The sequence below is a fragment of the Macaca mulatta genome, chromosome 6 (assembly GCF_049350105.2).
Source record: "Macaca mulatta isolate MMU2019108-1 chromosome 6, T2T-MMU8v2.0, whole genome shotgun sequence".
Taxonomy (NCBI): Eukaryota; Metazoa; Chordata; class Mammalia; order Primates; family Cercopithecidae; genus Macaca; species Macaca mulatta.
In genome coordinates, this window is record NC_133411.1 from 184,974,439 (window position 1) to 185,111,054 (window position 136,616).

General features: G+C 45.5%; 3 protein-coding genes and 1 pseudogene across 3 annotated transcripts; 3 read left to right on the forward strand and 1 right to left on the reverse strand.

The window, feature by feature from the left end:
* Window positions 1-30,596: 30,596 nt before the first annotated feature.
* On the reverse strand, window positions 30,597-40,871 carry LOC114679048 (uncharacterized). The gene is made up of 3 exons (XM_078004376.1): window positions 40,787-40,871; window positions 32,207-32,531; window positions 30,597-32,068 (listed from the first exon to the last, which is right to left on the reverse strand). The coding sequence occupies exons 1-3, from the start codon at window positions 40,869-40,871 to the stop codon at window positions 31,714-31,716; spliced, it is 765 nt and encodes a 254-aa protein (XP_077860502.1). The 3' UTR covers window positions 30,597-31,713.
* An 8,279-nt stretch (window positions 40,872-49,150) lies between these two features.
* Window positions 49,151-65,459, forward strand: LOC144341296 (protein FAM153B-like). Its single transcript, XM_078004377.1, has 14 exons — window positions 49,151-49,164; window positions 49,210-49,388; window positions 53,314-53,372; window positions 54,620-54,698; window positions 56,650-56,720; window positions 57,159-57,189; window positions 58,816-58,874; window positions 59,329-59,353; window positions 62,398-62,468; window positions 62,932-62,956; window positions 63,604-63,674; window positions 64,142-64,166; window positions 64,810-64,880; window positions 65,346-65,459. Exons 1-14 carry the CDS (start codon window positions 49,151-49,153, stop codon window positions 65,457-65,459), a joined length of 894 nt encoding a protein of 297 aa, XP_077860503.1.
* A 1,703-nt stretch (window positions 65,460-67,162) lies between these two features.
* On the forward strand, window positions 67,163-115,722 carry LOC707623 (uncharacterized). Its single transcript, XM_078004378.1, has 32 exons — window positions 67,163-67,244; window positions 67,556-67,626; window positions 68,384-68,414; window positions 70,050-70,117; window positions 70,583-70,607; window positions 73,651-73,721; window positions 74,184-74,208; window positions 74,855-74,925; window positions 75,393-75,417; window positions 76,061-76,131; window positions 76,597-76,621; window positions 78,803-78,873; window positions 79,327-79,351; window positions 81,357-81,427; window positions 81,866-81,896; window positions 83,529-83,596; window positions 84,059-84,083; window positions 87,126-87,196; window positions 87,661-87,685; window positions 88,633-88,703; window positions 89,140-89,170; window positions 90,799-90,860; window positions 91,322-91,346; window positions 96,315-96,352; window positions 96,911-96,978; window positions 97,067-97,184; window positions 98,607-99,264; window positions 102,575-102,728; window positions 103,894-104,027; window positions 112,231-112,355; window positions 112,497-112,666; window positions 114,840-115,722. Exons 1-26 carry the CDS (start codon window positions 67,163-67,165, stop codon window positions 97,170-97,172), a joined length of 1,353 nt encoding a protein of 450 aa, XP_077860504.1. The 3' UTR covers window positions 97,173-97,184; window positions 98,607-99,264; window positions 102,575-102,728; window positions 103,894-104,027; window positions 112,231-112,355; window positions 112,497-112,666; window positions 114,840-115,722.
* Window positions 114,849-115,701, forward strand: LOC696024 (FUN14 domain containing 1 pseudogene; annotated as a pseudogene).

Genomic DNA, 136,616 nt, shown 5'->3' on the forward strand with positions numbered 1-136,616 from the left:
TCCGCCTACTAGGTTCAAGCGATTCTCCTGCCTCAGCCTCCCGAGTAGCTGACATTACAGGTGTGCACCACCACAACTGGCTAATTTTTGTATTTTTAGTGTAGGCAGGGTTTCACCATGTTGATCAGACTGGTTTGAAACTTCTGACCTAAGTGATCCACCCGCCTTGGCCTCCCAAAGTGCTGGGATTACCTGCTTAAGACACTGCGCTTAGCTGCTTTTTCTTTTTTAACTTAGATTTTCTTTTTTTGGAATCAGGGTCTGTCTCCATCTCCCAGGCTGGAGTACAGTGGCACAATCATGGCTCACTGCAGGCTCCAACTCTTGGGCTCAAGCAATCCTTCCACTCAGCCTCCTGCATAGCTGGGACTACAGACACACGCCAACCCCACATCCAGCTAATTTTTAGGGGTGTGTGTGTGTGTGTGTGTGTGTGTGTGTGTGTTTTAAAGACAGGTTCTCATTATGTTGCCCAGGCTGGTCCCGAGCTCCTAGGCCCAAGTGACCCTCCCTCCTCAGCCTCCCAAAGTGCTGGGATTACAGGTGGGATCCACAAGCCCAGTCTGTGTGTGCTTCTTAAAAGACTACTCTCACTGATGGACAATGCCTGACACAGACAGTCTCACATGCTGTGCTCCCTGCATTTAATCCAAACATCATTGAAGCAATGTAATAGTGTGAGGCAAAGTAATAGGTGAAATTGTGGCTGCTGAGCCAGAAGATATTTCTGAACAGTCGGTCAGGAGGATGATCACCCAAAAGTTATACCTATCTAATCTTAGAAGGTCTAATCCATCATCTAAGCTCTTCATGTTAAGAGGCATGGGTATATTTATTAACCATAGTTATTAACCTCTCCCTCTTGGGACAGAAAACACTTGCCTCAACTTAAAGACTGCTGTTCAGATTTGTCCTTATTTGGGGGTCATAGCTGCCTGGTGTCTGGAAGCCTTGGGAACATCCTGGCTCTGTTCCTTTAACACAGAATCCAGCGCTTTGTGAATGTGCTGCTTTAGGCATTCAGCTGCAGGGGAAAACCTTTAAAGGTTATCTTGAAATCTTTGCAGAGGATATTCTGTGGTTGCAAGACATTAACATAACACAATTTGCTGCTACTTGGTCTTTGCTAAACAAGCTATTGCTATTTGGTCTTTGTTAATGAAGGGAGCTCTTAAGACTCTTGTGAATTTGTCCTGCTTTAAATATAATTATGTTGGGCCGGGCATGGTGGCTCATGCCTGTAATCCCAGCACTTTGGGAGGCTGAGGTGGGCAGATCACAGGCTCAGGAGACCGTCCTGGCTAAAACAGTGAAACCCTATCTCTACTAAAAATACAAAAAATTAACTGGGCGTGGTGGCACGCACCTGTAGTCCTAGCTACTCGGGAGGCAGAGGCAGGAGAATTGCTTGAACCCAGAAGGGGGAGGTTGCAGTGAGCCGAGATCGTGCCACTGCACTCCAGCCTGGGTGACAGACCGAGACTCCATCTCAAAAGAAAAAAAGTCATATTGTATCAAACTGGCAGCTAAGATTGAAATGTTGCCACCCATCGGAATCTTCACTGGAGGTGACTAAGACCAGCATGAGTCCGGGTTATTTGTACCACTAAGTCATATTTCTCAGACTGATGTATTGCCGAACCAAGAAATGGAAACTATTAAGATAACGTCAATGATAATGTGAACGACAGTAGAATAAGTGTGGACCACTCGTTAGAATTGGCTCGATTATAAATGTGTTGCTCAAACCTAACAGCTTTAGTCTTCCTGAACAAGATTAGATTTGGATTTCAATTAGTTAATAACTGGCATAGGTATAATGATGTGCTGTACTGATTACAGGTTCAGGTTGTTTTTTGTTATATTATTAGACAATTCCTGCTAAATGTCATATAAGAAAAATGTAAAGGATAATTTCAGAATCGGGACCGTGGGATGATATGGAACGTGACACACTGAGGTCTTAACTAGGACCATCTGAAGGCACAAGGCTGTGCCCGAGCTCAGGTTCACAGCTAAACAACGACAAACATATCAGAAGAATGCAGAGCCTCTCCTCTCATAAATTACTTGAGATGAAAGTTCTTAACCAACATGAAATTACTGAATTGAGTTTGATAAAATTCAGCTGGGCCTTTCAGGGGCATTTCCCACCAGTAGAACCCTCATTTGGGAAAAGTTATTTTGCCAGCAGAAAGCTAAGAGAGGCTAAGTTGAGTTAACTTGAACAAGGGGCTAAGGGACAGTTTAAGTTTACATGGCATCTAGAGGTTTGAGGAAATTTAATTATAGCTGGGAGAATAAGAAATTGCTCTGTCTACTTGGGACATCCAGCATCACTGCAGTTCTCGACTGTCTTCAGACCTGCTTGTATCCTTTGCTACCAGATAACCATGTTTCACAGAGACTTCTAAGACTGAGTTGCTAATTTGCAAGAGATGAGCAGACACTTTGCAAAGGAATGTATACAAACGGTCCGTAAGCACAGGAAAAGGTGCTCAACATCATCTGTCTTCCGGGAAATGCAAATTAAAACTACAGAGAGATACCACTATATAGTCAGGCTAAAATGAAAACGATGACACTAGGACGTGCTGGTGAGTGTACGAGCAGTCGGAACTCTCATACGCTGCTCTTGGGTCTGTACAGACCCTTGGAAAACTATAGCAGTCTGGAATACAGTTAAACATCACCTAATGCTACGGACAGAATGTTTGTGTCCCCTCCTAAATTCTTACCTTGAAGCCCCAACTTCCACTGTGATGGTTTTGGAGACAGGGCTTTTGGGAGATAATTAGGGTTAAAGGAGGTCATGAAGATGGGGCCCTTGCAATGGGATTAGCCTCCTTATAAAAAGGAGACTCCAGAGAACTTGCCCTGTCTCTTCCTGTGTTGTAATTTCTTTCTAATGTGGTCTTGAGGCGTCTCTCTTTGGAGAGTGGCTATAAACGATAACGCTGCCCTCACAGGGCACCAAGGGTGTTGCTCATAAATGTTTACAGTTTGCCCTTCGTAGGATCCTTCTTGATCCTGGCAGATGGCCTCATGCCCAAGTGCCCAACCTGTGACAGATGCCCCCCTTTCACAGGAAGCTTGTATAAAGGGGAAGATGCCCTTGTAGCTGGTGTCTGACCTGTGTTCAATTTATTCCTAATGAGACAGCCACTGTCTAGGGGAGCCCCGATGAGGGGGGTTGGGTTTGGGTGTGTCAGTCAGGTGAGACACAGAGTGTGTGCAATAAAACACATGAAATAGCAGGAGTCGTTGATTCCTCACAGATCCCAGAGACAGGAGGATACCGTGCCTTGCAGCGCCAGCAGGAACTGGGGAGTCATTCAGGATACCCATGTTTAGCCAGCAGGTGGGGACTGAGAGAGGACCTCTGGGACTAAAGCCTTTATTGGGGTCCAGGGTGTGACCCCAGCAAGTTTCCCATAGGAAGCTCTAACTGATGTGTTTAGAGCAAGCAGGCACGAGCTCCATGTGGTCATGCTGTGCCTGGAAAGCGGGCACTGTGGCATATCTGGGCAGACCACGCAGGGTGAGGGGTCAGAGGGTGAGTCAAGTGCGTTGTATCCAGCTGCCCTCCAGGGAGGCGGTCCCCGGGAGGCGGCTGTACATGGCAGATACCTGAGGAGACCACTTTGAGGAACTGGAAGGAGTTAAAGAACTGGAAACTGTGTTAAGGGTAATTATGCCATGCTTCTGGCATGAGGAAGCCCAACTTAAATTCAAAATGGGGGCTGGGCGTGGTGGCTCATGAATGTAATTCCAGCACTTTGGGAGGCTGAGGTGGATAGATCACTTGAGGTCAGGAGTTCAACACCAGCCTGGCCAACATGGTGAAATGCTGTCTCCTAAAAATGTAAAACTTAGCCAGGCATGGTGGTGCACGTTTGTAATCCCAGCTACTCGGGACGCTGAGGCAGGAGAATCGCTTGAACTCAGGAGGCAGAGGTTGTAGTGTGCCGAGATCGCACCACTGACTTCCAGGGTAGGTGACAGAATGAGACTCTGTCTCAAACAACAACAACAAAATGGATTCCATGGCAACATAAAATTGTAGGAATTCACTACACCATGCCCCTACACAAAGAACTCATGTGTACACACACAGGGAGACAACTTGTAGGCACAAAGCAAGAGAAGAGGCCTCAGAATGAAATCCACCTTGCCAGCACCTTGACCTTGGAGTGCCCAGACCAGAACCGTGAGAAATTTCTGTTGTTTAAGTTACCCAGTCTATGGCATTCTGTTATGGCCATGCAAGCAGACCAATATACCTAACCAACAACTAGCAATTCTGTCTTCGGTATTTGTCCGAAACAGATGAAATCCATGTCCACTACAAAACTTGTACACTAGTGTTCACAGCAGCCTTACTCACAGCAACTTCAAAACAATGCAAATATCTATCAGCAAGTAACTGGAGAAACAAATTGTCTGTGTGTGCAGTGCAATCCTCCACAGCAACGAGAATGAAACTACCGCTACTCAGGGCAGCACGCATGAATCTCATGAGTGATATAATTTCATGAAAGACGCCAGACACAAATAAAGCACAGACTCTATGATTCCATTCATAGGAAGTTTTAGAACTAGCGACATTAACCTATGGGGGAAGAAATCAGTCACTGATTCAAGAAGTACCTTCTTGGAGAGCACCAATGTCCCCACGGAGAGCCGCCAAGAGTCACCAAGCAAAAAAGAGAGAGAGATGGATGGAAAGCTCCCAAACTGCAGGGCTCTTCCCACGCAGAACCAGAATGCAAAGGAAATGTGTGGACACCATAGAAAAGGAACCAACACAGCAGATGTGGACAGGGGCCAGGAAGAGGAGGAACAGGGGTCCCGAGTGGGAATCGCTCCACCAGGGATGCACGCAGTGACCGTGCCGTGAGCACTCTCCCCAGGCCCCGCCACTGGACACATTGTTTTCAAGATGTTGAAAGAACTTTTCTTAAGACAGAATGATCTATGGGTTTCAAAGTCAATGGTATCACATATTTCAACATTCTCCAGAAAACTGCCTCTCCTGGTAAATCCTGTCTCTGGTTATACCTCACAGACTCAGCCAGCTCCCAGGCAATGTCAAAGTCAGCTTCCCCCGGGAACTCAGTGAGTGTCTGCTCCCATCTTCTCCTTAATGGATAGCCAGTCTGTAGGCTTTAAATACAGCCTGCCACTGTCTGTTTAAATTGTTGTGTGTGTGCGCATTCACACACACACGTGCACACATACACACAACAGCTTCTGTCAGTTTGCGGGGACACCCATTTTGTAAGCAATGCAAATTAACGCTGTGATCCAATCTAGGTGAACCTCCTCCTTCCTGACTTAAAATCGAAGCAGAGTGTACTGGAGCCAGGAGCTGGGGGGCGACAACACAACCTTTGAAGACCTGCCTGTAAAAAGAGTCAAGTCTTGTCTGTATCGGCAGAACTTAAAATTAAAAGGCAAGAGCCACAGCTCCCAGCAGCTCTTTAAAAGGTTAAAATTGGCTGGGTGCAGGCTGGATGTGGTGGCTCACGCCTGTAATCTCAGCACTTTGGGAGGCCGAGGTGGGCATATCACGAGGTCAGGAGTTCGAGACCAGCCTGGCCAAGATGGTGAAACCCTGTCTCTACTAAAAATATAAAAATTAGCTGGGCATGATGGCAGATACCTAAGTTTTAAAAATTAGCCAGGCATAGTGGCATGCACCTGTAGTCCTAGCTACCCAGGTGGCTGAGGTGGGAGGATTCCTTGAGCCCAGAAGTTCGAGGCTGCAGTGAACCGAGACTATGCCAGTGCACTCCAGCCCGGGTAACAGAGTGAGACTTTGTCTCTAAATAAATAAATAAAGTGTCTGGAAATTGTCCTAAGGGCATACAGCAAATGAAGAAACATTTATTCAAGAAAATCTACAAAAATTCAGACAGAACCATGAGTATCTGTGATATTGAGCTACAACCCACTCCCTTCTCCTCTCTCCCCCAGCTCAGAGTGATGGAGGCTCCGCTCCAGGTAGGTAGGGTTAAGAGTATGTGGTTCCCTCCTTGCTCAGCTGCCACTCAAGGATAACCATGTCACACTGGGAGGCATGGACTGCCAGCATTTCTCATCCCCTCCCCTCAGGAGCCACAAAGAAAAGAACTGAAAAATATAGTTAAAGAATCATTAACGTAACTAAAATGTTACACTGGAAAATATTTACTAAATGCAAAAGAAAGTAGTAAATAAGGGAGGAGAGAACAAAGAAAGACATGAGACATAGAAAACAAAAATGACAGACACAGATCCGACCATATAATAAAATCCTTGAATGAGAACAGATTGAACAATCCAATTAGAAGGCAGAGATGTCAGGCTTGGTTAAAAAACAAACTATATGCTGTCTACAGGAAACACACTTTAGATTCAAAGATACAAACAGGCTGAAAGTAAAAAGATGGGAAAAAGACATACCATGTAAACAGCAACCATAGCAAGCTGGAATGGCTATATCGATATGAGACAAAATAGACTTTTAAAATGTTACAAGAGGCCAGACTAGGGCCTGTAATCCCAGCACTTTGGGAGGCGGAGGTGGGTGGATCACTTAAGGTCAGGAGTTCCAGACCAGCCTGGCCAACATGGTGAAACCCCATCTCTACCAAAAATACAAAAATTAGCTGGGTGTGGTGGTGGGTGCCTCTAATCCCAGCTACTTGGGAGACTGAGGCAGGAGAATCACTTGAGCCTGGGAGGCAGAGCTTGCAGTGAGCAGAGATAGCACCACTGCACTCCAGCCTGGGTGACAGAGTGAGACCCCATCTCAAAAAAGAAAAAAAAAAAAAGAAACAAAATAGAAAATAAATTAAAATATTACAAGTGATAAAGACAGACATTTTATAATGAATAAAGTGTCAATTCATCAGGAAGACATAACGGTTATAAACATATGCAACTAACAAAAGAGACCCAAAATATGATACAAAAATGAACCACAGAATTGAAAGGAGAAATGGACAATTGAACAGAATTGAACAGTAATAGTTGGAGACTTCCATATCCAACTTTCTTTTTTTTCTCGAGATGGAGTCTCGCTCTGTCGCCCAGGCTGGAGTGCAGTGGTGCGCTATCTTGGCTCACTGCAAGCTCCACCTCTGGGGTTCATGCCATTCTCCTGCCTCAGCCTCCCAAGTACCTGGGACTACAGGTGCCTGCCACCACGCTCGGCTAATTTTTTTTTTTTTTTTTTTTTTTTTTTTTTTTTTAGTAGAGACGGGGTTTCACAGTGTTAACCTGGATGATCTCGATCTGCTGACCTCATGATCCGCCCGCCTCGGCCTCCCAAAGTGCTGGGATTACAGGCATAAGCCACCATGCACGGCCTTTCATACCCAACTTTCAAGAACAGATACAACAGCTAGATGAAAGATCAACAGGGATATAGAAGATGTGAACACTGTTAATGCAACCAGACTAATAGATATCTACAGAACACTCCAACCAACAGTAGCAGAACACATGTTCTTCTCAAGCATGCCTAGTACATTCTCCAAAATATACCAGGTGCTAGGCCGTAAAACAAACCTCAATAAATTTAGAAAGACTGAAATCATATAAAGTACATTCTGTGGCCACAGTAGAAATTAGAATTCAATAACAGAAGACCATTTGGGAAATTCACAAACATAGAACAACTAAATGTCAAACTCCTAAATAACAAATGGATGCTATGGTTTGAATGTATCTCCCAAAACTCATGTTGAAAACTTAATGCCCAATGGAACAGTATGGGGAGGTGGGGACCAATGGGAGGTGTTTAGGTCAGAGGGCCTTGCCCTCATGAATGGAAATGCCACTATAAAAAGGGCCCATGGAAGTGGTTTCTCTCTCTCTCTCTCCACCCCCACCTCCTGCCATGTGAGAACATGGTGTTTCTCCTCTCTGGAAGACACAGGGATCAAGGTACCACCTTGGAAGCAGAGAAACCAGGCCCTAACCTGCCAGCACCTTGATCTTGGACTTTCCAGCCTCTAGAACTATGAGAGAATAAATTTCCATTCTTTATAAATTAACCAGTCTCAGGTATTTGGGGTTTCACCATGTTGGCCAGGCTGGCCTCGAACTCCTGACCTCATGATCCTCCCACTTCGGCCTCCCAAAGTGTCGGGATTACAGGTGTGAGCCACTGGGCCCATCCAGTTTTTTTTAATTTATTAAGACTTGCTTCATGACTGAGCATGTGATTGATCTTAGCGAGTCTTACCTGTGCAGATGAGAAAAATGTATATTCTGTGGTTGTTGAGTGGAGTGCTCTGTAGAAAACTATTAGGTTTAACTGGTCAAGTGTTGAGTTTAAGTCCAGTTTCCTTGTTCATTTTCTGTGTTAATGATCTGTCTACTGCTGTCAGTGGGGAGTTGAGGTCTCCTACTATCACTGTGTGGTTGTCTAAGACATGTTGTAGGCCAAGAAGAACTTGTGTTATGAATCAGTTGTTCCAACATTGGGTGAATATATATTTAAGATAGTTAGGTCTTGTCGGATTGTACCCTTTATCATTATGTAATGGCCTTTATTGTCCTACTTAATTTCTATTGCTTTAAAGTTTTTTAATCTAAGAATAGCAATACCTGGGCTGGACGTGGTGGCTCAGGCTTGTAATCCCAGCACTTTGGAAGGCTGAAGCAAGTGGATTGTTTGAGCACAGGAGTTGGAGATCAGCCTGGGCAACATGGCAAAACCCCATCTCTACCACAAAATACAGAAATTAGCCAGGTGTGGTGGTGCATGCCTGCACCACCCCAGCTACTCAGGAGGCTGAGGTGGGAGGATCACTTGGGAGGGTGAGTGCAGCGAGCCATAATCACAGCACTGCACTCCAGCCTCAGTGACAGAGCCCATCTCCCTCCCGCCCCCTGCCCCCCAAAAAAGAACAGTGACTCTTTCACGGTAGATGTTCCTCCATCCCTTTCCTTTGACCCATGGATGTTGCTGCTGTGAGATGAATCTCCCTTTCTTTTGAGCCCATGGATGTTGTTGCTGTGAGATGAGTCTCTTGCACGGTAGGTATTCCTCCATCCCTTTCCTTTGACCCCGTGGACGCTGCTACTGTAAGATGTGTCTCTTGAAGATCATGGGTCTCGCCACTGGATCAGAGATTTCAGTGTCAGGCCTCACACCGTAAGAACTCTAGAAGAAAACCTAGGAAATACCATTCGGGACATCAGCCTCAGGAAAGAATCTATGACTAGGTTCTCAAAAGCAACTGTAACACCAACAAAAGTTGGCAAGTGGGACTTAATTAAACAAAAGAGCTTCTCCATAGCAAAAGACACTATTAACAGAATAAACATACAACCTATGAAATGAGAGAAAATATTATCAAACTATGCATCTGACAAAGGTCTAATATCTGGCATCTACAAGGAACTTAAATCAATATGCAAAATATAAATAACCCTATTAAAAAGTGGGCAAAAGATACAAATGGACACTTCTCAAAAGAAGATATACAAGCAGACACACATGAAAAAATGCTCAGCATCACTAATCATCAGACAAATACAAATCAGAACCACAGTGAGGTACCACCTTATTCTTGCAAAAATGGCCACAATTAAAAAGTCAAAACACAGTAGATGTTAGCAAGAATGTGGTGAAAAGGGAACACTTTTACTCTTCTAGTGGGGAATGTAAATGAGTATAACCACTATGGAAAACAGCGTGGAGATTCCTTAAAGAAATAAAAGTAGAACTACCATTCAATCCAGCAACCCCATTACTGGGTATCTACACAAAGGAACAGAAGTATCATGTGAACAAGGCCCATGCACATGCATGTTTGCACAATCCGCAATTGCAAAGATGTGAAACCAACTTAAGTGCCCATTACCAACGACTAGACAAAGAAAATGTGGTACATATACACCATGGAATACCACTCAGCCATAAAAAGCAACAAAATAATGCCTTTTGCAGCAACTTGGAGGGAGCTGGAGGCCATTATTCTAAGTGAAGTAATTCGGGAATGAAAAACCAAAAATCATATGTTCTCACTTAAAAGTGAGAGCTAAGCTACATGGATAAAAAGGCCTAAGAATGATATAACTGACGTTGGGGACTTGGAGAGGAAAGGATGGGAGGGGGATAAGGGATAAAAGACTGCATATTAGGTACAGTATACACTGCTCAGGTGATGGACCCACTAGAATCTCAGAACACATCCGTGAAACTGAAAACCACCTGTACCCAAAAACTATGGAAATAAAAATAAAAATTTAAAAGTAATTATTCCTGGGGATCTGTTTAAAATGCACTCTGCTAATATTCCATGACCCAACTCTTTCACATTCCCATTCAAAACCCTGCGAATACTCAGAAACAGATTTAAAATCTCAAACCATTGCAAAAAAAAATCGCTGGGCATGGTGGCAGGCACCTGTAATCCCAACTATTCAGGAGGCTAAGGTAGGAGAACTGCTTGAACCTGGGAGGTGGAGGCCGCAAAAAGCCAAGATCACCGCACTGCACTTCAGCCTGAGTGACAGAGTGAGACTCTGTCTCAAAAAAAACAAAAACAAAAACTTAAAACAAAAAAATCCCCCAGATACAATGACTGTTAACATTCCTGGCTGCCATATTTTCTTCCTGTTTCTGTTCCTTTTCTTATTTTATTTTTTAGTTCAGGTTTTTTGTTTTTTTTTTTGAGATGGAGTTTCAATCTTATTGTACAGGCTGGAGTGCAATGGTGTGGTCTCACTGCAACCTCTGCCTCCCAGGTACAAGCAATTCTCCTGCCTTAGCCTGCTCAGTAGCTGGGATTACAGGCATGTGCCACCACACCCGGCTAATTTTTTGTATTTTTAGTAGAGACGGGGTTTCTCCATGTTGGTCAGGTTGGTCTCGAATTCCCGACCTCAGGAGATCCACCCTCCTTGGCTTCCCAAAGTGCTGGGATTACAGGCATGAGCCACCGCATCTGGCCCCCTGTTCCTTTTTTTACATGGAGGTAACATTTTCTGCTCCACCTAAGGAAGGTCATGGCCTACACATGATTCTACATTACTATACTGAAATATCGTGACAGCCTGGCGCAGTGGCTGATGCCTGTAATCCCAGCACTTTGGGAGGCCAACGTGGTAGATCTCTTCATATGGGGGTTCGAGACCAGCCTGGCCATCATGGTGAAACCCTATCTCTACTAGATATACAAAAAAATTAGCCGGGTGTGGTGGCACATGCCTGTAGTCTCAACTACTTGGGAGGCTGAGGCACAAGAATTGCTTCAACCTGGGAGGCAGAGGTTGCAGTGAGCCGAGATTGTGCCACAACACTCCGGCCTGGGTGACACAGTGAGACAAGAAAGAAGAAACAGAGAAAGAGAAAATGCACTATCATGACAGGCATCATCACTCTCATTTCACCAACAGGGAAATTAAGGCCTAGGGCAGGTCAAAGGTCACAGAGCTAAGAAGGGCCAGGACTGAATGTGAATGCAGGTCGCTGAGTCCAAGTTCCAGAATCTCACCACGCAGGAACTTCTTTCGAAGAAGTTCATTCCCTCATTCCTGTACACATTCACTGAAGCATGCCATGGGCCTTGTGGGTCCTGGCCTGTGACAGACCGGGGAGGCAAGAGTAGAGACGTAGTCCTGGAATACCAGAGTATTCCACGGCCAGAGTAGCTGGCTGCAGTCCTGCCATCATCCAGCTTCCATTCTAAAGGCTTAATGTCTGCAGCCCAGAGCACCCGCTACCCAGCCTGGTCCAGCATGACCGAGTGGGGAAGGCGCGACGCCCCTTCAGAAGGACTCATCACTGCCCAGCTGTCAGCACCTTCAGGGTCCTCTCAGCTCTCAAATCGAGGTCACCCTCTTCCCTGCTGGCCAGTGACTGAGCAAGTGGTATCAGGGCCTTTTCTATCTAACGGGGGACTCATCTGTCAGGCACTTAGATCCAGAGCTCCTCTGCTGGTGCCCTCTGCCCAATCCCCTTCCTCCCCAACTTTTTTTCTTCTTGAGACAGGGTCTTGCTCTGTTGCCCAGGCTGGAGTGCAGTGGCATGATCATACCTCACTGCAGCCTCCAACTCCTGGGCTCAACTGATCCTCATACCTTAGTCTCCCGAGTAGCAGGGAATACAGCCACCACGCCTGGCTATTTTTTTTTTTTCTCGTAGAGACAGAGTTTCACTATTTTGCCCAGGCTGGTCTCAAACTCCTGGCCTCAAGAAATGCTCCCACCTTGGCCTCCGCAAGTGCTCGGATTTACAGGCATGAGCCACTATGCGCAGCTCCCTTCCTCCCCTTTGCTCTCCTAACTCCATCTCAGCACCTGCCCCTGAGGACCAATGCAACAGGGCACTCAGTACATCTGTGAACCTCCCATCAGTTCTGTGGTGGACTAACCCGGGGACAATGGTCACTGTCCCCTCTGGTGCATTCTTTGTCCCCATCAGCCTAGTAAGCTCCAGGGCCTGGCAGCTGGCACAGAGTAGGAGGCTGCACTCCCTGACCTTTCTATGCTGCACCCAGTCCTGTGCCCATCCTGTCCTCAGACCTGCCAGGGCCATGACCAACCTGCCAAAGGTGAGGGAAACTGTGTGACCCAGCTCTAGGAGGAGGTGGAGCAAGCGGAAGGTAGGGGAAGCTGCTGCCCCAGTAGGTTTAGAGGGAGGGTGGGGTGGGGGCGCGGCAAGGCCAGGCAGGTGAGGGTGTGTGGGTGAGATTGTGTGAGTGTCTGGCTCTCCTGGGTGGGGCTGGATGAATGTTTGGGCACAGGCAGCGGCTGTCACATGGCCTGGCTGCGGGTTTGGGACAGAAGCCAGGTAGGTGGGCTGTGTCAGGCACAGCTACAAACTGTGCCAAGGAAGTGGACCAGTCAGGGTCCCAGGGAAACTCCTGCCTTGGCAGAAGATACTGGGGACATGGGATGATTTGGGGCGGTCTTCCAAGGCCCATGGTGCTTCATGGAGCCAGGGCCCAGGGCAGGGAGGGCTGTAACCCTGGCTTGCCTGATTGGCTGAGCACAGACAGATGGAAGGGGGTGTGAGCAGCCTGCTAGGTGGATGCCTAAGTGAGGGGGGAATGGGTGGGGAGGTGACTGAGACCCCCAAGACCAGGACCCACTGTCAGGCCTGTGGCTTCCATAGGCCAATGGGAAGCGTTCCCCTTTGGGCACTGAGGCCATTAGCTTCAGCTTCACACCCTTTTCCAGACAAAGTCCCTCAGGTAACCTCAAAAGTCATTTGTCCTGGCCTTTCCCGGAGGGGAAAGGAGAGGGGTGCCTGTGGGCACTGGGCCCTCAGCGCTGGTGGAGGGCACAGCACAGAGACTGCCTGCATGTGGGAGGCCCCCGGCAGACCTTGCCCAGATGCCAGCCCTTGTTTGAGGCAAACTGCAAAAGTATTACAATTTAGGCCAGGCGCAGGGCCCATGTCTGTAATCCCAGCACTTCGGGAGGCCATGGCAGGAGGATCTCTTGAGCCCCAGAGTTTGAACCTGCTGTGAGCTATGACTACACCACAGTCATAGCTCAACCTGGGCAACAGAGGAAGACCCTGTCTCTAAAATAAATAAATAGGCTGGGTGTGGTGGCTCACACCTGTAATCCCAACACTTTGGGAGGCCAAGCCAGGTGGATCACCTGAGTTCAGGAGTTTGAGATCAGCATGACCAATATGGTGAAACTTCGTCTCTACTAAAAACACAAAAAGTAGCCAGGCATGGTGGTGCGTGCCTGTAATCCCAGCTACTCAGGAGACTGAGGCAGGAGAATCACTTGAACCCAGGAGGGAGAGGTTGCAGTGAGCAGAGATCGTGCCACTGCACTCCAGCCTGGCCGACAGAGCAAGACTCCACCTCAAAAAAAAAAAAAAAAAAAAAAAAAAGATGGGAAAGCTATGTTCTTAACATTTTTGAAATGATAATTCATACTAAAAAATGTTACCAATACTAATGCACAAAGCATTTTATAAGTTTTAGACTATTAATAAAAAATAAGACACTAAAACTGAATTTAAGTATTTGTAACCATGCTTAACATTGCTAACTTTGTATACCTGTGATGTAGCAACTAATTATACAAAAATTTAATAAATGACAAAATAAAATTTTGCAAACAGATTTGTAATAACCAGAAAGAAATCTGTATTGGCAATTAATGTAACATCATAAAAGTAATTTGTTATGGTCATCTGCTAAATGCTAATTAATGTAAAATCTTAAAAGATTATCTTAATTATGATATCTTAATTTTACTAGTTTCAAATATTATAAATATAATAAGGGGTTTCTAAATTTAAAAGAACAACTAAATTTTTCAGCATTAGTTCATGTTTCTTGTTGTACAATATAAGAACACCTTTCCTGTTAGATTAGGAACCCTCCCTTATTATCCCACTGAAAGGAGAATGCTGGATGTTGCTAGAAAGAAGACAGTCTAACAACTCCAGAACTGAAGGAATTGTTTTGTGGCTATGCATGGCTCTTCCATAACTCAACTGAAAAAGGAGACAAAAACCTAGCGTTTTCTATCCTCAAGCTAGCAAGAAAGCACAGCCCAGTTAAGCTGTTTCTTCCACAATGGAGCGGGAGTCTATCCAACAAGAGGCGACCATTCCGCCATGACCTTAGGGTGGAACTGTTCGGAAGTCTGCTAACAATAAGCAGCCAACATAGACACATTTTTTTCTCTAGTAAATCTAAAATTCCCTTTTCCCCCAGAGGTACTAGGGTGCCTGAGGGACATGTAGCAAAAGTGACCCCAACCACACCATGCAAACTAGCCAGGAAACCTTTTTGTCTTCACAGATCTGAGAGTCCCTGAGAACCCGGAGACAACTCAGAGGCACCCAGCATCAGTTCCTGGCCATAGAAGCCCTCCCCAGCAGCAGGCAGGACAGAACCCCCTTCAGCAATCAGCCTGCCAGAGAAGCCTCTGCCCCTGTGGCATGAGGATCCGCTTCCCCCAGGTGACACCATGGGCAGGTGGGCTGAAGAAGTGGGAACGTCAAATCAACTGGCCCAGCCAGGATACCTCTTTGATGACACAGGTGATACAGGTCTAAGCCTCCTCTCTTCCACAGGAGAAACTAGGTGGCCCAGAGGCTGTCCAGAGGTGGGGATCTGCCACAGCAGCCATCTTCCTGGGAGGTTCCCTTTATTCCCCTTGGTGAACTCCCTCCAACACACACCTTACCAGGAAAGCACCCTTTGCCTTGCATGGGAAGGGGATCCCCCCACACCAAAACCCAGCCAAAGAAGCCTTTTGTTCTTTAAGGAGTAAGTTATCAAAACGAAAAACAAGCAAAAAGATACACAAATAGTCACCCCCTAAATTCTGTTAAGAATGAGACAGTGCTGCCACTCACTCCTGGCTCAGGCACCAGCAAGAGCAGGACACCCTCCGGAGACTGCAGAAGAATGGAGAGGACTCCTCCTTGCCCTGGCTGCACCTCCACCATTGTCACTGAGGCCTGCGGTACCGAACAGAACCAGCAGCTTCCTATCTACCCTAGGAAGGGCCAGGCCCCAAAGCGCTCCTACTCCCCATTTCTGGCCACCAGACTTGCTGCTGCTACCACCATTAGTGCCGACGCCAATACAAGCAGCGCTGCTGTCACCTTCCATGCACCTGCCCACCCTCCAGAGCTCCTACCACCTGGCCTCCATGGATGCCCTCCTACTGCTCCTGTCGAGCTGTAGTCTCCATCGCTGCGGTCTTCATCACTGTCACTGCCACAACCACAGGAGATGAGCCACAGAGCCATGCCATCTGCAGGCTCCAACCTCCAGCTCACCACAGATGACTCCTACTTCACCAGCCTGGCTTGGAGCAGCTGGACAAGCAAAGCCAGAAAAACCTACATCAGGATGCAGACAGTGGTAGTGTTAGAGCCTTACCTTGCCATGCTGGCCACCGGGTGGCAGACGCCAGTTTCACTGAAGGCACTCACACCCACCCGCCAAAGTCAAGCCTCTCCTCCTGGCCCAAGCTGGCTTCCTGACCTGGGGTGAGGACTGGAGACACCACAGTGCCTGGTGCTCCCTGGGGAGCAGGAAGAGCAGAAACTCACACTCAGCCAGTCCTCCTCACCCAAGTACTGGTTCCCATTCCTGACTCCTCCACCCACAGGGCCCTGAGTCCTGTGGTGCCTACTACTCCATGCCCAGGAGTCCCAGATGGTCTCCACAACACACAGCGAGAGGGCGAGGGCTGGGGAACCATGGTGGGTGTGGGAGCCCTACCATGCTCAGAGGAGTGGTTCGAAAACTCTGTGCGCTGGCCCCACTCCAACAGGAGCAGGAGGAGTTCACCCTCTAGAGCTCTGAGTCTGGGAAGAGGAGAAAGGCCCCTTCCTCGGAGGCCACTGCTGTCCCAGGCACTTCTGCAACTGCCACTGGCAGCAGCAGTGCAGACCCTGATAGCGACCCTAACCTGGCCCCCACAGCCAGCAATGTAGCCCCCAGATTGCACCCACAACACACCCAGAGACTACCGCAGGCAGTGTAACCCCCAATAGCGCCCCCAAACCACCACTCAGCCTGGGGCAGCGTAGCACTCAATGGTGTCCACAGCTCGTCCCTGTTACGGGTGTTGCAGCACTTGATAGCGCCCCAAACTGGCCCCCCACCAGGGCCGCAGGCAGCAGCACAGCCTGGGATAGCGCCCCCAATCTGCTCCCGTCACAGGCAGTGAATGCTGGGGATAGTGCACCAACCAATCCCCCCACCCCAATTTCCCCCTTCCCCCACGAGCAGTGCAGCATTTGACAGCTCCCCTAAGCTGCTCTTGACTGCTGCCTGGCATTGTAGCCCAGGATAGCTCACCCACCCCGCCCCCTGCCTTGGGCAGTGCAGCAAATAACATCCCTAACCCGCTCCCCCGAGCGGCTGGCAGTGCACGATAACGCACACAACCTGCCTCCAACTCCTCAACCTTGGGCAGTGTAGGCCCTGATAGAGCAGCCAACCTGCCCCCCCATCCCACAGCAATGCAGTGTCCGATAGCGTCCCCCATCAGCCCTCTGCGGCAGGCAGTGCAGCCTAAAGAGCACATCAAATATACCCCCCAATCCCTCGCAGTAGGGCAGTGCAGCCACAGTGAGTGCACCTACCCTGCAACCCTTCTACCACTGTAACAGCTGCAGTCTTGGTCGACACCACTGACCACAGCCAGGGGAGCCTCGGTGGCCGAGTCTCCAGCCTCCAGCATGGGGCAGGGAGCCCCCACTTCCTCTAGACCTCTAGCAGGTCAAGAGCAGCTCCCGCTGCCATCCGCCCTCCTACTGCTCTGGCCGTGCTGCCGTCTCTGTCACCACTGCCAGCCAGAGCGAGGCCAGCCGCAGTGTTGCAGGGTCCAGCCTCCAGCTCCCCCTTCTCCTGGTCTGCTAAGCTGGAAACACAGCAGCTTGGCAGGCCGTTATAGGAAAGCCTAGGCTGCCTCCTCAGCATGCACGTGGGGGTATGCATAAGCTTTCTGGACTACCTGTTCTGAATGGATGAGAGAAAGCCTCTAGGCCTTCTCTGATTGGATTTTATTTTCATACTCTGATTGATTGTCCTAAGACTTGCTCTCATCCAATCAGAACATGATAATAAAGTCCAATCACAGTAGGCCTCTGAGTTTTCTCTTATCCAATCCTGGAACATGTAGTCCAGGAACCGTATATGCATAACCTCGGTATATAAAAGGTGCCGAAGGGAAGTCAGGCCATTCTGGGCTCTTCTGTGTCTGTGTGCTGAGCTGCTCCATGCCCGGCTTAGAGGACCAGGACAAGGGTTAGCCACCGCCGCATGCTGGAGGCTATGGCTGTGGCACCACTGCTCGCCTCGCTGTGGTTGGTGGCGGTGACGGAGTCTGCAGTCTTGGTCGCCACCACCAACCACAGCCAGGGGAGCACCCCCAACCTGGGATGTAGTGTAGCTGGAGCGGTAGGAAGGGGAAAATAGTTTTGGGGTAGATGGACGGGTAAAGAGGGTGGTTAGCGCCACAGGGAAAAGAGGATGGCAAGCAGAGGTGTTGCAAAAAGACGGTGAGGAAAAGATGGTGGGAAAAAAATGTTGGGGGTAGGTGAAGAGGAAAAACTGTGGTGAACAACAGGGTGAGAAGGTTTTGCGGAAAGATGGTGGGGAAAAAGTTTTTGGGCAGATGGAAGGGGGAAAGAGAGGGTGGTGAGGGGGGAATGGGGGTGAGCAGGAGGGAGAGAAGGTTTGCAAAAATACGGTTGGGAAAAAAAGAAAGGGAAAGAAGACGGCAGGTAAAAAGATTTTGAGTAGATGGAGCGGGGGTAAAGGGTAGCAAGTGGAAGGAGAAAAGAGGGTGCAGAGAGGGAGTGGGAAGAGAGAGTGGCAAGCAGGAGGGAGAGAAGGTTTTGCGAAAAGGCAGTGAGGAGAGAAACTTTTAGGTAGATGGACAGGGAAAAGAGGGTGGCAAGCGGGAGAAGGATAAAGAGGGTGGCGAGCAGGAAGGAGGAAAGGTTTTGCGAAAAAGCGGTGGGCAGAAAAGAAAGTGAAGAAGGAAAAGACGGTGGGTAAAACGTGGGTAGACGGAGTGGGGAAAGAAGGTGGCAAGTGGGAGAATAGGGTGGCCAGGGGGAGTGGGGAAAGAGGGTTGGGAAAAAGACCATGGGGAAAACAGTTTAGGGTAGATGGAGGGCAAAACGAGGGTGGCAAGCAGGATAGAGGAAAGAAGAGGGCGAGCGGGAAGCGGGGAAGGCTTTGTGAAAAGATGGTGGGGAAAAATTGGGGAGGTAGATGGTAAAAGAGGGTAATGAGGAGGAGTAGGGAGGAGGCTTTGCGAAAAGACGGCAGGGAAATGTTTTTGGGTAGGTGGAGAAGGGAAAAGAGGGTGGCAAGGAGGAAGGGAGAAAAAGACGATGGGGAAACAGCTTTTGGGTAGATGGAGGGGGAAAGAGGGTGGCGAGCAGCAGGAGTGGGGAGAAGGCTTTGGGAAGAGATGGGGGGAAATGTATTTGGGGAGATGGAGGAACAAAAGAGGGTGATGGGAGCGGGAGGGGTGAAAAAGGGTGGCCAGGGAGAGGGAGAAAAGATGAGGGGAAAAGTTTTTGGGTAGATGGGTGGGGAAAACTGTAGTGAGCGGGTGAGTAGAGAAGGCTTTGCGAAAAGACAGTGGGGAAAAACCGGTGGGGAAAAATGTTTTGGGGTAGATGGAGGAAGAAAAAGGGTGGCAAAAGAGAGGGGGCCAAAGGCGATCGGGAAAAAAAGATGGGGGAAATAATGGTGGGGGACAAAGGTGTTGGGTAGATCTTTTTCTGATTTTTAAATCAGATTATTTCTATTTTTGCTTTTGAGTACTTTGAGTTCTTTATACGTTTTGTGTATTAACCCCTTGACTGATGCATAGTTTGCAAATACTTCCATTGTCTGGTTTGTTTCTTCATTCTGTTGATTGCTTCCTCTGCTTTGCAGAAGCTTTTAAGTTTAATGTAATTGGATTTGTCTATTTTTGCTTTGGTTGCTTGTGCTTTTGATGGCTGTTTCAAAATCTCTTGTCCTAACCAATTTCATGAAGCATTTATCCTATGTTTTCTTCTCTAGTGGTTTCATAGTTTCAGGTTCTACATGTCAGTCTTTGAGTAGATTTTTGTATATGGTAAGATAAAGTTCTAAATTTGTTCTCGTCCATGTGGGTGTTGTGTTTCCCTAGCAGTTTACTGAAGAGATTGTCCTTCCCAAAGGTGCGTTCTTGGTGCCTTTGTTAAAAATGAGTTGACTGTAAACGTGTGAATTTATTTCTGAGTTCTCTACACTGTTTCATTTGTCTATGACTCTTTCATTCATCTATGTCTGTCTGTCTCTCTCTCTCCTTGCCCCCTTTCTTTGCCAGTACCATGCTGTTTGGGTAGTATATTTTGAAACCAGGTATTGTAATGCTTCCAGCTTTTTTCTTTTTATTCAAGATTATTTTATCTGAGGTATTTTGCATTTCCATGTGAATTTTAGAATTTTTTTTCCATTTCTATGAAGAATGTGTTTTGTAATTTAACATGGATTGCATTGATTCTGTAGATCACATTGGGTGATACAGATATTTTACCAATATTCTTCTAGTGCTTGGACATGGACTATCTGTCCATTTACATGTGTCTGCTTTAATATTTTTCATCTATGTTTTATAATTTTGTTGTGGGATCTTTAACCATTTCGGTTATCTCTAGGTATTTTTTTGGTCATAGAGGTAATGAAATAGCTTTCTTGGTTTCTTTGTTGGGTGTTTCACTATTGGCCCATGCGTGTGCTACTCATTTTAGTATGTTGACATTGTGTCTTGTAACTTTACTAAATTTATTTATTGTTTCTAGTAGGGTTTTTTTTTTTTGTATAATCTCTAGGGTTCTCTATATATATGATCATGTCACCTGCAAACATAGACAATTTGAATTCCTTTTTTCCCATTTGGATGTCTTTTATAGCATTCTCCCATCTAATTGCTCTAGCTCAGACTTCCAGTACTATGATGAATAAAAGTAGTAAAAGTAGCTACACTTGTTCCAAATCTTAGAGGAAGAGCTTTTAACTTTTCCCCATTGTTTATGATGTTGGCTGTGTTTTTGTCATATATGGCCTTTATTGTGCTGAGATATGTTTTTTTCTGTACTCATTTTTTGAATTCTTATTATGAAGGAGTGTTGAATTTTTTTCAGCATCCACGGAAATGATTTTATGGTTTTTTTTCTTGATTCACTGAATGTGATGTAGCACATTTATTTATTTGTATTTATTGAATCATCCTCATATTCCTCGGATGAATCCCACCTGATCATGGCAGATGATCTTTTTATTGTCTTGTCAAATGCACTTTTCAAGTATTTTGCTGAGGATTTTTTGCATCTATGTTCATCAGGAATATTTCCCTGTGGTTTTCTTTCTGTGTTGTGTTTTGGTCTGCTTTTTGTACCAAGGTAATGCTGGCCTCATAGAACAAGTTTGGAAGTATTCCTTCCTCTTCATTTTTTGGGGAAATATTTTGAGTAAAATTGGTATTAGCTGTTTTAAAAACATTTGGTTGAATTCAGCAGTAAAACCATGATTCTTGTGTGTTTCTTTGACTGGAGACTTTTTTACTGCTTTAATTGCATTACTCATTATTGGTCTGTTCAGGTTTTTTGTTTTTCTGTCATTCTGTCCACTCCAGTCCAGGGATGCAGGAGAGGCCCCAGCAAGTGACCACACTAGCTGCTGCCCTTCTCCCTGGCCATTGACACATCTCGTTCATCTCAGCATCCCCAGGTGTTACGAGGGGGACAGCGTGTAGCCAGCCCTGGCCTGGGAATGCACCAACACAGGGCCCCTGGTGAGTCCAGAGCTGGGGCTGCAGCTAGAACTTCAGGGCAAGAGAGACCCCATGTCCCTCACTTCCTGGTCCCAGTCCTGAGCTTCCAGGAGTGGGGCCAGAGTGGGCACCTGTGAGAGGCTGGTGGCATGGGAGGGCTGTGCATTCTGCTGAAGCACCCTGTCCCCACTGCTGTGCTGTCTGACAGGCCCCTGTCTCTCTTCTTGCTCCCAGGTGATAGCTGTGGTCATGGACATGTTCACCAATGTGGACATCTTCAAGGACCTGCTGGACGCCGGCTTCAAGAGGAAAGCGGTTGTGTACATCATCGCAGACAAGAGTAAAGTCAAGTACTTTCTGCACATGTTTGAGCGGACTCACATGCACCTGGGGCACCTCAAGGTGAGCAGGCTCCTCACTTGCCTACGTGACCGGATGGCGGGGGTCATTCAGTCTATCAAACACTGCGAGTACCCACCTGCTCTGGACGGACTCCTGTGCCAGGCACTCAAAGAGTCCAGTAATCCTGGAGCCTCTGCTTGATTTCCCTGAGGGACGGGATATTCATCATCTCTGATGGGACAAAGATAAGATAAACATTGATGAGGTGCTTGCTGACCAGGTGCTGGAGCTCATGCCAAGTGCTGCATCATATGTTATTTCAGAGCAGCCCATGCCACATTGGTTCCCCGTCTGCTTGCATACCTCTAGTCATAGTGCGCTCACTACATCCTCGGGTAGTTCATGGCCTATCTGGAGAGCTTCAGTTCCCAGGAAGTCCTTTCTTGGGTTAAGCCAAAACCTGTCTCCTTAGAATGTCCATTTACTGGTTTTAGGATCTGGCTCAGACAGAGGAAGCTCTCCCTCAAGCTGAGGCCAGGGAAGGCTTCCTTGATGTCTGCACAGTTGAAGTAGGTTTGAGGCACAAGAGCAGAGTAGAACCTTTAGGGTGGGGAGAAACCACGGAACAGAGGTGGATCAGAGACGGCTGCCAGTGGGGTCAAAGTGGGCTGCAGGTCCCCAGCACTGCTTTACTGTGTGTCCCTGGGCATTTCACCTCCTCTTTCTGGGCTATACAAGATCTCATTGGTCCAACTGTCTTCTGCCCAGACACCCTGGCATTTGGTGTCTGGCTAATTTTTTTTTTTTATACGGAGTCTTGCTCTGTCGCCCAGGCTGGAGTGCAGTGGTGCGATCTTGGCTCACTGCAACCTCTGCCTCCTGGGTTCAAGCAGTTCTCCTGCCTCAGCCTCCTGAGCAGCTGGGACTACAGGCGCACACCACTACGCCCAGCTAATTTTTGTATTTTCAGTAGAGACGGGGGTTCACCATATTGGCCAGGCTGGTCTCGAACTCCTGACCTCGTGATCCACCCGCCTCAGCCTCCCAAAGTACTGGGATTACAGGCATGAGCCACCATGCCTGGCTAGTGTCTGGCTAATTTTTTTGTATTTTTAGTAGAGACAGAGTTTCACCATGTTGGGCAGGCTGGTTTTGAACTCCTGACGTCGTGATCCATCCGCCTTGGTCTCCCAAAGTGCTGGGATTATAGGTGTGAGCCACCATGTCCAGCCAATAAAAGCCAGTTTTAAAACTGAAAAAACAGCTTGGAAATTGAGGGCTGCATTTTAACAGAGAACATTTTCCAACATACGTGCAATCTAACATAGTAGCACTGTACTCCTCACTTTAACAGACTATCTTTTATAATGGATGATTTTGTTTTAAAATGTGAGTAACAGCACACCAGGGGCTGTGACAGCATGATCGTTTTGTTAACATCTCTTTCTAACACTGTAGTACCATGTAAGCTGCATTTGGCTTTTGTGGTTTCACTTACCTACAGGTAATTCTGGTCTGAAAATATTAAATGAAAAATCCACAGATAAACAATTGACAAGTTTTAACTTGCATGCTGTTCCGAGTAGTGTAATGGGAGCTCCTGTCATCCCTCTCTACTCAGGCCCACCCAGGACGTGAATCATCTCTTTGCCCACAACATCTACCTGCCTACCTTACCCACTGGTTAGTCACTTAGCAACCCTCTGGGTCATCAGATCCACAATTGAGATATTGCAGTGTTTGTGTTCAAAGAACTCTTGTTTTACTGAAGAATGGCCCCAAAGTGCAAAAGTACAGATGCTGCAATTCAAAAATGCCAAAGAGAAGCTGTGAAGTGTTCCTTTTAAGTAAAAAGGTAAAAGTTAATTATAGGGCATGTGTGTATAGAAAAAAAGATAATCTATATTGGATTTAGTACTGTCTGTGGTTTGAGGCATCCACTGAAGATGCTGAAATGTATCCCCGACGGATAAGGAGGACTACTATATTCTGAATTGATTTTACAAGAAGAAAATTAATCATTCACAAAATATTTTAACCTTAGAATTTAAATAAACGTGTAAATTCTCTACAAGTTAAACACAAATATTGTCATAACCTATGGCCACTCTTTCTTATTTTTATGCTATCTAAGTAATGACTGGTATTGATTTGCTGAGGTTCAAATTTTGAATCTAGTTTTTCTTAAACATGACTCTCATTAAGAAGAATATGTTCAACTCTGGTGTGCTTTATCAGTCAAAAATACAAATTAATTATGCAGAGAATATTATTTTCTTTTTTGAGATGGATTCTCCCTCTGTCGCCCAGGCTGAAGTGCAGTGGCACAATCTCGACTCACTGCAACCTCCCCCTCCTGGGTTCAAGCGATTCTACTGCTTCAGCCTCCTGAGTAGCTAGGATTCAGGCATGCCTCACAAGGCCCGGCTAACTTTTCTATTTTTATAAAATGTAAAACCTGGGACCTGGTATAAGGCCTGGGCGTCCACCCTGGGCTTGATTGTAGCAGGGGCCTGAAGTTCTCCTAGCACCTGGTGTCCACCTGAGGCCTGGGTGTCAACCTGGGACCAGATGTCCAGCTGGGGCCTGAGTGTTTCTTGGTGCCTGAGGACTTCCTGGGCCCGGATGTCCACATGGGACCTAGATGTGCACCTGGGGTCGAATGTTCACCAGGAGCCAAGGTATCCACCTGGGGCCTGTGTCCACCCAGGACCTGATGTCCACTTAGAGTCAAGTGTCCACCTGAGACTCTATGTCCACCTGGGGCCTGGGTGTCCTTCAGGGGCCTGGTTTTGGTCTGGGACCCGGGCATTTACCTGGGGCCTCAGTGAACACTTGGGGCCTAATGTCCACTTGGATCTTGGTGTCCAGCTAGGGCCTGATGTCCACCAGGTTCCGAGGTATCCTCCTGAGGCCTGGTGTGTTACTGGGGCCTGATTTCTGCCTGGTTTCTACCTGGGGTGGAAACAACAGTATCCACCTGGTTACTGTTGTTAACCTGGGACCTGGTGTCCCCCTGGGGCCTATGTACACCTTGGACTTGTTGATCCTCTGGGGCCTTGTGTCCACCTGTGCCCTGGGTGTCAGCTTGGTACCTGATGTCCACCTGGGGCCTCCACAGCCACCTGGGGCCTGGTGGCCCCTTGAAGCCTGGAGTCCTGGGTCTTCATGTCAACCTGGGGTATAGGTATCCACCTGGGTCCTGGGTGTCCACTTAGGGCCACATGTCCAGCTCTGGTCTGAGTGTCCCCATGGGGCCTGATACACATCAGGGGCCTAGGCATTTACTTGACGCCTGGTGTCCATGTGGAGCGTGCCATCCTATGAGGATTGATACTCACATGGGGCCTGGTATCCACTTCGGGCCTATTGTACTCCTGGAGCCTGAGTGTTTACCTGGAGTCTGATACCCACCCTGTTCCTGCTGCCTACATAGGGCCTCCTGTTCCCCTCGAGCCTGGATGTCCACCTGAGTCCTTGGTATCCTCTGTGGGATGGCTGTCCACCTGTGACTTTGTGTCCAGCTGTGGCCTGGGTGTGAGCCTGGTGCTTGATGGACACCTTGAGTCCATGTGCAACTGGGACCTTGTGTCTATCTGGGGACTAGTATCTACTTGGAGCTGATGTCTACATAGGGACTGTGTATTTATCTGGGGTCCGATATCCATCTGGGGCCTAATTTTCACCAGGGGCCTGGTATTCACCAGGGGCCTAGGTATCCACCTGGGGCCTGCTGTCCACCTGGGGCCTCCTATTCACCTTGGCCCTGATACTTACCTGAGGCCTGGACATCCACTTGGAGCCTGGAGTTCAAGTGGCGCCTGGTGTTCCACCAACATGCCTGATGTCCGTCTGGGGCCAGGTTTCCACCTGGGCCCTGGTATGTACCTGGGGCCTTGTGTCCACGTGGGGCCTGATGTATTTACCTGAGGCATGGGCGTTCACCTGGGGCCTGATGTTTAGCTGGGGCCTGGTGTCCACCTGGGGCCTCCCAGCCAAACTGCAGCCTGATGTCCTCCTGGAGCCTGATGTCCGTGCAGGAACTGGAGTCCCTCTGGGACCTGGTGTCCACCTGGGGCCTGGTGTTAACCTGGTGCCTTACGTCCAATGTCCACCATGAGTCCAGTGTCCACTTGGGGCCTGATGTTTTCCTGGGGCCTTTGTGTCCGCTCGGGCCTTATGTCCACCTGGAGGGGATATGTCCCCATGCACCTGCCCTCGTCCTGGGGAGAGTGGGTAGGGAGTTGCTCTATCCCTGCCCCTTGTCATCCGGGAACTGCCCCTCTTGCCCACATGGTGGGAAGGCGTCATCTTGGCTCAGGCGGGTGCTGGGTTTCAAACTGGGGCCTTATATTTACCTGTGGACTGCTGTCCACATGGGGCCTGATGTCCACGGTAGGTGCTGGGTATTCACCTGGAGCTTCATGTCCACTCGGGGTCAAAGTGTTCAGCTGGGGCCTGATGTTACCTACCATAGGCATTGCACAGAAGACACACAGGCTGGAAAGGAAGAAAGAACGGAAACGTGGGACCTACGTATGCAGTATAAGAAAAGTGAAAATAGCAACCAGGAAAGAACACAAAGAAAGTATGAGAAGGATGGTATGAAGAAGAAACAAACAAACCTAGGCCCAGTTTCCTAAGAAACATTGGAAACCACAGTGAAATGAAATGTCAGACGGAATCAAGCCATCTCTGGATTTTCACCTGTGGGCCGCTGAGTGTCAGCGGGGATAGGAGTGACTGGGATCCTCCTAGATTGCTATTAGGCCTAGAAATTGCTAACGCTGCCCTGAAAATGTCCTACTCACTTTTCAGAAAATCACAACTTGGAAAGTACAGCAAAACCAAAGAAGGCTGAGAGCTTACCTTGGAGAAAGTTCTTGCAGTTCTAGGTGCCACTGGCTGGCTGGCTCTGTGGTTGCTTTGCCAGCAGGCAGCCTTCTTTCAGCCCCCTTTCTTATATCAGGTGGCAGTGGCTGATGACCCACGTGGCCTTTGCCCTTGAGGAGTAGCCCAGCAGGCTGACCTAGGCCTGGGGCAGTGGTGAGGGCAACATTCTCTGGCACTGCCCTTTTTCCGCTGGCAGCAGGATGGGGCGAGGCTCCAGGGCCCCAATTCCAGCACCTGATTTGGAAGCCCCCAGCGGCCTGCGGCACAACTTGGTGGAGGGGAGCCTGGGCAATTGCAGCTGCATCTGTTCCCAGTGCTGCCTCCAGAGCTTCATGCCTTGAGCAGTGACCTGGGCCAAGAAGTCAGTTTCCTGGATCGTGTCTTCAGGAGGGCATGTTCCTGAACTGTGAGGGTTGGGTGTACAGCAACTCTCCACAGACTTTCCCCAGGAATAGGGAGGGGTGCATGGTGCCACAGCCCTTTTTGGGTAGACATAAGGCCCCAAGTGGACATCCAGGCCTCAGTCAATATCCGGGACGGAAGTGGAGACCTAGGTTCCAGGCAGACATCAGGCCTCAAGTGGACACCCAGGCCTCAGTCAATATTCGGGACCGAAGTAGAGACCTAGGTTCCAGGCAGACATCAAGCCTCAAGTGGACAGTCCCAGGTGAACATTGGACATCAAACACCAGATTGACGCTGTCTTAGGGGTTTGGTAGTTCCCAGTTGGACTCCAGTTTCCAAATGGACATCAGGCACCAGGCGGACATCAGGTTCCCAGTTGACAAATAGGTTCCAGGTGGACACCAGGCTCCAGTTGAACATCAGGCCCCAAGTGATGCCCAGGCCACACATTGACACCTGAGCCCCAGGCAGACATGAGGCCCCAGGTGGATAGTTAGGTTCCTGGTGAACATTAGGCCCCAAGTGGACACTCTGGCCCCAGGTAGATATATGGCCTCAGGTGGCCATCGGGTTCCAGGTGCACACTGGACTTGAGGTATACATCAGGCACTAGGTTTACACCCAGGCCCCAGTTGGAGAGAATGTCACAGATGGACTTCAGGCCCACGGAGGATACCAAAGCTTCAGGGGGACACCCAGGCCTCTTGTAGATATTAAGTCTCAGGTGAAAATCAGGCCCTAGTTGGATACCGAGTCTTCAAGGGGACATAATAATGCCCCAAGCAGAACCCAGGCTTTAGATGGATACCAGGCTCCAGGTGGCCATTAGGCCCCAGGATGACATCAAGGCTCCAGGTGGACACCAAGCCCCAGGTGTACCCCAGACCTCAGGTGGACATCAGGCCCCTGGTGGATGCCTACACTGCAGGTTGACATCAGGCCCCAGGTGGCTGTGTAGGTCCTAGGTGGATATCAGGCATCAGGTTGACTCTCAGGGCCCAGGTGAACGCCAAGCCACAAACGAACAGCAGGTCCAAGGGGTGGACATAGGCCCCCGGTGAACACAAGGTCCAAGATGGATGCCCAGCATGATGTGCACCTGCAGACCAGAGTTCACCTAGGATCTGATTTCTCCCCGGGGCTTCGGTGTTTTCCTGGGACCAATAACCTGCCTGGGGTCTGGTGTCTACCTAGGGATGGGTATTTACCTTGGGTCTGATGTCCACTTGGGGCCTGGTATCATCTGGGGCCTGATGCCCACCTGGGGACTGATGTTCATCTCGGGCCTTCTGTTTGCCTAGGGCCTGATTTCCATCCTGAGACTGGGTGTCCACCTGGAGTGTGTGTCCCGGTGTGACTTGGTGTCCAACTGGGACGCTGGACACCAGTAAACACCAGGCCCCATGTGGATTACTATGGTACACCTGATGTACACCTTGAGTTCAGCGTCCACTTGGGTCCTGGTAGCTACCTTAGGCCTGTTGTTCACCTGGGGCCAGGCGTTGTGCTGGGCCTTAATGTCTACTAGGAGCCTGGTGTTTACCGGGAGGTCTTGATTCCCACCTGGGGCCTGGGTGTTTACATGGGGTCTGATACCCTTCTGTGGCTTTGGTTTCAATCTGACCTAATGTTCACCAAGCATCTAGGTACCTGCGTGAGGCCTAATGTCACCCAACCTGATGTTCACCTGGGGCCTGGAGTCAACCTGGGGCGTGGGTGTTCACCTGAGGCCTAGTAATTTACATGTGCCCTCGTGTTTACCGAGTTCCTAGGTGTCAACTTGTATCTTAATTTCTTCCATGAGCCTGGTGTCCACCTGGAGCCTGGGTGTCACCCTAGGGCCTGAAATCCTGGGGACTAGCTGTCCTAGATATCCACCTAGGTCTGAATTTTGCCTGGGGTCTGATGTCCATTTGGAGTGAAGTTTTCACTTGAGTCCTCATATAAACCTGCTGCCTGGCTGTCAGCCTTGAGCCTGATGTTCACCTGGGATCCTGTGTCCACATTGGGACTGATTATTCACCCGGTGCCACGTGTGCACGTGGGGCCTGAGGGTTTACCTGGGCCTGATGCCCACCTGGGACCTTGTCTACCTGGGGCCTAGGAGTACTCCCTAGGCCGGGTGCCTACCTGGGTTCTGATATCCACATCGGGCTTGGTGTTCACTTGGGGCCTGGTGTTCTTCTGGGGATGGGTGTTCACCTGCAGTCTGATATCTACTTGGGGATTGGGTATCCTCTTGGGACCTGATATTCCCCTGTGACCTGGTGTACAACTGGGCCTGGGTGTCAGCCTGGCACCTGAGTTCAGTGTCCACTTGGGGCCTGGTGTTTAGCTGGGGCCTGATACCCACCTGAGGCCTGGGTGTTTAGGTGTGGCCTGTTATCTTTCTGTGGCCTGGGTGTTTATCAGGAGGCTGAGGTTCACCAGGCCACCTAGGTATCCACCTGGACCAAATGTCTCTCTGGGGCCTGATGTTCATTTGTTGTCTGGTGTTTACCAAGGGCTTGGGCATCCACCTGTTGACTGATGTTCAGCTGAGGCATAGATACTCACCTGGGGCCCGAGGGTACACCTGGGGCCTGACGTCTGCCTGAGGCCTAGTAATCCACATGGGCCTGGTGTTTACCGGAAGCCTAATACTCACCTTGGGCCTGGTGTTTGCCTGGAGCCTTGGTGTCAACCTGGGGCTGGACATCCACCAGGGGCCTATTATCCACCTGGAGACAGGATGTCCAGTTGGGTTCTCATGCCCACCTAGGATCATCCTCATGTATGGTGGATGAAATTTAGGGCCTGGTGGTAAAATTTAAAAGAGAACCTTAAAAGCTATCGAGCCAAGTGAAGCAAGCAGAGAAAGGTCATTCCATTCCAGCAATGAGAAGAATGTGAGCCCAGCGATGGAGCCATGAGCAGCTCAGTATGTGTTGGGACCTGCAAGAGGGAGGGAAGTTGTGGGTGCACTGGAATACCAGACCCGGGATGGGAGGATGCTTTTCAAGCTGCCTTTCCCTTTCTCCTGGAACGTCATAGGAAGCCAGACTTATTCTTTGTAGGTCAGAGTTGAGTGTTATGTAAATCAACGTTTGCAGGAAATGAAGTGGAAACACTTTTCGTAGATAGAAGAGACAGCACTTGCAAAAATTTAGAAATGTAAGGGGACATAAATTGGAAATGATTTTGTTTTTAAAACAAGTAGTTCGTAAACTTCACTTTCTTTTTATTTATTTATTTGAGACAGTCTTGCTCGGTCGCCCAGGCTAGAATGCAATGGCATGATCTCGGCTCACTGCAACCTCCACCTCCCAGGTTCAAGCAATTCTCCTGCCTCAGCCTCCTGGGTAGCTGGGATTACAGGCACACACCACCATGCTGGCTAATTTTTAATAGAGACATGGGGTCTTGCCATGTTGCCCCAGCTGGTCTCAAATTCCAGAGCTCAATGTGTTCCTCCCACCTTGGCCTCCCAAAGTGCTGGGATTACAACCAGGAGCCACTGCACCGGGCCAAGATGTTTCTTTTTAAACCTTATATTTGTCTGACGTCTGGGCTCTATGGGGTGTGGAAAGGGAAAGTGGTAGACATGTAATGACACAGAGGAGACTTGGACCTAAATGGTGAGACCCTGAAGTGTGGATGCTTTGGAGGAGAATATAGATCAAAGGTTGATGATCAAAGTATTTACAAATAACTATTTTCCATTCATTTATTTTTAATTTACAGTTCTGTATAAAATTGGAAGTAATATTCTTTATGTACAACTACAATAGATTTTATCCTTTTTCTAATATTTCTGCTCTAGTTACAGAACCATGAGCGATCTCTTTGATCAACTGGAATGAAAATGTTCCAGCTGCTTATAAGATTTTTTAAAGATAATTCTTTACAACAGCCTTGGGGGGTGCAGGTTGGTGTGAGAGAAGAGTAAGTTAAGGGGATGATATGAATATCAAAGAGAAACTAATGAATAAAGAAGTCCAACATCAAGATTAGTTTCAGAAGAAGTAATTTTCCACTAAAATTTGCAGATTTCCTTTTTACTTACATAGGAGTGTGGTTAATTAGGGAAGATATTTCTAACACCTGCACTTTTAGAACCATATTTATTATGCAGCATCGCAAAGCAGTCTTTCCTTCCACAACCCCCAGTCCCAGGACAAAAAATGTATGAGGGGAAGTACCTCAGCAAACCCAGTCAGAATGTGCAGCCGCTCAGTCTCGAATCTGTGTGGATTGCCCAGCGCCAGGGTCCAGGATCCGGAGAGGTGTCCGGGAGGAGAGGACCTTCAGACCGGGTAGGCTGTGCGCTCGGCGACCCCGACGTCATTCAAGGGAAGCTCCGCCATCCCGCGCCAGTGCCAGAGGTGCAGCTGCAAACTGCCCGTCCTGGCACGGGAAGCGGTGGGACGGGTGGGGGAAGGGGCAACCCCAGACTGTCCATGCCTCTCCCGCTGCCTGACACCAGCCAGGCAGCCCCCAGGGCCAGAGCCTCAGCGCTGAAGCCAGGCCATCCGTGAAGCCAGCCCGGTGGCCGCGGAGTGCCCGTGCCAGCCCCAGATCTCCCTGCGGACGATGAGCAGGGTAGGTGCGTGGCCAGACTGGCCCCCCTCCTCAGGCAGGGCGGGCTGCGCGCCTGCGATTTTCCGCCTGTGGTCCCGGGGCTGCCCGGGCCCGCCAGGAGAATCGGCGAGCCCAGCGGTGCCTGCCCCGGGCTGCAGCCCCACCTGTCTGCGGGCGCCGCCTGGGAGCGGCTTCCGGGAGTCGGGAGGCCCCCGCGGTGCAGGCGCGCGCCTAACGGCTTTGCGAGGCTCACTGGGTCTGAGAGGTCAGTAGGTCTGAGAGGTCGGAGGCTGCGAGTGTACTGGCCCCTCTCCTCGGGCAGGGCGGGCTGCGCGCCTGCGATTTTCCAACTGTGGTCCTGGGGCAGCCCGGGCCAGCCGGGAGAACCCGCGAGCCCAGCGGCGCCTGCCCCGGGCTGCAGCCCCACCTGTCGGCGGGCGCCGCCTGGGAGCGGCTTCCGGGAGCCGCGTGGCCCCCGCGGTGCAGGCGCGCGCCTAACGGCTTTGCGGGGCTCACTGGGTCTGAGAGGTCAGTAGGTCTGAGAGGTCGGAGGCTGCGAGTGTCGCTGCTGAAGGGTGGACCGGGCTGGATCGCGGATTCTGGGCTAGATCGCAGAGGTTGGGTCGGGGATTGGGAGTTGATTGGGGGTTTGGGGCTGGGTGTGGGGCGGGGGGTGATGAAAAGGGGACAGGGAGCTGCCGCGGCTCAGGAGCCGGTGGTTGGGGGTCTGAGAAGAACTCACCTCCTTGAAGAAGTTCTTCGGCTTCGGGAGCCGCAGGGGCCAGCGGGCCTGGGCCCCACAGACCACGTCTGCACGGGTTCGGGGCACCGAATCTGGGACGCGGAACTGCGGAGGATCCACAGGGCGCCGTCACGGGCGATGCCGCGGAGGTGGAGCGCCGCCTGGCGCGCGGGAGCAGAGACCTGGAAGCCTGGGACAGGCCGCACAGGGAGCGGGGGCTCGGCCCAGGGTGGGAGGGGGTCCCCGGGCCCGGCTTCCCCGCAGCCCCTGGGACCGGGCCTTGGAGGGCGCAGGACGCCCTCGGAGCGGCGGTGCCAAACGGAGCCTCAGCTGCTCTGCATCCCTCATAATTCCCCGGCCGGAGCACTTGGTGGAGAATGTGAGTGATGTAACTCACAAAGCGAAGCACATACAGTGTTTTTATTTTTAACCTACACGTTTAAATCATGATGTTATATACATTATAGGAGGTGCCTAAGGAGAGAACTCATTCCCCTGTCAAAAAGTACCGTGAGTCATTTTCAGTAGCGAAAAGTTCTCAGGTAGAACTATTCGTTTTACATCCGTATCCACCTGTGTAGATCGGTTCCTTACTGAAGGTTCTTAGAGGGAAACTTAGAAGTGGGAGGTGGGTTCTGTGTTGTTGAATGGGAAGACACATTTTTTAAAAAAAATGTGAACTCTTTCTCTGTTTATCAGTTTTACATAAGACAAATGAAAATATCAAGGTTTTAACATTTTTGCATGACACCTGCTGTCTTTTACTATTGTGACAACATTTAAAACAAGTTTATAATGGAGTGAAAAATACACTTCCTCCTCTAGATAACAAAATTTGCTATTAATTTCTACAATTAATGGTTTACTAACAGCTGAAAAGACAGATAAATGCATGGAACAGAATAGGAAATGCAGAAACAATGAAATTCTGTAAGACATACATAAGGATTGATAATGTTAACAGTCATGAATAGGAAAGAATGAATTGTTAATGGAAAAAATGCCTGCTGTTTGAAGAAAACTAGTGAAAGTTTATGTCACAAACATGAGTTCCTGATGGAGTACAGATTGAAATTTTTACATATGCAAATGAGAAAAGTACCAGAAGAGAACACACATGCTTATTTTACAGGTAAATTTTATGTTGACAAAGGCCTTCCTAAGAATGACCTCGCAAGCGGGCATTCTGAAGGTTGATTTAGCAAAGTAAAAATTAAAACTGCCTGTGTATCCGAAAAAAAATTAACAAAAGAGAACATACTTGAAAAATATTTACTGTATTATATATATTCAGATGAAAAGTATGTTTTCATTTTACAGAAATTACATTCGTATGTATCATATACATAGTACTGGTATGTATAACATATATTACAGATATGTAAATTACATATACACAGATAAAAAGTTATATATATACACATACGTATATACTCATTAGATGAAAAGTGCATCTTCATTTTTTTTTTTTTTTTTTGAGATGGAGTCTTGCTCTGGCACCAGGCTGGAGTCAGTGGCAACATCTCATCTCACTGCAATCTCCATCTCCTGGGTCCAAGTGATTCTCCTGCCTCAGCCTCCCCAATAGCTGGGATTATAGGTGTGCCGCCACCACACCCGGCTAATTTTTGTATTTTTAGTAGCGATGGGGTTTCACCATGTTGGCCAGGATGGTCTCGAACTCCTGACCTCGTGATCTGCCTGCCTTGGCCTCCCAAAGTGCTGGGATTACAGGTGTGAGCCACCACACTGGGCCTGAAAAGTGCATCTTCATTTTACAGGGAATTCTCACAAATCAAATAATCAAAAACTCTAAAAGTGGGCAAAGTACTTCTTTGCAGACCTATAAGTTACTTATGTACATAGGAAGAAAATCCTTTGCATTTCTGGTGTAAGAATTTAAAAGAGGAATGAAACTGTTCTCTATCCACAATATGTGTGAGGATGTTTTATACGCTGCCTAAAGTTTAAGTTGCTGATTGCTCTTTAAATACATAACATGGTGGTGAGTACTATATTTAAAAAATGTGTATGCCCGTTACCCTTCAATTCCATTTTACTGAATACCCTTGGGAAATAGAGATACATGCTCTTTGTTTTTCACAGCACTTATTTTAAAAAGAACCCCTAGAATGGATCCTATAAAGAAATTTCAGTTGCATCCATAGGATGCAATAATATGTGACCACTGAAGGTGACAATAGATACAGAAGTATGTTGATGTATGAAGATGTATTTTGTTATAGCCAGCGAGGAAAAAAGAATCCGTTTGATTATACATATACAGAAACAGACTATGGTCTTGTGTTAGCAGAAAATATGTACAAAGTATGATAAAATGTGTAATTTCTGGGCATTTGTGTTTTAAGTAAAGATTTTGTTCCTTTTTCTTAACTCTGATTGCTGCAGTGAACATATACAAAGCTTCTAGTAAAAGTTGATTATTAATGGAATAATCCTTGGGAAGAGAGGAATATGAATTTTGCACAGATAAAAATATCACTTTCTATTTTTTATCATTATTATTATTTATGTGTGTTGTTGTCATCTTTGAACTTGTAGCCTCTTCAGAAGTAAAAGGGAATTTTTTATCTGTGTTTCCAGATTTTATTATGTATGTATTTTATTATGTACATATGTTTTTCTTATATATACATTCATTTCATATATACAAACAATGATAGATGAATCATTTCATTTTACTTGTATTCTTTAAAAATAAACATAACAAAATATAAATAGTTACTGTTGTGAAAATATTGCTTTATTCGAGTTTATTTAAAAATATTGAACCCCCCAACTGTATTTATCCATTCTTTCATTCCATTTATTCATCGAACATAACCTGAGTGCCTGTTACGTGGCAGACATATTCTGCTATCTCTCAGGAAATAGATGTATATATAATATATATATATATTATATATATGACATATTCCGCTATCTCTCATCCTTAAAAACTTCATATTTACCTGTCCTGCCTGCACAAGCTGAGAAATTTCAAATGGGAATATTAGGACTTCATCTCACTGGCACTTTATCTCCTGCCTTTCAAACAAAAGCATTTGTGAAGTTAGAAAATAGTAGAAGAAGTTTATCAGTCTTAAATACTAATATTAATCATTGGAAAGTCTGATTTGTGTATATTTTGTAAATATAAGTAGTGAATAAAATGAGCCGTACCTATTCATTTGAATCTTGAGTTTCCTTTGGCTTCAGGTTGTTTGAAAATCAAAGAATTAAAAAATGCATGATTGTTATTTCAGTGCTCTTTCCCCATAGTCCCTTTAAGAACTAAAATGTATTTAAGGGCCAGTTACATGCCTAGAACTGCCCTAGACCTGCTGAGTGTACCGTATTCTACTTAACGTAAGGTCTCATGGATTGTGAGATGCCCGATTATTTTATATATCAGTAAGATCATTTTTAAAATGCTACCAATTATAGTTGTAACAAATCGTGAATGATAAGTGGCATTGCAATATCATAAGTGTTAGAATATGACCTACTCTTTAAGTAATCCTACAAAATAGGTATAATTGTATCATTTTACTTAATTAAATTGCTTTTGTTAAGTAGTAGTAATCATAATAATTATAATATCTGGCTGGGTGCAGTGGCTCACACCTGTAATCCCAGAACTTTGGGAGGCTGAGGTGGGAGGATCGCTTGATGCTAGGAGTTTGAGACCAGCCCAGGCAACAAAGTGAGAGTCTTACTCTACAAAACATTTTAAATTAGAAGCTGGGCATGCTGGTGTACATCTGTAGTCCCAGCTACTCAAGAGGCTAGGGATGGAGGATCACTTGAGCCCAGGAGTTTCAGGCTACAGTGAGGTGTGATTACATCATTGCACTCCAGCCGGGGCAGAAGAGTGAGACCTAGTCTCAAAAAACCAAAAATCTAACAATTATTGAGTTGTTGCTGTAGGGACTTTTCTAAATACTTTACACAGTTTCTCATTTAAGCATCATGATGGCGTCCTATGAGATGGCTACTGTTGTCATCTTTGTTAATGAGGAAGTTGAGGCACAGAAAGGCTAAGCAATACCTGGTAAATGACAGTTTAACGTAGGACTCAAGCCCTAGTTGAACTGAATCCAAAGACTGAGCTCTTTCTATTCAAATAGGCTGCTGTTTTCATTAAGGCAGTGAACAATAAGAGCTAATACGTATTGTACTTTACTCAAGAAAAATTAAGTATTTGTTTTCAAGGCAGAGGAAAAACATGCTCTTCAGTGTTTACAATTATGTGAATTATTGTGTGTTTTGAGATATTGCACTCCAATTTCCTAAAAAGTCCTCTTACTCTCATAGAACTGCTCTACATTTGGCCTGTGCTAATGCCTGTGGGGAAGTGGTCACTCTCCTGCTGAGCAGAAAATGCCAGACTGACATTTGTGACAATCAAAACAGTACGCCTTTGATACAGGTATATAGTAGCCAACTCTTTAGCATGACATGGGTTTGATTTACACATATAGAATTAAAACAAATACATCTCATTTACATGTAACCAGTTGGTATAACCTGTGGAATCTGTATTTTGAATTCTTAGAATTTGCAATCTATTTCTTGATCTAATATGGGCAGGCTGTACATTGCCAGGAAGAGACTTGTGCCAACACTCTGCTGGAACATGGCGCCAATCCAAATCTTAAGGATATCTACGGCAACACTGCTCTCCATTATGCTGAGTGTAATGAGAGTACGTCACTGGCAGAAAAACTGCTTCCCCATGATGCAAATATTGAAGCACTGGACAAGGTATAGATTAACAACTTTCTTTTCAAAATATGTGTTTTAACCTTGACGTAGGTAAGGGTCCATTTTTTGTATTTGGAAGCTCAAGCATTCCCTGAATGCAAATGCAAATTAAGTTATTTTGAAATAACTTAATTGTCTTAAGATTTTATTTTAAATATTGATACTTTTAAAGGAGCATTAAAGGGCACGGCTTTTTAAAATGCACTTTGGAAAATATTTGTGAATTTGTTAAAGATAAAATCTTTTCAATTTTTTTTTATGCAGGGTTTTTAATTTCCTAATTAATGTAAAACAACACAGGGAAGAAAATATGCCCTGGAAATAGGCTTTATCTTAAAAAACAAAACTAAAGCAACTTACAGTAAATGGACATCTTGGCCAGGTATGGTGACTCACGCCTGTAATCCCAGCACTTTGGGAGGCCAAGGCAGGTGGATCACAAGGTCAGGAGATCAAGACCATCTTGGCTAACAGAGTAACACCTTTTTCTTCCCACCATTAATCATTCACTGCCATTCAGAGAGTCTTCAGAAATTTACTTACAGGTAATCTTTCAATAAGTAGAAGCTAACCCTTTCATGATTTCATGTCCCTTTGTCACCATATAGGTGATTATATGTCAACAAATGTTCATTACAAGTTGGGTTTTCTCAATTAGAATAGAAGCAAATCCTAAACTTCTTTTTTAGTTGAAGCTGTGTATTATGAACTATCTCAGTATGTCTGTTAAGTTTATAGAGCTTTAGCATAACCAGGATGTCAGTTTTAAACAATGAAATCCACGAAGTTAATAAGAAAACAGATAGGAATTATTTAATAATTTAGTTTTGGCGGTCCTGTGTACAAACTATGTATTTGGTTAACAATCTGGGAAAATTGTGTATAAATAGATTGTAAGTGCATAAATGTTGGAAAAATTCTTGAAGTGGGTATTATGAGTCTTTTTAGCAATTTCTATTATATATGAGGGCCTGATTTTTGGAAAACATATGATACTGGAGAAGGAAAATATTTTACATGCAAATAATTGGATTATACACAACCATTTAGTAACACATTCGTAGCGAATATAAAAACATAAGGACTGTATTCTAAATGTGGTGCACAGATTTGTTTGTTTTCCTCTATAAATTGAGTCAACATGTAAAATTTAGAAGACGTGTGCAGAAATCGGGACTTCAGGCTCGTCTTAAAAAATCAAATCTGGCGTCCCCTGGGTTTCTATCACTGTTTGGCCTGCTGTGCAGAGGCTGCCCCTTTACAGAAGGCATATATTCTCCAACTTGCTACTGTGCCCACATCAATGCTTCCCTTTCTCAGGGAACCTTCCTTTGCCCTTGTAAGTATTTGGGTTTACAATTCCTAGGCTGTAGTATATTTTGATAAAGACTTCAAGGTTTTTAAGTCAGCGTGTATTTGTTTATAATACATGGTCTATAGATTATACAAATTCCTCAGTTATGGGGTTGAATTTTAGAATTTAGAAGTTTTTAAAACTTCTTCTTTATCTATACCACAAATAATCATCTACCGATAAGAATGTCTAGAAGCCTTTTTAGGTTGTTCCTGGTTATTGGTGGACAGTTTATGAATGTTGCAGACATCACATCTTTCTCCTCAGCAATCTTCCCTAAAAACGCAAGTGACTTATTGGCTTTTGTTATGCTAGAGATAATCCATACGGATCCGTATGAGAGCTTTTATTGACAGGCCATTGTGTTTTTATTTCTGATTTATATTTTGCCTAAAATAAAAACTAATTTTAAATACGATTTAAATAGAAACCAATAAAAATGGGTTTAAAAAGTAGAGTTGCATTAGGGCCCCAAGATTACCATTAGAATTGACAATAGAATTTCTTACTGAGCTTTGGGTTTTTTTTAAGATTTATTCTTAAGTTTTTTAAACCTCTCTTACGCAGAGCATACTAAGCTTTCTAACAGTTAAGATAAAAATCTATTCTCTTGTATTAGGAAAAAAAAACCAATGGACTATTTAATAATAAAGAGAATAAGTGCGTTTGAAGCCAATCTCTCCTAATTCAGAGCTTATTTCCTTAGTGACCCATTTGGAACAGCAGTGCCTGACATTAGCACCTGGGATCCCGACACCATTGACAGAAGTGAATCAAGCAAGTTTGTACCACACAGAGGAAACCTTCACCTCTGTTGGGAAGCTCTGGCAACAGTATCTCTGAAACTCTTAATTCCTCAATTGTTAATGTTTGCCACAAAACTATTGTCAAATGGGGATTAGGTAAAGTTCAAGACATTTCTTGATTATTAGACATGAAATAGTTTTGTAACTTCTCAAATGCAGACGGTCATGTAGTCTTTGTCTTGGGGTACTTCTGGTAAAGCAAATATTCTTTAAAATACAGTTTAAGAAACACTGCTCTAGATATAATAATTTAGATGATTAATTTATGTAAAAAAGCTTAAAGTATTTGCTACCGTGTCTTAGGTCTTTGGGGCTATAGAGACAAAAGATACAGCCCTTGCCCTCAAGAAGCTCTTGGTTTCAGAGGGAAGCAATAAAATGATTACAATATACTATGCTAAGTGCTGTGTGAAAAGCAAGGATTCTTGGGACTGGTAAGTGTTTGAAGTGAGTTTTGGCGATGACCACAGTTAATGTGGGGAGGCAGAGGAGGGCTGTTTGCAAGGCAAAGAGTAGCGTGTGAGGAAGCACAGAGGAGTGAGAAGGACGGAACTGCTTTTCATTTACTTCCTGTCTATATTGTATGTTGAAGTTCAAAGCATCTTAGAGCAGATTTTCAGTACAGTTGAGAAATATGTAATTTTGGCTTAGCCCAGGTGTTCTCAGCCTGTTCTTTTGGGACCCAGGCCAGGTGTTCACAGCTGTCCTCACTGGCCCAGCCCAGGGTTTCATTGCCACCCTCACTGGGCCCAGCTCAGGGGTTCACAGCTGTTGACTTTGGGCCGAGCCCAAACACTCCAAGCTGTCCTTAGAGGGCCCAGCCAAGGTGTTCACAGCTGTCCTCATTGGTAGCTAGCCCAGGTGTTAGTCCTGGTCGCCAGTGGGCCCAGACCAGTGTTCACAGACACCCTCATTGGGCCAGCCCAGGAGCTCCATGCTGACCTCACTGGGCCCTGCCTAGCTCTTCACAGCTGTCCTCACTGGGCCCAGGCCAGGTGTTCACAGCCATCCCCGTCAAGGTCAGCCCAGGGGTTCACAGCCTTCCTCGTTTGTATGAGCTCAGTTTTTTTTGTACCAACAGTTATTCATAGCCATCAATATCAAGGCAAGCCCAGGAGTTCACAGTTCCCTTCAGTGACATCAAGCCCAGGGTTAAGAGCCATTTTCATTGGCCCCAGGCCACCTGTTCATAGCTCTCTTCATTGTGTCCAGCCCAGGGCTTCCCAGCTGTCTTCATCCAGGCCTCACCAGTGTTCACAGTGGTCCCCATGTAACCCTGCCAAGGAGTTCTCTGTCATCCACATGACAGCCAGCCCAGATGTCCATAGCTGTCCTCATTGAGGGCAGGCAGTTTGTTCACACATGTGCTTATTGGTGCCAACCACCCTCTTAGAGGCCATCTCAGGTATTGGCAGCCATCCACACTGGGCCCAGCCCAGGTGTCCACGCCTGTCCCCATTGTGCCTAGCCCTGTTGTTCATAGATTTCCTCACAAGACTTCTTTGAGTTGTTTCCAGCAGTTTCCATGGTCCCAGGCCAGGGCTTCACAGATGTCCTCAGTGGGGACAGCCCATCTGTTCACTGTTGTCTTCATTAGGCCCGGTGCAGATGTTCACAGCCGTCCTCATTTGACTCAGCCAAAATGAACAGAACCGTCCTCCTGAGCGCACACCAGGTGTTTGTAGCTGTCCACATTGGGGTCAGCCCAGGTGTTCACAGCCATGCATTCTGGGCCCATCCCGGTTATTCCAGGCTGTCCTCTTGGGCCCAGCCCACATGTCCACAGCCATCCTCCTTGGTCCCAGCACAGGTGTTCACAGCTATCTTCGTTGGCCCTAGGCCAGATGTTCACATTCGATCTCACTGGGCCCAGACCAGCTATGCAAAGTTTTTGCCTTGAAGTTGAGGTGTGTTGAAGTTGGGGCTCTGAGGTTGGATAGCAGTGTGCAGATGCAGGTGACTTGTGCCCTAGCACTGGGCTGCCTGGCTGTGCCCTGAGCTTGTCTGACCTTCAGTCTGTGCTGAGTTGGAACCTACTCTAGAGGTTTCCAGATCTCTTCTTTTCACCCTCCACCCCACCAGACCCTCAGGCCTTTTCTGTGCTCACTTCCCAAGCTCCCCTTGGACTCTGCTCCAGAGTACAAGTCAGCCCCACCTGGGACCTTGACTGCCACTTCACCCCCATTGATCTTCTGAGCCTGTGGTGAAGATATGTCCAGACCCCTTTCTGCCCCAGAGCTGCAATGGGTCTCAGAGGAGCCCAGCTGTACCCCATAGTCTACCCTGGGGAGCTGGAGACACATCTGATACTGTCACTGCAGGGGGTGCCCCATGTGGCAGCTGCTCTGCCGGGGCTGCCTGACCCATCCCCAGCTGTAACTCCCATGTCACTGGTATGCACAGGCACTCAGCTCTTTGACTTTGTCACATCCACGTTCTTGTTTGGTGGCACCAGGTCCTGGCAGGTCTGAGGGAAGAACCCTTTGAAACTCAGTTATCTGTGTCCAGCAAGGATAGGTGTGAGGCCTCGTGCATCCAGCATCAGGGAAACCTCGTCAGGTGTTCCTCCCAAGTAGGTGCCCATTGCAGTGCCTGCCCCTGCTGGTGGGCACTGCCTGAGCTAAATCCCTGTCTCACCTTCCCGGACCTTCACCTGGTTTCAGGGCTCCTCAGCCACCCGCATGCCACTGAAACGTCAAAGAGCTTGTGAGGAAGCTTCTGGAGCACCTGCCTTCTAGAGGAGGCTGAGGACAGCTGTGGACGGTTATTTATGGGGATGTTTTTGACCTGGGCCGCAAGCAGGTGGGTAAGTGGCACAGGGATGGCAGCTCAAGGTGCCCTGGCTTCTCTGCATGCCTGTCAGTGAGTGGAGGAGCCCAGGCCTGCCACCAGGTTCCGTCCTAGCTTATTCTCTATCCTCAGGGAATAATTCTCTGTGTCGTCAGGTGGGGTACCTACCCTGTCTCTGCCTCAGTTTCTTCCTCTGTGAGACAGGGATCCTAACAGGCCCTACCTCTGACAGTGGTTTTGATGAAGTACGCGATGTGGGTGAAGCACCTGGAGCAGCCCACTCTCGAAGAACGCACCACAGACTCTCAAGGTTCATGTTGAAAGGGGGCTGGGGCAGGGCAAAAGTGGGCAGGCCATTTCAGCTCCAGGCACCTGGGCTGACAGATTGGGTTAAATTAGCATGTGCCTTGCTGAGTGCACAGGGGACAGTTGTCCAGGCAAGAGGCACCAGGGTCAAAGCTGTGATGCCTTGGCCTCGTCACCCTAGGTTAGGGCCAGTGCATGATGTAGTCAGCCAGGGGAGGGCTCTGGAGCCCTGCAGCCGAGGGGGCCTGGTGACCCTCTCAAGGTTATTCACCAGCCACTAGGGTGGCCTGCGCTTTTCTAGCCAGGCCTCACTCTAGGGAAAAAAAAAATTGATTGTAACCTTGTTGGCAGTTTCCTTTGCATAGAAGTGGGAAGTCACTGCTAGCGAGGCTGGTGATGAACTCTGCAAAAGCTGGGAAATCTGGTTTGAGCAGGAGCGCCCATTATCTTGGCCAAGCTGCTACAGCTGGGCTGGCGGGTGTGGAAGTGTGGGTGGTGGTCGTGGTGCTGTTTGGGGCCCAGGCCCCTCAGAGCAGAAGACTGGGCCTGTGTGCAGAAGGCAGCCTTGGGGTGCTGGCTCCCCTAGTGCCCAGTTGCTGATGAAACCTCAGCCATGCCCTGACCCCTTCCCACCCGTGGCAGAGGGCTGTGTGTCTTCTAAGGGTATCAGGAGGCTCAGGTCCTGGTCATGGTTTCACCATGAGTGTGAGAGGCAAATTCGGGGCCTCCATGTCTTGGCACGGAATGAGGAGAGGGATGTCTGTGTTGTGCAGTGGGTGGCTAAGGCAGAGTCTTGAAGGAAGAAGCCTCCAGAAGAAAGGACGATGCAGAGATGGTGGCATCTTCAGGGCTAGGGCCAGCTCCCATCTCTGCTCCTCCTCCCGCTGCTCCTCCAGGTCACCCCTCTCCCAGCTGGGGGCCCAGGAGGAGAGGAGTCTGCAGGGGCCCTGCACCCCACCCTGGGTCCCCTGCTCTACATTTCGGGAAGAAGGAATTGAAGTCTGGGACTCAGGCTGCACTGCCATGATAGTGACAGTTGTCCTTATTGGACACCAGGGAGGTAGCCCTTGGCATTTATTGAGTGCCCAGTGTATGCACTAGGCTGTCCATGCATCTCCAGAGACCAGTGTTTTCTTGATGGTCTGACAGAGGTTTAAACTAAGGGCACTAGGAATGGGACAGGCTGTCGGATTTTCCAGATGGAGGGACTGACTTGTAAGTGAGTGCAGCTGGGCTGTGGGGCCATGAACTGAGGCAGTTGGCTCCCAAAATGAGGCTCCTGTGGACCACTCAGTCCAGCCTGCTCCAGGCCTTTCCTCCTCACCCTCTCAGTGCCGGGCATTGGGCCATGACGGGCTGGGCGATCTGATGCCTTGTTATACGCCTTCCTTTTATGTTTAGATGCAGCTGCCCAGCATGCCTGCTGCAGTAGAGATCGTACGACTGACAGAATGGAAGCTTTGTGACACCGAGGTACCAAATTACAAACAGCACCTAAGGCCATGCCAGGCAAGGGTTGAGTCACACACGCCTCGACTTAAAGAATAAACTGTTCTGATTGCCACAGGGCTTTCTTTTTCTCTAGCAGCTAAATAAGCACTATTAAAACCATGGTAACTCAGCACCAGACACTGACTGACTGGCCCCCAAACCCTGTTCTAGCAGCCGTAACTACAGCTCTGATGGGACAAGAGACTGTTTTTAGTAACTTTCTTGTATTAAGAGCCCACCCACCATGGACTGATTCTGGCCGGTTTACAGAGGCTGTGCACTTGCGTGCCTTTGTGTCCTGAAAAGACCTTTTGAGGTAAAGAGCCTAATTGTAACACATTTTGTAATTACATTTTGTAATACATATTGTCTTCACCCCAAAGTGAACATGGGTCGTGTGTTACACGCATGTTTGGTCGGTACACATGCATCAGGACCACTGTCATGAATATTCCTGGCTCCTCCTGTAACCTGTTGAAAGTTTCTATTTAGCCAGCTTGTCCAGAGTAAAGCTCCTGCCCCAACTCTTCCTCCTTCCACGTGCCAGGCTCTTACCTCGGTGGGAGGCACACTTCCCAGCCTGCGGGATGGCCACTTTGTGGGCTGTGTGCAACCTTTTATAAGAAATAAAGTCTCTTTGCTGAGCAGACGCTCTTTAGTTTAATTAGGTCCAATACCAAGCCTCAGCAATACGCAGTTTCCCCATGTAACAAGCCTGCACACGTACCCCTGAATCTAAAGTGGAGAAAAAAAGTCTCTCCATTTCCAAATGCATAAATCTTGTGAACAGAGTGAATGAAATGGTTTCTTCGTAGAGCAGCATATCAGGTCTACATTACCTTTTGTTACCTGTTACCCTGTAACGCGCTTTGGTTAGTTTCCCTGAGTGTTTGTATTTACTTGTCAATCAACTCACAGTGGCTGATGCATAAGTGAAACCCACACTTAACTTACTCTTGGCTGATGCCATAGAGTGACAGGCCCTTTCTCACATATCTGAGAGGTATCTCTGTACTGGAGATTTTTAAGCTGGAATATGCACGTGGCTTTTAAAACATGTTTGCAGTTTCTTTGCTATTCTCCTTTTGAGAGGTGGCGTCTCTGCCCACCCTCACTGGTTAATCAGACTTGACACTAGTGCTTGCTTTTCACTGGCAGATGACGTGGAAGTGATGTTGTGTAACTTCCACAATTATGTTAGAAACGCCATGAGTGTCTGCCTGCTTCACTCAGGACACTCACCAGTGAAGCCCGTGGCCACCAATTCAAAGCTCTGAGTGTCCTGAGACTGCCTGCTGCTTGGAAGCCCAGGGAAGTCCTGTGTGTTCTCCAGCCAAGCCCAAGTTCCTCTGCAGACCTGTGCATGACGGCACATCCAGATGATTCCAGCCCCCTGCTGTGAATTTAATCCCACTCCATAAGACTTCTCTGCAGTCCCCAGACATCAACAAGCACCAGTAAGCTCTCTGTTCTGTGTCCTGCCTGAATTCTTGTCCCTGTGAAACATTAGCAGATTGAAATGTTTGCTTTCTACCAGCATTAGGAGGAATTAGTTCTTTTTATTAAAAAGAAATCACAGTAGAGACATCAGGAATAGCACACTTGCAGGACGTTCACAAGGCACAGAAGACTGCACACTGACATCTGGACTTGTCTTTTCCTCTTCTGCGGCCTGCCAGCTTCTGCCTCTGGAAGTAACAACTGTTAAATTTCTGCACATCTTTCCAGATTTATTAATTGAACAATCATATAGCACTGACACCATGACAAAGCTTTGTAAAAGGGCTTTGGCTGCCAGCGTAAAAGACTCATTTATTTTCATTTACTGTGAACACTTAGGTGGCACCAGGAAGGAAAGCCTTATGCTCATTCCTTTTTATTCTTCGTAACATATTATGTTTTTTAAAATGTCTTTTCCGGAGGCTGGGCGCAGTGGCTCACACCTGTAATTCCAACACTTTGGGAGGCCTAGGTGGGTGGATCATGAGGTCGGGAGATCGAGACCATCCTGGCTAACACGGTGAAACCCCGTCTCTACTAAAAATACAAAAAATTAGCCGGCATGGTGGCGGGCGCCTGTAGTCCCAGCTACTCAGGAGGCTGAGGCAGGAGAATGGCGTGAACCCGAGAGGCAGAGCTTGCAGTGAGCCAAGATCGTGCCAATGCACTCTAGCCTGGGCAGAGATATAAATCTGTGGTCTAGTATTTTTAAATTACGTTTTCTCTCTCTCTCTCTCTCATATGTGTGTATATTTATATGTACACACCTGCACAATTTTCTATTCAGTTGTTGAGAATTAAAATTCTCCATTTACACAGGTAATATGTATTCCTTTCCGAATACCTTCAATTCCTTCCCAAACACCCCTTCAATTAGATAATCCCTGAAAAAAAATTGCAACATCTATATTAATGCAGTTTTTATACCTCATCAATGACCCATTTGATGTAATAGTTCTTAAAACGTGTGATGAATCAACAGTGATGGAAATTTGTACTGAATCATTTCATATCTTTTTTATTACTATGAATTATATTCTTAGAGATTGGCTTTAAAATTGAACTTACACTAATGCATTTTAAATTTAATTTGGAACTAGTTTAGAATTGTTGAAGCTAGGACTCTCTGGTGACTTGGGAATAGTAGAATTGGGTGGGGATGGCATTTTACATCCAGCCTGGAATCTCCCTTTATTCTCAATGTATTAGCTTTTCTTATCTTTACTCTGAAATTTTCACTATCAAATATAGTGGAGAGGCAGATCTTTTTCCTCCTTTAATGTTTGTTTCATAAATACAGAATAATACTGTGTGTCTGGGATTCAGTTTTTGAAATGAAACATGGAGTCTAAGTGACCCCTTGTCAATGTGACCATGGACTGGTCTAGATCACAGCTATTGTGACACGTGCGCTTGCGAAAATTCTACTGTGACCTGTCGCTGAGGTGACCTGATGATATAGGTCTTGCCTTTCATTTTAGCTGCCATTCTGGCAACTAAGCGTTGGCAGGAAACGCAGCTTAGTTGTGTCCGAGGACTCACGATGGGAAACGTTTGTAGTTGCTGCCTCAATGGTATGTATGTTCATTTCTATCTTCTGACTGCAGTTTCTTCAGGTGGGCCAGTTTTCCTGTATGTTAAATGTCATTCTGATTTTTTTTTATTTCCCCAACTCCCATTTGTCTACAGATTTATAAATATGTTTTAGAGTTTTATTACTCAATTTGTATTTTTTATTCTTCTATCAAGATTTTTGCCTCAAATATTTTCCTCTAGAAAAATACACTGTTTCCAATGCCATCTTTTTTTTTTTTTTTTTTTGACAGAGTCTTGCTCTGTTGCCTAGGCTGGAGTGCAGTGGCATGATCTCAGCTCACAGCAACCTCCACCTCCCGGGTTTAAGCAATTCTCCTGCTTCAGTCTCCAGAGTAGCTGGGATTACAGGCATCCGCCACCACGCCTGGCTAATTTTTGTATTTTTAGTACAGACAGAGTTTCACCATGTTGGCAAGTTAGGTCTCGAACTTCTGACCTCCTGATCCACCTGCCTTGGCCTTCCAAAGTGATGAGATTACAGGCATGAGCCACAGCACCTGCCCCCCCCCTTTTTCCCCCCCGGCAGAGTCTTGTTCTGTCACCCAGGCTGGAGTGCAGTAGCATGATCTCAGCTCTCTGCAACCTCTGCATCCCAGGTTCAAGCGATTCTCCTGCCTCAGCCTCCCAAGTAGGTGGGACTACGGGCGCCTGCCACCATGCCTGGCTAATTTTTGTATTTTTAGTAGAGACGGGGTTTCGCCATGTTGACCAGGCTGGTCTTGAACTCCTGACCTTGTGATCTGCCCACCTTGGCTTCCCAAAGTGCTGGGATTACAGGTGTGAGCCACTGCGCCTGGCCTTTTTTTTTTTTTTTTTTTAAACACTATTTCATAGACTAGATACAGAAGAAACCACTGAAAACCCAACTGGAGTGCCACATTTTCAGTTCATTCCCATTAATTGCTTGTTCAGGACGGTTCAGTTGAAGGGAATTTTATTCTTGGCACAGCCATCGAGTGGTAGTTAGTCTGGAATGTCCTAAGTTCCGAACTACCCTGGGGGCCAAGCAGAACGTGGTCCTTTGGTGTGGTCAGTTGGTCATGGAGGGCTGCTCACTGCCAGAGAGCTGACAGTAGGGGCGCTGGGTAGGATGACCAGACATTTGCATTTGTTCCTCAGAGAGGCTTCGTTTGCAGGAAAGTGCCATATTTTAGCCCAGGAGTTAAAACCTAGAGACAGGAGTTATGTTTTGTTTAATGATTTGAGCTTTTTTCTGGACTCAGCACCTCTTCCAATACCTCGACCTTCCTGAAGAGCCCTTGGTACAGGAGGATTGAGAAAGGGAGTGGTGGCCGGGCGCGGTGGCTCAAGCCTGTAATCCCAGCACTTTGGGAGGCCGAGGTGGGCGGATCACAAGGTCAGGAGATCGAGACCACAGTGAAACCCCGTCTCTACTAAAAATACAAAAAATTAGCCGGGCGCGGTGGCGGGCGCCTGTAGTCCCAGCTACTCAGGAGGCTGAGGCAGGAGAATGGCGGGAACCCGGGAGGCGGAGCTTGCAGTGAGCCGAGATCGCGCCACTGCACTCCAGCCTGGGCGACAGCGTGAGACTCCGTCTCAAAAAAAAAAAAAAAAAAAAAAAAGAGAGAAAGGGAGTGGAATGAGCTCCAGGTTCAGGGTCCAGGCCATGATTTAGAGGCCTCAGGTGTTCAGGGATCTCTGTCCCCGGAAAATCAACCAAATTCTTGTCCCAGATCTATCATTGGTCAGTGCTGTGAATCTGGGCAGGCCGCTCAAATCTCTTCATTTCACTTCCCTGAACCGTCAACTCTGAGTGGCAGCCCCTGCTCTGCTCATCTCTCTGGACTGATGTGGGCACCATGGGAAATTCGGACAGAAATTTTCATGAGTTCTAAAGCATGGGACCCATGTCAAGAATGAAGAGAATTTTACCCTCCACTGCCCTGGAGTCCCCAATTCCTTCTCTATTAACCACTACCAAGGGCCTGGGTTCTTCTTCCAGACACGAAACAATTGAACACTTTATGGCACTTAGGAAGCACCCGTCTTAAGGCTTTAAGTGGTCTGTTTAACTATTTTTACTCTTTTAACATAACGTAGGCCATTATCAACATTTCCACATTCAGACTAGGGATCGGAGGCCCAGAGGGGTCTATAGAACTTCCTCAGGTTCTAGCAGCTTTTCAAAAGTCCTTGAGCTCAGATCCTATGCACCAGACCCTACGCTCTTGGTCACTCCAATCTACTACCTTTCTGTAATGTCTCATCTCAATACAGGCATTTGCCTGCACAGTTGTAAGTGCAACCCACAGTGTAAGTCCTTTCTGAAGCCAAACTCAGATTCAGGGGGCTTTGCTCTGCGGATGACGAACAATGGGATCAAACATGTAAGCTATGAATAAATAATGACTCATTTCTCTGATCTTCTGCAGCAAGATATCAACAGCTGTCTTTATTTTAATTCATTTTCCAGTGTGTTCCAGCCAGGATGAAGTAGTGGATCCTGAGGTGCCCAGGAAATCCCCCGTCAGACACCACCACAGGCATAAGAAGCGAATTCTCCATCACTGGCATCACGACCGTGTACACCCTAGAGTTGCATCAATGGAAGGTATCGTGGAAATTCAGTTGTTCAGTTCATTCATGATATGATTTCTAGATTCTTCAGTGTCTCATATTTCAGACAATTGTAAAATTGTGATACTATATTCTTTATTCCACATGTGCATATTTAAATGTGTTAAGTCAATCATTAGTGCTACAACTACAGGAGTAAAGGTGTATTTCCATTCCAGGTTTGGGTTTATTTTTAATAGTAAATAACATCTCAGTGCAAATTGTAGACATTTTGCTGATTGTTAAAATATTAACTAAAAAGGATCTTTTTCTGAGACAGTATTGCCAGGTTTGTAAAGTGATGGACATCACTTCAAACTGTTTGGAAGTAACCTAAAAATGGAGGAAGTGGTATCAAAAATTTCTATATACCCACCTTCCTCAGTTTTGTTTTTGTGATCCCATCTTACATGAGTGTGATAACGCTTGTAACAATGACTGAGCCAATAGTGACACATTCTTATGAACAGAAGTCCAGGGTGAGCATCAATGGCTAAGCCAATAGTGATAGATTCTTATGAACAGAAGTCCAGGGTTAGCATCAGTGACTGAGCCAATAGTGATACATTCTTGTTAAGAGAAGTCCAGGGTTAGCATCAATGACTGAGCCAATAGTGACAGATTCTTATGGACAGAAGTCCAGGGTTAGCATCAGTGACTGATACAATAGTGACACATTCTTGTTAACAGAAGTCCAGGGTTAGCATCAATGACTGAGCCAATAGTGATAGATTCTTATGAACAGAAGTCTAGGGTCAGCATCAATGACTGAGCCAATAGTAACACATTCTATGAGCAGAAGTCTAGGGTTAGCATCAATGACTGAGCCAATAGTGATAGATTCTTATGAACAGAAGTCCAGGGTTAGCATCAATGGCTGAGCCAATAGTGATAGATTCTTATGAACAGAAGTCCAGGGTTAGCATCAATGACTGAGCCAATAGTGATAGATTCTTATGAACAGAAGTCCAGGGTTAGCATCAATGGCTGAGCCAATAGTGATAGATTCTTATGAACAGAAGTCCAGGGTTAGCATCAATGGCTGAGCCAATAGTGATAGATTCTTATGAACAGAAGTCTAGGGTTAGCATCAAAGGCTGAGCCAATAGTGATAGATTCTTATCAACAGAAGCCCAGGGTTAGCATCAGTGACTGAGCCAATAGTGATAGATTCTTATGAACAGAAGTCAAGGGTTAGCATCAGTGATTGAGCCAATAGTGACACATTCTTGTTAACAGAAGTCTAGGGTTAGCATCAATGACTGATTCAATAGTGATAAATTCTTATGAACAGAAGTCTAGGGTTAGCATCAATGGCTGAGCCAATAGTAACACAATCTTATGAACAGAAGTCCAGGGTTAGCATCAATGACTGAGCCAATAGTGATAGATTCTTATGAACAGACGTCTAGGGTTAGCATCAATGGCTGAGCCAATAGTGACACATTCTTATGAACAGAAGTCCAAGGTTAGCATCAATGACTGAGCCAATAGTGATATGTTCTTATGATCAGAAGTCCGGGGTTAGCATCAATGACTGAGCCAATAGTGATAGATTCTTATGAACAGAAGTCTAGGGTTAGCATCAATGGCTGAGCCAATAGTGATAGATTCTTATGAACAGAAGTCCAGGGTTAGCATCAGTGACTGAGCCAATAGTGATACATTCTTGTTAAGAGAAGTCCAGGGTTAGCATCAATGACTGAGCCAATAGTGACAGATTCTTATGGACAGAAGTCCAGGGTTAGCATCAGTGACTGATACAATAGTGATAATGTTCTTATGATCAGAAGTCTGGGGTTGGCATCAATGACTGAGCCAATAGTGATATGTTCTTATGAACAGATGTCCGGGGTTAGCATCAATAACTGAGCCAATACTGACACACATTCTTATGAACAGAAGTCCAGGGTTAGCATAAGGTTCACTCTGTGTTGTCCAGTCTATGGATTTTGACAAACTCACATTGTCGTTTGTCACCCTGATGGAATAATTTCACACCCTAAACATGACCTGAGCTGCACATACTACTTCCTTTCTTCTTTTCTGAGGATTCCTGACAACCATAGATGATTTTACTGCCTCTATAGGTTTCCTTTTCCAGAATTTTATAGAGTTGGAATCATAGGCTATGTAGCTACTTATGACTAACTTATTTTACTTAGCAATATACATGTAAGATCTTTTGTATCATTTTGAAATTTAACAGCTTAGTAATTCTTAGCAGTGAACAATAGCCCATTGGTGTCATCAAACAGTGTTAGCTGGTTCTGTCACCTCCTGAAGACCATCTCAGCTGCTTCCAGTGTGGGCAATTATGAATAAAGCTGCCTACATTCTTGTGCAGATTTTAAGACGAACATAATTTTTAAATTTAGCTGGGTAAATATGTAGAATTTTGATCACTTGCTGGTAAGACTATGTTTTCCATTGTAATTGTTAGGTAGAATTCACCAGTATAATTATATGGGCATTTTTTTTTTTTTTTTGTACGTTATTACTTACTGATCAAATTCTATAATGGATAGAAGCCTACTCAGATTGTCTATCTCTTCTTTGGGTGGTTATGGTAGTTTCTCTTTTTGAAGGCATTTGTCCATTTCATTTGAGCTAGGAAATTTGTGGGCATAGACACTTGAATCTCACCAGTTGCCTACTTGGTTCTCTTCCAAGGGTACTGTGCTTCCTGTCATTCCTACTCTAAAACTTTTTAATACACTTTCACTGCTGCACTTAAAAATTGCAGGCATAGATTGGTTGAAAGTATTCTGTTATTGGCCAGGCTCAGTCGCTCACGCCTGTAATCCCAGCACTTTGGGAGACTGAGGCAGGTGGATCATGAGGTCAGGAGATCAAGACCATCCTGGCTAACACGGTGAAACCCCATCTCTACTAAAAATACAAAAAAATTAGCCAGGCGTGGTGGCAGGCACCTGTAGTCCCAGCTACTTGGGAGGCTGAGGCAGGAGAATGGTGTGAACCCAGGAGGCGGAGCTCACAGTGAGCCAAGATCACACCACTGCACTCCAGCCTAGGCGACAGAGTGAGACTCTGTCTCAAAAAAAAAAAAAAAAAAAAAAAAGGAAAGTATTCTGTTATTATTTTCTTAATGTTCATGGGATAAGCAGGGATAATTCCTCTTCTATTCATGTTATTTGTACATCACGTCTTCTATCTTTTCTTTGTGATTAGCCTGGCTGGAGGTTTACCAATTCTATTGATCTTTTCTAAGAAGCAGCTTTTGGTATTGTTGAGTTTCTTTGTTTATTATTTCTATTACATTGATTTCTGCAAATATTGCTATGTTTTTGGGGATGGGGGTTGCCTTGTTTACATTACACTACACTTTTTTCTCTCGTTTCCTAAGGTGGAAAGTAAGACATCTGGATTTGGATTATGTTTAGTTTATTTCACAGAACTGTGAATGTCTCTAATGCCTCTGAAGTGCGCACTTGATCATTCAAATAATAAATATGATGTATTTTGGCCACAATCTTGATTTTAAAGCCAATAAAATGGATAAGTGCAGAAGGAGCATATGTAGATCCAGGAAAGATAAATGACATTATAACATTTCAACAACAAAAAAAGAAAATTTACCAGGCCTCAAAATGCACAAGGTGGTGATAGGACACTGTCATGGAATCAGCAGTGCATCTGTGTGCTGCCCTGTGTGAACACTGCCTGTTTCACAGTGGTGAGGTGGCTTAGCCAGAGAACCAGGCCCTGACTTCTGTGGCTTTCCTGATGGTCTCATTTGCCTTCCCTCATCACCAAGGAGGGTGTCCCAGTGGCAGCCAAGTTTCTGCCCTTAACCCACCTCCTTTACACACGCCATCCCCCTGTCCCCAGCACCCAAGGCTGCTTAAGGGATTCCTTCTGTGGAACCAACATGCTGACAGTTACTCTGTGTTTCCTAGATCACAGTGAGAACCTGGCGCGGAAGCGTTCATCTAAGGATGTCCCAGGTGTTCACGTGGTAAGTTCTTCTTTATGTTTCTGAGATGGAAATGCTGTTGCTCTTGGTTCTTTTTTATTTTATTTGAATTGAGATATGAAAATCTTACCATGTGTATTATAGATGATTCAAAGAATTTTTTGGTGGGAAAATGTGAGGGTTCATTACCGGTAAGAAATGATCTCAAATGGCATTCTTAGATGACACCTTCAGTTATGAACTATATGGCAGAAAGAATTTTTTTAGGGGAAAAGCTTTCTTCTTACAACATTGTGACTATACAACCAAAACAATGTTGAAAGTCTTGCATAAAAATCTTGTGCCTGGGCCTGGCGCAGTGGCTCAAGCCTGTAATCCCAGCACTTTGGGAGGCCGAGACGAGCGGATCACGAGGTCAGGAGATCGAGACCATCCTGGCTAACATAGTGAAAGCCCATCTCTACTAAAAAATACAAAAAACTAGCCGGGTGAGGTGATGGGCGCCTGTAGTCTCAGCTATTCGGGAGGCTGAGGCAGGAGAATGGCATAAACCCGGGAGGCAGAGCTTGCAGTGAGCTGAGATCCGGTCACTGCACTCCAGCCTGGGTGACAGAGAGCGAGACTCCGTCTCAAAAAAAAAAAAAAAAAAAAAAAAATTCTTGTGCCTTTCCAGAAGTGTCTTCTAGGCTTTATTTTGGGACCATTGCCTCAACCAGTGTCTCCCATCTGCTTTTCTAATGTCATCAAGTAAAGACTTGTATGGTGAAACCCCATCTCTACTAAAAGTACAAAAATTAGCCAGGCGTGCTGACCAGCTACTGTGATCTCAGCTACTGGGGAGGCTGAGGGAGCAGGATCGCTTGAGCCCAGGAGATGGATGATTGCAGTGAGCCGAGATCATGACACTGTACTCCCACCCGGGTGACAGAGCAAGATTCCAGCAGAGAGAGAGAGAGAGAAAGAGAGAGAGAGAGAGAGAGAGAGAGAGAGAGAGAGAGAAGAAGGAAGGGAGAGAGAGAGAGAAAGAGAGAGAGAGAAAGAAAGAAGAGAAAGAAGGAAGGAAGGAAGGAAGGAAGGGGGAAGAGAAGGAAGGAAGGAAAGAGAGAGAAAAAAGAGAGAGAAAGAAAAGAAAGAAAGAGAAAGAAAGAAAGAAAGAAAGAAAGAAAGAAAGAAAGAAAGAAAAAGAAAGAAAGAAAAGAAAGAAGAAAAGAAAAGAAAAAGAAAAACCTGTGCACACAGGACACAGCATGGTCTGACCCTTACAGTGTTTTGTTTTTCTCTAAATGCAGGTGGACAAAGACACAGAGAAAAACAGTATGCATTCTGGGATCACTGCTATGCTGAGGAAAAATTCTGGTGTTGACAAAGGTAACACTTTCTTGCCTCATTTCTTCTGGAGAGCCACTCTGGTTTGAACTTCCTGCCAGAAATGAGGTTCAAGCACTTTTGTCTTAAAAAGTGAATAACCCAGTCAAGAAATGTGACCATTGACTCTAGTGCCTGGAAGGCACAGTGTCATTTGGATAGAAGAGGTTGTTGGGCATCAGGGTCGGGAGGTATGGAGGAATGAGTCAATGTGGAGTGATTGTGAATGTCTTTGCAAGTTTCTGTGCTTTTCCCCAGAAAATGTGTTCCCATATGCAAAGCACAACACAAAGATTAATATCCTGCAAACGAAATTTCATCACCACTGCATTTTCCAAAAATCAACCCATTCATTCCTCACCACAGCTGTAGCCGAAGGTGAAGTTTGATATCCCCAGTCCTCACATGGAGATGATGTAGAGATGAATTTTCCAGGCTTTTGGTCTCCTAAATGGAAATGGCATAGATGAACTCGGGAATGGGTGGAAGGTTGATGCTGTGGGCTACTAGTCTGAAGTTATCACATGGCCCTGGTGTAACTTGTCACCATATCAGAGAGTCCTTAGCATCTATGTGTGTATGTGGAAGCATATTGGCCTATAAAGATCTCTAGCACTGTATACCACAATAGAATGGTCTCAATGGTCAGCTGGTCCAGAGTTTGAGTAGGTTCATTGTATAGTGGACTTTGGTGCAGTCATTAATATGAAACATACAGAGGGAGCTGCCAGGCCTTTGGTCTTAAGTGATGGGGTATTCTTCAGCTCCTGGTCAAGTTCAGAGAACATTCAGGAACATATTCTATTGTATTTAATGAGATTGTCACCACAAACGTTAGAAATGCTCCATTTCAGTAGCAAATATACCCAAGACACAGCACCCAACAAGATCTCAAGGAGCCAATTGTCTGTTAGCCTGGAGCCCATCTCCTCTGCTGGAATCTTCTGCACAACTGGGTAAGAGAGGGTCAGCGTCCCCACCTGCTGCCACCCATGAAGGGCTGTCACAGTCCTGGAGCCAGTATGAGTATGACCAACAGCGGGCCCCATGACACACACACACAGTGTTAAAAGGAAGAGCAGAAGGACAAATATCACATGCCAAGTAGGGATCATCTTTAAATGGTAGGATAATTGAGTAGTTTCAATTCTTGGTTTAGTCTTCTTTGAAACAAAAGGTTAGTGAATACATAGAATATTTTGGCTAGAATTAAATCTCCTCTTTGAAGAAAGTACAAAATGTTCCAGCTGGAGACGGTGGCTCATGCCTGTAATCCCAGTGCTTTGGGAGACCAAGGAGGGCGGATCACCAGAGGTCAGGAGTTCAAGACCAGCGTGACCAACATGGAGAAACCCCATCTCTACTAAAAAATACAAAATTAGCTGGGCATGGGAGCACATGCCTGTAATACCAGCTACTCAGGAGGCTGAGACAGGAGAATTGCTTGAACCTGGGAAGTGGAGGTTGCAGTGAGTGGAGATCACACAATTACACTGCAGCCTGAGCAAAAAGAGCAAAACTCCATCTCAAAAAAGAAAAAAAAAAAAAGATCTAGAAGAATTGAAAAACACAGCAGCAGGACATGTTGGTCCTGGGGAGGAAATGACCTCAAGGGGATCAAGAAGGGAGGGCAAGTTAGCTCAGGTCAGGTTAGGAAGGAGGAGCCCTGGATGCTGCAGGGAAACACTGTGTGGTGGGCCCTGTTTCAGATGGGTTATTTATGTCGAAGAGGTTGCCATAGCTGCAGGACCAAGGCTCTGTCTTCCGTGGCCTTCTTGATGCCTTCCTTCACCATTTGCCTTCACTCTCCATCATGGAGGATGGACCGGCAACAGCTGAGTCTGTGCTGTGAACACACCTTTCCACACACGCCAGCCCCGTGTCCACAGCTCCAAGACCACCTGAGGAATTCACTCAGTGGATCTCATGTGTTTATAGTGACTCTGTTTCCTAGGTGACCTGAAACACCTACAGCAGCATATGCCAGGGCAGACATCCTCTGAGGAAGCCACAGGAGTTCACATGGTAAAGTCTTTTTTCCCTCTGAAATGGAAATTTTATTTCTCTTGGTTTCTCTCCGTTTCAACTGAATTAACATGTCTAAATCTTAACCGTGTACATTATAGGTGACTGACAGAATTTCTTGGTGGGCAAATGTCAGAGTTCATTATCTACTAAAAAATGGTTTCAGATGGCATCCACATTTACACACTGTGTGTCAGCAGGCATTTTCCTCTAGAGAAATGCCTTCTTCTTGAGAAGTATTTGGAATTGTCAAATAAAAACAATGGAAAACCTTGCCCAAAAATTTTGTGCCTTTCCACGAATGTCTTCTAGATATCAGGGCCATTGTCTCAACCACTATTTGCCATCTGTTTTTTTTAACATCAACAAGTGAAAAAAAGACCTGTGCACACAGGACACAGCCTGGTCTGACCCTCATAGTGTTTTGTTTTTCTCTAGATGCGGGGGGACCCAGCCACACTGGCAAACGGTACGTATTCTGGGATCATCTCTTTGTTTACGTTCAAAATCTTAGTGTTGCAAAGATGACACTGTTTCACCTGCTTTTGCTCAAGAGCCAGTCTGGTTTGAGCTTTCTGCCAGAAATTAGATTTGGAAAGTTTGGTTTAAAAAACTACTAAGAGTCCAGTAAACAACTGTAACCATGGTACTGTCATCCCTGGAAGCAGCAGTGTCATGTAAGGTGGGGTGGTTCATCAGGGTTGGGAGGGACAGGGAGAGAGTGTGTATGGAATGATTGTGGATGTCTTTGGGAGTGTGTGTGCATTTCCCCAGAAAACATACTCCCATGTTCAAAGCACAACACAAGGATCAATGTTCAAGAAAATTTCCATCACCACTGCACAGTTTACATAAATCAACCCATTCATCCTCCAGCACAGCTGTACCTGAACATAAGTTCACTATCCCCAGTCCTCAGATGGACATGGTGCAGAGACGAATTTCCCAAGCTCTTGGTCTTTTAAATGGAAGAGGCACATGTGCAGTCGGGAATGAGTAGAAGGTTAATGCCATGAGCCACTACACTGAATTTATCACAAAGCCCTAGTATAATTTCTTGCTAGGCCAAGTTATTCCAGCACTTGTGTGTGCATATGGGAGAATGAAAACCTATTCAGATCCCAAACACTATCAAGACTGGATGGTGTCAGTGCTCAGCTCACCCAGGGTTGGTTTGAGCAGGTACATTGTACAGTGGGCTTCAGTGTGATCATTAATGTAAAACACAGAGTCCACAGGCTTTTGATCTACAGCGGTGAGATCATCCCTCAGCTCCTGTTCAAATGCAGACAATAATCAGTGGGATATTCTATTGTATTTAATGAGATAATCACCGCAAGTCTTAGAAATTCAGTGGAACCCAATCCCAAGACATAGCATCCAATAAAATCTCAAGGATCAACCTGGGTTGATCTCCTGCAGAGCTGGGCTGGAGAGAGTCACTGCCCGCTCCCCGCTCCCCTCGCTGCTCCCCATGACAGGCTGTCCCCGTGCTGGAGTCAGTGTGAGCATGAGGAGCAGTGCACTCCATGGTGCACACACATCGTGTTGAAAAGGAAGAGTGGAAGGACAACTATCACATGCTAAGTAGGGGTCATCGTTAAATGGTAGGATGATTGAGTATTTTCAAATCTTGGTTTGTTTCCTAGTAACAGAAAGTTGGTAATAAAATCTTTTGGCTAGAAATAAATCTCCGCTTTTAAGAAAGGTTGCTTCTTGTTCAGTACAAAATCTTCTAGGAAGGATGATATACAGAGCAGCAGCACATGTGGATTTCAAGAGGAAATGACTTTGGCAGGGATCAATAAGAAGACAAGTTAGCTCAGGTCCAATTAGGAAGGAGGAGCCCTAAGAGGCTCCCAGGGAAACACAGCCTGCACTGCATGGTGTGTCCTGTTTGAGACTGGCTATTTCATGTTTACGAGGTGGCCTGTAGGTAGAAACCCAAAGGCCCTGATTCCCTTTCTTCCCTGCATCTCTCCTGTGCCTGCTACCCTCCCCCAACACCCACCTTAAGCAATGTTACTGAATTGTTCATGAGCAACACCACCACGGTGCTGACGGTCACTCTGTATCCTCCTTGTTCTGACGACAGATGTACATCAGGAGCCGTCCAGTGACAACCGAGACGGGGAGGACCCAGAGGATGTGAAGGTCAGGCCACCTGGATTTCTCTGAGAAAAACTGTTGCTTATCTTATTTGGATTAAATTAAGATATGAGAATCTGACCATGTATATCTTAGATTAGTGACAGAATGCCCTTGGGGAGAATTATGAGAGTCTGTCCCCACTGAGGCTTGATTTAAGACTGGGAGAAAATGACAGCATCAGTCACACATTGTGGGGCAGTGAGCTTTTACCTTACCAATTTTGTTCTCTCTTTGGAGCAAAATCACTTACTTGCCAACCAACACAGGCTTGAGAGGAAACACGCTCTGAGAAAAATTTGTGTCTTTAGTATGATTCAATTTGCTTTGTTCTTCTTTGGGTTCCTTTGAACACTGTTTTCCATCTTGTTTTCTAATGTCACTAAGCAAAGAAAAGTCCTGTGCTCACAGGACACAGCATAGTCTGATACTCATAGCAATTTACTTTCTGTCATTACAGAAATCGTCGGGAGTTCCACCGGAGGGTATGTATTGCGGAGCCGCTCTCATGCTGATGAGTCACCCAGATGATGAGGAATGTGCCACTGCCTCGCTGGCTTTCCCGTAGACAGGCAGCCGGAGCTGAGCGTCCTCTCATGAATGAGGACCTAGGCTGTGATGGGAGAAATGATTTTTCTAGATAAGAAACAGTGGCCACATTCTGCAGCCCCTGGGAGCAACTGTGATCCCTGAAGGTGGGGTGTGATCCTGTGCACGGGGCCGGCTCATGTCATTTGTGAATTCATGCGGTGCTACGGTCAGTGTGTCTGGGTGTGTGTGTTTGGGTTTCCATACCACATATCCCCAGATTTACTAGTGTCCACATTCTCAACAGAGATTTCCGTCACCGTTGTGGTCCTATTACAGGCACATGAAAAAATCAGCTTGTAAGCTTCCAGTGTGTGCAGTTTATTTCATGCACAGGATACTTTAATTAACCTAAAGGAAATCCTGTCCACACCCAGGAAATTTTCACTCGGCACCAATAGAACAGAACTGTGTCAGGATCTCTGCTCATTTTATTTTTTTCCTTCAGAATTCCCTGCTATACTTTATTTTCTAATAAACCTCACCTCTTCACAGGCCTTTCTATTCCTCATGCCTTTGGAGAGGTCATGACACCTCACTCTAGCCCCTTCCCTGCTTTACAAGCCTCTTCTACCAAAGCCCTCAGAAGTGACCCTCCACGACCCATCTTGAGCAGGGAGAGTCGGGGGCTCCTTCCTGTGCATTTACAGCCTGGTGCAGCCTTGTGCTACAGCCAGTTCTGCTGGAAAACTGAGAAGAGAGGAGGCTGCATGTGGGGTTGGGGTGAAATCACCCCAATTTTCTCCATTGAGGCCTCATATTGACCATCAGATAACGTGGTTCAGAATAGATAATGCCAGGGTCATGTAGAGTTTCCGCCTTGTATCCCTCAGCCTAGTCATGGTTTCTGTGTCCTCGGCTCAGAAACAGCAACAAGAAAAGAGAACCAAGGGGTTTGCCCTAGGGTCTGAGAGGCAGGATGAGCACTTGCCTTCCTAGCAGGATGGAGGGTGGCTCATGCATTACAGATGGGGAAAAACAAACTCGGCTGTGGTACCGCAGAGGCTCCATGATGTCCCCATTGAACCGACTGTTGACAAAGGTTGGTTGTTTGCACCTGAAGGCTTTTGAAAAAAAACAAGTGGATGCAGCTGGTTTTGGTGAATCGGAATATAAATGGTACCAAATTATAGCTTGAGTTTTTTCTTGGAGTATGCATTTGGTGGAAACTTACTGTGTATAAATCAAATTTGATTGCTCTGTAGGTATCAATACTTATCCCACATTTTAAAACAATCAGACTGTTGTGATTTTAAAACGTCCCTCACTAACCTCAGAAACTATGTCCTCATAATCCAATTCCCCTAGTCATCTTTATTGTCTAGAATATAGTTTTTTGTGGCTACTCAAGGGGCCTTCTGCTGACTGATTAAAGGTACAAATCAGTGTTACCCATGTTGAGGTTCTAAGAATTCACAGATAGCTGCCCAGTGGGCTCTATGAGAGAGAGAGCAGGTACAGCCTTGGCCTGGGCCTGCAGAGGAACATGATTTGGAGGAGCAGAAGGAAGGCATGAGGGCAGCAGAGCCATGGGGAAACCGAGGTGCAGCATCAGCAGAGTCAGTTCCACATCATCACCTGGGCGCGGCCGGAACGTTCACGCCACATCTGAAGGAGGAGTTGAGCTCTGACTTCGTGGCTGGCCTGAACATTGCCCATCTTCCTAAAACCCTGGACAGAGGTGCTACTTTCTTGTTTCTTGTCTTCTCCATCTCCCTGTGTATTGATGGCAAAGGCACCATCAGAAATTAGTGAGAGACAGAGAACAGGAGTGAGTGCCTGAAATGTTCAACTTAGCCCAGAGAGAACATGATCAGCAGGGACGGACTGGAGGGTCAGGTCAGACACGGAGTAGTTGCCACGCTCGATCTCCCTGTGGCTGGAACAATCAGCTCCTGGGAGTCGCCGGACAGCTGGTCTTTGTGTAGCTGCTATTGGCCCAGAGTGGCCTGGCCCAGAGTTCCGTTTTACTGGAGGGAGCCTCAGCTCCCAGAGAGGGCAGCTGCCCAATGCTAGTGTCACAGGAGGTGAGGAGGGGACCCTGCTCTAAGGCAGCTGAGCTCAGCAAAGGGAGAGGGGCTGCTCTGGAGTTTAGGTGGTCCTTGCAGCTTTCCCGTGTGACCCATAGGAGATCAGTTTCTCTGTTTCTCTGAGACAGACTTGCAATCATCAGTCCCAAAGTCTGTAGTCTCCTACTCATAGGTGGAGGAATCCTGGCCATGGCTGGTCACTGGGAGGGCAGGGACTGTGTCCTCCTCATTCTTTCTACTCCCAGAGCTCAGCCCTGGGCAGCCCATGTTGGGCCCCGTGATGTTCTGATGCCTGCATTCCTATTCTGAGATCTAGCACAAGTGTGCAAAGGCTTTCTGCTCATTTTCTATAGTCTGTGGGTTCCCACACTTACCCAGGTGCCTGGGTGGGTTGTAATCCAGGGTCAGGGGAGAAGAGCGTGGGCTCCTCAAACAGTGAGGTTTTCTCTTCTCTGCTCCTGCGGTTCTGCTCGTGTCTTCTCCTGAACTGTGCACTGAATGATTACAATAATACATTTTGTATGTTTTACGAAAACTATGTCGGAAGTTCAATAAAATGGATGGAAAGTGCAGGAGAAGCATATGTAGACCCAGGAAAGACAAATGACATTGTCACATTTCACCAGAAAAGTGGAAATTTCCCAGGCCTCAAAATGCATGGGAGAAGGAAGAGACACTGTCACAGCATCGGCAGTGCCTGTGTGTGCTGCCAAGGCTCTGTCTTCCATGGCTTTCATGATGGTCTCACTGACCTTTCTTCATCACCAAGGAGGATGCTCTGGCAGGAGGTCCGTTTTTGCAGTTAACCCCCCTTGTCTACATGTGCCAGCCCCATGTTTTTAGCGCCCGAGTCTGCCTGACTGATTCCTTCAGCACATCCAATGTGCTGACAACGGCTCTGTGTTTCCTAGAGAGCGACGAAGGCTTGTTGTTCGAGCGTCTGCTCAAGGTACCATCTGAGAGCTTCCCTTACTCATTGAAGGTAAAGTGTTTTTGGTTTGTCTGAGGTGGGAATTTTATTTCTCTTCGTTTCTATATAAATTGAGATAAGAGATGGTGATCTTACCATGTACATTATAGATGACTTACAGAATGTCTTGGTGGGCAGCTGTAAAGTGAGTTTATTACCAGCAAGAATGAATTCAAGATGACATTTATAGATGACAGGTTCACTTAAAAACTCTATGGCGGTAAGCATTTTCCATAGTAGAAGTGCTTTCTTCTTGAAAATAATGGTGAACATGCAGTGAAAATAAACTTGAAAATCATGTACAAAAAAACTTGTGCCTTTCCACATGTCCTCTAGGTTTAATTTGGGACCCTTCTGTTGACTATTTTCACTATTTCCATTGGGTTTTCTCATGTCAGCAATGCAGAAAAGACCTGTGCACACAGGACACAGTGTGGTCTGACTCTCATCATGTTTTTCTTTTCCCTGATTGCAGAAAAGAGTACACTTTGAGGAAGAAGGTATGTGTTGTAGATTTACTTTTTTTTAATTTTTATTTTGCTTGAAATTCTGGGATGCATATGTAGAATGTGCAGGTTTCTTACACAGGGGTAAATGTGTCATGGTGGTTTGCTGCACCTATCAACCCCTCATCTAGGTTTTTAGCCCTGCATGCATTAGGTATTTATTCTACTGATCTCCCTCGTCTCACCCCTCATACCCCAGTGGTTAGTTTTTTGCTAAGGAAATATCTTAGTTTTTCAGAAAGGTGGCACTTTTTAACCTGTGTTTGGTGGAGAATTTCTCTGGGGCTTCCTAAGAGAAATGAGATTTTAGGCAGTTTGGTATAAAAAACAGTAAGACGTTGGTACAGATTTGTGACCATCTGCCTGTAGTCTCTGCAGGAAGTGGTGTCCCTTACATGAAAGGGTGGTGTGCATCAGGTTTGGGAGGTATGGAGGAGAGAGTGTACGGGCAGTGATTGTGAGTGTCTTTCGGAGTTTTTGTGCATGTTCAAAGCACCACACAAGGATTAATGGTTTAAAAAAAAAATGTAGTGCATCACCCCCCTTGTCTACATGTGCCAGCCCCGTGTTTTTAGCACCCTAGTCTGCGTGACGGATTCCTTCAGTGCACCCAACGTGCTGATGATTACTCTGTTTCCTAGAGCGTGACAAAGGCTTGTTGTGTGAACGTCCGCCCGAGATACCATCTGAGAGGTTGTTAGACTCTGTTGAGGTAAACTCTTTGTTGTTTGTCTGAGGTGGGAATTTTATTTCTCTTGGTTTCTATATAAATTGAGGTAAGAGATGGTGATCTTACCATGTACATTATAGATGACTTACAGAGTGTCTTGGTGGACATTTGTAAAGTGAGAGTTTATTACCAGCAAGAATGAATTCAAGATGATATTTATAGATGACAGGTTCACTTAAAAACTCTTCGGCAGTAAGCATTTTCCACAGGGGAAGTGCTTTCTTCTTGAAAATAGTGGTGAACATGCAATGAGAATAAACTTGAAAATCATTCACAAAAAAAACTTGTGCCTTTCCACGTGTCCTCTAGGCTTTATTTTGGGGCCCTCGTGTTGACTATTTTCACTATTTCCATTGGGTTTTCTAATGTCAACAATGCAGAAAAGACCTGTGCACACAGGACACAGTGTGGTCTGACTCTCATCATGTTTTTCTTTTCCCTGATTGCAGAAAAGAGTACACTTTGAGGAAGAAGGTATGTGTTGTAGGTTTACTTTTTTTTATTTTTATTTTGCTTGAAATTCTGGGATGCATATGTAGAATGTGCAGGTTTCTTACATAGGGGTAAATGTGTCATGGTGGTTTGCTGCACCTATCAACCCCTCATCTAGGTTTTTAGCCCTGCATGCATTAGGTATTTATTCTACTGATCTCCCTCGTCTCACCCCTCATACCCCAGGGATTAGTTTTTTGCTAAGGAAATATCTTAGTTTTTCAGAAAGATGGCACTTTTTAACCTGTGTTTGGTGGAGAATTTCTCTGGGGCTTCCTAAGAGAAATGAGATTTTAGGCAGTTTGGTATAAAAAGCAGTAAGGCTTTGGTACAGATTTGTGACCATCTGCCTGTAGTCTCTGCAGGAAGTGGTGTCCTTACATGAAAGGGTGGTGTGCATCAGGTTTGGGAGGTATGGAGGAGAGAGTCTACGGGCAGTGATTGTGAGTGTCTTTGAGAGATTTTGTGCATGTCCAAAGCACCATACAAAGATGAATGGTTTAAAAAAAATGTAGTGCATCACCCCCCTTGTCTACATGTGCGAGCCCCGTGATTTTAGCACCCTAGTCTGCCTGACAGTTTCCTTCAGTGCACCCAATGTGCTGACGATTACTCTGTTTCCTAGAGCGCGACAAAGGCTTGTTGTTTGAGCGTCTGCTCAAGATACCACCTGAGAGGTTCTTAAACTCTGTTGAGGTAAACTCTTTGTTGTTTGTCTGAGGTGGGAATTTTATTTGTCTTCGTTTCTATATAAATTGAGATAAGAGACGGTAATCTTACCATGTACATTATAGATGACTTACAGAGTGTCTTGGTGGGCATCTGTAAAGTGAGAGTTTATTACCAGCAAGAATGAATTCAAGATAACATTTATAGATGACAGGTTCACTTAAAAACTCTTTGACAGTAAGCATTTTCCATAGAGAAATGCTTTCTTCTTGAAAATAATGGTGAACATGCAATGAAGATAAACTTGAAAATCATTCACAAAAAAAACTTGTGCCTTTCCACATGTCCTCTAGGCTTATTTTGAGACCCTCGTGTTGACTATTTTCACTATTTCCATTGGGTTTTCTAATGTCAACAATGCAGAAAAGACCGGTGCGCACAGGACAAAGTGTGGTCTGACTCTCATCATGTTTTTCTTTTCCCTGATTGCAGAAAAGAGTACACTTTGAGGATGAAGGTATGTGTTATGGTTTTACTTTATTAATTGTTTTTATTTTGCTTGAAATTCTGGGATGCATGTGTAGAACGTGTAGGTTTGTTACATAGGTATAAATATGTCACAGTGGTTTGCTGCACCTATCAAGCCCTCATCTAGGTTTTTAGCCCCGCAGGCATTAGGTATTTATTCTAATGCTCTCCCTCGTCTTTCCCCTCATGCCCCAGGGATTAGTTTTTTGCTAAGGAAATATCTTAGTTTTTCAGAAAGGTGGCACTTTTTACCCTGCGTTTGGTGGAGAATTTCTCTGGAGCTTCCTAAGAGAAATGAGGTTTTAGGCAATTTGGTATAAAAAACAGTAAGACGTTGTGACAGAATTGTGACCATCTTCCTGTAGTCTCTGCAGGAAGTGGTGTCCCTTACATGAAAGGGTGGTGTGCATCAGGTTTGGGAGGTATGGAGGAGAGAGTCGACGGGCAGTGATTGTGTCTTTCGGAGTTTTTGTGCATGTTCAAAGCACCACACAAGGATTATATGTTTTAAAAAAAAAAAAAAAAAAAAAAAAAAAAGAGTAGTCCATCACCCTGAACACTTTACATAAATCAACCCATTGATTCTCCACCACAGCTGTCTGAAGTTTAATATCCTCAGTCCTAAGTTACTGGTTATGCAGAGATGAATTTCTCAAAGTCTTGGCTTTCTCAGTAGAGGAGGGAAATGTGAAATCAGGAGTGGTTGGCAGGTTGATTCTATGGACTTCTGTCCTGCATCGATCTCACAGCCATTGTATAACTCATCAGCCTGGCAGTGACTTTGGGCACCTAGGTATGCATGTGGAAGTACAATACATACAGAAATTCTATGCACTGTCTATGATCGTAGAATGGTCTTAATGGTCGCATAACCCAGGATTAGAATGGGTATGTTTTACAGTGGATTTGGGTGTGGTCAGAAATGTGAAACATACATGGAGAGGTCACAGGCTTTTGCTTCAGTGGTCGGTTTATTCCTCAGCTCCTGTTTAAAAGCAGAGAATAGGCAGGGTGTGGTGTCTCATGCCTGTAATCCCAATACATTGGGAGGCCGAGGCAGGTGAATCACTTGAGGTCAGGAGTTTGAGACCAGCCTGGCTAACACTGTCTCTACTAAAAACACAAAAATTAACTGGGTGTGGTAGCAGGTGCCAGTAATCCCAGCTACCCAGGAGGCTGAGGCAGGAGAATCACTTGAACCTGGGAGAGGGAGGTTGCAGTGAGCCTAGATCCTGCCACTGCACTCTAGCCTGGGCAACAGAGTGAGATTTCATCTAAAAAAAAAAAAAAAAAAAGCAGACAACAATCAGGGACATATTCTCCTATGTTTAATAACATGATTGCCACAAGTGTACATGTGCCCTAATTCAGCCCACACATCCAATACACAGTGCAGAATAAGAACTCAAGGAAGAACTGGGGTGTTCTTCTGGTGTCCATCCCCTCGGTGGGATTTCCTGCACAGCTAGTTTGGAGAGTGTTAGCGTTAGCCCCCCCACCTACTGTCCCCCGTGATGGGCTGTCCTAGTGCTGGAGTCAGTGTGAGCATGAGCAGCAGCTGACTCCGGGGACACATACATTGTGTTGAAAAGAAAGAGTAGAAGGACGAATAAGCTAAGTGCAGGTCCTCTTTAAATGGTAGGATAATTGAATATTTTCAAATCTTGGTTTAATTCTCTTTGAATCAAAGGTTCAGTGAAGTCATAGTATTTTTTGGCTAGAGTTAAGTTTTTTTGAAGAAAGGTTGCTTTTATGCAGTACGAAATATTTTAGGAGGGATGATGGACAGCAGCAGCAGCACATGTGGGTCCTTTGGGGGAAATGACCTCAAGGGGATCGAGAAGGGAGGGCAAGTTAGCTCAGGTCAGATTAGGAAGGAGGAGCCCTGAGATGCTACAGGGAAACACTGTGTGGTGGGCCCTGTTTGAGATGGGTTATTTCATGTTGAAGATGTCGCCTTAGCTACAGGACCAAGGCTCTGTCTTCTGTGGCCTTCCTGATGCCTTTCTTCACCATTTGCCTTCCCTCTCCACCATGGAGGATGGACCGGCAGCAGCTGAGTCTGTGCTGTGAACACACCTTTCACACATGCCAGCCCCAGGTCCACAGCTCCGAGACCACCTGAGGGATTCAGTCAGTGGAGCTCATGTGCTTATAGTGACTCTGTTTCCTAGGTGACCTGGAAGACCTGGAGGAGGATGTGCCAGGGCAGACATCCTCGGAGGAAGCCACAAGGGTTCACATGGTAAAGCCGTCTTAGTTCCTCTAAAATGGAAAATGTATTTCTCTCGGTTTCTCTGTGTTTCAACTGAATTAAGATGTCTAAGTCTTACCGGCCGGTCGCGGTGGCTCACACCTATAATCCCAACACTTTGGGAAGCCGAGGCGGGCATCACGAAGGCAGGAGATTGAGACCATCCAGGATAACACAGTGAAACCCTGTCTCTACTAAAAATACAAAAAAAAATTACCTGGGCGTGGTGGAGGGCGCCTGTAGTCCCAGCTACTCTGGAGGCTGAGGCAGGAGAATGGAGTGAACCCAGGAGGCGGAGCTTGTAGTGACCGAGATCTCACCACGGCACTCCAGCCTGGGTGACAGAGAGAGACTGCCTCTCAGAAAAAAAAAAAAAAAAAGATGTATACATCTTACCACGTACACTATAAGTGACTGACAGAATTTCTTGGTGGGCAAATGTCACAGTTCATTATCCACTAAAAAATGGTTTCACATGGTATCCACATTTACAACTGTGTGTCGGCAGGCATTTTCCTCAAGAGAAATGCCTTCTTCTTGAGAAGTATTTGGAATTGTCAAACAAAAACAATTGAAAATCCTGCACAAAAATCTTGTGCTTTTCCACAGATTTCTTCTAGATATCGGGGCCATTGTCTCAACCACTATTTACCATCTGTTTTTTCTTTAACATCAACAAGTGAAGAAAAGACCTGTGCACACAGGACACAGCCTGGTCTGAACCTCATAGTGTTTTGTTTTTCTCTAGATGCAGGTGGACCCAGCCACACTGGCGAAAGGTACGTAGCTGGGATCATCTCTTTGTTTACGTTCAAAATGTTAGTGTTGCAAAGATGGCACCGTTTTGCCTGATTTTGCTCAAGAGCCACTCTGGTTTGAGCTTTCTGCCAGAAATTAGATTTGGGAAGGTTGATTTCAAAAAATACTAAGAGTCCAGTAAACAACTGTAACCATGGTACTGTCATCCCTGGAAGCAGCAATGTCATGTAAGGGGGGGTGGTTCATCAGGGTTGGGAGGGACAGGGAGAGAGTGTGTATGGAATGATTGTGGATGTCTTTGGGAGTGTATGTGCATTTCCCCAGAAAACATACTCCCATGTTCAAAGCACAACACAAGGATCAATGTTCAAGAAAAATTCAATCACCACTGCACAGTTTACATACATCAACCCATTCATCCTCCAGCACAGCTGTACCTGAACATAAGTTCACTATCCCCAGTCCTCAGATGGACATGGTGCAGAGACGAATTTCCCAAGCTCTTGGTCTTTTAAATGGAAGAGGCACATGTGCAGTCGGGAATGAGTGGAAGGTTAATGCCATGAGCCACTACACTGAATTTGTCACAAAGCCCTAGTATAATTTCTTGCTAGGCCAAGTTATTCCAGCACTTGTGTGTGCATGTGGGAGAATGAAAACCTATTCAGATCCCAAACACTATCATGACTGGATGGTGTCAGTGCTCAGCTCACCCAGGGTTGGTTTGAGCAGGTACATTGTACAGTGGGCTTCAGTGTGATCATTAATGTAAAACACACAGAGTCCACAGGCTTTTGATCTACAGCAGTGAGGTCATTCCTCAGCTCCTGTTCAAATGCAGACAATAATCAGTGGGATATTCTATTGTATTTAATGAGATAATCACCGCAAGTCTTAGAAATTCAGTGGAACCCAATCCCAAGACATAGCATCCAATAAAATCTCAAGGATCAAATTGGGTGTTAGCCTTTCACCCACTTTCCCTGCTGGAATCTCCTGCAGAGCTGGGCTGGAGAGGGTCAGTGCCCGCCCCCACCCCCTTGCTTTTCCCCATGACAGACTGTCCCAATGCTACAGTCAGTGTGAGCATGAGGAGCAGTGCACTCCGTGGTGCACACACATCGTGTTGAAAAGGAAGAGTGGAAGGACAAATATCACATGCTAAGTAGGGGTCATCGTGAAATGGCAGGATAATTGAGTATTTTCAAATCTTGGTTTATTTGCCTTGTAACAGAAAGTAATGCAAACTTTGACTAGAATTATATCTCCGTTTACAAGAAAGATTGCTTCTTATACACTTCAATATTCTAGAAGGGATGATATACAGAGCAGCAGCACATGTGGATTTCAGGAGGAAATGACTTTGGCAGGGATCCATAAGAGGGCAAGTTAGCTCAGGTGTGATTAGGAAGGAGGAGCCCTAAGAGGCTGCCAGGGAAACACAGCCTGCACTGCATGGTGTGTCCTGTTTGAGACTGGCTATTTCATGTTGACGAGGTGGCCTGTAGGTAGAAACCCAAAGGCCCTGATTCCCTTTCTTCCCTGCATCTCTCCTGTGCCTGCTACCCTCCCCCAACACCCACCTTAAGCAATGTTGCTGAATTGTTCATGAGCAACACCACCACGGTGCTGACGGTCATTCTGTATCCTCGTAGCTCTGACTGATACACTACGGGAGCTGTCCAGTGACGAGGGAGAGGAGGAGGACCCAGAGGATGTGAAGGTCAGGCCACCTGGATTTCTCTGAGAAAAACTGTTGCTTTCTTAGTTTTACCTTATTTGGATTAAATTAAGATACCAGAATTTCACAACATATATCTTAGATTAGTTATACAATGTCCTTGGGGAGAATTTTGAGAGTCTCTTCCCCACTGAGTCTTGAATTAAGACAGTGGGAGAAAATGACAGCACCAGCTACACATTGTGGGGCAGTGAGCTTTTGCCTTACCAATTTTGTTCTCTCCTTGGAGCAAAATTACTTACTTGCCAACCAACATAGACTTGACAGGAAACACCCTCTGAGAAAAATTTGTGTCTTTAGTATGAGTCGATTTGCTCTGTTCTTTGGGGTTCCTTTGAACTCTGGTTTTCATCTTGATTTCTAATGTCACTAAGCAAAGAAAAGTCCTGTGCTCACAGGACACAGCATGGTCTGATGCTCATAGCAATTTATTTGCTGTCATTACAGAAATCGTCGGGAGTTCCACCGGAGGGTATGTATTGCGGAGCCCCTCTCATGCTGGTGAGTCACCCAGATGATGAGGAATGTGCCACTGCCTCGCTGGCTTTCCCGTAGACAGGCAGCTGGAGCTGAGCGTCCTCTCATGAATGAGGACCTAGGCTGTGATGGGAGAAATGATTTTTCTAGATAAGAAACAGTGGCCACATTCTGCAGCCCCTGGAAGCAACTGCGATCCCTGAAGGTGGGGTGGGATCCTGTGCACAGGGCCAGCTCATGTCTTTTGTGAATTCATGCGGTGCCACGGTCAGTGTGTCTGGGTGTGTGTGTTTGGGTTTCCGTACCACATATCCGCAGATTTACTAGTGTCCACATTCTCAACAGAGATTTCCGTCACCGTTGTGGTCCTATTACAGGCACATGAAAAAATCAGCTTGTAAGCTTCCAGTGTGTGCAGTTTATTTCATGCACAGGACACTTTAATTAACCTAAAAGAAATCCTGTCCACACCCAGGAACTTCTCACTGGGCACCAATAGAACAGAACTGTGTCAGGATCTCTGCTCATTTTATTTTTCCTTCAGAATTCCCTGCTATACTTTATTTTCTAATAAACCTCACCTCTTCACAGGCCTTTCTGTTTCCTCCTGCCATTGGAGAGGTCATGACACCTCACTCTAGCCCCTTCCCTCCTTTATAAGCCTCTTTTACCAAAGCCCTCAGAAGTGACCCTCCACGACCCATCTTGAGCAGGGAGAGTGGGGGGCTCCTTCCTGTGCATTTACAGCCTGGTGCAGCCTCGTGCTACAGCCAGTTCTGCTGGGAAACTGAGAAGAGAGGAGGCTGCAGGTGGGGTTGGGGTGAAATCACCCCAATTTTCTCCATTGAGGCCTCATATTGACCATCAGATAACGTGGTTCAGAATAGATAATGCCAGGGTCATGTAGAGTTTCCGCCTTGTATCCCTCAGCCTAGTCATGGTTTCTGTGTCCTCGGCTCAGAAACAGCAACATGTAAAGAGAACCAAGGGGTTTGCCCTAGGGTCTGAGAGGCAGGATGAGCACTTGCCTTCCTAGCAGGATGGAGGGTGGCTCATGCATTACAGATGGGGAAAAACAAACTCGGCTGTGGTACCGCAGAGGCTCCATGATGTCCCCATTGAACCGACAGTTGACAAAGGTTGGTTGTGTGCTCCTGAAGGCTTTTGAAAAAAAACAAGTGGATGCAGCTGGTTTTGGTGAATCGGAATATAAATGGTACCAAATTATAGCTTGAGTTTTTTCTTGGAGTATGCATTTGGTGGAAACTTACTGTGTATAAATCAAATTTGATTGCTCTGTAGGTATCAATACTTATCCCACATTTTAAAACAATCAGACTGTTGTGATTTTAAAACGTCCCTCACTAACCTCAGAAACTATGTCCTCATAATCCAATTCCCCTAGTCATCTTTATTGTCTAGAATATAGTTTTTTGTGGCTACTCAGGGGGCCTTCTGCTGACTGATTAAAGGTACAAATCAGTGTTACCCATGTTGAGGTTCTAAGAATTCACAGATAGCTGCCCAGTGGGCTCTATGAGAGAGAGAGCAGGTACAGCCTTGGCCTGGGCCTGCAGAGGAACATGATTTGGAGGAGCAGAAGGAAGGCATGAGGGCAGCAGAGCCATGGGGAAGCCGAGGTGCAGCATCAGCAGAGTCAGTTCCACATCATCACCTGGGCGCGGCCGGAACGTTCACGCCACATCTGAAGGAGGAGTTGAGCTCTGACTTCGTGGCTGGCCTGAACATTGCCCATCTTCCTAAAACCCTGGACAGAGGTGCTGCTTTCTTGTTTCTTGTCTTCTCTATCTCCCTGTGTATTGATGGCAAAGGCACCATCAGAAATTAGTGAGAGACAGAGAACAGGAGTGAGTACCTGAAATGTTCAACTTAGCCCAGAGAGAACATGATCAGCAGGGACGGACTGGAGGGTCAGGTCAGACACGGAGTAGTTGCCACGCTCGATCTCCCTGTGGCTGGAACAATCAGCTCCTGGGAGTCGCCGGACAGCTGGTCTTTGTGTAGCTGCTATTGGCCCAGAGTGGCCTGGCCCAGAGTTCCGTTTTACTGGAGGGAGCCTCAGCTCCCAGAGAGGGCAGCTGCCCAATGCTAGTGTCACAGGAGGTGAGGAGGGGACCCTGCTCTAAGGCAGCTGAGCTCAGCAAAGGGAGAGGGGCTGCTCTGGAGTTTAGGTGGTCCTCGCAGCTTTCCCGTGTGACCCATAGGAGATCAGTTTCTCTGTTTCTCTGAGACAGACTTGCAATCATCAGTCCCAAAGTCTATAGTCTCCTACTCATAGGTGGAGGAATCCTGGCCATGGCTGGTCACCGGGAGGGCAGGGACTGTGTCCTCCTCATTCTTTCTCAGCCCAGAGCTCAGCCCTGGGCAGTCCATGTTGGGCCCCGTGATGTTCTGATGCCTGCATTCCTATTCTGAGATCTAGCACAAGTGTGCAAAGGCTTTCTGCTCATTTTCTATAGTCTGTGGGATCCCACACTTACCCAGGTGCCTGGGTGGGTTGTAATCCAGGGTCAGGGGAGAAGAGCGTGGGCTCCTCAAACAGTGAGGTTTTCTCTTCTCTGCTCCTGCGGTTCTGCTCGTGTCTTCTCCTGAAGTGTGCACTGAATGATTACAATAATACATTTTGTATGTTTTACCACAACAATGTCTGAAGTGCAATAAAATGGATGGAAAGTGCAGGAGAAGCATATGTAGACCCAGGAAAGACAAATGACATTGTCACATTTCACCAGAAAAGTGGAAATTTCCCAGGCCTCAAAATGCATGGGAGAAGGAAGAGACACTGTCACAGCATCGGCAGTGCCTGTGTGTGCTGCCAAGGCTCTGTCTTCCATGGCTTTCATGATGGTCTCACTGACCTTTCTTCATCACCAAGGAGGATGCTCTGGCAGGAGGTCCGTTTTTGTAGTTAACCCCCCTTGTCTACATGGGCCAGCTCCGTGTTTTTAGCGTCCGAATCTGCCTGACGGATTCCTTCAGCGCATCCAGTGTGCTGACAACGGCTCTGTGTTTCCTAGAGAGCGACGAAGGCTTGTTGTGCGATCGTCTGCTCAAGGTACCATCTGAGAGGTCCCCTTACTCATTGAAGGTAAAGTGTTTTTGGTTTGTCTGAGGTGGGAATTTTATTTCTCTTCGTTTCTATATAAATTGAGATAAGAGATGGTGATCTTACCATGTACATTATAGATGACTTACAGAATGTCTTGGTGGGCAGCTGTAAAGTGAGTTTATTACCAGGAAGAATGAATTCAAGATGACATTTATAGATGACAGGTTCACTTAAAAACTCTATGGCGGTAAGCATTTTCCATAGTAGAAGTGCTTTCTTCTTGAAAATAATGGTGAACATGCAGTGAAAATAAACTTGAAAATCATGTACAAAAAACTTGTGCCTTTCCACATGTCCTCTAGGTTTAATTTGGGACCCTTCTGTTGACTATTTTCACTATTTCCATTGGGTTTTCTCATGTCAACAATGCAGAAAAGACCTGTGCACACAGGACACAGTGTGGTCTGACTCTCATCATGTTTTTCTTTTCTCTAATTGCAGAAAAGAGTACACTTTGAGGAAGAAGGTATGTGTTGTAGGTTTACTTTTTTTTATTTTTATTTTGCTTGAAATTCTGGGATGCATATGTAGAATGTGCAGGTTTCTTACATAGGGGTAAATATGTCATGGTGGTTTGCTGCACCTATCAACCCCTCATCTAGGTTTTTAGCCCTGCATGCATTACGTATTTATTCTACTGATCTCCCTCGTCTCACCCCTCATTCCCCAGTGGTTAGTTTTTTGCTAAGGAAATATCTTAGTTTTTCAGAAAGGTGGCACTTTTTAACCTGTGTTTGGTGGAGAATTTCTCTGGAGCTTCCTAAGAGAAATGAGATTTTAGGCAGTTTGGTATAAAAAACAGTAAGACGTTGGTACAGATTTGTGACCATCTTCCGGTAGTCTCTGCAGGAAGTGGTGTCCCTTACATGAAAGGGTGGTGTGCATCAGGTTTGGGAGGTATGGAGGAGAGAGTCTACGGGCAGTGATTGTGAGTGTCTTTGAGAGTTTTTGTGGATGTCCAAAGCACCACACAAGGATTCATGGTTTAAAAAAAAAATGTAGTGCATCACCCCCCTTGTCTACATGTGCCAGCCCCGTGTTTTTAGCACCCTAGTCTGCATGACGGATTCCTTCAGTGCACCCAACGTGCTGACGATTACTCTGTTTCCTAGAGCGTGACAAAGGCTTGTTGTGTGAACGTCCGCCCGAGATACCATCTGAGAGGTTATTAGACTCTGTTGAGGTAAACTCTTTGTTGTTTGTCTGAGGTGGGAATTTTATTTCTCTTGGTTTCTATATAAATTGAGGTAAGAGATGGTGATCTTACCATGTACATTATAGATGACTTACAGAATGTCTTGGTGGACATTTGTAAAGTGAGAGTTTATTACCAGCAAGAATGAATTCAAGATGATATTTATAGATGACAGGTTCACTTAAAAACTCTTCGGCAGTAAGCATTTTCCACAGGGGAAGTGCTTTCTTCTTGAAAATAGTGGTGAACATGCAATAAGAATAAACTTGAAAATCATTCACAAAAAAAACTTGTGCCTTTCCACATGTCCTCTAGGCTTTATTTTGGGGGCCTCGTGTTGACTATTTTCACTATTTCCATTGGGTTTTCTAATGTCAACAATGCAGAAAAGACCTGTGCACACAGGACAAAGTGTGGTCTGACTCTCATCATGTTTTTCTTTTCCCTGATTGCAGAAAAGAGTACACTTTGAGGAAGAAGGTATGTGTTGTAGGTTTACTTTTTTTTATTTTTATTTTGCTTGAAATTCTGGGATGCATATGTAGAATGTGCAGGTTTCTTACATAGGGGTAAATGTGTCATGGTGGTTTGCTGCACCTATCAACCCCTCATCTAGGTTTTTAGCCCTGCATGCATTAGGTATTTATTCTACTGATCTCCCTCGTCTCACCCCTCATACCCCAGTGGTTAGTTTTTTGCTAAGGAAATATCTTAGTTTTTCAGAAAGGTGGCACTTTTTAACCTGTGTTTGGTGGAGAATTTCTCTGGGGCTTCCTAAGAGAAATGAGGTTTTAGGCAGTTTGGTATAAAAAGCAGAAAGGCTTTGGTACAGATTTGTGACCATCTGCCTGTAGTCTCTGCAGGAAGTGGTGTCCTTACATGAAAGGGTGGTGTGCATCAGGTTTGGGAGGTATGGAGGAGAGAGTCTACGGGCAGTGATTGTGAGTGTCTTTGAGAGTTTTTGTGCATGTCCAAAGCACCACACAAAGATGAATGGTTTAAAAAAAATGTAGTGCATCACCCCCCTTGTCTACATGTGCCAGCCCCGTGTTTTTAGCACCCTAGTCTGCCTGACAGTTTCCTTCAGTGCACCCAACGTGCTGACGATTACTCTGTTTCCTAGAGCGCGACAAAGGCTTGTTGTTTGAGCGTCTGCTCAAGATACCACCTGAGAGGTTCTTAGACTCTGTTGAGGTAAACTCTTTGTTGTTTGTCCGAGGTGGGAATTTTATTTGTCTTCGTTTCTATATAAATTGAGATAAGAGACGGTAATCTTACCATGTACATTATAGATGACTTACAGAGTGTCTTGGTGGGCATCTGTAAAGTGAGAGTTTATTACCAGCAAGAATGAATTCAAGATAACATTTATAGATGACAGGTTCACTTAAAAACTCTTTGACAGTAAGCATTTTCCATAGAGAAATGCTTTCTTCTTGAAAATAATGGTGAACATGCAATGAAGATAAACTTGAAAATCATTCACAAAAAAAACTTGTGCCTTTCCACATGTCCTCTAGGCTTATTTTGAGACCCTCGTGTTGACTATTTTCACTATTTCCATTGGGTTTTCTAATGTCAACAATGCAGAAAAGACCTTTGCACACAGGACAAAGTGTGGTCTGACTCTCATCATGTTTTTCTTTTCCCTGATTGCAGAAAAGAGTACACTTTGAGGATGAAGGTATGTGTTATGGGTTTACTTTATTAATTGTTTTTATTTTGCTTGAAATTCTGGGATGCATGTGTAGAACGTGTAGGTTTGTTACATAGGTATAAATATGTCACAGTGGTTTGCTGCACCTATCAAGCCCTCATCTAGGTTTTTAGCCCCGCAGGCATTAGGTATTTATTCTAATGCTCTCCCTCGTCTTTCCCCTCATGCCCCAGGGATTAGTTTTTTGCTAAGGAAATATCTTAGTTTTTCAGAAAGGTGGCACTTTTTACCCTGCGTTTGGTGGAGAATTTCTCTGGAGCTTCCTAAGAGAAATGAGGTTTTAGGCAATTTGGTATAAAAAACAGTAAGACGTTGTGACAGAATTGTGACCATCTTCCTGTAGTCTCTGCAGGAAGTGGTGTCCCTTACATGAAAGGGTGGTGTGCATCAGGTTTGGGAGGTATGGAGGAGAGAGTCGACGGGCAGTGATTGTGTCTTTCGGAGTTTTTGTGCATGTTCAAAGCACCACACAAGGATTATATGTTTTTTTTTTTTTAAAAAAAAAAAAAAAAAAAAAGAGTAGTCCATCACCCTGAACACTTTACATAAATCAACCCATTGATTCTCCACCACAGCTGTCTGAAGTTTAATATCCTCAGTCCTAAGTTACTGGTTATGCAGAGATGAATTTCTCAAAGTCTTGGCTTTCTCAGTAGAGGAGGGAAATGTGAAATCAGGAGTGGTTGGCAGGTTGATTCTATGGACTTCTGTCCTGCATCGATCTCACAGCCATTGTATAACTCATCAGCCTGGCAGTGACTTTGGGCACCTAGGTATGCATGTGGAAGTACAATACATACGGAAATTCTATGCACTGTCTATGATCGTAGAATGGTCTTAATGGTCGCATAACCCAGGATTAGAATGGGTATGTTTTACAGTGGATTTGGGTGTGGTCAGAAATGTGAAACATACATGGAGAGGTCACAGGCTTTTGCTTCAGTGGTCGGTTTATTCCTCAGCTCCTGTTTAAAAGCAGAGAATAGGCAGGGTGTGGTGTCTCATGCCTGTAATCCCAATACATTGGGAGGCCGAGGCAGGTGAATCACTTGAGGTCAGGAGTTTGAGACCAGCCTGGCTAACACTGTCTCTACTAAAAACACAAAAATTAACTGGGTGTGGTAGCAGGTGCCAGTAATCCCAGCTACCCAGGAGGCTGAGGCAGGAGAATCACTTGAACATGGGAGAGGGAGGTTGCAGTGAGCCTAGATCCTGCCACTGCACCCTAGCCTGGGCAACAGAGTGAGATTTCATCTAAAAAAAAAAAAAAAAAGGCAGACAACAATCAGGGACATATTCTCCTATGTTTAATAACATGATTGCCACAAGTGTACATGTGCCCTAATTCAGCCCACACATCCAATACACAGTGCAGAATAAGAACTCAAGGAAGAACTGGGGTGTTCTTCTGGTGTCCATCCCCTCGGTGGGACTTCCTGCACAGCTAGTTTGGAGAGTGTTAGCGTTAGCCCCCCACCTACTGCCCCCCGTGATGGGCTGTCCTAGTGCTGGAGTCAGTGTGAGCATGAGCAGCAGCTGACTCCAGGGACACCTACGTTGTGTTGAAAAGAAAGAGTGGAAGGATGAATAAGCTAAGTGCAGGTCCTCTTCAAATGGTAGGATAATTGAATATTTTCAAATCTTGGTTTAATTCTCTTTGAATCAAAGGTTCAGTGAAGTCATAGTATTTTTTGGCTAGAGTTAAGTTTTTTTGAAGAAAGGTTGCTTTTATGCAGTACGAAATATTTTAGGAGGGATGATGGACAGCAGCAGCACATGTGGATCCTGAGCAGGAAATGACCTCAGAAGGGATCACAAAGGGAGGGCAAGTACGCTCAGGTCAGATTAGGAAGGAGGAACCTGAGACGCTGTAGGGAAGCACAGCCTGCCCCGTATGGTGTGCCGTCTTTGAGACCAGCTGTGTGTCATTGATGAGCTTGCCTTAGCTAGAGGCCCAAGGCTCTGTTTCCCTTGCTTTCCTCATGGTCTCATTTGCCTGCCTTCACCATCAAGGAGGTTGGGCCTGCAACTCCATCTGGGGTAACCCACCTTCTTCACACATGCCAGCCTCACGTGCACACCACCCAATAAACCCGAGGGATTCCCTCAGTGGAATCCATATGGTGACACTTACCCTATGTCTCCTAGATCATCAAGAGAAGCTTGGAGCTGTATATCCACATAAGGCATCCACTGAGAGGGTCCTCACTGTTGTCAGTGTAAGTTGTCCTTTCTTTCCCTGAAAGGGGAATTTCATTTTCCTAGGTTTCTTTCAATTTCACTTGAATAAAGATAGGAAAATCTCACTACCATGTACATTATAGATGACTTAGATATTTTCTTGGTGGGCAAATGTAAAATGAGAATTCATTACCAGCTAAGAACTGATTCCAGATGGCATTCATAGATGACAGCTTCAGTTACAAACTATGTCAGCAGCATTTTCTTCAGGAGAAAACCCTTTTTGAAAATTATGAATTTAAAACTAAACTTTGAAATCTTGCGCAAAAAGGTGGTGCCTTTCTACAGGTGTTTCCTAGGCTTTATTTTTGTGGCTGTTGCCTCCACCTGAATTTCCCATTGGGTTTTCTAGTAGCACCAAGTTTAGAAAAGACTTGTGTACACAGGCAGCATGATCTTACCCTCATGGTGTTTTCTTTCTCTAAATGCAGGCAGAGCCATTCACAGAAACAAATGGTACGTATTCTTGGATCACCTTTTTGCTAAGGAAAAATCTTAGTGTTGAGAAAGGTGACACTTTCTTAGCTGCTTTTTCTGGAGAACCGCTCTCATTGGAGCTTCCTATTGGAAATGAAGTTTGGGAAGAAATTACTAACAGTGTACTGAAGAGGGGTGACCATCCTACATAGTCCCTGTTAGCTGCAGTGTCGTTTTTATGAAATCGAATGAGGTTCATCAAGGTGGGGGGCAGGTGTAAGGAGAGAGAGTCTGTGTATAGTGATTTTGAATGTCTTTGGGAGGATTTGTACATTTCTTCAGAAAGCATGCTTCCATGTGCACAGCCCACCACAAAGATGAGTGTTGTAAATAAAAATTCCATCACCATTGCACACCTTATGTCAGTCAGCCCATTTATCCTCCACCACAGCTGTAGCTGAAGGTCAGTTTAATATCCCCAGTACGCAGATGGAGATAGTGCAGAGATGAATTTGCCAAGCTCTTTATCTCTTCAGTGGAAAAGGTAGAGGTGAACTCAGGAGTGACTGGAAGGTTGATGCCATGGGCTACTACTCGGAAGTAATCACATGGTTCTGGTATAATTTGTCATTATGCCAGAGAGTTTTAACACCTAGGTGTACATATGGAAGTTGGATGGCTTTCAGAAATCCCAAACACTGTCTCTCATATAGGATTCTCGCAATGCTCACATAACTCAGCATAGGAATAAGTACATTTTATAGTGGACTTTGGTGTGGTCACAAATGGGAAATAGACATTGAGAGGTCAGGCTTTTGGCTGCAGTGCTGTGTTATTTTCTCATCTCCTGATCAAAAGCAGAAAATTGTCAGACATGTTATATTGTATTTAATGAGATCATCTTCATAAGCCTTACATACGCTGCAGTTCAGCACTCATACCCAAGACACAGCACCAAATAAGAACTGAAGGAAAAACTTGGGTGCTATCCTGGTACTCATCTTCTCTGCTGGAATCTTCTACAGAGCTGGGTTAGAGAGGGTCAGCGCCCCCACCTGCTGCCCCCCATGATGGGCTGTCCTAGTGCTAGAGCCAGTGTGAGCATGACCAGCAGTAGGCCCCATATCACACACACATTGTGTTCAAAGGAAGAGCAGAAGGACAAATATCACAGACCACGTACGAGTCATCTTTAAATGGTAGGATAATTGAGTATTTTCAAATCTTGGTTTAGTCTTCTTTAAAAGAAAAGGTTACTGAATACATAAAATATTTTGGATAGAATTAAGTCTCCTCTTTGAAGAAAGGTTGCTTTTTTTTTTCTAGTACAAAATGTTCTGATCGGTCATGGTAGCTCATGCCTGTAATCCCAGCACTTTGGGAGGCCGAGGAGGGCGGATCACCGGAGGTCGGGAGTTTGAGACCAGACTGACCAACATGGAGGAAACCCGTCTCTCCTAAAAATACAAAATTATCCGGGAGTGGGTGCGCATGCCTGTAATCCCAGCTATTCAGGAGGCTGAGGCAGCAGAATCACTTGAACCTAGGAGGCGGAGGTTGTGGTAGGCCGATATCACGCCATTGCACTCCAGCCTGGGCAACAAGAGTGAAACTCCATCTCAATAAAAAGGAAAAGAAAAGTTCTAGGAGGAACAAAAACATGGCAGCAGGACATGTGGATCCTGGGGAGAAAATGACCTCGAGGGGATAAAGAAGGGAGGACAATTTAGGTCAGGTCAGATTAAGAAGGAGGAGCCCTGAGGTGCTACAGGAAACACTGTGTCATGTGCCCTGTTTGAGATGGGTTATTTCATGTCGAAGAGGTTGCCTTAGCTAGATGACTAAGACTCTGTCTTCTTGGCCTTCCTGATGCCTTCCTTTACCATTTGTCTTCCCTCACCACCTGGAAGAGGAACCAGCAGCAGCTGAGTCTGTGCTGTGAACACACCTTTCCACACACGCCAGCCCCGTGTCCACAGCTCCAAGATCACCTGAGGGATTCAGTCAGTGGAGCTCATGTGCTTATAGTGACTCTGTTTCCTAGGTGACCTGGAAGACCTCGAGGAGGCTGTGCCCAGGCAGACATCCTCGGAGGAAGCCACAGGGGTTCACATGGTAAAGTCATCTTATTTCCTCTGAAATTGAAATTGTATTTCTCTCGGTTTCTATCTGTTTCAATTGAACTAAGATGTACACATCTTACCATGTACGCGATAGGTGACTGACAAGAATTTCTTGGTGGGCAAATGTCCGAGTTCATTATCCACTAAAAAATGGTTTCAGATGGCATCCACATTTACAAGCTGTGTGTCAGCAGGCATTTTCCTCAAGAGAAATGCCTTCTTCTTAAGAAGTATTTGGAATAATCAAATAAAAACAATTGAAAATCTTGCACAAAAATCTGTGCCTTTCCACGAATATCTTCTAGATATCAGGGCCATTGTCTCAACCACTATTTACCATCTGTTTTTTTAATATCAACAAGTGAAGAAAAGGCCCGTACACACAGGACACAGTCTGGTCTGACCCTCATAGTGTTTTGTTTTTCTCTAGATGCAGGTGGACCCAGCCACACTGGCGAACGGTACGTATTCTGGGATCACGTCTCTGTTTACGTTCAAAATCTTAGTGTTGCAAAGATGACACTGTTTTGCCTGCTTTTGCTCAAGAGCCAGTCTGGTTTGAGCTTTCTGCCAGAAATTAGATTTGGGAAGTTTGGTATAAAAACTACTAAGAGTCCAGTAAACAACTCTAACCATGCTACTGTCATCCTTGGAAGCAAAAGTGTCCTGTAAGGTGGGGTGGTACATCCGGGTTGGGAGGGATAGAGGAGAGAGTCTATATGGAATAATTGTGGATGTCTTTGGGAGTGTGTGTGCATTTCCCCAGAAAATATGCTCCCATGTTCAGAGCAAAACACAAGGATTAATGTTCAAGAAAATTTCCATCACCACTGCACAGTTCACAGAAATCAACCCATTCATCCTCCGCCCCAGCTGTACCTGAACTTAAGTTTACTATCCCCAGTCCTCAGATGGACATGGTGCAGAGACGAATTTCCCAAGCTCTTGGTCTTTTAAATGGAAGAGGCACATGTGAAGTCGGGAATGAGTGGAAGGTTAATGCCATGAGCCACTACACTGAATTTATCACAAAGCCCTAGTATAATTTTTTGCTAGGCCAAATTATTCCAGCACTTCTGTGTGCTCATGGGAGAACAAAAACCTATTCAGATCCCAAACACTATCATGACTGGATGGTGTCAGTGCTCAGCTCACCCAGGGTTGGTTTGAGCAGGTACATTGTACAGTGGGCTTCAGTGTGATCATTAATGTAAAACACACAGAGTCCACAGGCTTTTGATCTACAGCAGTGAGGTCATTCCTCAGCTCCTGTTCAAATGCAGACAATAATCAGTAGAATATTCTATTGTATTTAATGAGATAATCACCGCAAGTCTTAGAAATTCAGTGGAACCCAATCCCAAGACATAGCATCCAATAAAATCTCAAGGATCAACTTGGGTGTTAGCCTGGCACCCACTTTCCCTGCTGGAATCTCCTGCAGAGCTGGACTGGAGAGGGTCAATGCCCGCCCCACCCCCTTGCTTTTCCCCATGACAGACTGTCCCAATGCTACAGTCAGTGTGAGCATGAGGAGCAGTGCACTCCGTGGTGCACACACATCGTGTTGAAAAGGAAGAGTGGAAGGACAAATATCACATGCTAAGTAGAGGTCATCGTGAAATGGCAGGATAATTGAGTATTTTCAAATCTTGGTTTATTTGCCTTGTAACAGAAAGTAATGCAAACTTTGACTAGAATTATATCTCCGTTTACAAGAAAGGTTGCTTCTTACACACTTTAATATTCTAGAAGGGATGATATACAGAGCAGCAGCACATGTGGATTTCAGGAGGAAATGACTTTGGCAGGGATCCATAAGAGGGCAAGTTAGCTCAGGTGTGATTAGGAAGGAAGAGCCCTAAGAGGCTGCCAGGGAAACACAGCCTGCACTGCGTGGTGTGTCCTGTTTGAGACTGGCTATTTCATGTTGACGAGGTGGCCTGTAGGTAGAAACCCAAAGGCCCTGATTCCCTTTCTTCCCTGCATCTCTCCTGTGCCTGCTACCCTCCCCCAACACCCACCTTAAGCAATGTTACTGAATTGTTCATGAGCAACACCACCACGGTGCTGACGGTCACTCTGTATCCTAGCTCTGACTGATACACTACAGGAGCTGTCCAGTGACGAGGGAGAGGAGGAGGACCCAGAGGATGTGAAGGTCAGGCCACCTGGATTTCTCTGAGAAAAACTGTTGCTTTCTTAGCTTTATCTTATTTGGATTAAATTAAGGTATAAGAATCTGACCATGTATATCTTAGATTAGTGACAGAATGTCCTTGGGGAGAATTGTGAGAGTACGTCCCCACTGAGGCTTGATTGAAGACTGGGAGAAAATGACAGCACCAGCCACACATTGTGGGGCAGTGAGCCTTTGCCTTACCAGTTTTGTTCTCTCTTTGGAACAAAGTCAGTTACTTGCCAGCCATCATGGACTTGACAGGAAACACCCTCTGAGAAAAATTTGTGTCTTTAGTATGAGTCCATTTGCTCTGTTCTTTGGGGTTCCTTTGAACTCTGGTTTTCATCTTGATTTCTAATGTCACTAAGCAAAGAAAAGTCCTGTGCTCACAGGACACAGCATGGTCTGATGCTCATAGCAATTTATTTGCTGTCATTACAGAAATCGTCGGGAGTTCCACCGGAGGGTATGTATTGCGGAGCCCCTCTCATGCTGGTGAGTCACCCAGATGATGAGGAATGTGCCACTGCCTCGCTGGCTTTCCCGTAGACAGGCAGCTGGAGCTGAGCGTCCTCTCATGAATGAGGACCTAGGCTGTGATGGGAGAAATGATTTTTCTAGATAAGAAACAGTGGCCACATTCTGCAGCCCCTGGAAGCAACTGCGATCCCTGAAGGTGGGGTGGGATCCTGTGCACGGGGCCGGCTCATGTCTTTTGTGAATTCATGCGGTGCCACGGTCAGTGTGTCTGGGTGTGTGTGTTTGGGTTTCCGTACCACATATCCCCAGATTTACTAGTGTCCACATTCTCAACAGAGATTTCCGTCACCGTTGTGGTCCTATTACAGGCACATGAAAAAATCGGCTTGTAAGCTTCCAGTGTGTGCAGTTTATTTCATGCACAGGACACGTTAATTAACCTAAAGGAAATCCTGTCCACACCCAGGAAATTCTCACTGGGCACCCATAGAACAGAACTGTATCAGGATCTCTGCTCATTTTATTTTTTTCTTCAGAATTCCCTGCTATACTTTATTTTCTAATAAACCTCACCTCTTCACAGGCCTTTCTATTTCCTCTTGCCATTGGAGAGGTCATGACACCTCACTCTAGCCCTTTCCCTCCTTTACAAGCCTCTTCTACCAAAGCCCTCAGAAGTGACCCTCCACGACCCATCTTGAGCAGGGAGAGTGGGGGGCTCCTTCCTGTGCATTTACAGCCTGGTGCAGCCTCGTGCTACAGCCAGTTCTGCTGGGAAACTGAGAAGAGAGGAGGCTGCAGGTGGGGTTGGGGTGAAATCACCCCAATTTTCTCCATTGAGGCCTCATATTGACCATCAGATAATGTGGTTCAGAATAGATAATGCCAGGGTCATGTAGAGTTTCCGCCTTGTATCCCTCAGCCTAGTCATGGTTTCTGTGTCCTCGGCTCAGAAACAGCAACATGTAAAGAGAACCAAGGGGTTTGCCCTAGGGTCTGAGAGGCAGGATGAGCACTTGCCTTCCTAGCAGGATGGAGGGTGGCTCATGCATTACAGATGGGGAAAAACAAACTTGGCTGTGGTACCTCAGAGGCTCCATGATGTCCCCATTGAACCGACTGTTGACAAAGGTTGGTTGTTTCTGAAGGCTTTTGCAAAAAAAGACAAGTGAACGCAGTTGGTTTCAGTGAATAGGAATATAAACTGAGCCAAATTTAGTTTGAGTTTTTTCTTGGAGTATGCATTTGGTGGAAACTTATTGTGTATAAATCAAATTTGATTGCTCTTTAGGTGTCAATATTTATCCCACATTTTAAACCAATCAGGTTGGTGTGAATTTAAAAGGTCCCTCACTAACCTCAGAAACAATCTCCTCATAACCCAATTCCCGAGTCATCTTTAATCTGTAGAATATAGTTTTTTGTGGCTACTCAGGGGGCCTTCTGCTGACTGATTAAAGGTACAAATCAGTGTTACCCATGTTGAGGTTCTAAGAATTCACAGATAGCTGCCCAGTGGGCTCCATGAGAGAGAGAGCAGGTACAGCCTTGGCCTGGGCCTGCAGAGGAACATGATTTGGAGGAGCAGAAGGAAGGCATGAGGGCAGCAGAGCCATGGGGAAGCCGAGGTGCAGCATCAGCAGAGTCAGTTCCACATCATCACCTGGGTGTGGGCAGGACGTTCACGCCTCATCTGAAGGGGAGGAGTTGAGCTCTGACTTCATGGCTGGCCTGAACATTGCCCATCTTCCTAAAACCCTGGACAGAGGTGCTACTTTCTTGTTTCTTGTCTTCTCCATCTCCCTGTGTATTGATGGCAAAGGCACCATCAGAAATTAGTGAGAGACAGAGAATAGGAGTGAGTGCCTGAAATGTTCAACTTAGCCCAGAGAGAACATGATCAGCAGGGACGGACTGGAGGGTCAGGTCAGACACGGAGTAGTTGCCACGCTTGATCTCCCTGTGGCTGGAACAATCAGCTCCTGGGAGTCGCCGGACAGCTGGTCTTTGTGTAGCTGCTATTGGCCCAGAGTGGCCTGGCCCAGAGTTCCGTTTTACTGGAGGGAGCCTCAGCTCCCAGAGAGGGCAGCTGCCCAATGCTAGTGTCACAGGAGGTGAGGAGGGGACCCTGCTCTAAGGCAGCTGAGCTCAGCAAAGGGAGAGGGGCTGCTCTGGAGTTTAGGTGGTCCTCGCAGCTTTCCCGTGTGACCCATAGGAGATCAGTTTCTCTGTTTCTCTGAGACAGACTTGCAATCATCAGTCCCAAAGTCTGTAGTCTCCTACTCATAGGTGGAGGAATCCTAGCCATGGCTGGTCACCGGGAGGGCAGGGACTGTGTCCTCCTCATTCTTTCTACTCCCAGAGCTCAGCCCTGGGCAGTCCATGTTGGGCCCCGTGATGTTCTGATGCCTGCATTCCTGTTGTGAGATCTAGCACAAGCGTGCAAAGGCTTTCTGCTCATTTTCTATAGTCTGTGGGTTCCCACAGTTACCCAGGTGCCTGGGTGGGTTGTAATCCAGGGTCAGGGGAGAAGAGCGTGGGCTCCTCAAACAGTGAGGTTTTCTCTTCTCTGCTCCTGCGGTTCTGCTCGTGTCTTCTCCTGAAGTGTGCACTGAATGATTACAATAATACATTTTGTATGTTTTATGAAAACTATGTCGGAAGTTCAATAAAATGGATGGAAAGTGCAGGAGAAGCATATGTAGACCCAGGAAAGACAAATGACATTGTCACATTTCACCAGAAAAGTGGAAATTTCCCAGGCCTCAAAATGCATGGGAGAAGGAAGAGACACTGTCACAGCATCGGCAGTGCCTGTGTGTGCTGCCAAGGCTCTGTCTTCCATGGCTTTCGTGATGGTCTCACTGACCTTTCTTCATCACCAAGGAGGATGCTCTGGCAGGAGGTCCGTTTTTGTAGTTAACCCCCCTTGTCTACATGGGCCAGCTCCGTGTTTTTAGCGCCCGAATCTGCCTGACGGATTCCTTCAGCGCATCCAGTGTGCTGACAACGACTCTGTGTTTCCTAGAGAGCGACGAAGGCTTGTTGTGCGATCGTCTGCTCAAGGTACCATCTGAGAGCTTCCCTTACTCATTGAAGGTAAAGTGTTTTTGGTTTGTCTGAGGTGGGAATTTTATTTCTCTTCGTTTCTATATAAATTGAGATAAGAGACGGTGATCTTACCATGTACATTATAGATGACTTACAGAATGTCTTGGTGGGCAGCTGTAAAGTGAGTTTATTACCAGCAAGAATGAATTCAAGATGGCATTTATAGATGACAGGTTCACTTAAAAACTCTATGACGGTAAACATTTCCCATAGGAGAAGTGCTTTCTTCTTGAAAATAGTGATGAACATGCAGTGAAAATAAACTCAAAAATCATGCCCAAAAAAACTTGTGTCTTTCCACGTGTCCTCTAGGCTTTATTTTGGGGCCCTCGTGTTGACTATTTTCACTATTTCCATTGGGTTTTCTAACGTCAACAATGCAGAAAAGACCTGTGCACACAGGACACAGTGTGGTCTGACTCTCATCATGTTTTTCTTTCCTTTAATTGCAGAAAAGAGTACACTTTGAGGAAGAAGGTATGTGTTTTGGGGTTTTTTTTTATTGATTTTAATTTGCTTGAAATTCTGGGATGCATGTGTAGAACGTGCAGTTTTGTAACATAGGTATAAATGTGTCATCGTGGTTTGCTGCACCTATCAACCTGTCATCTAGGTTTTTAGCCCCGTGTGCATTAGGTCTTTACTAATGCTCTCCCTCATCTTGCCCCCCACACCCCAGGGATTAGTTTTTTGCTAAGGAAATATCTTAGTTTTTCAGAAAGGTGGCACTTTTTACCCTGCATTTGCTGGAGAATTTCTCTGGAGCTTCCTAACAGAAATGAGGTTTTAGGCAGTTTGGTATAAACAAACAGTCTGAGACCAGACTGATCAACATGGAGGAAACCCGTCTCTCCTAAAATTGCAAAATTATCCAGGAATGGGTGTGCATTCCTATAATCCCAGCTATTCAAGAGACTGAGGCAGCAGAATCACTTGAACCCAGGAGGCGGAGGTTGTGGTAGGCCGAGATCTCGCCATTGCACTCCAGCCTGGGCAACAAGAGTGAAACTCCATCGCAAAAAAAAGAAAAACAAAAAAGTTCTAGGAGGAACAAAAGCACAGCAGCAGTACATGTGGCTCCTGGGGAGGAAATGACCTCAAGGGGATAAAGAAGGGAGGACAAGTTAGGTCAGATTAAGAAGGAGGAGCCCTGAGTTGCTACAGGGAAACACTATGTGGTGTGCCCTGTTTGAGATGGATTATTTCATGTTGAAGAGGTTGCCTTAGCTGTCTTCTGTGGCCTTCCCGATGCCTTCCTTCTCCATTTGTCTTCCCTCACCACCATGGAGGAGGGACCGGCAGCAGCTGAGTCTGTGCTGTGAACACACCTTTCCACACATGCCAGCCCCAGGTCCACAGCTCCAAGATCACCTGAGGGATTCACTCAGTGGAGCTCATGTGCTTATAGTGACTCTGTTTCCTAGGTGACCTGGAAGACCTGGAGGAGGCTGTGCCCAGGCAGACATCCTCGGAGGAAGCCACAGGGGTTCACATGGTAAAGTCATCTTATTTCCTCTGAAATGGAAATTGAATTTCTCTCGGTTTCTCTCTGTTTCAATTGAACTAAGATGTACACATCTTACCATGTACACGATAGGTGACTGACAAGAATTTCTTGGTGGGCAAATATCAGAGTTCATTATCCACTAAAAAATGGTTTCAGATGGCATCCACATTTACAAGCTGTGTGTCAGCAGGCATTTTCCTCAAGAGAAATGCCTTTTTAAGAAGTATTTGGAATTGTCAAATAAAAACAATTGAAAATCTTGCACAAAAATCTCGTGCCTTTCCACGAATGTCTTCTAGATATCAGGGCCATTGTCTCAACCACTATTTACCATCTGTTTTTTTAATATCAACAAGTAAAGAAAAGGCCTGTGCACACAGGACACAGCCTGGTCTGACCCTCATAGTGTTTTGTTTTTCTCTAGATGCAGGTGGACCCAGCCACACTGGCGAACGGTACGTATTCTGGGATCACCTCTCTGTTTACGTTCAAAATCTTAGTGTTGCAAAGATGACACTGTTTTGCCTGCTTTTGCTCAAGAGCCACTCTGGTTTGAGCTTTCTGCCAGAAATTAGATTTGGAAAGTTTGGTTTAAAAAAATACTAGCAGTCCAGTAAACAACTGTAACCATGGTACTGTCATCCCTGGAAGCAGCAGTGTCATGTCAGGTGGGGTGGTTCATCAGGGTTGGGAGGGACAGAGGAGAGAGTGTGTATGGAATGATTGTGGATGTCTTTGGGAGTGTGTGTGCATTTCCCCAGAAAACATACTCCCATGTTCAAAGTACAACACAAGGATCAATGTTCAAGAAAATTTCCATCACCACTGCACAGTTTACATACATCAACCCATTCATCCTCCAGCACAGCTGTACCTGAACATAAAAGTTCACTATCCCCAGTCCTCAGATGAACATGGTGCAGAGACGAATTTCCCAAGCTCTTGGTCTTTTAAATGGAAGAAGCACATGTGAAGTCGGGAATGAGTAGAAGGTTAATGCCATGAGCCACTACACTGAATTTATCACAAAGCCCTAGTATAATTTCTTGCTAGGCCAAGTTATTCCAGCACTTGTGTGTGCATGTGGGAGAATGAAAACCTATTCAGATCCCAAACACTATCATGACTGGATGGTGTCAATGGTCAGCTCACCCAGCGTTGGTTTGAGCAGGTACATTGTACAGTGGGCTTCAGTGTGATCATTAATGTAAAACACACAGAGTCCACAGGCTTTTGATCTACAGCGGTGAGATCATCCCTCAGCTCCTGTTCAAATGCAGACAATAATCAGTGGGATATTCTATTGTATTTAATGAGATAATCACCGCAAGTCTTAGAAATTCAGAGGAACCCAATCCCAAGATATAGCATCCAATAAAATCTCAAGGATCAACCTGGGTGTTAGCCTGGCACCCACTTTCCCTGCTGGAATCTCCTGCAGAGCTGGGTTGGAGAGGGTCAGTGCCCGCTCCCCACCCCCCTCGCTGCTCCCCATGACAGGCTATCCCCATGCTGGAGTCAGTGTGAGCATGAGGAGCAGTGCACTCCGTGGTGCACACACATCATGTTGAAAAAGAAGAGTGGAAGGACAAATATCACATGCTAAGTAGGGGTCATCGTGAAATGGCAGGATAATTGAGTATTTTCAAATCTTGGTTTAATTGCCTTATAACAGAAAGTTAGTTAATGAAATCTTTTGGCTAGAATTAAATCTCTTTAATGAAAGCTTTCTTCTTATTCAGCACAAAATCTTCTAAAAGGGATAATATGCAGAGCAGCAACACATGTGGATTCTGAGGAGGAAATGACTTTGGCAGGGATCAATAAGAGGGCACATTAGCTCAGGTCAGATGAGGTGGGAGGAGCCCTAAGAGGCTGCCAGGGACGCACAGTTTGCAATGCCTGGTGTGCCCTGTTTAAAATTGGAGCTAGAAAGCCAAAGGTCCTGATTCCCTTTCTTCCCTGCCTCTCTCCTGTTCTGCTGTCCTCCTCCCACACCCACCTCAAGTAATGTCACTGAATTGTTCATGAGCAACACCACCACGGTGCTGACGGTCACTCTGTATCCTCCTAATTCTTCCAGAGCATCTACTACAGGAGCGGTCCAGTGACAAGGGAGAGGAGGAGGACCCAGAGGATGTGAAGGTCAGGCCACCCGCATTTCTCTGAGAAAAACTGTTGCTTTCTTAGCTTTATTTTATTTGGATTAAATTAAGATATGAGAATCTGACAATATATATCTTAGATTAGTTACACAATGTCCTTGGGGGGAATTGTGAGAGTCTGTCCCCAATGAAGCTTGATTTAAGACAGTGGGAGAAAATGACAGCATCAGTCACACATTGTGGGGCAGTGAGGCTTACCAATTTTGTTCTCTCTTTGGAACAAAATCACTTACTTGCCAGCCAACATGGACTTGAGTGGAAACATCCTCTGAGAAAAATTTGTGTCTTTGGTATGAGTCGATTTCTTCTGTTCTTCTTTTGGGTTCCTTTGAACACCGGTTTCCATCTTGTTTTCTAATGTCACTAAGTGAAGAAAAGTCCCATGCACACAGGACACAGCATGGTCTGATGCTCATAGCAATTTATTTTCTGTCATTACAGAAATCCTCGGGAGTTCCACAAAAGGGTACGTATTGCGGAGCCGCTCTCACACTGATGAGTCACCCAGATGATGAGGAATATGCCACTGCCTCGCTGGCCTTCCCATAGACAGGCAGCCTGAGTGGAGCTTCCTCTCATGAATGAGGACCTAGGCTGTGATGGGAGAAATGCTTGTTCCAGATGGAGCATGATGGTCACATTCTGTGGTCCCTGGGAGCAACTGCATTCTCTGAGGATAGGGTGAGGTTGTGCACATTCAGTTGCTGCGTGTCTTTTTGAATTCATGTGGTGTAACTCTTGAGTGTCCAAAATACATAATGTCAAGGTCATATAGAGGCTCAGCCTCTATCATGCAGCCTCCTCCTGGTTTCCGTGTTCTGTGCTCAGGAAACACAGCATCATGAAAAGGTAACCAAAGAGCTTGCCCTAGGCTGTGAGTGGCAGGGGGAGCACTTGCCTTCCTAGGAGGATGGAGGGTGACTCATGCATTACGAGGTGGGGAGAGACAAATGTGGCTGTGGGACAGCAGAGGCTCCAGGACGTCCCCATTGAACCCACCGTGGACAAAGCTTTTTGTTTGCTTCTGAAGGCCTTTGCAAAAAACAAGTCAAGGTGGTTGGCTTAAGGTCATATGAAAATAAAATTAACCCAGTTCTGGACTGAGTTTCTTTTGGGAGCCTGCCTTTGGTGGAAATACGTTGTATGTGGTTGAATTTGATTGCTCTGTAGGTGTCCATACTTAACCCACATTTTAAAACAATGAGGCTGGTGTGATTTTAAAATGTCCCTCGTTAACCTCAGAAACTATCTCCTCATAACCCAATTCCCCTGGTCATCTCTAATCTTTAGAATACAGTTTTTTTGTGTGTGGTATTCGGGGCCTTCTGCTATGTGTGATCAAAGGCACAAATCAGCGTTACCAACACTGAGGTTCTAAGAATTCCCAGACAGCTGCCCAGTGGGCTCTGTGAGAGAGAGCAGGTACAGCCTTGGCCTGGGCCTGAAAAGGAACAGGATTTGGAGGAGCAGAAGGAAGGCATGAGGGCAGCAGAGCCACGGGGGCAGCCGAGGTGCAACATCAGGAAGTCAGTTCATCACCTGGGCGTGGCCGGGATGTTCATATTCCAGCTGAGGGAGAATGGGTCGAGCTCCGACTTCATAGCCGGCGTTAGCACTGTCTGCCCGTCTTCCCGAGAGCCTGAAGAGAGAAGCTACTTTGTTGTTTCTTGTCTTCTCTATTTCCTGTATGTCGATGGCAGTGGCACCACCAGAAATGAGAGGCACAGAATAGGAGTTCCCGAAATAGCCAATGTGGCCCAGAGAGGACATGATCGGCAGGGATGGACTTCAGGGTTAGGCCGGACACAGAGTAGTTCCCAGGCCTGGTCTCTCTGGCTGGGACAGAGATCAGCTCTTACTTTTCACCTGCTTCTGGGCGTGGCCTGACAGCTGGTTCTCGTGTAGTTGCTGTTAGCCAAGTGTGATTTGGCCCAGAATCCTGCGTGACTGAAGGGAGTGTCAGCTTTCAGGCAGGATGGCTGCCCCACACTAGTTGCAGGGAAGGTGAGAAGGGACCCTGTTTCAGTGCAAGGTGAGCTCAGCAAAGGGAGCGGGGCTGCTCCTGAGTCCAGGTGGTCCTTGCACCTCTCGCGTGTGACCCATGAGACATCACTTCGCCTGTTTCTCTGAGATAGTCTTGGAAGTATTAGTCTCAAACTCTGTTTTGTTTTACTCGTGTGTTGATGAATCCTGGCTGGGGCTGGTCACTGGGAGGGCAAAGATTATGTCCCCCTCGTTCCTTCTCATCCCAAAGCTCAGCCCTAGGCAGCCCATCTTGGGCCCCAGTAATGTTCCAGTGCTTCCAACCCCTTTGCTGAGATCCAGCACCAGTGTGAAAAGGCTTCCTGCTCATCTTCTTCAATCTATTGTTTCTCATGGTAGTCTAGAAACCTGAGTGGGTTCTGATCCAAGGTCACAGGAGAATAGGGGGGCTTCTGAAGTCACTGAACTGTCCCCTCATCTCTACTCTGGCTGCCTTGGTTCAGCTTTTCTCCTGCAGAAGATGCTTTCTTTCTGTTTACAAGTCCTCCTCTGCTGGACCAGGCATTTTTATTCTTCTTGTGGCATCCCTGCACTTCACAGGGGACCTGGAGCTTGTTCCTGTGCCCCTGAAGTACCCATCCATGAATGATCAGATCAGAGCAAACCACTCTGCCAGGAATCAGCAGGGGGGAGAGTCACATCTCCCTCACCTTTGGGTTTAGACCTGTGCATTCCAGTGTGGTCCTCCGTGGCATATGTGCCCATTCATGTTTAAATAAATGAAAAATTCATAACCTCCTCACAAGAGCCATACTATAAGTTCCCAGTTGCCAAATGTCTACTCTTAAGAGAGCATCTCCATTCTCCCTGAATCACCTGGGAAGCAGCTGCTGTGAGTCTGGCCCAGATTCTGTTCACTGCACTCACCTGACTCAGTGCATGTGCATCAAGGCTGGAATCTCGGGTTCTCAGATTGGAGGTAAGAGATGCTCTGAGCCAGTGTCGGTGAACAGTTGAAAGGGATTGTTCGGGTTCTCTGTCTCACCTGAAGGCTCACAACTGTGAGCAGGGCCTTCCTAACGGCCCCTGAGTTCACAGAGCCCAGGGAGAATCACCGTGGACTGAGCAGTAGTGCCGACGTTTGTGACTCTGTACTTGGGCTCATGGGCACCACCTCTGGATCCATCCAGGGGGAAATAGACTGGTCAGGTAGGGACCGACACTCCAGGGTTGACCAGTGAGGAGGGTTCTTGGGGATTGGGTAACACTCGTTTTGGAGCCTGGGGTGGGATCAGTGAAGTGACTAAATATGAAAGGAAATAGGTGTAGAAGTCTGACTTGGGATTTTTTGTATCTTCATGAGAAAGTCGTAAGAGTTTTGTCCTCATGCGCTATGTGCGAGTTGTGTTTGTCACCATCCTTTCCTGCTCTGGTGTTTAAAGATTACATTTTGCAAAGACCAGATCATTCCTGCCTTTGCCACAGCAAGCACCAGAGCCCTGGGTTTGATGAGGCAGCGTTTTGTTGTGAATGGAGATGACAGGATGAGTGTGCAGGTGTAACGTTGAGTGTCAGGGGGGACACAGCCCCTCACAGGTGCTACGTGATCCTGATGACAAAGTCCTTCATACGTGTGCCAGGAGCTGAAAGGAGCCCGCCCTCTTTCTCTACACTCTCAGGACCTGCAACGGCACCTTCCCGTCCTGTCCTCAGCGTCTGCTGCTGCTCTAAGGGTGCTCCCTGGGTGGGATGACACAGGGAGTCCTTCCTCTGGGATTCCTGCGTGTGGCCGGCATCCTGGAGTCCTCAGGGCGGGACACTTGACTGAGCACAGTTTTGGCCTCCACTCCTCACCCAATCCCATCCAATCCCAAATCCGTGGGCTTTGAATGAAACCTACATTGGCGGCCGGGCGCGGTGGCTCAAGCCTGTAATCCCAGCACTTTGGGAGGCCGAGGCGGGCGGATCACAAGGTCAGGAGATCGAGACCACAGTGAAACCCCGTCTCTACTAAAAATACAAAAAATTAGCCGGGCGCGGTGGCGGGCGCCTGTAGTCCTAGCTACTCAGGAGGCTGAGGCAGGAGAATGGCGTGAACCCAGGAGGCGGAGCTTGCAGTGAGCCGAGATCGCGCCACTGCACTCCAGCCTGGGCAACAGCATGAGACTCCGTCTCAAAAAAAAAAAAAAAAAAAAAAAAAGAAACCTACATTGGCTTTCATTGGAGAGGCCCGAGTCCAGCTGTGGCTCAAGGCCCTCTGTGGCTGGCAGGAATCCTCGGGGATATGTGTGGAGGGGCTGCCGTGTTGCTGTAGGCAGTGGCTCTCGCCCTCCCTGTAGCCTGGTCCCTGGAATCCACTGGGCCCAGGGCAGAGCCTCTGGGCAGCCACCACAGGGGTCACTTGTCTTGTGACACCCTCCTCTCTGGCCCAACAGTCTTGTCCTGCTCCCCACACTCCAGTAAGGCCCAGCTTGTTCTCTGTGTCAGGCCTGCCAGGTGCCCTCCCACCTAGTCTTCCCACAGCTCAGGCAAACCCTGGGAGGCCCCCTCATTTCTGTGCTGACAACTGCTGACCTCACCTGCAGATTAAAGCAACCGGGACAAGGGGCTTTACCTTGAATTCTGTTCCATTGTTTCCAAATATTCAGAAGCTGGTGGGATTCTTTTGAGGGCTGAATATTTTCCAAGCCTCTAAGGTCATTCTAGGCATAGAACAGTCACTGTATCTGTGATATCGGTCATCATCACCTCCCACAGCCCCCAACACAACCCCAGGCCTCTGGACATCGGTCATGATCGCCTCCCACGGGCCCCAACACAACCCCAGGCCTGACTGTATCTGTGACATTGGCCATCATTGCCTCCCACAGGCCCCAACACAACCCCAGGCCTGTGGACATCGGTCATGATCGCCTCCCACAGGCCCCAACACAACCCCAGGCCTGGGCAGGTGCTGCCGACCCAGGGTGTGATCTGTGTGTTGACTGGAGGTTGGCAGTGCAGCCTTGGCCTTCTTTCCGATGTTCTATTGGAGAACAGTAGGACTGGTGGAGGTCCACAAGGAGGAAGGAAATGGGATTCATGAGGGAACAGAAGCAGGCCCTACAGGAGGAGGAGGGAGGGATTCCACGTCATGCACGACGTTGTGAAGAGGGCGGCCGCCTCTTGGAGGAACTGGATGACACGGCTTCCCCTCCCTTGGCTCAGTTATGGAATGTGAGGGCTGGGAAAGTGTGTGGGAAGTCAGAGGTCCCTCCCTCATAGCACAGAGGAAATGATACAGGCTGAGGAGAAGTCTCCAGAAATGGGCACATCAGAGGCTCTGGGGCTGGCTCCACAGCCCCAGGACAGCGGAGTCTGAGGGGTTCTCTCAGCTCTAACTCTCCCCTTTCCTTCTTATGGCCGCCCCATCACCGCTGCTCCTCCGGACACTCTGATGCTTGCTTCCCAGAACTGGAAGACTCCACCATGACAGGCAGCCGCCAGCAGGTAACTTATCTCCTCTCATATGCTCTCTCTTTTATCCTCTTTCTGACTCATGAGCTCCTTTTGTAGCTTTGGTCCTTTTCCTCTTTCCCTCTCTTGTGATTGTTCTCCTGAAGGACCTGGTCTCATCCCACAGTCAAGGTCCTCGGGTCTTCAGTGTCAACACAATCCCTCCCCAGCCCTCCTGCCTGCTGCCTTGGCATTGCCCTGTTTACTTCGGATCTTCAGTGTTGATAAAACCCCTCTCCAGCCCTCCTGCCCGCTGCCTTGGCATTGCCCTGTTTACCTCGGGTCTCCAGTGTCAATAAAACCCCTGCCCAGCCCTCCTGTCCACTACCTTGGCATTGCCCTGTTTACTGGCCCCCAAGCTGCAGCTTTGAATCTTGCTGAATAACCCTTCAGGGTCCAGGGAGGGGGCTGGGCTGGGGTCGGATGAGCTGGACCCCACCGTGCTGGACGGACTCCCAGTGACATCTGGGTCTGCTCTGGGCACCCCCTTCCCAGATAGGACTTTTCCTGCACTGGCGTCTCTGGACATACGCACTGTTCTCTTTCTCACAGGTGTCAGCAAGTCCTTCCTCTGCACCTGCAGAAGCAGCAACAGAAAAAACAGCAGTGGAAGAGGAAGAGTGAGTGTGCGGCAGGCAGAATGATGAGGGAAGCAGACACGTGCCCGTGCTCTTCATGGCTACGCTCACTTTCTTGTTGTCCCATCAGGAAAACCAGGAAGAAAACCAGGAAGCCCAAGAAGAAAACCAGGAATCCCAGCAAGAATAGCCGGTGGAATATCCTAAACTGTTGGGACATTTTTAATATATTTTAGAGACCTCTGAAGGTAAGTGAAGAGATGCCCTGAGAACATCCTCCAGGAAACAGACACCCACTCCATAGCAGCCCCTGAGCCTGCTGGGCTGAGCCCTCCACAGGCTGCTTAGTGAGGGAGACACTGAGGTGCTGGTCGGGCCACCGTGTGCAGGATACCAGGGGCTGTGCACTGTGTTATTTGCTGCAGTGACACTTCAGCTCACCAGCATCTCATTTGGGGGGACCTAGCTCTGTTCCCCCCAGCCCCTTGAGGCCAACAGGGAGCATCACTAGTTCATCCTGAGGAGACACTAGGGTTGACCATGAATCGCCCCCAGTTCAGGCCTCCTGGGAAAGGTGTGAGAGGGATGGAGCATCCCCAGGCTCCTTGTCACACGAGCAAGCAGCCCACCCGGTCCAGTATTGCCCAGTATTGAGGCCAGCGGGCACTCAGTAGGTCCTGGCATCAAGCAGGGGACACAGCAGGATCCAAGAAGCACTGAAATGTGCCCAGTCCCAGGGGTTCTTCAGCCTCTGTGGAGCCCTGGGGGTCAGGGGTGGCCTCATGGCCCCATTTTTCAAGATGAGGTTGAAGACTTCTATATGTAGAGAGCACTGGCTTGGGCGTCAGTCGTTCTGTATCTGTTCCAAATGCCAACAAAACAAACCCCTGAAGACATTTCAGGGCCATGCTCACTTGGGAGGAGTTGAGGGCATGATTCAGGGAACCTCTGTTTTTTAAATATATTTTCCAATCTTGAAATAAGGTACACATATGAATGTGTGTGTGTGTGTACATATACACTGTTTTTCACTCTTTCAAAAATGTATGTCTTCTGTAACCCTTTTATGCTAGAATACATGAATGTGAGAAATTTATGTCTTACCAAAGCATGATTTTAAAAATTACAATGCAAAGAGAAGTCCAGTGGGGATGTTAGAAAGACCAGGTCTTATTAGGCAATACCAATGACGTGCTCCAGGAAGCTATGCATGTTCAATGTGCAGCTCTTCTGTCTGGATGGCACAGAGGATCTGGGTGGCAAGGCAGGGTCACCACCCCACCCTGTGTCATGAGACCTCCTGCTCCTCTTAGGGCCCAGGGGCATGGGACTCTGCCTGTTCATCCTGGAATCCTCGATTTCCCCTGTTTCTGTGTCTTTTACTCTCCGGGGAACCAGCCCCCTGAAGGTGCCTGTGTGAGCGCCCAGGTTCAGTTCTTCCTCCATGACACTTACAGACACTCTGTGGACAGATAACCCCTCAGCAGACAGCAGCACACAGGCCTCAGTGCCTTGGCATCTGAGTAGACCTGATTGTGGGGAGCTCAGGGGCCCAAGGTCACCTTCCAGGGCCCGAGGACCTCTCTGAGACCTGCACGACCCCAGGGAGCCCCTCCTCCCTCCACCTCTGTGCCTCCCCAGTGACTCTTGCACCTCTGTCTGTGTTGCAGATTCCTCGAACACCAGGAAGGGCCCTGATGTGGGGATGTCAGCCTGGCTCAGACTTCATATGGATCGTGATCATTTTGGGAACTGTGCTACTCCAGAAACTTTTATAATCTTTGCTCAATTTGTTTTTAAACATTTTCCTGGCTGGGCATGGTGGCTCATCCCTGTAATCCCAGCACTTTGGGAGGCCGAGGCGGGTGAATCACCTGAGGTCAGGAGTTCGAGGCCAGCCTGGCCAACAAGGTGAAACCCCGTCTCTACTGAAAATATAAAAATTAACTAGGCGTGGTGACACACTCTTGTAGTCCCAGAGGCCACTTGGGACTTGGGAGGCTGAGGCAGGAGAATCGCTTGAACCCGGGAAGCAGAAGTTGCAGTGAGCTGAGATCATGCCACTGCACTCCAGCCTGGCAACAGAGTGGGACTTCATCTAAAAAAAAAAAAAAATTCTGACTTTAACCTCTGTTTTTTAGAGGGCACAAAGTGTTATTGTGTTGTATCTCTTTCACATTTTTTTCCTGAAGTTATTTTCCAATTGTTTTCATTCTTTCCGAAGTTTTGTTCACTCAGTTTTGAGTTTTTGTAATTTTGATAGACTTCTTTTGTGCTTTCATTTTCTCAATGATTTTTACGTCATTTTTAAAACACTTCCGTAGTACGGTAAGTCACATCAAGATGGACTGTTTTTATGTTTTGTAGTGATTGATATTCTGGATGTATTTTACATATGTAAGTGTTAATGGCCTGGTGCAGTGGCTACAGCCTGTGATCTCAGCAGTTTGGAAGACCAAGGCAGGAGGATTGCTTAATCCCAGGAGTTTAAGACCAGCCTGGGCAACATAGTGAGACCTCATCCCTACAAAAAAAAAAAAAAAAAAGGCCGGGCGCGGTGGCTCAAGCCTGTAATCCCAGCACTTTGGGAGGCCGAGGCGGGTGGATCACGAGGTCAGGAGATCGAGACTATCCTGGCTAACATGGTGAAACCCCGTCTCTACTAAAAATACAAAAAACTAGCCGGGCGTGGTGGCGGGCGCCTGTAGTCTCAGCTACTCGGGAGGCTGAGGCGGGAGAATGGCGTGAACCCGGGAGGCGGAGCTTGCAGTGAGCCGAGATCACGCCACTGCGCTCCAGCCTGGGAGACACAGCGAGACTCCGTCTCAAAAAAAAAAAAAAAAAAAAAAATTTGATTAGCTGGGCATGGTGGCATCCATCTGTAGTCCCAGCTACTTGGGAAGCTGAGGCAGGAGGATTGCTTGAGCCCAGGAGGTTGAGGCTGCAGTAAGCCATGACTGCACCACTGCACTCCAGCCTGGGTGACAGAGCGAGACCCTGTCTTTAAAAAAAAAAAAAAAAAAAAAAGGTTTATTAATATTAATATCAGTTAGAAATCTAGTTGTTCATTGCAGAACTAAACCAGTTTATAGCAGAAATGAGCACTGGGAGGGAAATGTTACATTTTCACTCCAGGCCTTGAATCCTTAACCAGCAGCTGTGTGTCCTTCAGGGTTCTGTGGTTCCTGGTCCCAGAGAAATCACTTGCTCCAATGTAACGAGTGAAGAGTTCTTCAGGTGATGGCTGCTGGGCCCAGCTTTGCTGTTGTCTTTGCTGTCTCATAAGCCTCGTGTTGCTCAAGTTCAGTTGTGTATTAGCGCACTAACTGTACTATGAGCTTCTCTAAGCATGTGCAAGCGATTTGAGAGGAGCCTAATATCTGCAAGGAATTTGAGAGGAGCCTTTTAAGGATGTTTTATTGGGTGGGTCAGGTAAGGGAGATAACATGGGGGCAAGAAGGAAAGTTATTAAATCATGTGAAACTACCAGTCTTTCATCACCTAACTTGTGATTTACAGACACTGAGCACATTGCAGGTTGAGAAGGTGCTTGGTCCTTTTTGTAGCCTTATGCTGTGCTCTTAAAAGGCGTGAGTGTGCTGCTTTTTCTCACCATTTTGTTTCTTGTAGATTGTTGTCCTTGATGCTGGAAAACATTTTGAAGACAAGACTCTAAACAGTGACCTATGCCACCCTAGTTTATTGGAAAATGAGAAACTTACATTACTGACAAGCTTGGAAGTTTCTTCTGTCCTGCAGTGGCCTGTGTTTCCCTGGTCTTTACCTTGCCACTCTGCTTTTTTCTCCTTTTTTGTGGCAGTAGTTATGATGCCAACTTTTAGGGTTTCTTTGTCCTCCTCTTTTCTTCCTACCTGGCAGCATTCAAATGGCCACTTCTATTAAGTGATGGAATTCAAGAATTTATTTATTTATTAATCCTGATAAGGTTTCACTCATCCCTCAGTTTAACATTTAGGGTACAAAGTAGTCACCTAGAGGTGCCACTCAATATACAGCACTGTGTTTAGAAATTGAGGGAGCCATGAAATATTTAGCCTCTGCTCTCTGAGACCTCAGCCAGGTACAAAGAAAAGATGCAGAACCGCATTTCAGGTTGTGTTATGTACACCCAGCAGCACCAAAATGTGCCTGGGAATCACAGGAGTCAGAAATTTACCTCTGAGGCAGGTATGGCTGAAGCTTTATGAAAAGAAATGGGGCCTGTGCCAGGCCTAGATGTGGGCGAAGGAGGACGTGTCAGGAAGCAGAAACAGTAGCAGCAAAGGTGCTGTTGTGAGGCATGTGGGCCGTGTTTGGGGAACAGCAGGGGCTTTCTATGTCAGGTTTACAGCATCTGTGGGAGGCTGCATTGGTAAATAAGCCCAGAGAAGTAGGCTGGAGCTACCTAAATTACAAGTATGCATGGCTTCGAAGGCCAGCGGAGTGGTATAAATAGAAACTATAAATCGTATCACATTTATTGAGGACAGCTTTTACTGCCAAAAGAGTTTTTAAATTTTTTTGGATTGTGTAATTGGTGGATAAAGAATTATTGACCTAAATGTATCCGATCTTAGAGTGTTTTAGTATGCCAGATTATGGGAGGTGAAATGGCTAAGTCAAAGGTGATGAGTGTTTTTGAGACTCTTAATGTTAATTGCAAAATTAACCTATAAAAAGGCAGTGCCAGCTTCGACCATGACTGAGAGCTCTAGTCTTGTCCTTGCTGAGCTGGGTGTTACAACATTGAAACCTTCTGCCGTGTCCTCCCTCCCCCTCTGTCTCTTTCTCTCTCTCTCCTCCCTTCTTCCCTTTCTTCCTTTTACTTCTCTTAGGATAGGCTCATCTGTACTTTTTTGATAGAGGTAACCATTTGCCACACCATTTTCTGAAGGGCCTGCTCTCTTCCCATTCATTTGTGATGGCACATTTATCCTACCCTAAGTTTTGATAATGTGTCAGAATCTTTCTGTCCTGTCCTCTCAAAGGGGTTAAATTTTTTTATAATGACTTATAACTGACTGAAGTTATAATAGTTTTCTCATGTCAAATATAAAAACAGGCCAGTTGAGGTGGCTCATGCGTGTAATCCCAACACTTTGGTACGCCAGAGTGGGTGGAATGCTTGAGTCCAGGAGTTCGAGACCAGTCTGGACAACATGGGGCAACCCCATTTCTACAAAAAAAAAAAAAAATTATCCAGGCCAGGTGGTGCACATGTGTAGTCCCAGTTACTCGGGAGGCTGAGGTGGGAGGATGACTTGAGCCTGGGAGGTGAAGATTGCAGTGAGCTGAGATCACACCACTGCATTCAGTCTGGGCAACAGAACGAGACTCTATCTCAAAAAAAAAAAAAAATTGTATACTTTATTGACTCATTTATGTCTGATGGGTATTTTTATTACAAATTGTTTAGTCACTATTTTAAAGCCTGCGTTATTTTTTTCTTAGTTTTATTGACTCATTTATGTCTTAGTCTTTTTTATTACAAATTATTTATTGTTTAGTCACTACCTTAGAGCATGTTTTATTTTTTATTAATTTTATTGACTTATTTATGTCTTAGTCCTTTTTATTACAAATTATTGTTTAGTCACTACTTTAGAGTCTGTTTTATTTTTTCTTAATTTTATTAAAGGACGATATTGATGATGAAATATCTTACGAAGATCATTTAGAGGTTTATTTTGAATAACTGACAATTCCAGGAATGATGGAATAAAACATATGAAGTAGAAGGACTGGAACCTCCACAAAAATACTTCAAGTTACCCACAAGTGATCTTAGTCAGGTATGTTACAGTCTTAATGGCTTTTCAGAAATTTGACAGAAAATTACTATTGATTTCATTGGATGTTTACATGAATTTTAAGCCTTTGGTTTTCTTTTTAACTTGATTTTTTATAGGTATAAATTGATAAGAAATGCCTGCACTTTCCCTCCTTCCTATCTTTCCCTCCTTCCTATCTTTCCCTTGCCTACAGAAAATTAAAAGGCAAAACAATGGACATTTACATATTCTTCATTTAGATTAACCAGTGGCTAGCATTTGCCACCTTTGCATTTTCTTTCTCTTTCCATAAGTACGTTCTTCTCTGAATCATTTGAAAGTAAGTTGCGGAGAGCATGATGTTTTACCCCAACACTTCAGCATTTATCTCTTGTGAATAATGACATATTTCTACATAATTGCAATTGTACCATCTAACTATAATACAGTAATTTGATGTACAGCCCATATTCAGATTCACCAAATTGTCTCCAAAATATTCTTTATTTTTGTTTTAGATCCACAGTTTAATCAAAGATTAACCTTGCCTTTGGTTATCATGTCTCTCTATTCTTTTACTTTGGAGTAGTTCTTTCAATACATGAAACATTTTGAAAAATCTAGGCTCTTTGTTTTGTACAATGACCCATAATCTAGATATATCTGATTGCTTTTTTCTTCTCCTGACTAGAATAGATTGAGCATTTTGGCAAGAATACAGATTAAACAGTGTTCTCATGAGTGGATCCAGATTAAACAGTGAAAAATCCCTAATCCAGATTAGGCAGTGTTGGGTACTTATTGCCTCACACCAGGATATTTTGCGTCTGTCCCACGGTTGGTGATTCTATGTTTAATAATTTTGGTTGAGGTGGTGTCCACTGGACGTCTCCTTGTGAAGGTAGCTTTTCCCTTTTGTTCTTAGTCATCTGTGGGATGAGACATCAAAGCACTGTGAACATCTTATTCCCCGGCAACCTTCATGAGCTGGTTTCAGCGTCATTGCTGAAGCCTCTTGGAAACATTGGTTACACCCGTGGTTCCAATGGTGATTTTTCTCATTCCTTTTATATTGATTACCTGCCTCCTTCAATGAAGTAGATGTTGTCTCTTCCCCATGTTTTACCCTTCAAAATGTTTAATTTTAATTTAAATGGTTAATACAGCTAAGTTATTCTTTCAACAGGCAAATGAAAACAGTAGCCTAAAGTGTCGGTTTCAACCAGAAAATAACAGCTATGATTTCTCATGGCTCACACTCTTCTGAAACGACTCAGGAAGAGGCTGAGGAAGGCCATGTTGTTTGTCTACCTGGGACTAGTGAGTATAGAAATAGGATTCCTTTGTTCTTAAATTCTACTTTTGACTTTACTTTTAAAATATAATTTCTTTCATATGATTTGGCTCATACCTGTAATCTTAGCATTTTGGGATGCCAAAGAGGGAGAATCACTTGACCCCAGGAGTTTGAGACCAGCCTAGGCATCATAGGGAGACTCTGTACACACACGCGCGCACACACACACACACACACACACACACACACACACACAAACCCGGAATGATGGTATGCGACTGTGGTCCCAGCTACCTGACAGGCTGAGGTTGGAGGATCATTTGGGCCCAGGAGATGGAGGTTGCAGTGAACTGTGATTGCGCCACTGCACTCCAGCCTGGGTGACAGAGCAAGACCCTGTCTCACAAAAGAAAAAGAAGAGGAGACCTTCTATTAGTCTTCTTGATTTTTGTCAAAATATGATATGTGATAGTTGATAAGCTTTATGCTTATGTCAATCTGTGGCCATTTAATTTTGGGTTAAGGACTTGTTCTATTATAGTACAGTAATCATTTTACTAATTAATGACTATTTGTCATTAAAAACAATATATTTAGTCTTAATGCAGTTGAGTACTCACACATTTCTGGGGAAACTCGGTCAGGACATTTCAACTGAGAATTGTCAAACAGGCATGCTGCTCGGTGGTGCAGCTCTTATGCAGACGACTCCCTTCATGTAATTTAGTAGGAAAATGACAGAAATACTTGTAAACTGTAAAGTAAAGCAGAATTCTGGTTATTGAGTCACAGCACCTACTGAAAGACGTTCTCAAGTTCTGATTGAGTTCTAAAAGTTTTTTGAAGATTGGAATTCTTCATATGTAAGTAAAACCAATTTCTGATGACCCATTTCCAGTCCATCTTCTAAAGAAGTATTTAATCTGGGCCATGCGTGGTGGCTCACGCCTGTAATCCCAGCACTTTGGGAGGCCAAGGCGGGTGGATCACAAGATCAAGAGATCAAGACCATCCTGGCCAACATGGTGAAACCCCATCTCTACTAAAAATACAAAAATTAGCTGGGCATGGTGGTGCACGCCTATAGTCTCAGCTACTCGGGAGGCTGAGGCAGGAGAATCACTTGAACCCAGGAGGCAGAGGTTACAGTGAGCCGAGATTGTGCCACTGCACTCCAGCCTGGCAACAGAGCAAGACACTGTCTCAAAAAAAAGAAAAAGAAAAAAGAAGAAGTATTTAATCTGAGCTGGGCTCTGATGACTCACTCCTGTAATCTCAGCAGTTTTAGAGGCCAAGGCATGAGGGTTACTTGAAACCAGGAGTTTGACACCAGCCTAGACAACAATAGCAAGACCCCATCTCTACAAAAAAAAATTTAAAAATTAGCTGAGCAGGAGGCTGAGTTGGGAGGATCACTTGAGCTTAGGAGTTGGAGGTTGCAGAAAGCTATGATCATGCCACTGTACTCCAGGCTGGATGACAGTGAGACCCTGTCTCTGAAACACAAACAAAACTAACCAAAAAAGTGTTTGTAGGAGGCTCCCAGCAATCTTAGCCTGAAGCCATGAAGGAAGGCATAGTGTGAAGGCAAGTGCAGGGTGGCCTCTGGCAGCTGAGGATCAGGACAGGATGTGGAATGAGCATCTGCATCAAAGCTCTATTGCTTGGATTGGGAAAAAAATTCCTATATGTAGGTCAGCCTTAAAGTATACCATTTCATAAAATATTATCTTTCCCATATTTTGAGGCCATGCAATTTGTGCTACCTGAAGGAACAGTATTGTGTCCTTGATTTGATGAAATCAGTAGCTTTCTTACCTTATTGAGTGACATCTACAGAACTCAGAAACAGAGGCTACATATTAAGCAAATTTATATCTTTCTTGTTATAGTATTATTGTGTATAAGAAATACAGATGGCCGGGTGCATTAGCTCACACCTGTAATCTCAGCACTTTGGGAGGCTGAGGTAGATGGATCACAAGATCAGGAGTTCAAGACCAGCCTGGCCAACATGGTAAAACCCTGTCTCTACTAAAAAAAAAATAAAAAATTAGCAGGACCTGGTGGCATGCACCTGTAATCCCAGCTACTTGGAAGCTGAGACAGGAGAATTGCTTGAACCCAGGAGGCAGAGATTGCAGTCAGCCAAGATCGCACCACTGGACTCCAGCCTGGGGGACAGAGCAAGACTCTGTCAGAAAGAAAGAAAGAGAGGGAGGGAAGGAGAGGGAGGAGAGGGGGCAGGAGGGGAGGGGAGGGGGAAGGGAAGGAGAGAGAAGAGAAGAGAAGAGAAGAGAAGAGAAGAGAGAGAAGGGAGAGAGAAGAGAAGGGAAGAGCAATGAGAGCAAAACATCATATGAAAGAACAAAGGAAGGAAGGAGAGAGAGAGAAAGAAAAGGAAAGGAAGAAAGAGAAAGGTAAGAGAAAGAAAGAAGAAAAAGAAAGAAAGAAAAAGAAAGAAAGAGAAAGAAAGAAAGAAGAAGAGAAGGAAGGAAGGAAAGAAGAAAGAAAGGGAAAGAAGAAAGAAGAAGGAGGGAGGGAGGGAGACAGCGAAGGGAGGGGAGGGGAGGAGAAGGGAGAGAAAAGAAGAGCAATCAGAGCAAAACTTCATCTAAAGGAACAGAGGAAGGAAGGGAGGAAGGAAGGAAGGAAGGAGAGAGAAAAGAGAAAGAAAAAGAAAGAAGAGAAAGAAAAAGAAAGAAGGAAAGAAAGAGGAAGGAAGGAAGGAAAAAGGAAAGAAAGAAAAGAGAAAGAAAGAAAAAGTGAGGGTTTGTCCCCCAACTGATGTCAGCTGGGGGGAGTTTCAGGTGCATGGTGCTATCAGGTGTTCAAAGTGCTCCTTACCTAAAAACGAAAAATCACAAAAATGAAATTATCAAGAGAATTTTAGGTATCAGCTTTATATTTGTATAAATTATTTGTAGAGTTGGATTTTAAGAGTTTTGCCTGCTTCGGAATTCTCCCATTGTGTTTTATTTTTCTTTTATGTGTATCTTATTACCTATTGTTACGTAAGTATTCTCCACCTGTTAGAATCTGTCATTGTCCTCTGCTCCATTTCTTCAGCAGTCAGGACCATCCATGGTTTCCCCACCATCCAGCATTTTCTCCTAATACTGTTACAGTTTTATTAACTATGACGTGAGTTTTGCATGTGGGTTACTTTTTTCTCACTTAGACCCACTTTTCCAGTATTTACTAAAAGAATTCTTACTTTTTTGCTTTATTCTGTACATCTCTGTTTTGCACATATTAAATATATTTGTAACTTTAAATTGTAAAATATATGTAACATAAACTTAACCATATAATCATTTTTAAGTGTACAGTTCAGTAATGTTAAGTACATTTATCAGGGTTGTTCAATGTTTTGGCTTCTTTGGACCACATTGGAAGAATTGTCGTGGACCACACATAAAATACGCTAACACTAATGATAGCTAATGAGCGAAAGAAAGACAGAGAGAGAGAGAGAGAAAGCAAGAAAGAAAAGAAAGAAAGAAAGAAAGAAAGGAAAGAAAGAAAGAAAGAAAGAAAGAAAGAAAGAAAGAAAGAAAGAAAGAAAGAGAAAGAAAGAAAGAAAGCTGTATGCATAAATCTCATAATGAGTTTTTGTTTGTTTGTTTTGACATGAACTTTGGTGGACACCTGTCAACCCTAACAGTCAGATCTAAGATTCTTAGTTGAAAGGATTTCCCCACTCAGTACTTTGAAGTAATCAACCCTACTGCTTTCTGGCCTCCAAGGTTTCTGGTAAGGAATCTACTGATAATCTCACTGAGGATCCTTTGTATGTGAGAAGTAGCTTCTCCCTTGTTTCATTCAAGGTTCTTTGTCTTTTTTTTTTGAGACGGAGTCTCGCTCTGTCGCCCAGGCTGGAGTGCAGTGGCCAGATCTCAGCTCACTGCAAGCTCCGCCTCCCAGGTTCACGCCATTCTCCTGCCTCAGCCTCCCAGGTAGCTGGGACTACAGGCCCCTGCCACCTCGCCCGGCTAGTTTTTTGTATTTTTTAGTAGAGACGGGGTTTCACCGTGTTAGCCAGGATGGTCTCGATCTCCTGACCTCATGATCCACCCATCTTGGCCTCCCAAAGTGCTGGGATTACTGGCTTGAGCCACCGCGCCCAGCCAGTTCTTTGTCTTTTGATACCTTGATTATAATGTGTCTTGAGTGATATACTTTGAATTTATCCTATTTTGAGTTTGTTGAGCTTCTTGGTTTCTGTGAAAGTAAGTTTTTGTAGAGACAGGGACTCATGGCCAGGCGCAGTGGCTCACGCCTGTAATCCCAGCACGTTGGGAGACCAGCCAAGGCCGGTGGATCACCTGAGGTCGGGAGGTCAAGACCAGCCTAACCAACACGGAGAAACCCTGTCTCTACTAAAAATACAAAATTAGCTGGGCATGGCAGTGCATGCCTGTAATCCCAGCTACTCGGGAGGCTGAGGCAACAGAATCGCTTGAACCCAGGAGGCGGAGGTTGCAGTGAACTGAGATTGCACCATTGCAACAAGAGCAAAACTTTGTCTCAAAAAAAAAAAAAAAAAAAAAAAGACAGGGTGTCACTCAGTCACCCAGGCTGAAAGGGCTCAAGCAATCCTTTCACGTGATCCTCCTGAGTAGCTGAGATTGCACATGCACACCACCATACCAGCTTTTCATTTTAATTATGATTTTTTCATAAAGACAGGGTCTCACTATGTTTCCCAGGCTGACCTTGAGTTCCTGGCCTGTAACAACCCTTCCACATTGGCCTCCCAAAGCACTGAGGTTACAGGTGGGAGCCACCATGCCGAGCCTTGGATATTTACAATGTTTTAAATCAAATTTGGGAAGTTTCTTAGATTTTCATTATTTCTTCAGATGTTCTTTTATTCCCTCTGTCTGTTCTGTGATTCTTACAAACTGTTGTTGGTGCACTTGATGCTGTCCCACAGGTCCCTGAAGCTCAGTTGATATTTCTGCAACCATTTTCTTTCTGTTTCTGACACAGGATTATTTCAATTGTTTTGTCTTCAGATTTGCTAATTCTTTCCTCTGCTTGGTCAAATCTGTTTTTAATCCCTTCTAATAATTTTTTTTTTTTTGAGACGGAGTCTCTCTCTGTCACCCAGGCTGGAGTACAGTAGTGCGATCTCAGCTCACTGCAGCCTCCACCCCCCAGGTCCACGCGATTCTCCTGCCTCAGCCACCCAAGTAGCTGGGACTACAGGCGCGTGCCACCACACCCGGCTAATTTTTGTATTTTTAGTAGAGACGGGGTTTTATCATGTTGCCCAGGGTGGTGTCAATCTCCAGACCTCTTGATCTGCCTGCCTCAGCCTCCCAAAGTGCTGGGATTACAGGTGTGAGCCACTGCGCCCAGCCCGTTCTAGTAAAATTTTTTTATTTCAGGTATTTTAATTTTTAGTTGCAGAATTTCTTTTTGATTCCTTTTTATAATTATCTCTTTATTGAGGTTCTTATTTTGCTCACAGGTCATTTTCCTGTAGTGCCCATGTCTGTCTTTAGCTCTTTGGGCATCTTTAAGAGTTACCGTTAAGTTTTTGTCTAATAAGTATGCCTGATATCTGAGTATCCTCAGTTGTATTTTATATTCACTTACTTAGTTCCTTTTAATGGGCCATACTTTCCAGTTCCTTTGTGTGCCTTGTGATTTGATTTTGTTATAAACTGGATATTTTAAACTTAAAAATTGGTAACTCAGGAAGTTAGATTCCCTTTTTACTACAGGATTTACTGTTACTTTTTTTTTTTTTGCGACGGAGTCTTGCTCTGTCCCCCAAGCTGGAGTGCAGCGGTGCAATCTCAGCAAGAGTTCAACATTTATTCTGTGGAGCCAAAGGAATTGTTGATAAATTCTGTGGAGGAAATTAGGGTTATTGGAGGGAGAGTTTATTAAAAGTAGAAGTCACCATTCATTTTTTTTTTTTTTGAACTTAGCTTTGAACGTGAAATGTTATCTTGTTCAGTGTAGTGAATTTTTTAAAAATAAAAATAAATACTTAGGAGAGGTGGATCTTTCTGGATTGTGTAGGACTTTTGAGAGTACGACAGAAGTTGAAGAGCAACGAACTAATATATTAAACTAACGAATAAGACACTGAATCATGGAAAAATGATCTGTTATTCAGAATTTTTATTTTGGCATAAGTTACAAAGTTTTATTTGCATTCACATTACTGGATCAAGGAAGACATTCTTAAGTGAAGACTAATAAAAAGCTGAGTGTATTTCCTGAGTTGACATTGTAGGTGTGTTTGTGACGGTTTGTAAGAAAGACAAGTGGAGTCTCCTCTGCATTAGCAGCTGCTTGAACACGAGCCTTCCTGAAACTTTCATGCGAGTCGGGAGGAGCATCCCTAATCTTCATACAGATTTTCAAGGATGTGTCTATTTTGTAAAATAAAGTGCTGTTATACTGTAAGTTTTAGGAGGCAGGAGTTTTTGGTTTTTGCTTACTAATATGTCACTGATGGTCAAACAGTTTGTAGTGCAAAGTAGGTATTTAATTATTGAAGAAATAAAGTGTCATTTCTAATGACACTTGTTTTAATTTGGATTTATTAGGAAGGGCAACTTATTTGACTGTTAGTTCTGATGATTAAAAGGTAGCGAGCAGTAAGGAAATAAAAGGTTCTATGTGGGCCGGGCACGGTGGCTCACGCCTGTAATCCCAGCACTTTGGGAGACTGAGGCAGGTGGATCACAAGGTCAGGAGATTGAGACCATCCTGGCTAACACAGTGAAGGCCCGTCTCTACTAAACATACCAAAAAAAAAAAAAAAAAAAAAACATTAGCTGGGAGTGGTGGCGGGCACCTGTAGTCTCAGCTACATGGGAGTCTGGGGCAGGAGAATGGCGTGAACCCGGGAGGCAGACCTTGCAGTGAGCTGAGATGGCGCCACTGCACTCCAGCCTGGGCAACACAGCAAGACTCCGTCTCAAAAAAAAAAAAAAGGTTCTATGTGGACTTTGAAGGTCGTCTCTATCAATTTGAGGTTGAATGGGAGGAACAGTTTTGTTGACATCCGTTAGCTGTGTTACGAGTACAATTTTGTTTTTTACTCAGGCAAAGGAAAATGTGTGTGTGTGTTAAATACAGTCGGCCCCCTTTATCTGTGGGTCCTGCATCCTCGCTTTCTACCAACCTCAGATCAAAAATACTCCAGAAAAAAAAGGATGGCTGCATCTGTACTGAACATGCACAAACTTTTTTTCTTTTTCTTTTTTTTTTTTTTTTTTTTTTTGAGACGGAGTCTTGCTCTGTCACCCAGGCTGGAGTGCAGTGGCCGGATCTCAGCTCACTGCAAGCTCCGCCTCCCGGGTTTACGCCATTCTCCTGCCTCAGCCTCCCGAGTAGCTGGGACTACAGGCGCCCGCCACCTCGCCCGGCTATTTTTTTGTATTTTTTAGTAGAGACGGGGTTTCACCGGGTTAGCCAGGATGGTCTCGATCTCCTGACCTCGTGATCCGCCCGTCTCGGCCTCCCAAAGTGCTGGGATTACAGGCTTGAGCCACCGCGCCCGGCCACAAACTTTTTTTCTTGTCATTATTCTTTATGCAATAAAGTGTAACAACTATTTATTTAGCATTTCCATTGTATTAGATATTGTAAGTAATCTAAAGATAATTTGAAGGATATTGGAGGGTGTGTCCGGGCTGTAGGCAAGTACTATGGCATTTTATGTCAGGGACACCTACGGATTTTTGTATCCAGCCATGGATCCTGTACAGTTTAACATTTCCACACGCTGAGGGTGTGATGGGTCTGGGTTGGGTTGGGCCCCCATGTTTTGCCCATCATGATTGTACACCCTTGTTGTAAACTTTGGATATGTCTATTTTGATATTTAAAACATTTTCAGATTAAGTCTGAAAAATGCCAAGATACTAATAATATTTTAAGGGGGAACTGATAGAACTCATTATTAGAACTTTCTAATAGTAGAAAGGAAGTCTATTTTATGAAATTGTCAGTTCATCTTAAGATCTAATAGTCTTTTCCAATTAGCAGCGACTTAATTCAGACTACCTCAGAAGAAGAATTTAACATTTATTTTTGTAGAAAAACAGCAATTTTAAAATAGCCTAGGAAAACTTAGGTAAGTTTTCCTTAATCCTGACTCTTAATTTGTGGCTACAAGTGGCAATGATGTGAACATAAGTTGTGCTATTTATTAATATATTGCTTTTCATAAATCAGTCCCTTCTTTGTAATTAGGTAAAAAAAGAAAAGAGAGACATTCTTGATTTTGGTGACTAGAGTTGTAGATGCTGGAAGGCTTTGTCACTAAAATTGATGAACCAGATGCACGTCACCAGCCAATCACGCTGACTCTTAATGCCGTAAGTATGAGCATACAGTATAAAACTGTTGATAGAATACATCGGTCTTATGAAATGAAATGTTTTGGTTAAGGATTTTTTAAACAAATTTCACATTACACTACTGACTTTACTAAATCTGAGTCTTGTATTTCTGAACAGGGCACCATGGCCTGGCACCGTCACGTTTTCCAAGGAACCTGCCGGAGCTCCTGCGGAAGCTGCTCCTTGGGCCGATGGAGGCGCTTAGCTGGTAGGCCCTTCTTTAGTCGCCACAGGATGCCTGCTGTTCATGAACAGAAAGGAGAGGACAGGCTTTGAATAAAACACAGGTAAGTTTCCCAACCGCTTTTCTTTCATTAATATTTCAGTATTGGCCAGGCAAAGTGTCTCACGTCTGTAATCTCAGCATTTTGGGAGGCTGAGGTGGGCAGATCATGAGGTCAGGAGATAGAGACCATCCTGGCCAACATGGAGAAACCCTGTCTCTACTGAAAATTAAATTAGCTGGGTGTGGTGGCGCGTGCCTGTAATCCCAGCTACTCGGGAGGCTGAGGCAGGAGAAACACTTGAACCCAGGAGGCAGAGGTTGTGGTGAGCTGAGATCGCACCATTGCACTCCAGCCTGGGCAACAAGAGCGAAACTCCTTCTCAAAAAAAAAAAAAAAAACAGCTCCTCTGAGTTGCACATGGCTTGTCCTCTGCCTGGTTACATACAGACTGTGTGCAGAGTCTGCTCTTAGGACCTCACGGAAGAAGTGTCTGGCCCGCATCAGTGTGGATGCTTGTGCTTGGATTGCTTGCCCACCGCTCCCCTGGGCTGGCTTTTTCTGGGAAGCTTTCCTCCACTCTACAGGTTACTCATAAATAGCAGTCCCATAACTCTATGGCTTCCCACACCCCTTGTGCAGATGGCAATGTGATGTCCCTCTCCTTATCTATATTCTTCTCTGGAGCACAAGCTCTAAGGATGGGAATAACATCATCTCCTCAGCACCTAGCTCAGTCTTTCAGACAAAGAAAACATGTAAGATGGCCGGGCGCAGTGGCTCACGCCTGTAATCCCAAAACTTTGGGAGGCTGAGGCAGGCCGATCACGAGGTGAGGAGATCGAGACCATTCTGGCTAACACAGTGAAACCCCGTCTCTACTAAAAATACAAAAAAAAAAAAAAAATTTAGCCAGGCGTGGTGGTAGGTGCCTGAAGTCCCAGCTACTCGGGAGGCTGAGGCAGGAGAATGGAGTGAACCTGGGAGGTGGAGCTTGCAGTAAGTGGAGATTGCGCCACTGCACACCAGCCTGGGTAACAGAGCGAGACTCCATCTCAAAAAAAAAAAAAAGAAAACATCTAAGAAATAGTTGCCAAAATAATTGAATACAGGATCTTCAACTCAGATTGTTTTCTTTGTTAGGACCTGGAAAACATTTGTGAGGCCATTGGACTTCAGATTTCAGTGTCAGGTGGTGGTGAAAGTTGAAGTCGTTTCTTCAAGAAGTAAACCTCTGCCACCTGGACTGTGCTCAGACATTTCATTGATTTTGTTATGGGGTCCCTCTTGGTGGAACACAGTAAGTGTCAAAGATGGACACATAGTCCATGATTTGTAGTGTGTGGGAGCAGACCACAAATTAATGTTTGGAGAACAATTTTGTCATAACAGACACTGTTGAGGCTCAGTTGTACAGAACTGGAGAAGTCTTTCAGCTTGGCACATGTCCTGATTCAGCCTCTGTTTAACATATATTCCAATCCTGATTCTTAACTGGCTACAAAGACCACCTGAGATGTGTACGACACAGGAGCTGCTGGGGGAGGGGCAGTATTATCTCCCCAAACTCACAGCCACTCCGTATTTTCAAAAGCCAGCTTAGAGCTGCATAGAGAACACACAGTCCATCCATTCTTCTCAGTGATGTACATTTCTCAATCAGCAACCACGTGGTTTTAGCAAACCCCACAGAAGTGGTTTTGATGTACCAGCCTTGAGTGTCACATCTCCCAACCATACCAAATGGATCACCTAACTGGGCGGGGCGGGGGGGACCCTCAGAAATGCGATTTAGTACTCACTGTAAAATTGCTTTTTTTTTTCTTCTGAGATGGAGTCTCACTCTGTTGCCTGGGCTGGAGTGCAATGGCGTGATCACTGCTCACTGCAACCTCCGCCTCCTGGGCTCAAGCAGTTCTCCTGCCTCAGCCTCCCAAGTAGCTATAATTACAGGCGCATGCCACCACTGCCAGCTAATTTTCATATGTTTAGTAGAGACAGGGTTTCACCATGTTGGCCAGGCTGCTTTCAAACTCCTGACAGGTGATCTGCCTGCCGTGGTCTCCTACAGTTCTGGGATTACAGGCGTGATCCCAGCCCGGCTGAGCTGGGCCGGGCTGGGATCCCACGCCCGGCTGAGCATCTTTTTATTTGCTGATTTGTCCCTTGTGCATTTTTTTTGTTCAGATGTCTATTCAGATCTTTTTCTCACTTGTAAATTTTTTTAATTGTTAAGAATGTTCTGAGAATTGGCCGTTGGCGGTATCATGGCGACCCGGAACCCCCCTCCCCAAGAATATGAAAGTGATGACGACTCCTATGAAGTGTTGGATTTAACTGAGTATGCAAGAAGACACCAGTGGTGGAATCGAGTGTTTGGCCACAGTTCGGGACCTATGGTGGAAAAATACTCAGTAGCTACCCAGATTGTAATGGGTGGCGTTCCTGGCTGGTGTGCAGGATTTCTGTTCCAGAAAGTTGGAAAACTTGCAGCAACTGCAGTAGGTGGTGGCTTTCTCCTCCGTCAGATTGCTAGTCATAGTGGCTACGTGCAGACTGACTGGAAGAGAGTTGAAAAAGATGTAAATAAAGCAAAAAGACAGATTAAGAAACGAGCGAACAAAGCAGCACCTGAAATCAACAATTTAATTGAAGAAGCAACAGAATTTATCAAGCAGAACATTGTGATATCCAGTGGATTTGTGGGAGGCTTTTTGCTTGGACTTGCATCTTAAGGACATGAATATTCTCCCATAGTAGATTCAACTACGAGAAGAGAAGTGGCAGCAATAAGGCAGTCTCTCAACAGTCATGCTGCCAGAGTCTCTAGGGCAAGGAGAAACAACTAGCTGGACAATACTCAATTCACAACTTAGCATTTTGCCATCTGAAGCTTGGCAAACTAGTATCTGCTGTAAAATAACCTGTATGGTATGTGAACCATAGTATTCCTGAGCAAAACATGGCTTTCACCGCTTTGTAAAAATTTGCATCTGTTTAGAAACTAGCCTATAAAATATCACCATTGGATGTAGATATGGAGAGAAAAGAAATATGTTGGGTTTATTGCTTAGTGAAATCTTTTCTTTTTATTTAAATAAAATGTTCATTGTGTTTTATGGTATGTGTCCATAATTTAAAATTTGTATTATAGTTTCAGTATTAAGGCTGACTTTTTTTTTTTCCTAGATATGTTTCCAATAAGTTAAAAAAAACTGTAATACTCTTTTGTGGAAAGCTTTAGAAATGATATAATTATTAAAGATATTAAACAGACTCTGCTGATGTAAAAAAAAAAAAAAAAAAAAAAGAATGTCCTATCTAGTTTAGATATAAGCCCTTTATCAGACATGTGTTTTGCAAATATTTTCTCCTAGTCTGTGGCTTCTATTCTGTCTCTTAACGCTCATTTTATTTTTTATTTTTATTTTTAATTATACTTTATGTTCTAGGGTTCCTGTGCACAACATGCAGGTTTGTTACATATGTATACATGTGCCATGTTGGTGTGCTGCACCCATTAACTCGTCATTTACATTAGGTATATCTCCTAATGCAATCCCTCCCCCATCCCCCCACCCCACAACAGGCCCCAGTGTGTGATGTTCCCCTTCCTGCATCGCAAGAACAGAAAACCAAACACCGCATGTTCTCACTTATAGGTGGGAATTGAACAATGAGATCACGCTCATTTTATTTTTACTTTTGGAACTAAAGAAGAGGAACGGTCAGCTTTCTGTTATTCTTGTCACAGTAATGGCAGAACCAAGCCTGCTAATGCTATGCTGAGCAAAGAAAGTCACACGGTCAAGTCCAGCATTAATGAAATGGGGTAGTACATGCAGGTGGGGGATGGGAAAAAGAAATGCTTCTTAAGAGTAATATCTGCCATCTGGGAACCTACAATGGCTTTCTATTACCTTATTCTTTGGTTTGTTCAATGTTGGAACCTTTCTGAAAGATCTTTCAACCTTTCTGGGAGAATCTAATCTGATAACACCATCAAAGACACATTTCTTCTTTTGGCATAAATTCTAAGATATCATTCCCATTTATCAATGTTACATATGTAAGAACTCACCAACCATATTCCTCCTTGAGGAATTATAGCATGTAATGGTTATAGAATTACCATTCTATAGATTGTATAGAATGGCTATAGATTGTAATTTTATAATCGTGTAACAATTTTCTAATGGGTTGGTTGCTTACTATCAATTTTGTTAAAGTCATGGCTTCTCCAGTCATTTCTTGCTTATCAAAATTATTTCATGAGATGGGTCTGTCCTTGTATATTTGCAAATGATGTTTGCTTCCTTCCGCTTAGAAAACAACTTGAACATACCTGTCTGGATCACATGGTCTTGTCCTGATAACTTGGTAGAGGTTGCTTCAGCATTGTTATTATTGTTGGGTGGTTATCATTAATATATTTCATATTCTGTTTAAAAAATGAAAATTTTACACAAGACCAATGTCTTCTTTTCCATTCCAGTACATTTTTCAGAAGTAACTAATGCTATTGGCTTTGTGCATTATAATTCCAGACCATTTTATATGTCTTTAGTTATATATACAGTATACACACACATTGTCATATTATTCCATTTTTTCTAGCATTAAACATTGCTATGGAAAACTCTGAGGAAAAATATATATTTGAACAGAACTTTTTTTTTCTCAGATGTCCCCTCCTTAGGAATCTTTCTTTGATCCTTGAAGTTTGGTAACAACTTTATGTATATCCTGGCCGGGAGCAGTGGCTCACGCCTGTAATTTCAGCACTTTGGGAGGCCAAGGCAGGTGGATCACCTGAGGTTAGGAGTTTGCCTGGCCAACATGGTGAAACCCCATCTTTACTAAAAATACAAAAAGTTACCCAGGTGTGGTGGCTGGCACCTGTAATCCCAGCTACATGGGAGGCTGAGGCAAGAGAATCACTTGAACCCAGGAGGCGGAGGTTGCAGTGACCTGAGATCATGCCACTGCACTCTGGCCTGGGCAACAAGAGTGAAACTTTGTCTCAAATAAATAAATAAATATAAATAAATGTATAACTTCATCTCAAATAAATAAATGTGTATAGTTCATTGTTCATTATTGTATGACATTTTCCTGGACATTTTGTACAATACATATGTGTACTTAACAATGGAAGAAAAATATTCCAAATATAGTGGAAGAGAAAAAAATTTTGTCCAGAGGTTTCCAACACATTTTATTTTGTAGATCACAGATTTAAAGCTTTTGAGGCCCAACATCTCTATTAATTCCTATAAAATGTCTGATCAATTTCAGTTTTGTAGCAGGCTCTTCTGTACTGCACGACATGCTTATAGCTGGAGGTCTGGTCACACATGCATACAGGTTGCCCGCTGGTTCCTGGAGGTGGTCACGTCCAAGAAGCCTCTTCCAGGGAGCTTTATATTCCCAGGGGAGGGTTCCTTTGTCAAGAAGTGGATAGGTTTACATACGTGGCTTTGGTGCCTGTGAGCAGGAAGTGTCAGAAACTTTCAGGGTATGCTACTGCTTCTCTTAGGAAGTCAGGCACCCAAGGATCCAGTGCCCTTCTGCTTAATGAGAAGGATTCCTTCTCATTGTTTAGTGGGTTAAAATACAAGGAAGCTGGCCGGGCGCAGTGGCTCACTCCTGTAATCCCAGCACCTTGGGAGGCCGAGGTGGGTGGATTACAATCTCAGGAGTTGGAGAGCAGCCTGGCCAATATGGTGAAACCCCGTCTCTACTATAAAATACAAAAATTAGGATCTGGTGGCGCACGCCTGTAGTCCCACCTACTTGGGAGGCTGAAAGGGGAGAATCGCTGGAACCCAGGAGGCAGAGGTTGCAATCAGCCGAGATCGTGCCACTGTACTCCAGCCTGGGTGACAGAGTAAGACTCCATCTCAAAAACAAAAAACAAAAAATATATATATATGGAAGCCTCTGTTTTTAAGTAACACAGGTAACACCTTTTTAGATCACCTATTCTGGAACTACAGATTTGTTGTTGTTGTTTTGTTTTGAAAGAGTCTCACTCTGTCACCCATAGTGGAGTGCAGTGGCAAGATCTTGGCTCACTGCAACTTCCAATTCCCAGGCTCAAGCGATTCTCCTGCCTCAGCCTCCCAAGTAGCTGTGATTACAAGCACATGCCACTACCAGTCGGCTAATTTTTGTATTTTTTGTAGAGACAGAGGTGTCAGCATGTTGGCCAGGCTGGTCTTGAACTCCTGACCTCACATGATCGACCAGCCTGGGCCTCCCAAAGTGCTGGGATTACAGGCGTGAGCCACTGTGCCCGGCCTAGAACTGTAAAATTTAATTCAAGAAAATACAGGTCCCATGAAAGATGTAAGAGTTTTATAAAGCTAAAATCTAGTGTTTTCCGGTAAATTACACTTTAGCCAAAACCCTCCCAATGCTTCTAAAATAATACTAAAAGGGGCATCTGGTAATACAGGAGCAATTTTTTTTTTTTTTGAGATGGAGTCTCACTCTGTTGCCCAGGCTAGAGTGCAGTGGCTCGATCTCAGCTCACTGCAACCTCTGCCACCCAGGTTAAAGCGATTCTTCTGCCTCAGCCTCCTGAGTAGCTGGGATTACAGGAGCCTACCAGCATGCCCGACTAATTTTTTATTTTTAGTAGAGATGAGGTTTCACCATATTGGCCAGGCTGGTCTCGAACTCCTGACCTCAGGTGATACACCCGCCTCAGCCTCCCAAACTGTTGGGATTACAGGCATGAGCCATTGCACCCAGCCATACGGGAGCAAGTTTAAAAATTAAATATTTATTTGAATAACAAGCTTACATTTGAACTGCAACATTGGCAATGAGGATTTTGAACGCGGATCACACAAAGCATGTATAAAATACTACTGGCCCAGAGAACAAAACACTGCTAAGAATTAGGCTAAATAGCTGCTGCTTTTAAGAAAATAAAAGGCCTGAAATCAATATACAATATGTTACAAAATGTATTGGCTGGGCACAGTGGCTCATGCCTGTAATTTCAGCACTTTGGGAGGCCAAGATAGGAGTATCATCTGAGGTCAGGAGTTCAAGACCAGCCTGGCCGACATGGTGAAACTCCATCTCTATTAAAAATAAAAAATTAGGCCGGGCATGGTGGCTCACACCTGTAATCCTAGCACTTTGGGAGGCTGAGGCGGGTGGATCACGAGGTCAGGAGATCAAGACCATCCTGGCTAACACGGTGAAACCCCGTCTCTACTAAAAATACAAAAAATTAGCCGGGTGTGGTGGTGCTCACCTGTAGTCCCAGCTACTCGGAGGCTGAGGCAGGAGAATGGCGTGAACCCGGGAGGCGGAGCTTGCAGTGAGCGGAGCTTGCAGTGAGCCGAGATCGCGCCACTGTACTCCAGCCTGGGCTACAAAGCAAGACTCTGTCTCAAAAATAAATAAATAAATAAATAAATTAGCTGGGTGTGGTGACACACACCTGTAGTCCCAGCTACCCGGGAGGCTGAGGCAGAAGAATTGCTCGAACCCAGGAGGAGGAACTTGCAGTGAGCCGAGATCACGCTCTTGCACTCCAGCCTGGGCGATGGGAAAGATTGTTTCAGGGGAAAAAAAAAAAAAAAGGTATTAAACACTACCATATACAGAACAATCTTTGTTACTGACTATCTTTAAAAATTATTTGTGCAGCTAATTATATATTACAAATGAGCATAATACATGAACTTCCTTTTGGAAGGCAATTCCTTGTTACACTAAAAAACATCTAATTTTGGCTGGGCGTGGTGGCTCATGCCTGTAATTCCAGCATTTTTGGAGACCAAGATGGGCAGATCAACTGAGGTCAGGGGTTGGAGACCAGCCTGCTGAACATGGGGAAAACCTGCCTCTACTAAAAATACAAAAATGAGCCAGGCATCGTGGCGGGCACCTGTAGTCCCAGCTCCTTAGGGAGGCTGAGGCAGGAGAATCGCTTGAACCTGGAAGGCAGAGGTGGCAGTGAGCTGAGACTGTGCCACTGCACTCTGGCCTGAGCAACAAGAGCAAAACTCAGTCTAAAAAAAAAAACAAAACAAACAAACAAAAAAACCTAACTACATCACATTGCAAATATCTCATTTTTGCTGTTAATAAACAGTTAATAGTATTACTGTAAATATCAATAAGGAAACAAAAAATAAGATTTCTTTTTGTCTTCAAAGTGTGTTGTATGCAGTGAAGCACTTAACTGTGTTGAACAGAATGCAGTACTGGAAACTGTCGTGGGTGTGAGATGCCCTTGAGTGACTAGACTAGGCTTTTCTATTTTTTTATTTTTATTTTTTATTTTTTGAGACGGAGTCTCATTCTCTCGCAAGGCTGGAGTGCAGTGGCGCAACCTCGGCTCACTGCAACCTCTGTCCCCCAGGTTCAAGTGATTTTCCGGCCCCAACCTCCCAAGTCGCTGGGACTACAGGCACCCACCACCACGCCCAGTTAATTTTTTTGAATTTTTAGTAGAGACGGGGTTTCACCATGTTGGCCAGGATGGTCTTGATCTCTTGACCTCGTGATCCACCTTCCTGGGCCTCCCAAAGTGCTGGGATTACAGCCAATGCGCCTGGTCCAAGACTAGGCTTTTCAAGCCAAAGACGAAGGAATCATGCAACCCTCTTACAACTAGGATACCATCCTGTGCCACTTACCAATGCTGTCTTCCCAGAAAACCATTCAAGACACTAAAAAAAGATCAGACTTATACGATAAACATACATAAAATGAAAAGACACCAACTGCTATTTGACACTATTGGTAATGTCTGTCATATGTGAAAACACTTTTTATTTTATTTATTTTGAGACTGAGTTTCGCTCTTGTTGCCCAGGCTGGAATGCAATGGCGCGACCTCGGCTCACAGCAACCTCTGCTTCCCAGGTTCAGGCAGTTCTCCTACCTCAGCCTCCTGAGTAGCTGGGATTACAGGCATGTGCTACTATACCCGGCTAATTTTCTGTATTTTTAGTAGAGACGGAGTTTCTCCATGTTGGTCAGGCTGGTCTTGAACTCACAACCTCGGGTGATCTGCCTGCCTCAGCCTCCCATAGTGCTGGGATTACAGGCATGAGCCACCGTGCCTGCCTGTGAAAGTGCTTTTAAAAAGAGAGTACTTCTGCTGCTTGGCCACATTCAGTACCTGTTCCCAAACCTCGAAGCCAGTGATGTCAGTGGCTGCGTGGGCATTGAACGTGTACATGATTCCTGCAGCTTTCCTGTTGAGCCGGACCATGTTCATCAATGCTTTTCGGTACATTAATTCTACATCTTCTTGGATGACCACTAGTTTATTTCATTTTTCAGAAATATCCAGCCACTAGTGCACAGCCATTGCCACCTGTGCCCCCAGGGGATCTTGTCAACTCCAGTAGGTCCCCCCAGCACTGTGTTACCTGGCATAATAAAGGTAGTTGGGCTGCAGTTGTAGTGACTCCTCCCAAAACAACCAGGAGTTTAATACTGTTCGGCCATCGGTTACAGACATTCCTGCTGCTTCTGCTGTGGCTTTAAAAGCCTGTCTAATCGGCTCGGCGTGGTGGCTCATGCCTGTAATCCCAGCACTTTGGGAGTCCGAGGTAGGTGGATCATCTGAGGTCAGGAGTTTGAGACCAGCCTGGCCAACATGGTAAAACCCCATCGCTACTAAAAATACAGAAAATTAGCTGGGCATGGTGGTGCTTGACTGTAATCCCAGCTACTCGGGAGGCTGAGGTAGAATTGCTTGGGTGGCAGAGTAAGATGCCCTCTAAAAAAAAAAAAAAAAAAAATTCAGGTACATCACCTTTCTCTGCCAGTCATTTTCTTACCAATGAAAGAAAACATATTCAAATCAATTTTTAGTTCAGAAAATGTTTCTTTTATCGTATCTTTGAACTTTTTTATTGTTCTGCATTTTTTTACTTCAAAAACACCTACTATATGTATTTTTTCTCTTTTGTTTCCTTTTTTTTTTTTCAAGATATGTTTTTGTTACTTTCCTTTTTGATTTTTTCACTATTAACATTATTTATATACCATGTACCTGGAGAGTTTCCAATGTTTCTCTTGTTATTGGCTTTTAGATTTATGCCATTTTACTCTGAGAAGATACTTGCTATGATTTTCATTTTTTAAATGCTTTTTTGAGATTTGTTCTGTGGCCTAAAATGTGGCCTATCCTGGAGAATGTTTTGTGAGCTGATGAGAGGAACGCAGGTTCTGCAGTTGCTGGGTGAAATGTGCTGTAATTACCTGTCAGGTCCCTTCGACTTCTATTGGAGTGTAAGTCTGGTCTGTTGCTTTTCTGCTGAGAGGGTGTGTCTGTTGCTAAAAGTGGGTGTTGGGGTCTCCAGCTGTTATTGTCTGTCTCTGTCTGTTGCTCGAATAACTCTTACTGTAATAACTGGGGCTCCTGCGTCAGGTGTGTTTACATTGACAACTGTTCTACCTTCTTGCTGAATTGATCCCTTTATCATTTTATAATGACCTTTATTTTCTATTTTTGTGCTTTTTTGACTTAAAGCCTACTTTGTGTGACAAGCATGGCTACACACACCCACTTTTGGTAACACCTTTCATTTCTTACCATCTTCATTGAATCTCACTTCTTCACATTTACCAAAATGTCTACTTTTGAGCCATGGCACCTCTTTGAATCTTCAGATCCACCACATGCTGATCAAGCCTTCCTTCTTATCCGTACTCTGAGGAATCCGAAACAGGCATTTTTGCAAGGAGGTCTAGGAGGGAAACATAAATCTGTGTGTCAAAAGAATGAACAGAGAAAATAATGTGTCCTGGTTAACAAAAGTTCTCATTGTAAAGTGTTATGCACAAGATTATGGAATTTTATGTGCCATAAATGAAATTATCTTGATTTGCCTAAAACTACGTTTTGTTTAAAACTACTTTTAAAAATTACATGTTACTCTAATGAATGTATTTTTGAGAATTTGGTGACTTGTTATTTCCTAGACCTCTTTAATTTCAAATTAAATTCCAGCATATTTTGTTTGCATGAGGCAGAAATTTAAAAATAAAGATGCGTTCATTCACTCCAAGAAAAGTAACAGGCAAGGCATGGGTTAAAAAGAAAAGAACAAGTTTTCCTCTGCTTATCAGCTCACTTCAAGGACAGTTGTAAGATAAGCTGTTTGAGAAGCCAAAGCCAAAGGAATGGCTTCCAGACACCACCCCCTTCCAGAGCAAGGTTGAAGGAAAAAAAAAAAAAAAAAGACAAATTATTTTACTGTTACTGTTTCCCCAGGCTTCTTAAGCGTGTAAAATGTAAATACAGACATTTTACAAATGTCTGTATTTAGCCAGTTCTTGTTTTTCTTTCAATGCAACTACAGGGCCACCAGCTATGCAAGGCCACAAGTTATGCTATGCTATAGATTATGTGACCTGTCATATGATTAGCTGCTTTGGTTTTATTTATTGTAAGTCCACTTACAAAAACCCCGCTCTGTCTTTGTTTAATGCTCAGCTTTTTGGATGCGAATCCACTGAGCTGATGTGTACCTAAAATAAACAATCCTCCTGTACTTTCATATCAGTCTCTCCAGTCCTCAGTTTCCCACAACGTGTGTGACTTTCATGTCATAAATCTTAGTTTATCAATAAACATTTTGAATGGATCTAATGGATTGTGTGGTTGTCTAAATGTTAGGAGTCTGAAGACCTCAAGCAGGCAGGAGCTGGGCAAGGGTAGGATCATGGCACAGGCAGGATCAGGGTGCCATGTGGATGGGCTCCAGTAGGAGTGGGGTGCTGGTGGGGTGGGGCACAGGTAGGAGCAGCATGTGGGTAGGATCCTTGTGTGGGTAGTATTGGGGTGCTGGCAGGGTGAGGCATGGGTGGTATGGGGTGCTAGCAGGGCAAGGTGTGGGTAGGAGCACGGTTTGGATTTGGGCTGGTGCTGGAGTGGTGGGGCATGGGTAGGAGCGGGGTGTGAGTAGGAGTGGGGTTCAGGTAGGAGTAGGGTGATTGCTTGGGCCAGGCATGTGTAGGATGGGGTGCTGGCAGGGCAGGGCAGGGCACTGGAAGGAGCAGAGTGCAGGTAGAAGCAGGGTGCTGGCCGGGCAGAGAATGGGTAGGAGTGGAGTGCAGGTAAGATTGGGGTTCTGGTGGGGCTAAGGTGGGTAGGATGGAGTGCTGCAGGACGGGTACAGTTGGGTGCTGGCGGGGTGGGGCGCGGGTAGGATGTGGTCCTGCTGAGAGGTGACAACATGCTATCAGCCCTCGCTCTCGGCGCTCACTCTGGCTGTGCTTGGGGAGCCCTTTGGCCTGCCACGGCACTGTGGGAGCCCCTCTCTAGGCTGGCAGAAGTCGGAGCCAGCTTCCTCCGCTTTCCGGGAGATGTGGAGGAAAGAGGCTTGGGAAGGAACAGGGGTTGCGGGCGGCGACCGCGGGCCAGCGTGAGTTCCGGCGGGGGCGGGGCGGGGCGAGGGGCGCGGGGAGCGGGGCGCACTCGGAGCGGCCGGCCGCGGCAGCGGGCCCAGGGCAGTGAGGGGCTTAGCACCCGGGCCAGCAGCTGCGGAGGCTGCGCCGGGTCCTCCAGCACTGTTGGCACTGGGCTCAAATTCTCGCCGGGCCTCAGCTACCTCCCCGCAGGGCAGGGCTCAGGACCTGCAGCCCGCCATGCCCAAGCCCCCTGCTCCGCCCTGGGCTCCCGCGCGGCCCGAGCCTCCCCAACGGGCGCCGCCCCCTGCTCCGCGGCGTCCGGCCCCATCAACCACCCGGGGCTGAGAAGTGCTGGTGCACGGTGTGGGACTGACGGGCAGCTCCGCCCGCTGCCCCGGTGCAGGACCCACTACGTGAAGCCACCTGGGCTCCTGAGTCTGGTGGAGACTTGGAGAAGGTTTATATCTAGCTAAGGGATCATAAATGCACCAATCAGCACCCTGTCAAAACGGACCAATCAGCTCTCTGTAAAACGAACCAATCAGCTCTCTGCAAAATGGACCAATTCAGTAGGATGTGGGTGGAGTCAGATAAGGGAATAAAAGCAGGCTGCCCGAGCCAACACCTCACTTGGGTGGTACTGGCAGTGTGGTTGGTTTGTTGTTTTTCTGTCTGCAATGAGTCTTGCTGCTGCTCGCTTTTTGGGTCCGTACTGCCTTTACGAGCTGTAACGTTCACTGTGAAGGTCTGCAGCTTTACTCCTGAAGCTAGCGTAGACCACGAACCCACCGGGAAGAACGAACAGCTCCAGACGCACTGCCTTTAAGAGAGGTAACACTCACGGCAAAGCTCTGTAGCTTCACTCGGGTTAGCAAGACCACAAACCCACCAGAAGGAAGAAGCTCCAGACACATTCGAACATCTGCAGGAACAAACTCCGGACATACCACCTTTAAGAACTGTAACACTTGCTGCGAGGGTCTGTGGCTTCATTAAAGTCAGTGAGACCAAGAACCTACCAATTCTGGACACACTGCCGGGCAGGGCAGCAGGTAGGAGCTAGGTGCTGCTGACCGGTGCCGGGTAGGAGCAGGGTGACAGCTGGGCCAGGCCCAGGAAAGAGCAGGGCGCAGGTGGAAGCGGGATGTGGTTGGAGCAAGATGCTGACGGGGCAGAATGGGGTACTGGTGCGGAGAAACATGGGTAAGATCGGGGTGCTGGAGTGGCGTGGGAGAGTGGGACGGAGTGCGATAGGGGCAGGGTGATTGCGGGGCGCGGGTACGATGTGGTACTGGCAGGACCGAGTGTGGGTACGAGCAGGGTGCTGGTGAGGCAGGGTGCGGTTAGGACCGGGCCGTGGGTAGGTGGAGGGTGATGGCAGGGCAGAACGTTGATAGGAGCGGGATGCCAGCAGGACGCGGGAAAGATAGGAACCTGATGTTGGAAAGGCCACCAGTAGCCTGGGTCCCAGCACATCTGCAGGCATAGCTGCTCTTTCACCTGGTGCGCCAGTTTGCAGTTCGTGAATTTGCTCGTTTTGGCTGCACAGAGGGCAGGGAAGCCACACACCGCGCGGGGAAGCAAGGTCGGGAATGGCTGGGGGTGCGACCAAGGGGACTTGGAAAACCGCCCCGCCTCCCCAGGTTCACCTGGCAGAGAGCGCCGCCCACAACCCCCGCGGTTTTCCGGAGGCACAGGCCCTGTGGAGCTGGGCCTCTGCGGGAGGGGTAGGGGACAGGGCAGAAGCAGGAGGACAGAAAGAGCTGAGCAGGGAAGGGGGTCCGAGAGAGCCTTTCTCAACATCCAGGTTAGTGGACAGGCTTGGGGGTCCTGCAGGGCTAGCCCGGAAGAAATGTAACTGGAAAAACGAACTGGAAAAGGGTGTGGAAAAGGAGTTGGTCACCGGGCAGCAGCAGGTGCCTTAGGCAATCATAGGGGCTGAGGAGGGGCTGGCTTCTCATTGTCAGGCCTTGGGCAGGTAAGTTTCATGGAACTCAGGTGAAACAAATGTAACTTTAAGACTAGCAGGATTAATTTCTCCGTTTATTCAAGGAAGCTGTGTAGTATATTGGGTCTATGGGAGAATTGGGAACCTTTCAGCCTCATGGGGGGAGCTGCAAGGGTGGGCGCCCTTCCCCACCTACTCTATGCAGGGGCACTCTTAGGATGTGGGACTGGCAGCGGAGGAGAGCAGGCAGCAGCAGAGAAGAACTGGAGTCCCAAAGACTTAATTTCTTCTAAAGAAGTGGCCATGAACATATTCAGCTCACAAGGAGAAGCCAGTGGGCCTGCACTGGGGGGGTTGTGGGCTGAGGTTGGATGTGTGCTCTGGGCCTCTGTGGGAAAAGTCCTCTGTTCTCTCCCCACCCCCCAGCTGCCTCTTGAGGTCTGGCCTGCATCTAAGCACAGAGGGATAGAGGAAGGGGGATGTCCATGGGGCCTTGGGGTGGGAGGGCCTAGGAACCTGAGCCTAGGGAGCCCCCAGGCCAGCTGCTCCTGTCCCTGCTGTGTCCTGGTGAGGCTCAGGGCTGAATGTGCGATCTGCACATCACTGCAGATTTGAAGTCAAAGTGCAGTCGCCTTCGCAGGCAGGAGAGGGAGCTGCCAAGTCAGGGTCTGGCTCAGACTCGGCCAACAGTTGTGTCCAGAGGTGGCCTGCAGAGGGGGAGGTGGTGCAGGGCGTTGGGGAGCGGGGGCAGCCAGCCCAGGAGAGCTAACCTGGACCAAGAGACCGGGTGCTGCCTGCCACCCACCCTTGCCAGGTCTGACAAAGCTGGAGTTGGCCACAGGGAGCTCCCCACGGTGCAGACAGGTCCCATCTCTGGGGCTAGCAGCTACCCAGGCTGCACACTCGGGCCTATGCCCAGGGAAGGGACCTGATAAGGAGGGAGAGGCTGGGGGTGAAGGGTGTTTGGAACTTTTGGTGGCAAACAGGCTCCTATGACTGTCTTCCAGGAGAATGAAGAGGTAAGGGGTGGGTCTGAATAGCCCCCTCCCCACACTTCCCAGGGACCACTCTGGCCAGACCTTGGCCGACGTGCACAAGCTGAATGTCTGGCTCGGCTCTGTGATGACCTCAGGGCCCATCTGAGATGGCAGTTCTGCCCAGAATCCAAAAGATCTCCCCGTCCCCCCCACCCCACCCTTGGGGGGCTTGAGTGGACACCTGACACCATGGGGGGGATATAGCCTTCTCCTGGGAAAAAGGTCTGTAGGGTTCTTACATGGGTGCACCCTGCACACTTGTGCACACGCACACACACCTGTCTTCACATATGTGGACACACGTGCACATGGGTGCATATCTTTTCCCACGGGCACGTCCAGGGACCTGACCAGAGGGTCGTCCAGTGGAGGACAGAGTTGAAGCCTGGGGCCTCGTGGCCTCAGAGGCTGCAGGGAAAGGAGACTCTGCCCTGCCTGGGCCTGGGTGTGGGCTCAGGATCCAGAACATCAGGCAGCACAAAGGAACTCCTCACCCAGCAGAGTGGAAACGGGGCCCGTCCTAAGGGTCCCACAAGGGGAATTTGGGGCCAGGTGGGGTGCCAGGCAGACATGCCAGCCTGCAACTGCCCAGGAGGCCTGGCCCTGGCTTCTCTTTGTCCACAGAGAAAGGAAGGCCTGCACAGGGCTCTGCCTCCCTTTCTTGACTCCCCTTAGTCATCTCTCTCTATAGTATGTTTATGCTATTAATTTTTCAGCACACAATCTTAAATACCTACACGAAGAAAGTGCTACTGTCATAATGCCATGTGAAAATCCTACCAGCAAAAAGTTATGTAAAAATACTATGCTAGCTGGCTGGGCACGGTGGCACATGCCTGCAATCTCAGCACTTTGGGAGGCTGTTTATACACGTCTTAATTTATTCAAACTTTTTTATTTAACTTTCATCTTAAGTTCAGGGGTACATGTGCAGGTTTGTTACATAGAGAAATGTCACAGGGGTTGTACACATTATTTTGTCACCCAGATATTAAGCCTAGTACCCAGTAGTTATTTTTCCTGCTCCTTTCCCTCCTCCCACCCTCCACTCTCTGATAGGCCTCAGTGTGTGTTTTCCCCTCTATGTGTCCATATATTCTCATCATTTAGCTTCCACTTGCAAATGAGAATATGCAGTATTTAGTTTTTTTGTTCCTATGTTAGTTTGCTAAGGATAATGACCTCCAGTTCCATCCATGTTCCTGCAAAGAACATGATCTAGTCCTTTTTTATGGCTGCATAGTATTTCATGGTGTATATGTACCACATTTTCTTTATCCAGCCTACCATTGATGGGCATTTAAATTGATGCCATGCCTTTGCAACTGTTACATATTTTCATAGTTAAAATGCTTTCAGTAACTATTGATGTTTTGAAATTAAAATGTGATATTCTCTATTGTAAGGAGTGTTCAAATTTCATAAATATGCACACAAATTTAATACAATCTAAGTTTGCCCGTTTAAACTACTGCAATGTAGTATCAATTGTAAATAGGCTAATGTGTAAGGGAAATTACACTTGGCAGTTTGTAAATATGAAACGCATGCATTTTGTCACAGGGAAAAGGACTGGAGAACAGTTTGTTGACTGAGGAGCTGAAGTATTAAGTACAGAGCCACATATATACTTAAACACCCTGTGAAAAAAGTTAATGAACAAAAAAGAATTGGAAGAATGTGAGAGATTACCTGAAACTTTCAAAGAATAAAGTGACTACTGGGCATTTGGCTAAGTAGGTAAAATTAAGTGGAGACAGGAAGAACTATACAGAGCATATAACTTACATAATTAAAAAGTTTAGGGCCGAGCGTGGTGACTGAAATCTGTAATCCCAGCACTTTGGGAGGCCAAGGCAGGTGAATCACGAGGTCAACAGATTGAGACCATCCTGGCCAACATGGTGAAACCCTGTCTCTTACTAAAAATACAAAAATTAGCTGGGCGTGGTTGCATGTGCCTGTAATCCCATCTACTCGGGAAGCTGAGGCAGGAGAATTGCTTGAACCCGGGAAGCCAAGGTTGCAGTGAGCTGAGATTGTACCACTGCACTATACCCTGGCAACAGCGAGATTCCGTCTCAAAAAAAAAGTTTATTGAACTTTGTCTTTGCCTTCTGAGTATTTAGCATACCTAATATGATAGTCTGATTAGAGTTAAAATACAGAGTAGACAGGCACTGCCGTGGTGATGCTAACAGGCCTTTTTTTATGTGGGAAGAAATGCAACTCTTTCAGTTAAGACACAATATTCTACCATAAAAAAACTGAAGTTTTAGGAATATTGTTGTAGGTTTGATGAGCTGTGTAACCACTTTTAGAAAAAGTTGCTAAATAGACTGCACATTTGAGAGTGAATAACTCACTAGAAATGTTTTGAAAGTATAGTAATGCACCAAATACCTAAAATGAATCATTGTAAAGAAGCCTAAAACTTAGAACATTTCCTTCGTTGGAACAGGAATTAAAAGAAAGAGTGTGTAAGCAGAAACTCAGTTGTAAGAAAACCCAACTCCCCCTGAGAAAGAGAAAGAGGGTGAGTCCTTTAAAAACTGCCTATTTTTCTGTGGCTAGTGAGCCTTACCTCTCCTCCCTTCCCAGGCATGGTGAAGACCCTGAATCCCTAGCTGTGCAGTTGCAAGGTCACTAGACAGATACACTCAAGTTGCAAAACATTTTTTTCCTTAAAAAGTAAAAAATGATGTAATGCATATCGCGACTGAATAATTGCCTTTGTTTCTCACTTCTGTAGTATGCTTCCCGCTGCACAGATCTCCCCCTACCCCACAAAATGCTTAAAAGCTAACTTAACTTTTATTCAGGGCTTAGTCCTTTGAATATTAATCGGACTGGGCCGGTGCACCTAAATAATAAATCTCCTTCTGAACCCCATCGCTCTTTCTGATTGCTTTAAAATCCTGCTACAAGGAAGGGGAACATCACACACCGGGGCCTATCACGGGGAGGGGGGAGAGGGGAGGGATTGCATTGGGAGTTATACCTGATGTAAATGACTAGTTGATGGGTGCAGCACACCAACATGGCACAAGTATACATATGTAACAAACCTGCACGTTATGCACATGTACCCTAGAACTTAAAGTATAATAAAAAAAATAAAAAATAAATAAAATTTTTAAAGTAAAAAAAAAAAAAATCCTGCTACAAGTAACTACTTGTGTTAGGCACGCAAGTCCTAAACAACTCTTGAACACAAAAGTTTTAAACCAGATAAGTTTTATCCTTTATAAAATTGGAATAATTTATCAGAGGGTGGAGGGTGAGAGGAGGAAAAGGATCAGGAAAAATAACTAATGGGTACTAGGTTTAATACCTGGGTGATGAAGTCATCTGTACAGCAGACCCCCATAACACAATTTGCCTATATAACAAACCTGCACGTCATGTGCCCCTGAACTTAAAAGTTGAATTTTTAAAAAGTATTTAAAAATGTATATTCTGTCCAGTACCATGGAATCTGTTCACTGAAATGGATATTTAACACTAAAGGTCCAATTAAAGCATTTCCAGAACTTAGAAAACAAATATTTTTTCTTGCAGTTAAGTTCTATAGCAGAAAAGACAGAGTTAAATTTTAATGTATACAATGAAATAATATAGTATTATTTCAAACATACGTGTCTAATAAAATAATAACTGTAAGAGATTTTAGCTATTCTTGTACCTAGTCTGATTTTTAAATAAGCCCTTTTTAGATTTAATAAATAACATTGAAGGAATGTCTATAAAAACTTACTCTCAGAATTAATATAAATGTTTTCTGTCACTTCCATGCTCATAAAATTAAACTCTCAAATGTCAAATCTGATTAAATATCAAAAATTACTCATAAAAATAGCATAGCTTGGAAATTGGGAAGTTACTGGATTTTATAGCACAATAAGTATAAGCTCCTCTTTAAAAATCAAAATGAAATATACTGTGCTTATTCCAGGGTATATTTAAAAAGCAATAAAATCAAGGAACATGAAAGCAAATAGGAAGTCAAAACAAGACTATCTGGACATGATATAGACTTATGTATCTATTTTATCTCATTCAGAATATAGTGGTATAGGCATTTTCTAGAAAATACATATAATCCAACAATATGTTTGTTACTTTCTTGGACTAGATGAGATTTGCTATTAGAAGAACAAGAATGTCTATATAATGGCTCAAATATAATTTTATATGATACTATATCTGAACACTGTACAAAATCTACATAGGTAAAAATGATGCAGCTTAATTTTAAGTAGTGAAGCAAAACTAACTGTATTTTGCTCAGAACAAAGTTATTTTTCTTTAAATGCACTAAACATAAAGGAAATATTAGTAGGACTTGATGAACAACAGTTAATAGTGATAATTGAAACCATCCAATCACCTACCCATATACTATGACATTTACTATATAGGAAATTTCACCAAAATGCTACATTGTGTAAAATAAAAGCATGGGATTTGATTTCTTTAGGGTCTTTAATCTTTATGGAAGAATTTCAACCTAAGCTAAAATTTAGAAAATGAATTCTGATGAAACTGGAAAGATTATGAAATATTTTAATCTCTCTGCATCAGGAACTCCGGATCGACACTGTACTAACTGGCTTCCTATGGGCCAGGGCTGAGAGGAAAGGCAAAGCAAACATTTGGTGCCCTATCTATATAATGGAGTTTTGTTTTGTTTTACAACTCAGATTGTTACCCATCCTATCTTTCAGTAGGCTGGGAAGAAAAACAAGGAAATATTCCTTTCTTTTTAATGCTAAAAAAGATTAAAATTGTATGTATTTGCCATGTAGAACATGAGGTTTTGAAGTATATATACATTGTGGAATGACTAAATCTAGCTAATTAACATACGTATTATGGCACATTTTGATCATTTTTGTAGTTGACACACTTAACACCTACTCTCTTAGCATTTCTCAAGAGTACAATAAGTTATTAAGTGTAATTCACTGTGTAGTAGGTTAGATCTACTGAATGTATTCCTTCTATCCGACTGAAAGTTTATATCCTTTGATTAACATATATGCAGCCCTCCCTGATCTCAACCACTCCAGCCTCTGGTCGTCATGATTCTACTCTGTTTAAGTTCCATCATTTTAGCTTCCACATATGAGTGAGAATATGTGGTATTTGTCTTTGTGCGTCTGGCTTATTTCACTTAGCATAACGTCCTACAGGTTCATCTGTGTTGTCACAAATGAGAGGATCTCTCTCATTTTGTGGCTGAATAGTACTCAATTGTGTATATTTACCACATTTTTAATCCATTCATCCGTTGATGGGCACTTAGGTTGATTCCATGTCTTGGTTATTGTGAATAATGCCGAAATGAACATGGGAGTGCAAAAGTACCGATTTCACTTCTTTTGGATATATACCCAGAATTAAATTGCTAGATCACATGGTAGTTCTATTTTTAATTTTCTGAGGAACCTCCATACTGTATTCCATAATGGCTGTACTAATCACATTCCCAAAAATGTACAAGGTGCCCTTCTCTCCACAGCATCACCAACATTTATCTCTTGTTTTTGATAACAGCCATTCTGAAAGGTGTGAGGAAATACCTTGTGGTTTTGATTTGCGTTTCCCTGATTAGTGATTTGAGCATTTTTTCAGACACTAGTTGGTCATTTGTATGTCTTCCTTTGAGAAATGACTATTCAAGTCATTTGCCCATTTTCAATTTTTTTTTTTTTTTTTTTTTTTTTTTTTGAGAAGGAGTCTCGCTGTGTTGCCAGGCTGGAGTGCAGTGGTGCGATCTTGGCTCACTGCAACCGCTGCCTTCCGGATTCAAGCAATTCTTCTGCTTCAGCCTCCCGAGTAGCTGGGACTACAGGTGTGCACCATCACACCCAGCTAATTTTTTGTGTTTTTAGTGGAGAAGGGATTTCACCATGTTGGCCAGGATGGTCTCGATCTGTTGACCTTGTGATCCACCTGCCTCGGCCTCCCTAAGTGCTGGGATAACAGGCATGAGGTACCACGCCCAGCCTCAGATTTCTTTGTTTCTTGCTATTGAGTTGTTTGAATTCTTTATATTTTTGGGATGGTAGCCCCTTGTCAGATGTGTGGTTTGCAAATATTTTCTCCCATTCTGTAGGTTTTCTCTCCACTCTGTTCACTGTATCCTTTGCTATGCAGAAGCTTTTCAGTTTGCTGTAATCTCATTTGTCTATTTTTGCTTTTGTTGTTGTCTGTGCTTTTAGGGTAAAATCCAAAATGTCACTGCCCAGATCAATGTCATGGAGCTTGAGTTCAGGAGTTTGAGACCAACCTGGGCAACATAGACCATGTCGCTACAAAAAAAAAATTAAAAACCATGTGTGGTGGCATATGCCTGTAGTTCCAGCTACTGGGGAGGCTGAGGCGGGAGGATCACTTGAGGCAGGGAGGTGGAGGCTGAAGTAAGCCATGATCATGCCACTGCACTTCAGTCTGGGTGACAGAAACTGTCTCAAGAAAAAAAAAAATCATGTCATCTGCAAATGGACAACTCAACGTTTTTCTTTCTAATTTGGATGCTTTTTGTTTCTGTTGCCTAAACTGAATAGAAGTAGTGACAGGGCATCCTTGTCTTGTTCTGGATCCTGTTGATTATGATGCTAGCTGTGGCTCTGTCATATGTGGCTTTTATTGTGTAGTTGCACATTCTTTATATACCTAATTTGCTGAGAGTTTTCATCACTAGTAGATGTTGAATATGTCAAATGCTTTTTTTCTGCATATATTTGATGCTCAGCGTCATATGGTTTGGATCTCTGTCCCTACCCAAATCTCATGTTCAACTGTAATCCCCAGTGTTGAAGATGGGGCCTCGTGGGAGGTGACTGGGTCATGGGGGCAGTTTCTCGTGGTTTAACACCATCCCCCTTGCTGTTTTCGTGACAATAGCAAGTTATCATGAGATCATGTTTAAAAGTGTGTAGTGCCTGCCCCCCACCTCTCCTGCTCCAGCCATGTGAAGTGCCAGTTTCCCCTTCACCTTCCACCATAATTGAAGCTGAGCAGATGCTGCCTTGCTTCCTGTACAGCCTATGGAACCATGAGCCAATTAAACTTTTCTTTGGAAATTAACCAGTCTCAGGCATTTCTTTGTAACAATGCAAGAATGAACTAGTACAAAAAAATGGTACTGGGAGTGAGACACTGTTTCAAAGATACCTTAAAATACAGAAGCAGCTTTGGAATTGGCAATAATCTGAGGCTGTAAGGGTTTGGAAGGCTCAGGAGACAGGAAGATTAGGAAAAAAATTGAACGTCCTAGAGACCTGTTAAATAGTTGTGACCAAAATGCAGGTAGATAGTGATATGGACAATGAAGTCCAGGCTGAGTAGGTTTCATATGGAGATAAAATCCTTATTGGGAACTGGAGTAAAGGTCACTCTCGTATGCTTCAGAAAAGAGACTGGTGGCATTGTGCTCCTGCTCAAAGAATTGGTGGAGCATTGAACTTGAGAGAGGTGATTTTACGGTATCTTGTAGAAGAAATTTCTAAGCAGCCAAAGCATTCAAGATTTGACCTAGATGCTTCTAAAAGCCTGTGATCATATACCTGAGTTAAAGAAATGACCTGAAACTGGAACTTACGTTTAAAAGAGAAGCTGAGCTTAAACATTTGGAAAATTTGCAGTCTGGCCATGCAGTAGATAGGAAAAATCCATTTTCACGGGGAGGTATTAAAAGCAGGTTGCAGAAATTTGCCGAAGGGAAAGAGGAATCAATTGCTAACCGACAAGACAATGAAAAAACAGCCTCAGAAGCATTTCAGAGACCTCCGTGACAGTCCCTCTGATCATAGGCCTGGAGGCCTAGGAAGACTGAATGGTTTTATAGGCCAGGCTCAGGGCCCTGCTGCTCTGTGCAGCCTCAAGACATGATGCCCTGCATTTTGGCCACTCCAGCTCCAGCCACAGCTAACAGTGATCAAGGTGAAACTTGGGCTGCTGCTTCCGAGGGTGCAAACTGTAAGCCTTGGCAACTTCCATGTGGTGTTAAGCCTGCAGGTGCACAGTGAGGCTTAGGAACCTCTGCCCAGATTTCAGAAAATGTATACAAAATCCAGAGAACCTCTAACTAGGATGGTGTAGTGGGGAGATGTGGGGTTAAAGTCTCCATATAAAGTCCCCACTGGGGCACTGCCTAGTGGAGCTGTGAGAAGAGGGCTACCATCCTCCAGACCCCAGAATGGTAGATCCACCTGTTACTAGAAAGGGGTCTGAATCCAGACACCAAGAGAGGGTTCTTGGAAGTCACGCAAGGAAGAATTTGGAGCAAGTCCACAGTGCGAAACAGAAGCAACTTTATTAAAGGAGTGAACGAATAGTGACTCCATAGACAGGGTAGGCCATTTCCAAAAGTACGAAAGCATCCATCCTAGGTACAATGCATATTTAAAACTAGAAGTGCTTTTGTTCTCAAAGTATCAAGACATTCCTGGGTCTGTTAAGTCCTGAGTGTGTTTAGGAGACATTATTAATCTGTCCCCTCAATTGTAAATATCTTGAGGCTAGGAATGCTTAACCACCTGGGAAATGCAGCCCAACAGGACCCAGCTTCATTTTTTTTAGCCCTTGTTCAAAATGGAGTCGCTCTGGTTTGAATGTTTCT

Bases quoted from the DNA above. Each gene is read 5' to 3' on its own strand.
- LOC114679048 (XM_078004376.1), bottom strand. From the start codon at position 40,871: ATGGGCCCAGAATGCATGGCTGTGAACACCTGGGCTGACCCCAATGTG. The intron at 32,532-40,786 runs GTTCTGTTCATT...AGAGCAGCTGAG, and splicing joins GGTGTGCGCTCAGGAGGACG to GCTCCGTTTGGCACCGCCGC. The intron at 32,069-32,206 runs GTGAGTTCTTCT...TCTGCGATCTAG, and splicing joins CGAAGAACTTCTTCAAGGAG to CCCAGAATCCGCGATCCAGC.
- LOC144341296 (XM_078004377.1), top strand. The intron at 64,167-64,809 runs GTATGTGTTGTA...TCTGTTTCCTAG, and splicing joins AGTACACTTTGAGGAAGAAG to AGCGCGACAAAGGCTTGTTG. The intron at 64,881-65,345 runs GTAAACTCTTTG...CCCTGATTGCAG, and splicing joins GGTTCTTAAACTCTGTTGAG to AAAAGAGTACACTTTGAGGA.
- LOC707623 (XM_078004378.1), top strand. From the start codon at position 67,163: ATGGACAGCAGCAGCAGCACATGTGGGTCCTTTGGGGGAAATGACCTC. The intron at 75,418-76,060 runs GTATGTGTTGTA...TCTGTTTCCTAG, and splicing joins AGTACACTTTGAGGAAGAAG to AGCGCGACAAAGGCTTGTTG. The intron at 81,428-81,865 runs GTAAAGTCATCT...GTTTTTCTCTAG, and splicing joins AAGCCACAGGGGTTCACATG to ATGCAGGTGGACCCAGCCAC.